The sequence below is a fragment of the Cheilinus undulatus genome, linkage group 11 (assembly GCF_018320785.1).
Source record: "Cheilinus undulatus linkage group 11, ASM1832078v1, whole genome shotgun sequence".
Taxonomy (NCBI): Eukaryota; Metazoa; Chordata; class Actinopteri; order Labriformes; family Labridae; genus Cheilinus; species Cheilinus undulatus.
In genome coordinates this window covers 23751463-23895641 of record NC_054875.1, presented here as the reverse complement: position 1 = coordinate 23895641, position 144179 = coordinate 23751463, and the positions used below count along the sequence as shown (strand labels likewise).

The 144179-nt window shown below is 39.7% G+C and overlaps 6 protein-coding genes across 8 annotated transcripts; 2 read left to right on the top strand and 4 right to left on the bottom strand.

Moving 5' to 3' along the window:
• Positions 1-28036: 28036 nt before the first annotated feature.
• LOC121517465 (probable E3 ubiquitin-protein ligase DTX3) lies at positions 28037-32038 on the bottom strand. Its single transcript, XM_041799253.1, has 3 exons — positions 31636-32038; positions 29294-29511; positions 28037-28376 (listed from the first exon to the last, which is right to left on the bottom strand). The coding sequence occupies exons 1-3, from the start codon at positions 31942-31944 to the stop codon at positions 28298-28300; spliced, it is 606 nt and encodes a 201-aa protein (XP_041655187.1). The 5' UTR covers positions 31945-32038; the 3' UTR covers positions 28037-28297.
• Positions 32039-34261: 2223 nt separating this feature from the next.
• Positions 34262-42838, bottom strand: dtx3 (deltex E3 ubiquitin ligase 3). Of its 2 annotated transcripts, none has more exons than XM_041799252.1 (5): positions 42379-42838; positions 42141-42181; positions 40820-41622; positions 36251-36468; positions 34262-36101 (listed from the first exon to the last, which is right to left on the bottom strand). In XM_041799252.1, exons 2-5 carry the CDS (start codon positions 42151-42153, stop codon positions 36026-36028), a joined length of 1110 nt encoding a protein of 369 aa, XP_041655186.1. In that variant the 5' UTR covers positions 42154-42181; positions 42379-42838; the 3' UTR covers positions 34262-36025. The 2 variants fall into 2 exon arrangements, with proteins under 2 accessions (XP_041655186.1, XP_041655184.1); XM_041799250.1 differs by having other exon boundaries at positions 42384-42838.
• A 3137-nt stretch (positions 42839-45975) lies between these two features.
• Positions 45976-54752, top strand: ptges3a (prostaglandin E synthase 3a (cytosolic)). Of its 2 annotated transcripts, XM_041800025.1 has the most exons (8): positions 45976-46109; positions 47265-47378; positions 49487-49556; positions 49642-49740; positions 49849-49938; positions 50029-50085; positions 50493-50520; positions 53795-54752. In XM_041800025.1, coding segments are annotated over exons 1-8 (480 nt in total). In that variant the 5' UTR covers positions 45976-46107; the 3' UTR covers positions 53815-54752. The 2 variants fall into 2 exon arrangements, with proteins under 2 accessions (XP_041655959.1, XP_041655958.1); XM_041800024.1 differs by having other exon boundaries at positions 49849-50085.
• Positions 54753-61459: 6707 nt separating this feature from the next.
• Positions 61460-62619, top strand: mipa (major intrinsic protein of lens fiber a). The gene is made up of 4 exons (XM_041798770.1): positions 61460-61819; positions 62003-62167; positions 62264-62344; positions 62434-62619. Exons 1-4 carry the CDS (start codon positions 61460-61462, stop codon positions 62617-62619), a joined length of 792 nt encoding a protein of 263 aa, XP_041654704.1.
• A 1481-nt stretch (positions 62620-64100) lies between these two features.
• stat6 (signal transducer and activator of transcription 6, interleukin-4 induced) lies at positions 64101-100415 on the bottom strand. The gene is made up of 20 exons (XM_041798769.1): positions 99919-100415; positions 90336-90481; positions 90051-90195; positions 89494-89574; positions 82388-82574; positions 81185-81285; positions 80713-80861; positions 77327-77443; positions 77057-77224; positions 75742-75829; positions 75528-75650; positions 75284-75376; positions 71901-72104; positions 71724-71818; positions 71187-71320; positions 70808-70957; positions 70656-70716; positions 70493-70558; positions 66430-66549; positions 64101-66348 (listed from the first exon to the last, which is right to left on the bottom strand). Exons 2-20 carry the CDS (start codon positions 90467-90469, stop codon positions 66267-66269), a joined length of 2298 nt encoding a protein of 765 aa, XP_041654703.1. The 5' UTR covers positions 90470-90481; positions 99919-100415; the 3' UTR covers positions 64101-66266.
• A 7496-nt stretch (positions 100416-107911) lies between these two features.
• fignl2 (fidgetin like 2) lies at positions 107912-122444 on the bottom strand. The gene is made up of 3 exons (XM_041800012.1): positions 122317-122444; positions 120713-120853; positions 107912-110491 (listed from the first exon to the last, which is right to left on the bottom strand). Exons 2-3 carry the CDS (start codon positions 120735-120737, stop codon positions 108471-108473), a joined length of 2046 nt encoding a protein of 681 aa, XP_041655946.1. The 5' UTR covers positions 120738-120853; positions 122317-122444; the 3' UTR covers positions 107912-108470.
• Between the last annotated feature and the right edge of the window lie 21735 nt (positions 122445-144179).

Sequence of the window (144179 nt, the reverse complement as noted above, 5' to 3'; positions counted from 1 at the left end):
AAATGTTACCTTTTTACATAACAAAAACTACAAGTCACGATATTGAAAAATCTATTTCTAGATATTTATGGCATGGAAAGAAGGCAAGAATCAAAATTAAAACAACACAACTACCCATAGACAAAGGAGGGTTAACGTTACCAAATCTTCTCTATTACAACTGGGCTTGCCATGCTCAAACAATTTACAACTGGATACATAATTTCTTGGCAGCCAAAACTACTCATATTGATGCCTGATGCTGACACCCGCATTCTTTATTAAGTTTCCTGTTGAGCAATGCCAAGCTACCATTAGAAATTAGAAATAATTTAATTGCGTTAAATATACTTAAGACTTGGTATGATATTTCTAAATCAATTGGACATAATAAATCTGCGTCTTCCCTCCAACCAGTAACTAATAACAATTTCTTTCTACCAGGGCAGGGAAAATGTGTATTTAAAAAATGGTTTGACAAAGGTATTAAAACAATAGGAGACTTGTTTGTTGCAGAGGAACTTATGTCTTTCCAGCAGCTCCAGCTCAAATTTGGATTGTCCTCCACAGATTTCTTTGCATATTTTCAGATCAGAAACTTTATATTCAATTCTTGCAGGTTTCCTGATGATAAATATACCGGGAGTCCCCTTGACAACTTTCTACTGATTCCAAATATTAAACAAAAGTTCATTTCTTTATTTTACCAGAAGCTGCAGTCCCTTGAACCACAAAGCATAAAAAAAAAAAAAAAAAAAAAAATCATCAGTACATGGGAGAAGGAGCTTGGAATTCAACCTAGTCAAGAAGAGTGGTCAAAGGTATCTTCATCATTTAATAAAATCTTTACATGTAACCAGTTTAAGAAAAGTCAGTATCGAGTACTTCACAGGATACAACGTACTCCTCAGTTCCTTGATAAATGCAGCTCCAACATATCTCCCCTATGTAAAAAATGTCCTATGATTGCACGTTTTTGGAAAAATATTAAAAAAGAGCTTAGCACAATTTTACATATAAAAATTAAAGCTGAACCGGCATTGTTCCTGCTGGGATTCCCACCACAAGGCTTTAATTTCAACCCCTCACAACACACTCTTCTCATGAAACTGTTGCTACTAGCTAGACGCTGCATTCTTTTTCAGTGGATCAAAGAGAAACCCCCAACAGTAACACAGTGGTACAGAGAGCTTTACAAAGTTATACCGATGGAAAGCCTTTCTGCTAAATTGAAGGGGAACGACACGCATTTTTTCAAAATCTGGCAACCCGTTTTAGTTCACTTACTGTTTGAAATTACAGATTTACTGAGGAGGGGTGGTGTAAGTTTTGGTTGAAATCCCAGCTCCTAAAAGTTATCATGTAACAGGGTAAGAATGGAGCAAACTGACTGAAATGACCATTTCATGCCCCTATTTTCCATTTTTAATTAATTAATTTATTTATCTTTTGCTTATTCTGTGAATCCTATAACCATTTTTTTTATTTTTTAAGAAAAAATATGAAAAAGGGGTGTATTACAATATTGCAGATTTCTTTATATTTATTTATTTATTTATTTTTAGCGGGGGTGTGTTACACTACTTCTGATAACTACACATTATGTGATGTTCCATGGCTGGGTCTTGATCTTGGTGCTGTCTTGTCATAATGTCATTGTTTAGTTTTACATTTGTTCTGTTTTGTATCTGTCATGTATTGTTTTTGTCAGGTTGTGTATTAGTCATGTTGTTTTTTATATATATATATATATATTATTCATGTTTTGTATTTGTTCTGTGTTGTTTGGTTGTCCTCTGCCAGTGTTAATGTTTCTGAAAATTAATAAAATTTACAAAAAAAAAAAAAAAAAAAACGTTAACAAGTTGCATGAAGTTAACTTGAGTTGCAGCTTATTTATTTTAGTTGGATAAAATGAATTCCTTTAAAATAATTGAAGTATTTTTTTAAGTAGGTCCTCAGTGTTGGCAATTTAAATCTGAATTTGTGTTTACAATGGGTTAAAATAGCGCATACAACTCTCCCATAAGCAAAAAGTTCCAGTGGAGAATATCTTAATCCTATTTAACACCTCTGGTTTCAGTCCTGATTACTTTTCAGAACCAATAACCTGCCAGTTTTCACATTTATCTGGGAAGCCTCCCATACAAAACGTTTAGGGGAGGGCAGGACTTTTGAAAAAAAAATCTCAGAAGGTGACTGAGTGAACATTCTGTCCATCACATGCATTACAGACCAATCAGAATGTCAAGACAAAATGAGGTAGTCAGGCATGCACAGCTCCAGCTGTAACCTGAGCTCGACAGACAGGTGCTTGGGGGTGGATACAACTCATGACAATAAAAAAATGTGGCCCAGTTTTGATAAAACTGCTGCTATAGTATTGACAGCTAATCCCTACACCGGTGACAGCCATTGCTATCCTCTCCTAATACAACTACACCCTGACCGTAGCTACAGCCATTTGATGCTGATTGGTTCGGCCTGTTTTCAGACCTGGCACAGTTGTTTCAGATTGGAACTTTGCAAGATGGATTTTCCTGATGACAGACATTGAATCTGGCCAGTCCATTTGCATTGCAATGTTACAGAACCAGTATACCATGGTAAATATCCTTTAAAAAAATAATTATTGGGGCTCAGATGGCCTCGTGGTTAAGGCTCACCCCATGAAAGTTCAAGTCTGGCCTGTGGCTCCTTTTCTACATGTCTCACCCCCACTCTCTCATCCCTGTTTCATCTCTATCGACTGTCCACCTCTCTGAATAAAGGCAAAATGCCCCCCCAAAAAGGATCTCTAAAAACCCAATCATTAATCATTATCTAAATCACTTCATGGTTTTGGAGCTGATCCAAAATTTGAGAAAAAATCGTAAATTCAGTTTCATAGCAGTTGTTATGATGAACTGATTTGGATTCATACTTTTATCAAACAGCTGATTGATCACAGAGCTTCACTGTTTTATTTTTGATACTCTTACAACGTGTTATAATGCGCATCTTTTCCTACACCACCTGTAAAGTTTCTGATCACACACATCTGAGCGTTAAAGAATAAAAGAGAGCAGGTGTCTGCAGCGGTGTCTCACTTCAATCATTGCTGCAGGAACTAAGGTGCCAATCTTTCCCACTCCATCACTGCTTTTAATTCTTTTAACAGGCTCTGTGTCACTGAATGCAAGCAGAGCATGTCTCATTAATGATCGAGCGAATTTTAATCTCCAGGGACTGAGGATTACTGTCATTTTCTATTACTTAAGCCCTGAACTGCAATCATAGCAGCCGGAGATAAGGGGGTCATTATCCAAAGAGAGATGGAGAAAGACGCTTCAGTCAGATGTGTAATTGACAAATGATTAAGAGTATTATGAGAATAAAAGGGACAGTAGACAGGGAGTTAAGATATCTTCTGCTCACAAAGTAAATTACCACATTTGCTTTATAACAGATTAAAACTAATGAGTTTGTGTTGATTATCTATGAATTACTTTGAAGGTAAAGAAAGAGGCACTTAAAGAAAATTCCACTGACAGAATCTGGCACACATTCATCTTTACAGGTTGTTGGAAGTCGGCCTAGCTCCTCTGAAGGTGCACAAGGCTACCTCTCTCATCTGTCTTCAAACACACCACATCTGGATACTAACAGCTGTTGAGGTGTGTGACTCTGGCGTGTTGCCTCAGTGTGGCAGACGTGTCATCAGGCCAACAAGACCATGTGTCTCTTGGCTTGGCTTCCTCCAGGGCTGCAGAGCTGAAGTGAGCACGCATCACACAATGCAGTGAATCAGTCATTAAATGATTATGTTGGTGCTGTTGACACGTGGACTCTATGATGGGCTTTGTGGTGGTGAAGTGCTTAGCACTGATACCTTATGATAAGAAGGTTCCTTGTTCTGTGGTCAGGCTGGGCTTTTCTGTGTGGATTTTGCTTGTTTCCTGTGTCCATGTGAGGGTTCTCTGTTGGTACTTCAGCTTCCTCCCAAAGACAAAGGCCATACTCCTTAAGTTTATAGAAGCCTCTGAATTAGCCATAGATGTGATCATGAATGTTTGTCTTTAAATATCAGCCCTGTATTGACAGCTCACCTGTCCGTAGTGTACCTAGCCTCTTTTGGGCCCCAACCCACCCGGTGAAAACCACTGCTCGAAGAAACTTTGCAGAGGGGCAAAACACTTAACCCCAATTTACTCCCAATGCCTCATTGGTGGTGTGTAAATGGGTATGGATACGTATGACTGGGATTAGCTGATACTGATGACTGATCCTCCAGCAGTGTGTGAATGTGGTGTGAATGGGTAGGTGTAAAAGCACTTTGAGTAGTCAGGTGCAGATCCTATTTTAGCCTCTTTTAGCCTATTATTGCCACTTCCAACACATTTTGGCACTATTAACCCATTATTGCCACTTATCAATCATATTTCACCCCTTATATTTAAATCCATTTATTGTCACTTGTAAACCCTGTTAACCACTTTTCCTGCCCACTTTTGCTGATTTTAGCCCATTTTTGCAAACAATTGATCTCTTTCCACCACTTGCCCTGGTTGTTTTTGCCGCACTCAACAAATTTGTACATCTCTTGCAATTTTTTGCCTCTGTTAACCCATCTTTCCACTGGTAAAACATTATTTTCACTACTGTTCCTGTCAATTTTAACCCATTTTGGCACTTCCTGCCAATTGTTTCCTCTTTCAACCATTTTTGCTTATATTGCATCCAATTTTACAACTTTTTCTGCCTATTTTCACGACTTTTAACCCATTCTGCTGCTTTAAAATATTTTGCCACTTTTAACCCTTTTTACTTTTTTTTTTTTTTTTGACAAAAAGAGTTTGGGTTTTGAAGGCTATACTATGATATAAATAAATGAATAAAGCATCTGTTAAAAATAGTTTTCACAGCTTAACTTTACAATAGACCATAATTTTTGTGACCTCCATGGGCCCCCCTCTTTCGTTAGGCTCCAGAAAGCTCTCCCATTTTTCCCTCCTTATGGGAGGCCTTGGTTAGATAACTAGAAAAGCTTGATACAAGCTCAAGTCCATCCATCTGTTTTTATTAATGGTACATTTTAATAGAGATTTAAATTATCGTGTCTGTACTGATGTTTTTTCTAATCTTTTTAAAAACTATGGAGATAGCCTAATTGCCTGCGTGTCTATCTAATGTATAAAAGCAAACCCATTGTTTTGAGTGTTTCCATCCATTAAGTTTCATCCAAATGCTCTGATCCCTGAACAAAGAGGAGACAGGATGTTTAACCTTACTTTCCCTCAAAGACAAAATCTCTTGCAGCCGTTTTAACTGGAAACCAAATTAATCATGGGATGTCAGTGGGTTGGATGTTAGAGCACCTGAGGTAGAGGCTGACATTGTGCACATGCAGCCACACACACTGGGTGTGAGCACATGTAAATGGGCCACATACGCTGCTAGTCGTAGTAAATTAGGCCAACATCTGGACTGGCACAGAGAGTTCAATTGCCCACTCAGCTGTGGCTTGTATCTCCGGGGCTCGGTCAAAGAGAAGCGGCATCGCGGCACAGTCCACTGATCTTTTAGGATCCACCCTGCCTTTTTGTTTACACTGTGCCATACACAGCCACCTTAAAAGGCTCTTTGTCTGCGTCAGAGGGTCACTTTGAGCAAGGATTAATGTTACTGTGGATAGAAGCTACAGGGAAGGAGCTTGTTTCACTCAAACAAAGCTGATTTAACAGGCAGCCAGACAATGCTGTTTGATTTTGATCCACTCAAATGATTTATTTATAACACCATCTATGAATTTATTCAGGAGTGCTTACATCATTAACTCTCCTTGGTGGCATTTAAATCAATTAAACAAAACTCTAAATTGATGATGAAAGATGCCCCAGCAGGATGTGATTTGTTCCTACTTCAGATTTATTTGTGACCCAAAAATAGAAAATAAAAATGACAGTTTAGCAGAGTGAGTCAGTACTCAGGCTGAACTGCACAGATTTAGATGCTGGTGTACAAAGGGTGATCCAAGGGGAGTTACGCAGCTCTGAGTGGACTGCCCTCAGTGCTGTTGTGTAACATTAAAATCATGTTGTGGGTCCTCAGATAACTCTGCAAGGAGTCAACAACAAGCAGCCGAAACCAGTAACAAACAACCTGTCACTTTCTCCGTCCTGCTTGTGCTGTTGTTGTGTATCAGAGCCTCATCCCAGGAGGAACAACGATGCTCATTAACAATGCATCCTAAATTACATGTATCCATGCACACACTACTCTCTGTGCAGATGTGTGCTCATCTTTGATCACTGATGAGGTGTGATGAGTCCTGCAGTGCTCCCTCTCTCTCTCTCTCTCTCTCAGACACACAGACACGAGATTCTTCTCTCTGCCGCAGTGCAGGGCAGGGCCATAACATCCAAACCCATCAATTCCCAGTTCTGCCAGTTTTACGCTCAGATAGAGGGACTATGATAGGATTTAACTGAACATGATCATAGTTTTACCTCCTGTCTTTCCAATACAGAGCTTGCCATCAAATCCAAGAATTTTGAAATGTATCCTCAGAGGAAATACTCGACTGTGGTTTCAACAGTTAGAATTCCAGATATGCATTCACTATTTCAGGGATAAGCTGCTCCTCCTCCTCTGTATGTTGACTCTCAGTTAAAGCCTCCTCTCTATACATGACTTCTGACCTCTAACTCACGCCTGTGGCTAAACTTACGGCTCCCCTGGAGCTCTCTCTTGACCTTGTGTTTCCCTGGCAGCACCACCAATAAGCTCAGTCAATTGCTTAATACTCCCTGCGGCCTCGGTGGTAAGTGGTGCCTCTGAAAGTGAATGTTGTTCTTTTAAAGGGATGTTGATGCCTGCGTTGTTTCTGGGGCAAATCCTGGATGAGTGATGCCTGTTGTAAGCTGTTTAAGTGTGGAAGCATTTCTTTTGGTATTTATTCATCATCCCCTATTTCTATTGTTCTTCTTTACACATGAAGGCCGATTTTTGTTGGAAGGAAGGAGAATGATGTTATGTTGTGTGTGACTTGGTGTAAGAGTCAGCATACAAAGAGTCAGACTATGGGTTTTCAGCACAATTAAAGGTCATGAAAATCCATCTTTTCATCTCATGGATGTGTCACAGTGAATGATAACCAAAAAAACGTCTCATGACCTCTCAAAAGAAGGTCTAACATGTTTGATTTTTGTCCTGTCCTCTGTGATTTTTTTCCTTGATATCAGTAATGCTAAACAATTAGAGCACAGTATCCTGTGCACATGCAGTTAGTCAGAAAAGTAAACAAAACAAAGGGCAGAGGGGAGAAGAGTGATGAAGTTGGTGCTGTGAGATGAAACTATGAGACAGAGGAAAAGTTTGTCCAGCTCTGATAACAACATCTCTGCCTTTATGATGTTTAGTCAAAGGCCTAGCAGAACAGATTGAAAAAGAGAGAAATGTTTAAGACAGTCTGGCTACAGACTGCAGCTATAAACGTCCCTTCCTGTAGATCATTACTGTGAGATGCTGCCTCTGTCAGAAGATAAATATGTGGTTAACTTTCAAAATTAAGATAAGATACCAAAGGTTAAACATCCAAAATCTTTCCTACAAAACCTAATTACAAAATGTGAAATAAAGCCAAGCAAACAGTCTGCTTAAGGGGAAAAAAACTTGTCCTGCATGAAAACACTCTAACGCAGCTAACATAGCTAAAGCTAACAAGCTACTTTAGCTACGTAGATAGCATTGCTTCGAAGCCGATGTGGCAAAAGCTTAAGCTGACGAAGCTGCATTAGCTACTTAAGCTTGTGCTACGTATGCTCAAGCTGCAGTACCTAAGTTACTAGAATATCTATGTGAGCTTTAGCTATGTTTGCTAAAGCCCAAGCTAACGTAGCCACAATAGCTTGCATAGTAATGTTAACTACGTAGCTAGTGTAGTTACATTAACTTTAGCCAAAGCTAACAAAGGTAATGAAGCTGAAGTGAGCCATTTTTTGCATAACCTCTTTTAAAACAGGTCTATAGATAAATGAAATTTGGCTTAGTCTGTAAGCTACATGATTGAAACTGATAAACTTTTTTATGTATAAACTTGAATTCTCTTTAATTTGATCTGGAAATAGGTGCGTCACTTCGGTTCTGACAGAGACGGCCTGTCAGTTGTGTCCTGCAAGAGGTGACATCTGCAGTCACACCCCTCTCAAAATGTCAATGAGTAATAGCAGGCGTACCTCAGACACCTTTTCAGTAGTTGCAATTAGCATTAGCATCAAGCTAGTGTGTTATTTATCATGATGTGTGGATTGATAAAGAATTACAGTGTAGTCAGTGTTCAGGTGATGTCTAGCCCAGCCCATTTTCCTTCAAATAGCACTAAATCGGTGGCGATGATTGATCTCATACCTCTGTAGTTTGTCATGTCTGTCGGTTAATTCATGACACTTAAATCACCTAATCTGAGTGTGACCAGTGTAACAAACTAAAAAAACATCCAGTCTGAAAATAAAATGAAGGCTGTTTTGGCATCATCATGTCTGCTGTGATTTCTCATGAAGGAGCGATAAGCACACAACAGGTGAATCTACATTTATCACCATCAGGACTTTATAAAGGAGGAATAGAGCCTTCTGTTTAGTTTGCTCCTCTGATGAAAAGACCTCTCTTTATCTTTGCTGTCAAGTGTGTCAAAAATGCTGAATGTAGGTTCATTTTATCATGAATGCGATTCATCATACCATATATGAGCAGGATTTGGATCCCTCTTTTTCAGGTCAACAAATACACTATATGGACCATTTGCCTCGGGAGTCATGAATTTAAGTCTTCTGCTTCATGGCTGGGTTGCTGTTGCTCCTAAACACTTCCACTTTGTAATAATATCACTCACAGTTGACTGTGGAATATCCAGCAGGGATGTACATTTAAATTTGCACATTGCATACATTTTAAACCTACTTTATGTTATGTTATTTCTTAGATAGTGTCAGGGCTCTTTAAAACCTGAGGATATTCCAGCCATGAGAGCACCAGTCCAATCCTTACATCCAAAACATAAACATGGCAGACAGACACTCAGAGAGTGCACATTTCTCTGTGCCCTTCTTTGTGATCACTGGGCAACCACACACAAAGGCTGAGGCGTGCACAATGTGACACTGTGTGAGCACGAGAGGGTGAGGAGGAGCACTGGGCTGTGCACACACACACAGTAGAACACAGAGGATTTGGCTAGGGGCCACATCCTGCATGTGTCTGCACAAGCCAAAACAACATGGAGACATCCAGCACAGCTCCCATGAGCACTGTCGTTGCACCAGTGGAGGAATGAGCGGGGATGCTTTTGTCCTTCATGACGATTAAAATGCTAGATTAGGTCAGCTGCAGCAGACTGAGAGCACAGCAGTGATAATTACTCCATAATTACACCTAAATACACATTGTGTCTCTGCTGTGTGTCACCACCAGCATTTTTTTTCTCAGTGGCCATGTGCAGAAACACAGGGACCACTCTGGCACTCAAAGGAAAATACATTAATGCTGCCATTTAAAGGACCAGTGCATTTTGCAAAAAAGAGAGCACATCCATCAGTGATCAGCGTTCATTCAGCATGCATGTATGTGCAGCCTGAAGTCCCTGCAGCTACGTGGGTAGTATGAACAGGGGAGGGGGGGCAGACAAAGGGAGGCCAAGGCCGCCACAGACAGCACTCCATGCATTTTCCTACTTGCCATTCTTCTTTAGGGAACCATGGCTACAGGCGGGAGCATGGACCTTTAGTGGCTTCAGAGAGTAAGAGGTGTGTCAGGCTTAATCCAGAACCAGAGTGCCCTCCCACTGAGCAATAACTCTTGCTGTAGGGGGGATTGGGTGTAAAGAAATAAGGAGATAAGGAGCGAGCAAAAGCTGAGGCAGGGAGTTTGTGTGCTGGAATGGGAGGACATCTCCAACAGGTTTAAGTCTTTCAGTCCAAACCTCAGATCAACATACAGAGAAAGGCTGCAACAGATCCAGACACTGGAGTGTTAAAGAAGGAGAGATGATCTAAGACAAACTCTGAGGCGAACAATGACATTGATCCTCAGTGACAAGGGAGCTGGGAGAGCACAGATAATACACGCACTAGAGGGATGTTCTTGCATGTACGTACTCAAAGGGGGAAGTCAAGCATAGAGCCAATGTAGATTACATAAGCACTGCATCGGGAGAGGTCGCATCCATGAGAAACTCAAACAAGGCGAGATGGAGGGAGGACATACACATCATCACACATGTATGAGGTCATTGATGCTGTGTTTCCATGGAGCGTTCTGGTTCAGTTTGCTGCTGCAGTACACAATTATACTTCCTCTGGCAAAAATTGGGAAAGGTATCAAAACTGCTAATGCATTTTGCCCTGTTTTTGGTACCCTTCTTTTGAGGTACCAAGCACACCCATACAACCCTAAAGGGCGGAGCTAAAGACATATCAGTCCATTGAATGTTCAGATGAATCCTCGCTTCCCGTGCAACAGTGGTAGTAATGGAGAAACACAAACGCGTTGTGTGTAATATCACCATGAATTTTGAAAGAGTAATGTCAACTGTCCCATAGACCCTCCTAGAGCCTTAGTTAAAGCTACATAATTAATTTACTGAATAAGCCAGTGTAGCCAAGTTAGCTTTAGCAATGTAAGCTTTAGTCAACTTAGCTAAAGCTAACATATCTATGTAGATAATGTAGCAATTTAGCTTATGTATCTGCTTTGTAAGCTTAGCTTTTGATAAATTGCGGTACAACTGAACTACGTCTGTAGCTACCTCTTTGTTCTCCTCAAATGACAATGATTGGTCTACTCAGTTCTAGGGCTGTGCACAAATGTTTCACATTAAAGCTTTTTAAAATAGATCAGCCTGATGACAGCCATGAAATCTGGCCAGGTTACTTTGGGGGGACAAGTAAAAAAATGTGTTGAAAATTACATGAAATGCTTTTAAAACATTTACAATTTGTTGTCAATGTCTTTGTTTTGTTGTGTGGTTTTACTTTGTGAGGTACAATCTGCACATTTTTCATTAAATAAATCTTGGTTGATTGGATGATTGGTTGGAAATTTTCAGAAATTTGGGTCCTGATTTTTCATGAAGGAGTCAGTGGTGGGTCGTCAGACTAGCACAGTTGAGAACCACTGAGTTAATCTATCTTACTGTATTGCAAGGCCTATTCGCAACATTTTAATTAGAGGGTTGGCTAAAACAGTTTTACATTTGTGATAAAAGAATGTTTCCTTTTCATTTTCATTGCCAAACAGAGGAGGCAAATGTAAAATGCATGACTTTTCAATGGGGGTTTGGCTGTGCTCTGAATTCACTTGTCTTACAGTATAAAAGAGGTGCCAGGAGCTTGTGCAGATTTACAATACCAGCCTCAATCAGCGACTATTTTTGGAAGCAAATGCAGTACTAACATTGAAGCAACTCAGTGAGACAAGTGAAGTTGATGAGCACAGTTAACAAGAGTCCTGCAGGCCAAAGTCTGGCTGGAACTGTTTTTAAATTCAGTGCCAACCTGAGCATCCATGCAGCCTCTGCCAGCTCCACTGTGCATGGACCAAAAAAATCTAGATCACATGCCAACTGTTTTGTTAGCTGTTCTATATTTATCGCTCATCACCTGTTGGCTAGTGGGCAAGTTTTAAAATGCATCATGACGTAATGTCCTATTTGGGACAAAGTGGGATTAATATTTCAACATTTTTTAACCAATAACAACATGTTACAATTCTGCAGCGTTAAAGACAATATAAGGAGCTGTATGAGGTTCATTGTTGGTATAGAAGGGGGAGTTAAGAAAAAAAGAGGAAATATTTTAGAGATTAAGGACACTGCACGTCAGTGATCCTATCTGTTTATCTGGCAGGGGATAATATTTTCTCTACCCTGCTTCACCTTTATTTTTTCTCCTTATAAGACAATAATTCAAAACCCTGATAGCAATCCAAATGAAAGCAGCTTCTGTGTTTGGGTATGTACTATCACCTTTTTATAAAAGAGTGTGAAAAGAATGTATCTGGAGATAAAAGAGAAGTTTTAATGAATGCATAGTCTAGGTGCTAGAATGCATCGTCTGTTACTATGCAACACATCAGCTTCACAGAAACACCCGTGGAGAATTTTCATCCGCCCTCTGTCTGTGCCCTCCCTCCCCAAGCTGAATCTTCTTTTTCCTCTGTTTCTACTACTCCTCTTCTTATCTACTCACATATTCCTGTTTTTTTTTTATTCACAGATGCTTGGGGCCTGCCTTTGATAAGTAAAATATGCATTTTTCCACAGTTACTCTCCTTTCTGCTTTGTTACTGACGATGGAAGACTTGGAGGCGCCTTTGTGAGAGGAATCAGTTTGCCACACTGGTAATATTTCAGTGTTGGGTCTCTCCCTCCCTCTCTAATTATTGACATGGCTTTTGATGTTCAAGGCGTTCTCCAGGGGAGACAAGATATTCATAGATTCGCCCTGTCTAAGCTAATGTGATTAATTACTCAATTTATAATCTAAATTGACTATGATCTTAAAAACAATATCATTCAAATCTGGCAAATAATACTTTAAAAGAGACTATCTGGGACTTGATTACGTTTTGACATGTACAGGATTCATAAACTAGAGGTCAAGATAAATTTCACTATGAGGACATTTAAGAGTATCATATCTTATCTAAAATAATAATGCATTGTGTGGTATTTTAGCACCAAACTGAGTCATATCTATGGTATTGAGGTTATCATACTTTGAATATGAAAATAACTTCAGCAGTTCAGAAGAAATATGACTATGAGGAGAAAAAAGTATTTATCATAATAAAATGCAATTAAGCTCGATAATTAGTGCATTATTTTTAACAGCATTAATTGCATGCTCAGCCCACTTTGATTAAGCTGCTATATCATCTCCAGCAGCCACAGTGCTTTACAAGAAGTCCATCGCGGCTCCTTAACCTCTCATGTCAGTTGAAAAACTCTCAGACAGCTCAGTGGACAAGTCAAAAGTCATCTGCACCTTGTCTTATCAAATATTTCATTTTTACCTTTCCCTTTGCAATCCCTAACAAGATCTTTTTTTCTGTGGTTAAGCTCCTGTCATAATCTTTGGTCCACGCGCAGTTCCTTATTTTCTTTCATATTAAAAGCAGGTCTGTATCTAAACCAGAGGCAAATGTAATGTGTTTTCCATGGTGTTTTGAATCAAAACAATTTCAATAAAAACAGGGTCTTATACGTAAAGATAATAGAAACAGAATCATATTCCACCAAGACAGCAATACGGTGTATCGTGTTGAATCATATCAAATGGTCTCGATATGGTATGGTATGCTATGGTGTGGTATTGTATGGTTAAGTTGGTATGGTATGATATGGTATGGCGTGTAGCATCATATTACGTAGTATGACATCATCTCTCATTTTTTTCTTATCTTATGGTATTGTCTGACAACACTTTGTAACGTATCATGTTGTTTTGCATCGAGTCATATCTTGTCATATCCTATCTTACGGTAATATATTGTATCATATCCTTTCGTATCATATGGCAACATAAGGTATGGTATCGTTTGGCATCATATTGAGTTGTGATGTAATGTGTTGTGTCCCATCCTGTCCTAATATAACATTTTGAAAGATTTAACAACTTCCTTTAAATTAGTGCAACAATAACTTTTAGTTGAAATGTACTTGTGGGGATGATAAACTGTTTAATATTGTACGTTGTTGTATAACATTGCATTATATCATTGCATTGAATCACATCGTATCATACAGTATCTTAATGTGTTGTATTACTGTTAATATTAAACTTTAAAATGTAATTATCTTACAACAAATTAGCTGAATATCATGTCTTTCAAACAAAGAGTTATAAGTAAATTTCCATACTGGGACAAAATTCTTTAGATTGTTTCATTGGTATTTAGTCAAACTGTGAACAACTGTATCACATGGTATTGTGTTATATCATTCCATTTTGTACTACAGTTATCATTTTTAAATCTGAATACAGTCTCTCCTGAGGTAGGCTCTGATATTATTTCAAGGTTTTGTTTTTCCTTTGGTTTTTAACTAGTATGCAACATTCTTTGTAAAGAGTACATCATTTTGACTGTCTGTTCTCATACTAAATTGCAATAACCAGACAAATAATGTTGTTTTTCTGAAAGCGGGACACCAGTTAGGCTAAGAATATGTAAATGTGATATGACTCACGCTGATTTACAGTATGTCACAGGAGGACATGCTGCAGCAGCATTGGTTACTCACACAACATATCCGACTCTTTCTATAATTATCTGACATGATTAAGCTCTCTGTTTACTCTTCTGATAAACTGCTGAGTTTGCTGTTTTGGCCCATAAGGTGCAGCTGTTCTGTAGGTAATTGTAAAGGCTCCTGCTAAGCCCTGTGAAAGTGTGACATTTCTGCATCACCAAACCACAGGTGAGGACAGGTGCTGGCTACACAATTAACCTTGAGACAAAAAGAAAGACTTTACTTGTTAGAGATTAAACTGCATGTCTGATTATTCTGCAGGTCTAAGGGTCTGTATGAGGTCTCTGCATGGATGCTCTATTATAAAGTATAGTTACATCACATGTGGGTGAATAACACCCTCGTACTGACCACAATATTGCAAAGACTTTCATGCTGCTGCAGAGGAAGCTTTTTCAGCATATTCCTTGGTTACCTATTGTATAATCTGCAATTGTGCAAACACAAATTTTTCATGAGCTGCTCCACATTTATATTCAATGTGAAGCCTTAAAAGCTTGTGCACAGGATAATTCCTCAGAACATTGTTGAAATAATAATGACCCTTTCTCAGCAACATTGAAACAAATGGTTAAACCTGATTACATAAGTTCTTCTTTTCTAGTACAAGTGTAAATACATGGGGATGGTAGCTGGACACAGACATGGATTGGATGTGTTTTTGACTCTTCCTTTTATACAGCAGACTTAATAAACATCCACCTAAACATGAGGTCAAACCTCAGATCTGACCTCAAATACAGTGCTGTGAAAAAGTATTTGCCCCCTCTCTGATTCCTGATGTTTTTGCACATCTGTCACACTTAAATGTTTCAGATCATCAAACCAATTTTTATATTTCACAAAGAAAACCAAAGTAAATACAAAATGCAGTGTCTGAATGGTTATTTAATTTTTAAGGGGGAAAGAAAATCCAAACCTATCTGGCCCTATGTGGAAAAGTAATTGCCCAATATGGCTGAATTAAAACAATTCTGCAAAGAAGAGTGGGCCAAAATTCTTTCTTCACTGCATTCAATTTCTTTTTCACAGCACTTTATGTCTGCTTTCATACAGTAAGGGAGGATGACATTTAACCTGTTCTACTCAAAGTGTTTTTACATCCTGCTGTATATTCAGTTGAACACATCATTGAGCCAAGACATCTAATGTTCATAAAGATCAATTTTATGGCTTTTTGGAAATAGTCACACATTCTGACGTTGAGTCGTGCAACACATTCAATAAAAGTTGAGAGAGAAGCAGGTTTACCACGGTGTTACATGACCTTTTCTTCTAACAACACTCTGTAAGCATCTGGGGGACTGAAGCCATTGTTGAAGTATTGAAAGGGGAATTCTGCCCCATTCTGGCTTGATGCACAGTACCTCTTTTTATTTATTTTTTATTTAACCTTTATTTAACCATGAGAATCCCACTGAGATTAAAAACCTCTTTTTCAAGGGAGTCCTGGCTCTTAAGTCTCTTAACAGTGCAAGTTTTCCATAATTGTATTTTGTGCTTCATAAACCACCACACATTTTCAATGACAGACGGGTCTTGACTGCATGCAGGTCAGTCTAGTACCTGCACTGTTGTACTACAAAGCCTTGCTGTTCTAACATGTGCAGAATGTGGCTTGACATCGTCTTCCTGAAAAACAGGGGCATCCCCGAAAAAGATGTAGTCTGGATGGAAGAAAATGCTCCTCTAAAGTCGTATGTATCTTTCAGTACTAATAGTGCTACAGATGTGCAAGTGACCCATGCCAAGGGCACTATTACACCCCCACCCCCACTGATGTTGAAATATTTAATTCATGCTACTTTTTAACCTGTTTACCAGTTTTAACCGATTGTTGCTGCTTTTTGCCCTTATTTTTTCCCACTTTCAGTCATTTTTGCCACTTCTTTTGTCCACTTTGAGCCACCCCCCTTTTGCCACTTTCTGCTCCTTTTTCACAATTTTTTTCCATTAAAATTGTTTTCTGTTTAAGTTTCTGGTATCCTGATGTTTTGGCACATCATGGCTAACTCTGAAGTCTGACAATATTTTCCTAGTAGAGTTTATCAGTTTGCCAATCCAAATTGTTAACATAATACAATCAAATAAAATAAATATGGTAACTCTATTTTAAAAATAGGGGTTACATTTTGAAAAAGGCTATATTTCACTATAATGACTAAGCCTTTCAGGAGTGCTTATTTCATACCCACACATGGTACTGTCACCTGTAATCACCTAACCTACCTACCTAGGGAGTGTGAGATTGACAGGCAGATTGGTGCAGCATCAGCAGTACTGCTGTGTTTTCCTCCGGAGGGTGTCTAGGTTCAGCTTTAGAGATGGGATGAGGACTTCAGAAATCTGGAGAGAGCTAGGAGTAGAGACGCTGCTCCTTCGCATTGAAAGAAGCCAGTTTAGGTGGTTCTGACCAGGATGCCTCCTGGGCATCTCCTTTTGGAAGTCTTCAAGGCACGTCCAGTTGTGAGGAGACCTAAGGAAACAAATGTGCTAAGAGGATTATATATCCTGTCTGGTCTGGAACCGCTTGGAGAGTTGGAAATTGTCATGGGGTGAAGGTGTCTGGGTTGATTTGCTTGACATGGTGCCACCAAGCGGCAACTTCCGGTCCTCAAAAATGAAGCCAATGTGGAAGTGCAAAAGTTGCAATACCGCAAGTGTCCACTTGAGGCTGGCAGCAAGAACACTGGAAGTCCCGTACACAACACGTTAAAAAGCTGTTTTACAGCCTGGTTCAAAGAAACAAACATGTCTCAGTCACTGTACGGGGGGTGAATTTTTTTGTACCACAGTTGTTTAGATTATATTGATATTCACTGCACACTAATTGGCGTGTATCATTTGATTGACAGATAGCTTGACAGGCAGAAGCTACCTTTCTGTCAACCAGAATGCTAGCTAGCCAGCTGACAGGAAGTCGAGTTAGTTGGTGAGCTGTTAGGTTGATCCAAAGTTCGGTTGAGACAGCGATTTCAATATGGAAGCCACCAGGGATTGGCTTCAAAAGCTGTTTGAGTCCACCTATTGTAAGCAGATGGTTGATGTTGCACAGGCTTTGTCCAATTCTTTTCACTGTCTATGGGTGCCACTGTGATCCAACCCCGGATAAGCGGAAGATGGATGGATGGATGGATGGATGTTGTATTTCAATAAATATAGGTTAAAAGGTGTTTTCAGACCCCTGTGTTTTGTTATATTCCCATCTTAAACAACACCCTCACCATTTTTAGACTTGGGGTTTGCAGAAGGGGAGAGACAGTGGGGTTACACACACACACACCAGATTAGAACTCAAGCCGCCCACTTAGAAGACAACAGCTTCTGTGCGAGGGGTGCATATATCCACAGGCTCCTGGCACCCTCAGAGAGTGATTTTAAGGTTAATGTGACCATGCTATTAAAGTTAAAGCACTATAATTGCAAAATAGAGTAAATAGACATTTGTCTTGTGTTCTTTTTAGATCCGACTGATTTGAATCAAAATAAAAAGGGTTTTACTGTTTTCCCAACAAATGCATCCAATTAAAAAGGGTGCCTCCAAAAAAAATCAAAATTATTTCCTCTTTTTTCCAATGATGTGCCCAGTTTATTTGCAGGGATTATTTTTTTATTTCAGCCTTTGCTAGCAGGGAAGGAATTTATGATTTTCCCTTTTAAAAAAGGTGAAAAAAAAACCCACCATGCAGCTTTTGCAGTTGTTCAGAAAAAGAGTGACCTTGGCTGAGATTCTTGCTTCTAAAATGATAGAAAGGTCGTGCTTGTTGCCATGACAGCAAAAGCTAATTGCTTGTACATGAGGTAGTGTAGAAGTGTATAGTCAAGGATGATAGTGTAGACAGGAGGAACAACAATGGAGTTTGGTTCTTCCAATGCACCTGAAATATTTCTACATTTTCAACATGGATGAGTCGAGGAATTGTTTTGACATTCTGATAAAGTTTGTAGATGATGGAGCTGCTACTCTTACATACACAAGAAGCTCAGTTATTGTAATGGACTAAATGTTTGAGCCAAGTACTGTCCATCTGTGTTGTTGTGTCCCGTCGGTGAAGTAAGTCAGTAAATCTGTCACAGAGAAAAGCAGAGGGGGTCTGCTCTGTTAAATCAGGCAGACAAAAAGCCATGCAGCCCCAGCTATGAATCAGACAACAGAATGTGAGGACCCGCCTCAGCAAACACATCCACACAAGTATTCACTAGTGTGTATCCTTGCGTACTGTAGATGCACAGATGCAGTCAAGGGGCACACAGACAAAAGCCACAGAAGCACAAGCACCCACACACCCACAGTCACTTTACCGTTCTTAAGCAAACAGCCTCAGGCACAGTGAATGAGCATGTCAGCGGTGTGGGCTGTCAGTCTGTCACACAGCCTCCTCCAGCTCATTTATCTAACACACCAACACTACTGTGTTTGGCCACTTTCATTTCATTTATAAATATTTTTTAATTCCAGCAGCATGATTATTTGTGTCAACTTTGTCTTAAAAAAGAGGGTTTTGGTTTTAAAATATAGCTTCAAAGGTATTCAGAAGTGGGCTACATCTGCTGGAGGTGATCCTCATTACAGTGAAGGGAGACAGAAAGCAGAGTGTGCCCTGCACCCAGTGAGACAGGTTTGTCTGGGATTGGGTGCCTGTAGTAGAGGATGAGGAGGCAGGCAGGCAGGCGATGTGCCAGGGCTCTCCCCACAGCCAGAGACACTCTAATTAAGGAGCACAGTGGGGAGAGAGGGTGACAACAGCAGCTCTGCATTGTCACATAATGATTTTCTCATCATCTCTAGTACAGGAAACTGAGCAGATCTCTTATCTGATGGGTTTGCATGTCTTTGTGTTTCTGGGGTAGTCACACCCAGAGAGTCGTACTATTTTCAGGTCCTTACAGGAGAGAGTCATCCTGCAACGACATAGACGAATACTGATAGAATCAACCACAGAAGCTATGGATGCATGCATTTAATCTGTACGCTGGAAGCTGATTCTCATCAATCCATTTTACAGGGGGCGCCTTGTCACAAGCTATTTACATGGATACATGTTTAATCCAACCACAGTATTGCTCCACAGATTCATTGATACATGTTTATACCTCTGAGTCCATTACTCTAATTCTCTGCTCCCATTCCCAGCTGTCCAGATGGACATAAAGCTAAAGGTCATTCAATTCTGGAATAAATTCTCAGTCAGCTGACTTTTACATCAATACCTCAAATCTAAACAAGTGTAGACGTCTGATATGGCCCTTATAAGACCTGGATTACTCATATAAAAATGATTAAAAAAAAAATTATAACCTGGCAGTCATTTGCCTCTGTAAGGTTTTCAATTGCTGGACACTGAAAGAAAGAGGAGTCTGGCAGCAGACCACTGCAGATCTGACGCCCCCTCCTGTGGACCGCTACAGTGAGACGCCACATCTTTCAGAATGGAGGGGGCCTAATTTTGATGCAATATTTTAACAATTTTATTGTTTTAAACTTTTTTGAAATTCAGCTTTATTCCTGAATAAAGCCTGACAATTAACTTCACAAAATAACCTCATTGCAGGCATTATAGAATAAACATTTCATATAAAACAGAAAAATACCAGATGTCTAATATGGAATTAAATTATGTATGGACCTGTTTTAGAAGTAATTAGGCTATGCAAACAATGACTCATTTTAGCTTGTCAGCTTTGGCTAAAGCTAACATAGCCTTACTAGCTACATAGTTAATGTAACTATGAAGGCCAAGGTAGCTAGCTATGTAGGCTTTAGCAAAAGCTTTAGTGTTGTAGCCACATTACCCATGTAGCTAACATAGCTTCATCAGCTTTAGATTAAGCTATGCAGTAACTTAACATAGGTAGTTTACAAAGACAATGCCGTTTCGTTAGCTTGGTTAGTTTTAGATTTGACCACATAGCTACATAACCTACATAGCTTATGTAGCTAACATAGCTTATGACGCTAACTGAGATTGGTAAGCTTTCGATTTAACTAAATTAGCTATGCAGCTATCTAATGTACCTTCATTAGTTTTAGCTAGGTTAGCTGCGTCATGTTTTCATGGAGAAAACCTTTTTTTCATGTGAGCAGACTGTTGACTCAGCTTTATTAAACATTTTGAAATCAGGTTTTACAGGCGACGTTTTTGACATGTTACGTTTGGTAGCCCAACCCTCACAGATCCTATGCCCCTCACAGCACTCTTATAAAAGGGCTGGATTTTTACCTTCTCCTAATTAAACCAGACGTTTAACTTGATTTTATCTGGACAGTTTTAGTGTGTATTTTCACTCTCCCCCCAGTGGTCTGCTACAGGGGGCTGATCAGAGGTGTCAAAAGTATTCACAATTATTACTCAGGTAGAAGTATAGATACTAGGGTTTAAAAAGACTTCTGTAGAAGTTGAAGTATCAACTCAAGCTTTTCACTCAAGTAAAAGTGTAAAAGTACTGGTTTCAAAACTACTTAAAGTATAAAAGTGAAAGTAATGTAAAGGGGGAAAAAAATCCATTAGCTTAGGCCATGCCACAGGGGCTAATTCCATTCTACCATTCCATTCCATTATACGTTCCATTCCATTCTACCATTCTATTCTACCATTCCATTCCATTATACATTCCATTCCATTCCATTCCATTATACGTTCCATTCCATTCTACCATTCCATTCCATTATACATTCCATTCCATTGCATTCTACCATTCCATTCCATTATACATTCCATTCCATTGCATTCTACCATTCCATTCCATTATACATTCCATTCCATTCCATTATACGATCCATTCCATTCTACCATTCTATTCTACCATTCCATTCCATTATACATTCCATTCCATTGCATTCTACCATTCCATTCCATTACACTTTCCATTCCATTCCATTCTATTATACATTCCATTATACATTCCATTCCATTCCATTATACGATCCATTCCATTGCATTCTACCATTCCATTCCATTATACATTCCATTCCATTGCATTCTACCATTCCATTCACTACACTTTCCATTCCATTCCATTCTATTATACATTCCATTATACATTCCATTCTACCATAGTGCACTACCCCACCTCCCCCCCAAAAAACATTTTTCTAAATTCCATAATGACTATAATGTTATATTAAAATGTTAATGTTGAAAAACTTGGGATGCACCTGGTTCAGCTGTATTTATGGCCATTGAAAATGAACACATTTTAGTACAATGCAAATACATTCAAGAACCATATATGTGTACTACCAACCTCCTCACTGGTGCTTGTTTGGGACATTTCACTGAAGTTCTCTTGAGTCTCTGCTGCGGACATCTTCGTATTAGGCTACATATGTCTGATATTTCCTTGTTGGAGTGTGACGTGATTTGTGTCATGTCTGAAGGTGCAATGGATTGCGTACAAAACAATAGGGTGTCAGAATGGTATTATGTTTATACTTCTCATCCAACCACAATCAAATTCACTCTATCCGGATGGCGCAATTTATCTGGATAGTTTTTTGGGTTTTTTTATTTCTGTTTTTTTTTCAACAATGACAAGCCGGAATGAAAACAAGCTGAAATGACATAGCAGTAATGAGGCTATTTTTAAAATGTAAGGAGTAGAAAGTACAGATAATTGTGTGAAAATGTAAGGAGTAGAAGGAAAAAGTCTGCTGAAAAGTAATTACTCCAGTAAAGTATAGATACCCAAAATTTGAGAGTCATAGTTCATTCATAAATTTCCTATTAGAATGGATGAAAATTAGGCCCAATGACCATGAACATGGAACAATAACTTCCAAAATCAGATCAGTTCATCTTTGAGCTACAGTGGCCATTAGTGCAATTGAAGGAAATCTGCTGTAGCGTTGTAGCAAGCAATTGATTTCTTAAGTCATAGTGGACATTTGTAACCTGACACACTGGATGGATTTGTTTTACACATGAGAAACACTGAAACGGGCAAATCCATCCGCTTTGCAGGGTTAGGACATTTGTGCAGAATTCAGAGAAAACCCCTTCAAGTGTTTTTGAGATATCATGTTCAAAAGGAAGGTAAGAAGAACATTTGGCTAAATGGCCTTTGACCACCTAAATCCGATCAGTTCATCCTTGAGTCATAGTGGAAGTTTGTGCAAAGTTTGAAGAAAATCTGAGTGATTGTTTTTGCAATTGGTGTAGTGATCCCCACAGAAGTGAGTATATTTTTAATCATGCCCCACATTTTAGCAACCCATCCAGTGAATGATAAACAGACTGTGTTATTGACTGCACTTGCGTGTACAGCTAAAATAGGCCTTTTATATTTGCACATTGATTCTAAAGTTTTCCTGCCAGGTTTCTAGTAAGGATTATTAGGGAATTATAATGAATTATGATAGATTCTGGTTCGCAGATGTTTTTTAATGATGAAGCACTTCTTGGAGGATGTCATCTCTGGAAACACTCGTCCTCTGCCTATAACTGCCTGTATTATTACACATTCAAATGTAGGTTACACTCACTGAACTGAAAGTGAATTCTGAAGTGGCAAACCTCATGTTTGTGTTTTCAGTGAGCCTCTCTGTGTTTTGAATATGTTCATAGCTCCAGATTTCTTTTTTCTGATCGGTTCTTTCTAGAAAGACCATATTTACAGTCGCTCACTATGTAAAAACCATGTGAATACATAATGAAATGTTCATGAAGCTGTACGTGCTGTCCATTTAAACTCAGCAGCAGAAAAAAAAAAATAACCAGAGGGAAAACCCATAAAACAGAAGCTGTTAATAGAAAACTGATCAAGGGCTGACAGGGGGAAGGAATGGCAATGAGAAATGCACAGACTGGGCTGATGAATTATGGGAGAAAAGGCAAGAAGGGGGAGGTTGGGAGGGTGCTACATTGACCAGATGGGTCCTGGTCTGCTTTGTGAGAGCAGCAGATGCCCAGAGATCCTATAGGCCACAGAAACAGTGCCAACAGCACCAAAGAGGCCGAGGGCAGGAACTCCATCCACTCACATGTGCACTTTTCTGATGAAATACAATAAAAAGAAGTTAGAGGTGTTTCCTCGTCCAATAACTCTGTACTGGTTTCTCTGTTGAGACGATCAGCTGGATATTATTTATATACTGTTGTAATTTGGTAAATGGATGCTGGTCAGAAGGCCAGGTATAATGCAAAAATAGAGCTTGTGTCCTGCTTTGCAGCATGAAAATAGATCTAAGGCAGTTCAGTTTTTGTTGGCTTGTCATATTTTGGGATTTATTTGTGCTGCTGTTGCTGGGACAGCCTTTTATCTTTGGACTTAAACAGCCTTTACTCTATGATGCAGGATCTGTACATGTTGAACTACTATTCAAAAGTATTTGCACTGCCATGAGAAATCTGAAGATATTCAGTTCAATGTGGTCAGACACAAGGTGATGCAGATATGAGGAGTGGAAGCTGCTAAAACTTTCCCGAGGACCATGGAAACACATGACTCATCGTCTACAGAGGATGAGCTGCTCTTCTCACAGAATTTGTGTGATGAGCTTTGGGAGGTGCTGTGGCTCTACATTTGGTTTTGTGATGATTAAACAGCTACATGCTAAGTAGACTACATCAAAGTTCTCTTTGAGGAGAGCATCGCCCTCTAGTGGAGCAGAACTGAAAAAATTGTACAAGTCAATTGATAGATACACCAGCAAAGCCTAATTTCCCTTGACTCTTATCACACACGTTTTATCACAGTATACTGAGTGCTGACATTTATCAAATTCATGGATAATAAATTCATAAATATACACTGTCCATAGAATAAAACCAGTGGTAGTCTATGCTGCACATGTACAGAGGCTGTTGTCCTCAAATCTGGTAGTCATTGGTCAAACATGAACTGGGGCTCAGTCTAGTTTCCAACTCTATCCATTGTTCTATATCTCTGGAAAAAAAGAAACCCGAATCAAATATTTTTAATATCCTTTACATTCTTAATCAAATATTACCATTTTGGGGAGTATTTTCTGGCCAGGTGTAGTGCATAATTAATATTAACAGAGAAAGTGTTTATGGAATCAATATAAACAGTGTCCATGTAATGAAGACATATGAAAGTGACAGAGGAATAAGCTACTGTACATCCAGAGGCGGACTTCACCAGAAGGCAAAGGTAGGCAATCACCAGGGGCCCATGTCAACTAGGGGCCCCGGGAAGACATAATTTAATTAACCCTTTCTTCAGCACCAGCCGGTATTCTGGCCATTTGGGTTCTAAAAGCTTAACACGTTCATTAAAAGTATGAAATATGAAGTAAATTTGGTGATGTTAAAGACTGTTAGGAAGAAGAGAATCTCGAGATTCTTACAAAGTCCAGCAGTAACGACTCACAGGTTCACAGAAGCAGGAACTAGCCCTCTAGTGTGAGGAAAACACCAGAAAAAAAACACACTCACTGTGTGTGGTGCCTGCCTTCACGCTCATATAGTAGTCCGTGTACAATCCTTGTAATCCTGGTATCCAGAGTTAGGGTCCAACAAACAAACTTGATATTGTCCCAAAGCACACTGACTTGAAACACCAATAAAAACACTACAAAAACACAACTTACCTCTAATGTGACATATTATGAGTTTATTTTTGATATTTGTCAAGTCTGCAGGAGCAATGTACTCAAGAAACAAATGCACCCACATTATCCTGTATTGGCTGAGTAATGTTGGCTGGTAAAACATGACCAAAAATACAAATACAAACCAAATTTTTCATTGAATAAACATGCACACTTAGTATTCATACAGCTCTAATGTCATTTAGTTACCAGATATCCATTTAGAGTCTCTGAAAAGACATTTTGAAATGCACCTGGATATACAAAAGCATTGCTAAACTGTATTTTTTGGTTTGTGTTAAATTTTACTCAACTCATTTATGATTGGGCACATGGCAATGGCTCTAAACTAATAAATAACTAATAGTTTAATATATCTAATGTATCACAGCCAGAACTAAATAACAATTAACAGATTTTAAAATAAAATATACAAGCATTAAAAGACTGCAAAAATAAATTGCAATATTTTGGACTTTAAAGGGGACATATTTTACCCTTTTAAGACAAGTTTACATTGGGCTCAGAGGTCCCCAAAACATGCCTGTGAAGTTTGCTGCTGAAAAAAACATTCTAGTATAGGATTTTTGCTTGTCTGAAAAGCCCTCTGTTTCAGCCCTTCTCAGAACGAGCCATGTCTGTGACTGTGGCTTTAAATGGTAATTAGCTGTCTGACTCCGTCCCTGACCACACCGTAGCACTTCTGTCCGTTCGAATAGTCCATTTTGCTTAGGAAGGTTCCTAACTGAGTGAAACGACCTGGAAGTATTTTAATGTCGGCCATGATAAAAGCAGTTCAAATTCTCAAACTGAAAATGAAAAGAGCTTCATTATTTCCTTTATTATCTCCTTTAGCCTAGGAAACACTAGACCATCCTTTACCAAAGGAGACATGAAAAGACGACCCACAATTCCTTGCGTAAACTTCATTTAAAATGACGCACCTGTTGACCGCTCATCAAAACAAGCGATCAAATTGACTTTAACTTTACTAGCCCCAATTTAAAGAGTTAAATTCATTGTCAAACTTATAATTTATATGATAAACGGAAGGCAGGGGGGATGAACAGAAGAATATTGCAGACATGAATACTATATCAGTCCACTTAGGATAACAATTTCATCTCTACTCAATTCCATTTTTATCCAAACAGTAGACTGATCAGTCAGTATTTCAAACTGCATTTGTTTTGCTATTTTGAAATATTAAAGTAAATATGATAACTGTTTTTATATCACATCCAATTTAAGCAATAAGGTTGGTGTGTTGCCATATTGTGATTATTATAGGCCTATATGTCATCATAATCACTCAAGACGCAGTTTATAAAGCTTTTCACATAACAAGCGGAAAGAAAGACGGAACCAATAAAATTAACAGAGACAAGAAAATTAAAGAAAATGGATAGTTACAGAATAAAACAAAACTAATTAATATCATTGTGGAAAAAAAGGACTTGAACATTAAAAAGGACTTGAACATTATAGTCATATTGACTTTGCAGAGCGTTGAGATTAAGAGAAGAGTTTCTGCTGTTCTAGATGTTCACAGTCACAGTTCCTCGTCCTGGAGAGACTTTAGGATATAAAAATCTTAATGTGCTCATATTTATTCCAGAGGTTTTCACATCTCATTTGCTGCACATGAAAACAAAGAGAACACACCAAGTGGTGGGTGCGAATTTTGTAGTCCATCAACGTTAAATTGTAGTTTTTACACAAAAACACGCATCATGTCCGTAACATCCATCTAGAGAAAGTTTAGGGAAAGACTCCCTAATCACTGCTGCTCTCCTTTCCTCTCCTCTTACTCCCACCTTTCCTTGACCCTGTGATGTTTTTCACTGGGGTTAAGGAAAAGTGGATAGGAAAGGACTTAGGAGGTAATTTTTTGGACTTTTCGAACAGACCCCTGATGTTACAATATTACAAACACTTTTATTCAAAGTTAAGGACCTGACTGAGATTCAAACCATCAATCTTCCAGACAAAAGTCAGCAGAGAAACCCACTAAGGTAACCAGCACCTCATCTGCCAGCTGAGAGGCTGATCAGGAGGGGAGTGTGGAACTTTCTTCCGAGCGAGGAGGGCCAACCAAATCTGGGGGCGGGTGCTTACTCCCCATGTGACATCATGAGGGTAAAATGTGAGAGTGGCTTGTTTCAGCACACATTTTCTGAAAGGTGGAGAAAGAGAGGGTGGAAGGGAATGGGTTTTTCTGGTATTTCAGGGGGTTGTGGACAGGCCAGGGGCACATATTTTTGTTAGAAAAGCCTGAAAAAGTGATTTTTGCATAATATGTCCCCTTTAAGGCACAAAAAGAAATACAGTAAATGACATTTTCATAGTTTCTATAGTTAGTGCTTTCATTTAACTGTCTGTTTTAAATAAAGTCCCAGACAGCCTTCCCCCATTGTAGTGTAAAGACTGATTAAATAAGTTACAAGTAACTCTTTCTTTGATGAACAAGAATTTAAAAAGGGGAGAACAATGGGTGAGGAGGGCCCCCGTGCCAATGTTCTCCTCTGTCCCCAAAATTGCTAGGTCTACCACTGGCCACATCTCATGTAGGCATTGGATGAATAAGCATGAGTAGTTCTTTCTTATTGGCCTTTAATAGTATTTTCTTACTTACAGAAATATTTGTTTGTCCTTTATATACAGAACATCAGACTACCTGGAAATTTATAGAAATGGTTTTATTCACATTTCCATCTCACAAATAATTAATCAACTACATTATTTTCTGTGTGGAGCTAGACAGTGTTGGAAAAAATGTATTACTAAACAATGACAGCCCATCACCTAATGTCAGCTACAGTAAAAAAAAAAAAAAAAAAAAAAAAAAAAAAGGTTACTTCTGTAACAGTCTGAGCTTGGCATTAACAACAGTATGATATTTTGGTGCACCTGTTCCAGTTAATTTAACACAGCTACATACAGTATATTGCTATATGCAAGCATTGTATCAATCAAAAGTGTTTATGCTAGCTAGGTTCGATATAAATCTATATATAACACAGCTAGCACACACACACTTGGTTGAATTTGTTGTCCCATTGTGTGTTTTTCTCTCTTTAGCCCTCAGGTTTATTCTGTCTGCTACTTTGTTTCCAGCTGTGAAGAAGATCATTTTAGATCAGATCTTTGATCCACAGATGCATTATTTATATCACTTAGTCTAACAATCAAAAGTAAAACCTCTTTGACTTATAAACTGTAGTTTGATCTTTGGTTTTTTATTACAAATGATTATGTCCATTACATTCTTTTCCAGCCAGCAGTAAAAGCTTTGGTAAAGGACATGTCCATGTCTTAATAAAATAATCCCATGTATTACATTAAAATAACTCTAAGAACTTCCAGTAATGAGCATCCATTCTAGTAAGGCAGAAAAAAGGCAGTAGTGAAATAAGACACCTATAAAAACTATTATGTATTTCAGGTATTTGAAGAAGCACTTTGATCGTCTCCAACCATCAGTCATCCTCCGTCACTCCTTTAAGACGAAGCTCCTCTTGAACCCTGGATAAATACTCTGGGTCTGGATATCCAAAACTGGAATGGTAAAAACAAATAAAGCACAATAAACGTACTTACTACATTTTCATCTTACATTAGCTAAAACAAATGAAGATTATAAAAGGCTTCACAACACCAAGATTACCCATGAGATTTCCTAATCTCATGGGTAAAAAGAACATGAGAAAAATGTACGGATACTCCACATTTGAGACTTTCTGTCAGGCTGCTTTCTTTGAGATTGTTAATAAGCAAAAAAAAATGTGTGACAATAAATAAGGCTATGTTGGTCAGTCCATCTGTTTTTCAGCTGGTCAGTCCACAGTTTTTGTCCAACCTGATAATAACCATGTTGTGGATGCCTTGAAGCTTTTCTACAGACATTTATATTCCCCAGAGGATGATGACGTTTACTACAGACTTTATGCATTTGCTGTCTGTTAAAGCACTTTGTAAACATTATTTTTTGCATACATCGTTATCATACATTGCCACGAAGTTTTTGAAATAAGAGGTTTTTACCTTGAAAGATCTCCAGAACATGTGGATCGTCTTGTAATACATTATATGTATCCAAATTCTCTTCACTCAAATTCTCTGACTTCTTACCTGTTTCCTTTTGGATCCCTCTTCTATCCTTACTGCCTTTTGTGGACCAAGTATTTGGACTGATCAAAGACCTTCCTTTTGCCTGCCTGTCTCTGAGTTTTGCCATCTATTGTACTTCACAGTGTCAAATTAAATTGCAATCAAACTAAAACTGCATGTAAACTAAAATTAACATGGATATAAATGACTGAAAACTGCACTTTGTTATGTTGCTATGCATGAGAAGTGAACTCCTTTCTTAAAATTGTCATTTGTCTTCATTTAACATGTTATAACTCCTGCATTACAGCAAAACAGGTGATGCTGGTCAATAAAATGGTTTTGAAAAACAATAATGTGCTTACCGCTGTGTACCCCCTTCCATGTTAGTCTTGTGGTGAATGTCGTTCCAGGTGATAACGTTGCTGAGACCTGTAGTAACAGACCGCCCAATGGTAAAAATGAGTCTCCTGTCGAAGGCTTTCCTCAGCAGCTTCAGGACTTTTTCACCCTCCTCATTGGCTGGCAGGAAGGCCATACGGGAGGTTCTGCTGTACCTCACCCCAGGGTTTGGATGCTCAGGCTGTATTATAGAACACAAATACCATTTGTAAAAGTTTTACCTTCAGATAAAAGATTAAAGACTGCAAAAAAACAGTTTTTGAAACCAAGAGACTGATGCATTTTTTCATAAATGATATCTCATTTATACTCATTCCCATATGTGAACTAAACAACGGTGGGTTTTTGGGTTTTCCTCCACTGTGGTACCTGATAAGAAAACCTCTGACTTTCAGTACCACAAGGAGGCAGTCCTCAGCAGTGTAACTGCCAGATGTATGGCAAATACTCCTGACGTACAGAAATCATTCCCACATAAAACCAACACAGAAGCTTTAAGACGCCTTCAATGTTACACAACATCCAAAAATATATATACTCGTGCTCCCGCTGTCCCTCTCCTACTCACACATTTCTTACTGATATCAGGACAAAAAATGTTCATATCTTGTGTCTTATTTTTGTATTCAACATCCACTTTGAAGAACAATCCTTTTTCCATCCCCTCTCCAGCAGATTCCCTAAAACAGGGGTCCTCAAACTTTTCGGGGTTAGGGACCCCTTACACGTCAGAAAATTAACCAAGGACCCCCACCTAACCCTCATGCTGATTAAACATATGTTAACTGCCATTAACTCTTCAACCTAAATTCAAGCCCTTGTCCAAATGAGTATGGCTTCGTACTTTTTGCAATCCTTTAAGCAGCCAAATAAGAAGCTCTCTGTGCTTTTCTAAGGTTGAGGTCAGGTGTTTTCAGACGGATGTATTCCTCACCCTTTTGTCAGAAAAAAACTTTTGTTTTGTCCTTAAACTCTGTATGCATTGTTACCAGAAGACGCTTTAGCTTGGCAGATTTCATGGCTTCACATGAAGACACACAACACATTTTGGTCTTCCATTGCTGTTCTCAATAAAACCACAGTCCAGATAGCTGTCATCATATTTTCTCAGTTTAGCTGGTTTGGGTCTAGCATCACTTGATCAAGTGGGTGCACGTAAATCCATTGTTGCTAGCTGGACCTGCACACCAAATGCATCCTGAGCAAAGTGACTGATGTGTGATGAGTGATAGATTTATGTGATATGTTACGGTCATATCTGAGTTTTCATTGGCCCAAAGCTGACTTATGTGGGAGTCATTGATTTAGTAAGGTTGTTTCATGGCGCTGTGGTCCCTATATGTATTTATTTCCTTTTTATTGACATGGCATTACTTTAATAATTTATTTCAAATTATTTCACAGACCCCAAAGCTGTGGCTAATGGACCCCCAGGGGTCCCCGGACCCCAGTTTGAGAACTACTGCCCTAAAATACACATCTACAGCATGATTCATGTGCTCTATTTTACTCATAACCTCATACCCACACTGATCCTGCCACTGTTATGATGTGGACCAACTTCTTGTCCATTAATAATAGGCAGTAAAAAAGGACTGAAAATTGATTTCTCTCCAAATGGATTCAGACTAGAGCTTAAAAAATCAGGTGATCACTCAGTATGACAATTGAAAAATAGCTGGTAACAATCCATGGATCAATTCTGAATTTATTTTTCATTTTTTTTGTGTGTTAGTCTGTTAAGCTTGTTTGACTTCACATTTGTCTGCTCTGTTTCACATCTTTGAAAGGGAACAGTTAAAGTTTCGGTTATCATTCATCACAATAATCAAGACATACAAAAAAAAATCATCTTTAACTGGCTACAGTAGTTGACCTTTCTCACCTTTTTAACCATTACAAACATAGAAAGCATTTAAATGAATAAAAACTGTCGGATTATATTGAATATAGTAAAGTTGCAGCCTTAGCAAAGAATTTTTAAACAATGATGAGGTTCCTTTGACTTCGATTCATTTTTAATTCTGAGATATAATTTGAATTCATTATATTTGAAATTATATTCTCAAAAGTACTTAAACTTTGTGTATGTAGTTGACTGCTGAATTTGAAGTAAGTCAGGGTATTTTTATTCTAACTTAAGCAGGTGCTCCGCTGATGCAGGGGTGTCAAGTGCTAATCCTAAACAAACAACAGCCCCCTCTGGTGGACGCTCGTGTCTCACAAGAAGCTGTCAGGAAATGAAACATAAGCAAATTCGCCAAATCACGTGGCTTTTAGTTGAAGTCTAAGGTGTCAGCCTCACCCCTTGTATTCCTGCCGGGAAGCTGTATTGTATGACAATAGTTCCACAGTGTTCAAAGCCAGGTAAACGCTGCCAGGTGCGGGACACCGTCATCGTGCCTTCCGGTTGGTTGCCTGTGTAAACTCCGTAGTAGGTGTTACATATCGGACAAGCTGGTTTTAACTTAAAAAGCGAGTCGATACAGTCCGAGCAAAAATAGTGCGAGCACTTTAAGGATTTCTTCATTCTAATTCGGTCCAAACAGATGGCGCAGTCATCCGTTAACTCTGGAAGAACAGTGGAGTAATCCCGCGGAGTGTTTTCCATCATTTTTCTGGTTAGCCTCTGTGTGACAAGCGGCTAATGCCTTTGGAAAGTACCTGCCCTGTGGGGCTCAACTAAGGAAGTGGTAAAAACTCAGACTTCCGGTTGGTTGGACTGACACTGCTGGCTAAAACCCATAGTTTAAACCAATGACAAAATATACGTAGTTGCCTCATTGATCGTGCTTGCCTTCTTGCTCCGATACGTCCGGGTGTCCGCCATATTGCCAGAGGCAAGACCAACTCATGTATGTGAGAAAATTGGTTTACTGAATAAAATAACTCGCGTTTACATAAAGTGGAGTTTGATGACTCGTTAATGTAACCAACGGTCCATATTAACGTAAGAAATAATAAAGACGTAACTGAAACAAAATCGAGGTCTGCAAAGTTAAAACATTGACACAATAGTAAGCAGTGAGTGGAATGATTTAGACAGAAAGATTTAAAAAGTTTAATTTCGTTAATACTTTAAATCCGACCATTTGTGCTTTTTATTCCCAGAACTCACATATTCCTCATCTACGTGTATAGCGGACCTAACTCTGGCAATATGGCGGCGACGTACGACCAGCCGAACAGCTCGGCTTCTACGTAAATTATGTCTATAGCTAAACGACAAAATGTGTAGGCCCATAATGACAATCCAATTTTATTTACCGAAATACAAACAGAATTGTAAAATGTAAGGAAATTTGCAATTTGATTTCTCGGCCACATACATCATCTCCATGGTTTTAATATATTATAGTTTTTTAAGCCTGAAATCACATACAAGGGGGATATTTTTCAATACTTGGCTTAAAAAAAACAGAAAACGGGAAAGAGGCAGAACCAACACCAGCCAGGCAGAGTATTAAAATGCTGATTTCATGTTTCTTACGTAGGCAGAGCGAGGGAATGGCTTACAGGGCTTTAAGCCCCAAATATTTTCTCAGAAGGCCTGAATCTTTTAGGTTGGCAAAAAAGTAGTTTTCTGCTGAGTGTTATGATGGATAAATGCAAATGAAATCAAATAATAAACAAATGAGCCTTGCTTATCACAATTCCAATACTGTAGCCTCATTACTGTACATCTTTCACTTTCAGAGTAAAGACTACTACTTAACATTTACCTACATTTAAACTTTTTCTGCATTTCTATAGATACATTTATTTGTGGAACCACACAACTTGTTTATGTTCTTTCCAAGCACTAATCTTAAACTTTTGCATTGAATTTCTCTACTTTTGTTATAGGACTCAGAAATAAACTTGTTTCTGGTCTTTTAAAGGAGGCAGAAGTGGACATTACTAATCATCGATGCATTGATTTCAGAAGGATTAGGACTCTGAGAATAATTATATATTAAAAATAAAATTTTAAAAAAATTTAAGAAATAATGTTGGCTCCTGTCATATGCACATCAGCACAAATTAATCTACTTCTTGTCTACGATAAGTTGGTTGTCAGCGGCTACAGGGGACTGGCTACCAAGTGCTGAGAATAAACGTTTTGGATTTAGTGGTACGGAGCCGCGTTTCCTAAAGAGTTACCCTGACCTCCAGAGCTACAAATAAACTACATTTAATAAACGTACCATAATCTGTAAGGGAAGACGAGGAGTTGCCTCCTAAATTAACTTTCCCTTGAAGTTACTTTAGTTCCTTCTACTTTATTCTCTGGCATCCTGACATTTGTGCACATCATACTAAGCTGAGGTCTGACATTAATTTTCAAATGGTTTAGTTCAATGTATTCATTCACACAGTTAACATTTCAAAGAAAAAAAAAGGTCATTCTGTTTTATGAGAAGGGGTTTGCTTCTTTAAAGACTATACTGTACTACAGGATAAATAGATGAATAAAAATATTTTTTTTCTTTGATTAGAGTGGTTATTATTGTGGTTAATTATAAAATATGGTTATCACAGATCAACTTTACAATGGACCATGATTTTCCTGACCTCCATGCCCCCCCTCCATTTCGCTGGGCCCAAGAAAGCTCTCCCCTTTATCCCCCCTTATGTGCAGCCTTGCCCATTACTAAGGGTACCTATCATGCAAAATGACATGAATATAGTAAACCAAGTAGGGTATTTTGAGGGTGTTTTCTCTCTGCAATCTTTATCCTTTCCACTAGATGGCATAGAGTGCTCTACTAGTTGAGCTCTGAGGATGTGCTGCATACATCAACATATTTTTGAAAAAAAGTATAAGCAATCTAAAATCTGGATTTAAGGTCAAAATCTGTACTCATTCCATATGGACACAGGCTTGATATTCAGTTGTTTATATTGCACCTGGTTTATTTAGGGCCATCATTAAATATCCAACACAAACCCAAACATAACTTTTTATTCAAGTATTAAAATGTAAAGCACATTATTCTGAATATCAACAAAGTACGAATCAACACAATTAGAAAAGCAAAACTTGAACTTTTCCTTAACAATCAGTTTTGTTATGTTTAATCTCTCGAACTATCCACTCTCCTGGCTCCTCCTCCAACATGTATGCATAGAAATGTTTGCACAGTAGCTTTAGTAAACTACAATCCTGTGTCCCAAAAAATATTTCAGTTGGTCCCTTAACTAAAATACAAAGAATATGGAAACATCATAAAAGGGTATCTGATGTATGGATCTGACTGGGTAAATAGATGACAAATTCTCCACGAGCTAAGCAGGTTACTGCACTTAGCAAAGCACCGTCACACATACAGCTTTATTATAAGACTTATTCATTCAGAGGGTGAGATAATTTATGAAGGAGAAGCTTATTTAATAGAAATGACTGTTTTTAACTCAATTAACTGTAAGTAAACTTAAAACCAGAAGTTATGGCTACAAACTTAATGTTCTTACCTATCAAATAACATTAACATAAGCCCAAACTGTTAACTAGTAACATCATGCTTGATTTTTATCAAAAATAAGAAAGGCACGACAAAATGAGATCGATTCCCCATCCTAAATCTGATCAGGTGTTCCTGTAACTTTTTCTTTTTGTATTATCGTTTTACTGTGCATTGTTGATTATCTCCTCAGACAACAAATTGACAACAGTTACCTCATTTTAAATGAGAACATTGGCAGGCAAATCTTCCAGTTTGACAGGAATAGAGGCATAGATATCCCAAGAGTGTTTGTGCCTTTGATTTGGTTTTAAGTGGTCTGTATGCCCTTTGTATTTGACATCTTCATAAATCTGGTAATTAGAAGAGCACATTACTAAGAACTGAGGTAATGGGCTCAACCCCTGGGAGACATCTTGAAATTACAGGAGTGACTCATAGCAAAAAATACAGGGCAAAGTCCTAATGCATACAATAAAAGTGCTGCAATGAGACATTGGTAAACATTCGTTCTATTTCAGTAAAAAATTGGGGGGAAATGAAAATCACACGCAAATGAAGCGCTTCAAGCAACTGACATCAACTTGTAGCCACCAAGCTTTGGCTCATGGCTGCACAAACCTGTTTGCTGCAAACACTCTTTCACAGAGGATGCAAATAATCTTACCAAAGTGCCACTGAGTGCTTTAAATTGCAGGAAATTAACTCTTTTTTGAATCTTATCTAACCCAGGTACTATGCTAACTACTGGTAATTAGTAACAATTAAATTAGAGACACAAACATTTCTGAGGAGGTAAAACCAAGAATGTGTGCTTATATGAAACAATAAAATCCCCAGAGTACAAATAAACATTAATATAACATAAACTGCATTTTTAACATTAAACTTATGTACCAAATTATAATATATAAGTACCAAGAGTTCACACAAACTGTAACGCTCTTAAGGGAGTGAATTGAATATCCGCCAACAGCAACAAGTGGAGGATTGTGCAATACAAGAATGCACTGCACTCAAAATATTTTCTTCCAAGCTGAACTCTTGAGGAAAAAATGAACAAACTGAGGGAAAAGTACTGAAGTGAGTTGGACTCTGCAGCATTGAACACCTGTCTGCTGAGGGCTTTGTTTTCAGACATCCTTTAAGGGATGGGCAGTCTCCGATTGCAACCTGGGGCCGAGTCCTGTTCACCACAAGGGCACTCGGAGAGTGTTACAAGTCTTAAAAGGATCCATCACTTTCATGCTGTCAGTCAGCCACGATGCCCTTCTCTCTGAGCTCCTCCGTCACTCTCACCAGGTAGGTAGGGTCTGGGTAGCCAAAACTGTCAGGAGAAATAAAAAGAGCCATTACTGATTTTGTATGAGCTCAGCCAGCAATAATGCTCAGCTAACCCGCCTGTTAAAGACATTTATAAAGTTATGACCAAATCACGTTATGGCCAACCATGTGTGGATTAAAGACATTCCGTACCAGCGAGGCCCACCCCATATTGAGGTCTTGTGGTGAATGTCATTCCAGGTGATGACATTTTGCATGCCCGTAGTCATGGAGGTACCGATGGTAAAGATAAGGCGCTGTTCAAAGGCCCGGCGCAGCAGGCCCAGCACACGGTTCCCCTCAGGGCTGTCAGGGAGGTAGGCCACACGGTCTGTTCCTGGGTACCGGACCCCTGGGTTGGGGTGTTCTGGCTGTTGGCAACAAAGAAGTTAAACTAGGAACAGATTAAAAAAGCATTAATTTATTTAAAGCGATGCTCCATCCATTAACTCTGCTAATATAATATTCATCTTACCATGGTCATATCTATTATCCTTGATAAACCTTACAAATGTGTTTTCATAAATTTAATGGGTGTTTTATGTACTTTGCTTTTATTCAGCCATCTTTAGTCCAGGGAGACAGTAAAACTAAGCTTGGATCGTCAACCTTGAAATAAAGCATCATTTCTGGAATCTACAGGGCATTTCCATTTGTAAGCTTTCTATTTCCTTATGAGGGGGAACTCCACTGATCGTACACAAGTTTGTTTACAGAAACTTCCAGTGGAAGTTTTACTGACCCTGTTAAAAGCAGGAAGGAAGTAATTTAATTCAGTTGCCATAATTACTGTAATTCATTAGCTTTTTTTGTGTACTTGTACTTTTTTCAGTACTTTAAAAATCTGAAACTGGTCAGTAGTCTGGCTTTGACAACACATGACAGCCAATAGCACAAATACTAAAAATGATTCCACATTTCATCCCGTAATAGCTGTTACATTTTACTTTAAAATACAGTGCTTAACAAATTTATTAGACCACCTGTCATATTTGACTCAGAGACCATCGTAAGTGCTTTAATGCAGGCTCTTTCATTTTCAGTCAGCTCTCCACGTTTTACCATTTTGAACAGGAATGAGGAATTTCAAACTGAATTCACCCAAATTTGAGCCGGCTCACTGGGCTCCTCTGAGAAGTCAGAAATGAATCAAGCATAACATTCAACTACTAAAACTCATTTTTCTGTTCGGGAATGCTAGTAAATAACTATAATTTGACATATTAACCAAGAAATAATAGTGTGCTTCACTATTTTTTCAGTTTTTTTATAAATCAGTAAATTTGAAAATTCATGGATAACAATAATAATTATATTTTAGCATTAAAAATATCATTTGGGTTAAAGAGCTTCTACATATTGGTGTATTAACCATTGCAGAAACATAAAAAATGATTTTGGTAATTACCAATGCTGTTAATTTAGGGCAGCTGCGGCATAAACCTTACTTTGGTTAGGGTTAGGGTGGTCTAATAAATTTGTTAAGCACTGTAAGTCACAACCTGGTTGAAGATTCATATTCTCTTGCTGATATTGCATATTATGAAAATATTATGTTTTACTGTACAAATGTTTTTGGGTGTCAGAAAGTATCTACTCAGTACTTTGAGTAAACTTTGAATGAGCTACTTCTTACTTTTACTTGAGTACATTTATAGACCAGTATTTTTACTTCCACTTCAGTACATTTTAACCAAAGTGACTGTACTTTTAGCTGAACATGACAGTCTTGTACTTTTTACACCTCTGATTAAAAGTGTTTAAGTTTGAGGAAAAAAAACTGCTGATGGCAACTGGGTTGGTCTTGATCTGGACTACAAATTTATAATAAAAAGCTTCCATTATAAACTGAGGACATGCGCTTTAGAGAACGCCAGCTTTGTCAGAAAAAGTGCAAACATACAATATGATGAACATTTTTTTTTTTAAAGATTTATTTTTGGCCTTTATTTGATAGGACAGTGGATAGAGTTGGAAACGGGAGACAGTGGGGAGAGACATGCAGGAGATAGTGCCACGGGCCGGATTTGAACCCAGGTCGCCTGTGTATATGGCATGCGCCTTAACCACTCGACTACCGGCGCGCCAATATGATGAACATTTTAAGCTCATTGATAGACAGACACTATAGTAGATAATAGTATGCCTATCTCCATCTAATTTTAAGACTATGCAGCGAAAGCTGTGTATTTGCGGTAGGATAGATGTGCACAACATGGATGATACATCCATCTTTCCATTTTCTACACCGCGTATCCTGTTTTAGGGTCTTGGGGGCTAGAGCTATCTTAGCTGTCATTGGGCAAGAGATGGATACACCCTGGACTGGCTGCCATCAATCACAGGGCTGACAGATGCACACATGCACATGGAGAGCATGCAAAGCATGACCAGGGTCCTGGTTCTACCAAGGTTTGAACTAGGACCCTGCTTGCTGTGAGCCAACAGTGCTAACCCCTGCACTGCCTGGATGATACAAAGTCATTCTAATCCTGCCATACTACTGCATAAACAACAGGAGGCTTTAATCCACACAACTGAAGCAGCATGCAGTGTTAATTTTGTCAACAAACTATGACTAAAAATGGTTGTTGACTACCTGTTTTCCAGGAGCAAGACTAGACTGAGGCTAGTTAAAAAAAAGATAAACCTTGATGATCAGAGAGACCAGACCCATTTATACCAGACAACCAACGAGGATTATACATGTGGTAGACTTACACTGTTTTCTCAGATAAATCTAAAATGACATTAAGATCTGAACTTTGCAGAGAGTTGCCCTTTTTATGTTATGACGAACAATGTATCATTGTTTGTTTCCATGTTTTACCTTTTTTACCCTGTGAATCACTCTGGTCAGTTGTGGTTGTTTAAATGTGCTATATAAAGAAAGCTGGTTTGACTCTTGGCTGCGTAGCACACAGCGTTTTATTGTTTGTATCAGGCTATTTTCACCTTCTGTCAATATGCTGTTTGTTGTAGGTGAGAGGCATGCATGGGAAGAGTGTGCATGAGGAGGAGCAGGACTTGTTTGTTATGGCATCTCTTTCAGATCAATATCAACACAGCATGATTTGGGCGTACAAAGGAATCAACGAATGTAAGTACGCAGGCAAGCATAACTGAGAATGGAGCATCCACACTGATTGCAATCTAGAAATCTAGAAACACACACCCTCTAGCTTAAGATGCTAGCTATGTTCACACATCATACTGACTTTGTTTATGGAGTTGTTGGTACTGTTTGTTTAATGTCCAGGTTAACTATGTGGCTAAAGGTATAAGTCAGTGGATGAATAAAAAAAACTTGGAATAAGGTACTGAACATCCCCCAGAGTTCAGTTAAATTTATCATCAAGAAATGGAAGGAATATGGAAAATGTGTAAATCTGCCTAGATCAGGCTGTCAAAACAGACTGAGTGAGCGTGCAAGAAGGAGACTAGTGAGAGAGACCTCCAAGACCCCTCTACATACAGCAACTGTTGGCCGGGTTCTTTGCCAGTCAAAGCTTTATGGAAGAGTGGCAAAGAGAAAGACACTGTTAAAGAAAACTTTGATTAAATCTAGACCAGAGTTTGCCAGAAGGCATGTGGGAGACTCCATGGTCTAGAGGAAGAAAGTGCTTAAGTCTGATGAGACCAAAGTGGTACTTTTTGACCATCTGACGAGGCACTATGTTTGGCAGACACCAAACACTGCACATCGACGCAAACACACCCACTGTGAAGCATGGTGGTGGCAGCATCATGCTGTGGGGATGCTTCTCAGCAGCTGACCCTGGAAGGCTTGTAAAGGTACAGGGTAAAATGAATGCAGCAAAATAAAGAAAATTCTGGAGGATAATTTTAGTCAATCTGCAAGACAGCTACGGCTTGGGGGAAGATTTACTAACCATTTACTAACCAAGACAATTGCCCAAAGCATAAAGCGAAAGCTACACAGAAAATTAAAAAAAAATAAGTTTTGCAAAGAAGAATGGAGTAAAATTTCAGTGTCCAGATGTGTGAGTCTGATTGAGACCTATCCGCACAGACTCAGTGCTGGGATTGCAGCCAAAGTTACATCTACTACATGCTGACTTGAAAAGGGTGAATATTTATGCAGTAACTTATTTTACCTTACATTTTTTTATTTGATTAACATTACTTAATAGAAATCTGTTTTTACTTTGACTTTGTATTTTTTGTCAAAAAGAGAAATGTTATTGATCATGTTTGATTGAAAAAAATCAATAAAAGGGTCAAACATCCATGGGGGTGATACTTTAATAGGCATATTTTCACTAAATAATTATGGAGAGATAGATATAGGCCATCTTTAGTGTTGTAGTACATAATAAAATCAGATCTAAAATCAGAATATTTGCACAAAGTCAAGATATATTTTCTTGTCGTCTCTTCATGCTAGAAAATACTTTTTGAAAATACAAAGTGATGGCTGGGTCAGGTGACTCTTGTGTTCTAAAGATTTTAGATTTTGCCATTTTAATTTAAATTCTTCTGTATGAAAGTAGTCACAAGGATACCTATATATTGACTAAAGTAGTTAAACTAAGACTCTTGTTCTTTCTAGTGTTATTTCTCTATTAAATTCTAATATTTGAAAGAGTGTAATGATCTTTATTTTTTATTCTGTATCACTGTGAGTTTTATATCCAGATAATTATCAAAATTACAAGAATTCCAGTAATCCTGAGTGTCCTATGCTGTGTGTGTACTCACTGCCTGCAGGCCAGGAGGGAAGCTGTAGATGATGCAGATACATCCAAAGCCTTCATGGCCTGGAAGCTCCAGATCAGGATCCCGTTCTACAATCATTGTACCATTAGCAGGTTGGTTCCCAATCAGCTGGCCATACACGAGCCGGCACACAGGACACGCTTTTTTCACCTTAAAAGCTTGATCCAGGCAAGAGCGACAGAATGAATGACCACACCTTTCAAGGGTGGTCTTCTCCACTATGTCCCCCATGCAGATTGAACAAGTTTTGGTGTCCTCCGCCTCACTATGGGAAGCTAGGCTGGAGTCCATGTCCTTTCTCTGTGCTGCCTCATGAAGCATGACGCAGGCCTCCTCATCGGTAGGCTTCCTGAACCTCTGCTGCTGTCTCTGGGAGCGCCGAGGCTGAGGAGGTGGCGGCTGAAGCAGGCTCCCCTCTCCATTGGGCTCCAGGACTCCCACACATGGAAGCAGTGCCCTCTTCCTCTTGGGCCCCCCCTCCAGTTTGCTCATTTCTTTGCGGGCACAGCGGCATAAGTCAATGAAGGCTTTTCGTGTCTCGCTGGAGATGGTCCCATCCATCAGCCCAGCTCCGGCGTTCCTGGAGCCTTCCACTGGCTGTAGCCTCACAGCACAGCAGCCCCCTCTTTCTCCACGCCTAACGATACCAGCGCTCATCCCCTGCTTGTGCTGGAAGTCAATGAGCCAGGGCCGCCCAGCTGCAGCCAGGTAATCCCAAACAGCCTGTGAAACCAGCACCTCATCACTGCCCTGGCCACCACGCACACTCATCTCATCAGAGGAGACTGCACAGAGGTACACAAAAGTCACGTTAGTTATCAACATCAAATACATTTGCACTTGGGTGAATGTATGCCAAGTTACAAAAGTTGATCTCTAAACTAAACACGAGTCTATAAAGCTATGTTCAAAAACACAATAAGGAGTTATGATACATTTGGCAAGACATCGACACAAAATTGTTGGCTGTGGCGGTTTTACGCAGTCTTGTAGCCAAACAGCTCAGCATCATTGCACCTATATGTGTTATGTCGTTTACCTGTGCATGCAAATCTAATGCTAGGCTACTTTATATGGTTGGAATTATCTTTGGATACACAACTAGACTGACAGCAGTTTGCAGTGGTTGCAGCACGTCAAAGACACAACAGGCAGCATCGCGGCTTAGCAGAGGAGCTCAGCTGTTCAAAGATTCAGACTGTAAACAAAGGAGACTGAACCCCGTCACACGAGGACAACACGAAACACTAATGACAACCACATGTTAGCATAAAAGTGACACTTCTTGAGGTTAAAAACTTACCTTGTGATCCCATAAATTCCTTCAATGACGATGAAAGCGTCCTGTTGAACAGAAAAAGAGAAGAAACACTAAAGGACTGGGACACACGGTATCACATCTGCTCTGTGCTGGCATTTTGACTGAGCCATTCTCCGCAGCAGCAAAGGGAAATTCTGCGATAACGCAACATTAGCTTAGCCTTTGATAGATTTGGCGTCAACATTTAGCTAAGTGGTTTTCCCCGTGATTACTTCAGTACCTCACCCTTTGCCGTAGCTCGTCGCCGCCTGTCAGGGAGTTTTCTGGTCGGATTAAAGAGCTATCAGAGGAGGCCTTTATTTCTGACGTGCTGCAGCAGTTTATCCGCAGATAATTAGTCTTTTGTAGTCAGGACATGATATTCAAACGTATTCCCAGCTCATGTCCCTTTAGGAACAGTCCTTCCCCGGCCCTGGTAAATGCCATCCAAATCCTCCACCTCGTCCCCAGCCTCGGCTGTGTTTGCCTTCTTCGTACGTCCTTGGGCTAGGCGTAACGCTGAGTAAATAGCATTTCTCTTCTTATCTGGCTCCCACCTCGCTAGCTGTGTGACACTTTTCTCCAGACAGAGGGTTTGCTCTTTCGTGTCATTTTAAGTCCGTGTTTTTTCTGTCAAGCCTCGTCCTCCCTGCTGACAGTGGAAGGAGCAAACATAAGCCATTAATAAGAGGACTGGGACCTTCGAGAAAATGTGACCAGGAAGTTCGTCACCGCGATAACATGATTGGCTAAAAACTGTGGTTTTGTGTTTTTATGTGCTGTGTGTGAATCATACTTTTGTCGTGATTAAGAGTTTGCATGATAACGTAACGCCGAAAACACGAAAAGTACACACAAGTGTCCAGCCCACGCGCCATCCAGGGAATACCCACTCATTTAGTTATAATGCAAATGAAGCTGTCTGTCAGGGTCCACGGGTTTAGTCACAACAATACTGCGATTCTTGTGCAATTGCAAGCTGTTTAATGTAAGCATATGCATAAAAAATGAATATGATTAATAATTATAATAATTATATAATAATAATAATAATAATAACAGCAACAACAGTAATAATAGTTATTATTATCATTATTATTATTACAATTTTATGTTGCTAAACTAAAGTGTTAAAAATCATTTATCACACGTGTTAGTGTAGCCCACACCAGTGGTTCTCAACTGGTGGATCAAGACCCAAAAGTGGGTCGCTGAGCTGAGCTAATACTACGTCATTGACTACCATGGGAGGACTGCTTTAAGGTCAAGAATCCTCAAAGGCCCAAGTCCTCTGAACAGCATTTTCAAGCATGCACATATATATCCTCCACTCACAGGAATTATGGGAATTATCCATAATCCAATGCACACATTTTTCTTCTCTTCAAAAACTGATAATTCACTTTTCAAGGTAATATCTGCCACCAATATCATGTCTACAATATCTGGCATCCCTGATATGACCATTTGACATATCATAGCATATTAAACACCACTGGGTAAATGATGTACAACACTGTTGTAAGTATACCATATCTGTTTTGATTTCTTCTTTTGCCAGGAATATTGGAATGGCCATTCTAATGGCGTTATCATGCACACTCACTTGCCTGCTCCAAAAAAAAAGTTGTCTGGGAGGACTCTTGACCAGCCTCCATAGGAGACCATTCACAGATACACAGATACAACTGAGTTTTGGTCACTATAGTAAGGTGACCTAAAATGTAACCTGTTTACTTACTCAACATCCAAAGAATAATGGAAAATATGGCGATTTGTTTTATATATGAAAATTTATGGTTAAACATAAGAAGAATATGTAGGATGCTAATCAACTTTATCTTGTTAATCTTGATACTTTTAATTCTGTGCTCTATTTGTCAGGCTTCAGTCAGTTGCTTTGGTTCGACTGTTTTTATCTTGTTCAAGCCATATTTAGAATTATTTAGGTTAATTTTAAATATAGCCATTGCTTTGGTTCCTTTGTGGGTATATTGGTGTAGTGATTAGCTTTTAGATGATTTTTTACTCTAAGTATTTATGAAATATTTGTATCAAACAGTTTCATTATGTTGCCATACAAAGGAAGAGGAGCTACCATCTGCCTTCTCTTGGGCTAAAAATTGAGGCTACAGTGAGGCCTATGTAGCGAGTATGGTGTCTCAGGGCACAATCAGATGGGAAGGATGATTGACACCCCAGTTATGCTCTGGATGTCCTTGCATATTGCCAGGGCCATGGGAAAATAATCATAGCGCCCTACATCCCTAAAACTTATGCACATGACCGTACATCCTGTGGGAAACACAAATATTTGTGTAAAATTGAATGGTATTCTATCTGTTGAAGTTAAAGCAATTATCACAAGCATAACAAGAAACGTGTAATCTTTTATGACTTGATTTGTTTCTCAGAGATTTTAGATGAAGACTTCAAACCTGTACATGGTAGGGTGCAGGTTGAATTACATTTTTCTTAAATGTTTCTATCAAATGGGAGTCATTATTGCTTTATTAAATTTGATGTCTGGTTACATAAATGTAACATAAAAGCTATGAATTCAGAAATGTAGGCTATAATCCAGATTAATATGAAGCTGTTGGTGTCAACATTTTTTCCTCCATTAATCACTGTATATGGAGCAGCTCTGGGATTATTGTCTGTCTGATATCAATGCACGCATGTCTCTGTGCTATTTTAAGAAAAATATGTCACTGCCAACTGTCCAGTAAAAAGATGCAGAGCCTTATGGGAATGATATGAATTCCAGTCTTTGCTCAAAACGTATACTTAAACCACAAAAACTTTTTTGTGTACTACTTTCAGAAATGGTTTCATTGTAATCAGGCCACAAGGAGAACTTTTGGCACCTGAGCCACATTAAAGATAGAAACTGGAGGTTTAAGAGCACAATGCATCAGATTAGTGTATGAGCTGCCAGTGTGACCAAGGCTCTGACCCAAAGTATTCTTTCATGGTATTATATTTTCATCCCATTTTCTCAAAAATAACAGTGAGTATCAGACATGTAGTAGCTGCCTGATTGTTATTCTATCCAAGTTACCATTGGTGTCATCTGTGGTTTAATCCTCTGAGACCATTCCCCTCTCATTTGACAGGACAGCTCGCTCTTTCCCTGCCTTGCTACTGTTGTTCCACTTGCTCTATCTGAAGCTGCCAAGCCTCAAACTGGTGATATTGCCTCTTGGGCTATCTCCTCTCTTGTCAAAGTCCAACTGCTTGAAACCTCTCCCAAAGTCTGGCAGGACTTTCCAGGTTTGCTGTCCAAGTTGTCTTTCTGTTTCTCTGTTGGCTTGACTCACTGGATCCACTAAGACAGAGGAGGAAAGCACCAGGCAGCGGGTGCATTAAGCAGTCTCTGCCTCTATGAGGACCTAAACTGTTAAACGTATTTTCACTTTGATTCTTTGGCTTTAATTATGATAATGTAGCACATGATAATAAGGAAGATGTTTGGTGGGCCCTCATCTCTTTGCTGATCTCAATGAGTAGTGGTAGTAGTACTTTTTAAAGAAAGTCACACTCTGAACTGAGTGCTCTGAAAAAAGATATATTTTTATTATTTCCACTGGCCTATTCTGAAACAGGGAAGGAGTGGCTATTTATCAGTAGTTTCGTATTTCAAGCCTTCATTTTCTTTGTAAACGTGTAATATTTATCATTTTACACCGTTAATAAAGAAGCAACTATGCTACTGGAGCTCGTGCGCTACCTACAACACAGACTACACGTTCTAGAACTCTCAGGGACTGGCAGCATGAGAGCGAACCCTTATATCGCGAGAGAACAAGGAAATCCCGCGACGTTTGGACAGACACAAGTGCATCTGTTGCTAACATTTGAGTTAACTGTTTAGGTGTCAGCATACAGATTTGCCGGGCACTACTACTAGATAACGCGTATCTATATTGGGGTCTGACGAAAGGAAATTAATCAAAATACATTCAAAATGTAAGTATTGAGTGAACTGGTCAGTCGATAACGGTAGTAGCCAACGGTCTCCAGGTCTTAGTAGTATGTTATACAGCGGATCAACCAGCTAACATTAGCTTCCTGAGTAAAGAACACGAGTTAGCCTCGGCGGTACAGTCATAACTTACTTAGCCTTCAGAGCTGTCGTCATTAAAAGGCACGACACTTTTATGAATTCACGGATGGCTTGAGTTCAGTGAGCGTAATGTTACCTGACACAACTGTGAGCATTAATGATCCAGACTTGCGGTTAGTTGTGTTTACGCGCCTAACACCAGAAAGCTAACCTTAGCTAGCAGGCTAAAGTCAAGCGACACAAGGGTAACGTTTATGTTCGCGGAGAAAAACCCTTGTGTCATGATTAGCTTGGATGATATTCGTAAGCTAACGTAATCTTGCACCACAGTACACTAACCAGGAATACACTAATCGTTCTTCCTCTAAATTAGCATTCAACTGCCGGTTAACGTCGCATTAGTCGGCTCCATATTCGTTTGGTAAACTAATAGCTGCTGATGGGTGTATCAAACATGTCGATATAAGCAGGCACTGCATTTTAATCACGAGCCTGTCTGGGGCTTTTGTATAAGAATAGTTTTTGCTTTTAGTCAACTGTAAAAATGAGTGGCAACTATGCTAATGCGAAGTGAATGAATGAATGACGCCTTTGTCAGCAGCATGGTATAAACGTGACCTCAAATGCACTGCGCGTTACACACGTGGGCCATCAAAGCAGACTAACCACAGCTGGCAGTGAAACTGATTTAAGATTAATATCAATAATCCCGGACCTCTTTAGCTACGTTCACACCGCAGGCCTCAATGCTCAATTCTGATCTTTTCGCAGGTCTGATTTCTTTGTTTGCCTGTTCACACTGCAGTCAACTTCCAAAAGATCAGATATGTATCTGATTTAGAACCACATATGAAAATGGCCTGAATCTGATCCAAAACGGTCAGATTCAATGTGACTTGCGGTGTTCACACTGTCAGAAAAAAATCAGATATGAGTCACGTGAGCAAAAAAAAAAAATCAGACTCACGTCACTTTCAACTGCAGTGTGAATATAGCCTTTGTCCCTTAACAGGTAACACACAGATTTGATAACTATCTTCTGTAATCTTCCTTTGCAGGCAGCCTGCATCAGCTAAGTGGTATGACAGAAGGGACTCTGTCTTTGTTGAGTTCTGCGTAGAAGACAGCAAAGATGTGCAAGTAAATTTTGAAAAGTCAAAATTTGGTTTCAGGTAAGTTGTAACATGGTGCATTTAGTTGCGATCCTTCAGTGATGTTCGAATGTCAGCTCACATGCACATTAGTAATCTGTTTGTGAATGAGTTGGTTCAGTGAGATCTGGTTGCATTTGAGTGCTTTTTTATATCACTGTTAATATAACTATTATTATTTTTATATATTTTGTGTATATGTTATTTGATTGATTAGCAGGTATGATTTCTTCGCACGACTCCACTACAGGCATACCAACGATTAGGGTCTCATGCATGATTGTGTAATGTTTAATGTTTTACATCAGGCGTGTCATACTGCCCAGGATGACCCTGATGAAGGCTTCGAGCTGAAATGTGCCAGTCTAATAAAATTGTTCTCTAAACTACAAGTGTTGCTGGTGATATCTGTTTCATTCAAGACTGTTTTCATTTTCCATGCACCTTGGAAGTTGGTGAGGTTGTGCCAGAATTACCTACTTCAGCTCTATAGTGTCAAACACTGATTTCATTTGACCCACAGGGTGTTTTGAGTTGATTTATTAATCACAGAAATTAAGTGGAATTGGAATAGAATACCAGCACAAATATCAACCATATGATATGACTTTGCTAAATTTGGCAGGTGAAATGAAGCCGAAGTTGTACCGAATGAGAAGATGTTTGGGAGCTGAAAGAGTTGGCTTTTCTTCAGTCACTAAAAAGAACCAGAATTCCTATCACTACTGCACAACTGAATTTTTTTTTACAACATACAACCAACGCTTACCACTGAGTACTCGCACTGTATGAGTGAAATCAGGACAGACTGTGACAAATGTTTCCTTTTAAAAAATGTTGTGCCAATCCCATTGAGTGGTTTGTATCGTTCAAATCCTTTTTCCATCTCAAATACACAGCATCCCCAGCAAACACTACAGGCAGCTACAAAACAACAAATGTTTCGTGTCAACTCTAGCGATGGGATTTGAAGCTCTTTTTGGTGATCAGGATCATTTGGCTCGCTTTACTAATGGGGTTTTTCCCACTATGACTTTTGGCTGCCCTGATCCAAACCAAGCCGTGCTGATTTACTTCCCCTTCACCATTCTGGTCATGCCAGGCTACTTGAGCCACACACACAAAATGGTCCTGTTCTGGAGTAGGGCCCAGTATGCAGGCCCACCTCCAAGTGCCTTGGTGTCGTCACTGAAGCTTGTCATCATTCAGGGACACCTAGCTGGAGTATTTTAGGAACAACTGCCGCACCAAACTTTGAAATAATGTCATCAACTCGGAACGCTGGGTCATCAGCTCTAGACATGCCCTCAAATGGGGAGCGTGGTTGTGATGGAAAAGCAAATCCCCTGCTGCACTGGGCTGCAGCATTGAGTCAAACCAAGTAGAGTGAAACCACTAAATGTAATAGAAAAGCCTCACAAGAGCCTGCTCTTGCAGCTCCCAATGGCTCTTCTAGCACCAGTTTGGTAAAAAACAAATCTGTCAAATTTAGCCAAGTTTTGACCTATGAGTGATATGTGTACATTTATTTTACTGAAAGTATTGATTAAAAATAAAGCCAACACTTTAATTCCCAGAATATAAATATTCTCTTTGATGTTGGGTACAAAACAATGTTATTCCACCAAGCAGTAGCTGTGCCGGTGGTCTAGTTGTATGGATTGGAGATTGTCTTTCAACAGGCATGCCCACTATTGTCATAGTGGTTTCAGATGCTAAGCAGCGACATGGGGAAAAAGGCCCCAGAGTTTGTCAATCTGCCCATGGCTCTGCTCTCACTGTAAGGACATCTGCAGTGGTATGACCAGGATATCAAACATGTCAGAAATTCATCCAACCTGTCAGGACTGGGCAGTGATCAGCTGTTTTTTCCCCCTATGCATGACAGTCAACACATGACCATGGTTAACTTCTAAATCAGTGTAACTACTCTAAAATCATGTCAGAATCTGATTGAAACTCACTGTGTACACCTGGCTATAAAGAAAATCTGTGTTTGAAGATGCGTCTGGATGATGGTGCCTGATCTATACAGTAAAAAAGAATGGTTGAAACACAACTTGTTGGTTTTTAGTTCTTGTTGAAGTTCTTAAGGGGATATCATAACCTTGTCTCTCTCTGTCTTACAGCTGTTTGAATGGAGCGGATAATGTCAAACTTCAGAATACAGTGGACCTTTTTGGAGAAATTGACCCAGATGTAGGTTTTTCAACCATTTACCAATTTTTATTTTTGACACTAGTTTTATTCAGAGCTTCAATCAGTTTTTCTTTATTCTGTCAAGGGTTCCAAACACAGACGCACTGACAGGTCTGTGTTGTGTTGTTTACGAAAAGCAGAGGCTGGGAAATCATGGCCACGACTTACCAAAGAGAAGACAAAGGTAACTCTTTTTCTGTAGATAATGGGATGTGGAAATTAACAGATCACATGTCAGTTTAGACAAAGATTTGTAGTATAACAGATGCTAATTTAATCTATTTCATCTAAGTGCAATTGGCTGAGCGTTGATTTCAATAACTGGAAAGACTGGGAAGATGACTCAGATGAGGACTTGTCAAGTTTTGACAAATTCTCAGAGGTAAGGATTCAAACATGTACACTGCAAAAGCATGTCAGCATGTCCAAATGTACTGTAATGTCAATAAGTTGGTTCTGTGCATTTCTGCAGATGATGAACAGCATGGGGGGAGATGATCTACCCGATTTAGATGCTGCAGAGGAAGAGGTAGGTTTCCTTTTTAGATACTTGTACTGTTTTTTATGTGAGTAGAGCTTCTGGGATGGCTTTTAGCTGGTTATGGTTGCTCTTTTTGGGGTTATGATCAGTGATCTCCAGATTTTTTAAATGTTGTCCGACACGTCTGCTGCCCTTTAGTTGTCAGTGTTCTACAGCATGCTGCAGAATCAGTCTGTTATGACATCTTTTGTGGCAAAGATTCTTGATAAGTGATGGAACGTACCACTTTGTCCACAGGGAAACCAAAATCAGTACAAAGTTAGTCTCTCGTAGGGGTTTTATAATTATGTATAAAAGAGAGCAGTTTATGTTTAAGTGAAAATTTGAGCAATGTGAAATGAATCAAACTGAAAATAATATGAAGAATTGTGATTATTGTATTTGCTTTTTTCCAGCACGACTCTGCAGACAGCGACGATGAAAGTAAGTCAGCTTGACAAGCATTGTGCTATTTTCAGTCCCTTTTTCCCTTCAGTGTTGAAGTCAGTGGAAAATTTATTTAACAAATAAAGAAATTATGAAAATTAAGATCCAAAATTATTGCTAATTTTGGGTAAAGACATCCAAGAACAGTATAGTAAATGGTTGAGAAAAAGCAAACATGTTGAAAATTTGAGCTATTAAAGTTCATTTTTTTCATTGAGTTTGATTGTATCCAAATATTTAGTGAATATAAATTCATTATTATTAGATGATCAGTCATATATATCAGCTTACCTTGTGGAATTGTTTTGAATTTACATCATATTTTTAGGTAACATTAATCATAGCTTGGCATTTTCTATTTAATCCAACACATAGATTGCTGATATTATTGAGAAATAAATTATTGGTCAAACATTTTACAGTGTTCATGTGTAACTATTTGCTTAGATTCAAATTTAGTCCAGTGTTTCCCACACATAGACCATACTTAATGGGCCATACAGTTATTTTTACAACCACCCAAGTTTTTTCTTCTTTTTTTGGAAAAAAAATGGATATATTTTTCATCATCAATGCAAGACACATCCACTAGTATGTCTAGCCAGTAGAGCCACTTTGTGAAGTCTCAATGTAGACATCAAGTTTTAAGGCCATTGTTCTAACATTTTTCTGCTGCTGCTTACTACTGATATTATCTTGTACTCCTTGGGCCCATTTCACAAAGGAGGTTCAACAAACTCAGAAACTAGCCACATGCTCTGAGTTGATCCACCCTCAGATGAGAAACACTTGAGTTTTTAGTTTCAGAACGGCAGATTTGAGTTAGGTACATCAATTCTGAGTGGATTCATTAAGAGCTCAGTGTGGGCAGCACAATCATGAAAAGCCATCATCAATGGAGCCCCGATACGATTCATGGCATAAGGTAACAACAGAAGGTCCATGTACTTCATCCTCTATGATTATTCATTTATTTTTAGGAAATGAAAAATGGTAATACCATTTACCGTTGTAAACATAACTCCACATGGAGGAATGCATCCCCTTCATCTGTGCTCTTTGACAAAAGCATGCAGTGTTCAATGAAGATGTTTCTATAAAGTCCCTGTAAAGTGAAGTCCCAAATTTGTCTTAACACACTCAATATGTAGGCGTAAGGGTGCTTTAAACATGTGAAAACACTGAGATCTATGTGTGACTGATTTTTTTATTTAGACCATTTGGTTTTTCACCTCTTTTCTGGCTTGGTTTAATTTGGGCAGGGCGAGTGAAGCACCCCGTCATGTCACTGGTTACTATGGAAAATTACCCTGCCCCCCTAACGCAAAGATATAAAATGACCAAGCAGCTCATCTTACTACAGTCTGTTAGCTGCTGTAACTGCTGTCGTTGAAAGTTAACAACCAGCTACATGCTGTGTCTTTGTTCGTTGTGAGGTAAATTTTCCAGATCTATCAGCCACAGTCTATGTAACATTAAAAACACCGTAACAGAAAGATTTGTAAGACGGTCAGAAAACAGTGAATTCAGTCCTTCTTGTCTGCTAGCCTGGCAATGCTTAAGTTTAGTAAAGTATCTGATGATAGACATGTGCCAAGGCTGTCAAAATTAACACTCAATTGCTAAACATTATTGAAATCTTTTATTTTGAAGAGCAACATCAGGAAATGGAGTGTTTTCAGCAGCAACTTAACAAAGACATTCCAAAAACAGGAGAAGGACGTGACTCAGAACATTAGATACAATGAATATATGAAGTGTTAAAATACAGGACGAGACTGTTGAGTTCTAAGCTGTCTTTGTGTCATGACATAAATGTGATTGTTTCTCTGGTGGCTTAAAAAAGAGAGTTGTAACAGATTAGTCATCCATTCAGATTGTAGCATTTTTAAAATTTGTGAGGACTTTATTTCTCATGAGTGGGTGTGGCTTCAGCTCATTTAGCCAACACCCCCACACCATCCTAGAGCATATTTTACTGCCTCAATTTTCATGATTTTGAAGCTTGATTTTATTAACTTAGAGATTTTTTCATGCATGAAACTTGGCCTGGTAGTTCATAGCACAGTTGTCTGCCATACAACAAACCTAAAATAAATGTTTTTTAATCACTTGACAGGGGCTTTAATTCAGTTCAATTCAATTTTATTTTTATAGCACATTTCATACTAATGTAAACTCAATGTGCTTCACAGAGGATAAAAACAGACGCAAAACAAACAGCAACAAAGATACACCATTGAGTCAAGAAAAACAGAAATTTCAGGCAAAATAATCATTGATCTTGGAAACACCTTGCACCAATCTGTACAAAAATTTGCATATACTAATGTTGGGATTGCCTAAAAGGGGGATATTCAAATCCATGAACAAGTTTGCACACAAAGATAACCTAAAAGCCAAAGGTTTGAGAGAAAATCAGCATTTTAAGGCCACTTTTGAAAGAACTAAGTGTTTCTGCAGCTCTCAAGTCAGCAGGCAGTTTGCTCCAGAGGACAGCACCATACTGACTAAATGCACCTTTGCCAGATTAAGTTTTAATTTTAGGTACATTGAGGAGACACATGCCTGATGATCAGAGAGGTCTGATGGGATGGTAGTGAGAAGGTCAGAAAGATATTGGGGTGCCATAGCATTCAGAGACTTAAAGACTAGAAGTAACATTTTGAAATCAATTCTGTACAGAACAGGAAGCCAGTGAAGATTTTTCAGTACAGGTGTAATATGTTGTTTTCTTTGTCCTTGTAAGCACTCTGGCAGCAGTGTTTTGGATGAGCTGGAGCCTTCCAATTTACTTTTTAGGAAGTCCAGCAAAAAGGGCATTGCTGTAATCTAACCTGCTGGATATAAATGCACGAACCAGCTTTTTGGAGTCCGAAATGTAGTCTGGTGTCTTTAGTATTCATAAAACAACATGAATTTTTTCTTCAGAATAAATGTGAATAATGCACCTGAAATGATCAAGGTTTTCACCAAACCTACTTTATGAAATAGGCCCCTGCACTCATGGATGATGGATGCAATTTGCTGCCTTTACAACAATAAGTATTCACACACAGCTCACCTGCAATATTATGGAACATCAAGTAAACATTTCTCAAGACCTGTGATGTTGAGAGTCTATATAAAGTACTGTGAAAAGGGCAGAAACCCAAAAAGGAAATCTATGAAATAAGGCCAGCCCACCACCCAAATATAGTCTCATTCTGTCAGAAACACTGGCTTTAATCGTGCTAATGCACATCATGTTTTTACTTTTGTCTCTCCCCAGAAATGCCTGACCTAGAGTAGATGAATACAGATGTCGCCTCAGAACTGAAAGCGTGTTATGTCAGTTGAAGAGAGACACAAGACATGAGTTGGCAGCCATGTTGGAGAAGAAACCTCGTCTCTCTACGCAGTTTCCAAAGTGAAACCCTTCGAGGGAGCGACAGGGAAGGACTGTTTTATACAGACATGCACAGAGAACCATAGGGACATACAGTGCTGTGCTTTGCTGTTCTGTTCTGCATGGACAATTCTGTTCAAATGAAAATGTTAATGTTCATTGACTTAAACGACTGTAATGGGATGTGCTGATGTCTTACACCTTCTCTCTCTCTCTCTGTTTCCTTTTTTCTTTCTCTTTTTTTTTTTTTTTTGCTATGTCAGGTTATGTATTGAACATTGTGATTTCTAATCCAAAAGAAAAAAAAATCAAAATGCCTATTTTCCAAAAAAAGTAGATTTTTTAAATGAAAGATTTTTCCCTTTAATGTTTGTATTGTAAAATGCACTTATTTTGTTTGTTAATTTAAAAACGAGTTATGCTAGAAATTGGGTTTTCAATGTATGCCAACATCTGCAAATATTTAACAATTTCATTTTTAAACATATTTCAGCATCTAAAATAAACAGATATGCTTGTGCAATTCCCAGCTTGTGTTGAGATCATGATATCGGAGTGTAAAAATCTGCATATAGTTGTACCTTTGCCAATGTGCACGTGTTTTTCTATGCCAGTGTTCAAGACAGTGGATGCACATTGTAGCAGGCACAACACGTGTGATATCTTCCAAGGGTGAGAGAAAAGATCCTGTTCAAGAGTTTCCCAGATAGTTAACAGGTTATAAATGTGTGTCACTTTGCTTTGGAGGCTTGTGTGTTTGATGCAACATCTGTTGAACACTTCTGTGTTTGTCTCATTCTGTTGGAGTTTGGGTATACATTTCTAATAAAGCATTCAGACCATTTAATACAAGGCTTTGGTATGGAAACATCACTTCTACAAGAAAATGTTAAAATCACAAAAGTTTGGAGAGGATACAATAATAGAAGAAATACTGCTAACCTTCAAAATTCCCCATAAAATAACTGAAAAATACAGTAACAATTTACTGTAAACATTTATTTTTTTTTGGCCAAAAATGTTGGTTATCTCAAGATCATAACTAAGGGCCAATCCCATTTCTACCCCTTAGACCTTCCTCTTCATCTACCCCTTCCCCTTGCCCCTTGAAACAGAATGGTAAGGGACGGGGTGAAAGTCTTCCCTTAAAGGGGAAATATTGTGCAAAAATCCCTTTTAGCCCCCAAGGGTTTTCTAACAAGAATGTGTGCCCCTGGCCTGTCCACAATTCCCCAAAGCACCAGAAAAATCCATTCCCTTCCACCCTCTTTCTCCACCTTTCAGAAAATGTGTGCTGAAACAAGCCGTTCTCAGATTTTACCCCCATGATCTCACATGGGGAGTAAGCATCCGCCCCAAGGTTTGGTTGGCCCTCCCTGAATGGAAGAAAGTCTCCTGATCTTCCTCTTAGCTGCCAGTTTAGATGCTGGATAGCTCAGTGGGTTACCCTGCTGACTTTGATCTGGGTGATTGATGGTTGAATCCCAGGCAGGTCCTTAACTTTGGATGAAAGTGTCTGTATAATCAGGAGTGCCACATTCATTTCCTGAGAGGGGTGTGTTCAGGAGCGGAGTCAGGCAGCTCATTAACATTTAAAGCCACAGACAGAAATGGCTCATTCTGAGCAGGGCTGAAACAGAGGGGTTTGTAGACATGTAAAAATCCTATACCGGAGTGTTTTTCAGCAACAAACTTCACACGTTTGAAGGACTTATGAGAACAATATAAACTTTTCTTAAAAGGACAAAATATGTCTCCTTTTAGAAATGAGACGCCACTTGATTGCAGTTTATCATCACACATTGCCGATAAACAGCTGCGTCATCGGAGTTGACTATAAAGCTTCGACCATTTTGTTCAAACTGTGTTGATCTTCTCCACTTATTTATACAATTAATAACCCTCGTTTACATGTGTAGATACCAAAAATACAACAAACTTCAATCCTCAGTGGCTAAAGATTGAATTTATGAGAAAATACAACTGTTGTGTTTTCTATAATAATTATGCCAAAAATATTTTTCATTTATGCGCTTCCTTCGTAGTCTGTTGTGGCATTTCGCAGTTGAATGCAGTGCATGGAGGGGAAATTCATCATACCCCTTCGTTTCAAGTGTGGTCCTGAAAAATCTTCATTTCAAGGGCCTTACCCCTTGATTCAAAAGAGAATTGGGACACCACTTAACCTGACCACCTCACCTTGGGTTGCAATTTCTAATAAGGAGGTGCTATTACATCCTGTGGTTGGACCAGTTTAGAACCACTGGTCTAAGACTGTCCTGTTATATCATTTTCAATGATCCAAAATAAATCACCACGAATAAAGCACTTAATAACATTAGGCATAATTATAGTGACAAGGAAGAATTTTAACAGGCATGAAACCTTAAGCATAACCAGACTCATGCTGAACAGTCTTCAGCTAAAGCTGTGTCTGGTTTGGAATAGAGGAAGGGGTGTGCTTTACTATAATGCAAAGTTAGGCAGCCCCTGACAGAGGCACTATATAAACTATAAACTTAATGATGAGCTTAATTGTCATTATAAAAAAAAATCAAAATATGCTAAAATGGCATCAGGGTACTTGTAATTCATTCATGAATAACTCGTGTCTCACCCTTGTAGCCTGTGAGATCCTGCTGGAAAACAAGAATTTATAACACAAGGCAGTAAGGATGGGCAATATGGAGAAAACATTGTATCATGATTTTTTTTATGGCCCGATCAAAGTCTCCATTATATCATGCTTTCTTGTCCATTCAGTTTAAAGAAGAATTTGTGAGTAATTTGCTGATACAACATATTTCGAGTTGTAGATTATTGTTTTTTTCAATTGATCTATATTCATAAACAAAGTCTAGCCGTTATATTCACCAACCACATTACAAACATTACAGACTAAGTAACATTTCATAAATAAAAAAGAGAGAAAGGTTAGGTGTCTAATCTGGCTAATTGTGCATGGACTTGTTTGAGATGTGGTTATATGAACAGTGGCTCCCTTAAGCTTCATTAGCTTTAGCTTAAGCTAACACAGCTACACAAGCTATGTAATTAATGTACCTACACAAGCCAATGTAGCTAAGTTAGCTTTAGCAACATGAGCTTTAGCAAACATAGCTAAAACTAATGCAGCTATGTAGATAACAAATCTATGTATCTTATAAAGCTGCTTTATGAGCTTGGCTTTAGCTGGGTTAGCCACATTGCTCTGTTATCTATAGCTTAGTGAGCTTTAGCAACGTGAGCTTAAGCAAATGTTGCTAAAGCTAATGTAGCTACATAGATGCATAGTTAGTTGCTGCTTTGTGATCTTAGCTTTAGCTACATTAGCTATATAGCACCGTAGCTCCTTTGTCTATGTAGCTTACGCCATTTATAAAGCTAAGCTACGTTTCCCCGATTTGGAATGCTTTCATGGAGGACAAGCTTTTTTTCCTGTTAGCAGACAGTTTATTTGGCTTTATAATACGTTTCGTAATCAGGGTTTGCAGGTCAGGCTTTTAACTTTTGGTATCCTTACCTTAACCCTTACCTTAACCTTAAAAGTTCAGTGTGTATTTTTGATCTTACACACACGATGGATCAGATGAATGGTCTGTTAGAGTTGCTGCCAGAGATGAATACTCTGCATCCAGACTACTTTGACATTTTTTGCACTGAGGCAAGAGTGAGTGTACATAAGTAGCAGAGCCAATTAAATAACAAATCAGTTTTAGCAGATCATCAATACATTCTATTTTCTTAAAAGGAACCCTGCATGATCAGACAAGTTTATCTTGTTGGATGGATGTTTGTATCTCTTGTATGTATATTGAACTAAAAAACTTGCTAGACATCTGCATTTTGAGTAAGTTTGTGCTTATAAACTCACCAGGAGGCCGCCATGTTTTGGTCCATGCTGGTAGTGTGATGTCACAGTTCTGCAGCGCTCCCTTTGAGCGCTCCTCTCCGTTCCTGTTTCAGACGGTTTTGCTGCTTGCAGCTGGTTCTGCCATAACAGCCTTCATGCCAGGCTGAGTTTGTTGCGTGTTGGTTTTGTCTCCCTGCTGTCAAAGCTCTGTCATTCCTCCTAAGTTTTACCTCAATTAAACTGCCTACAAGTGACTGGATTCAGTGTATATTGGAAGCGTGCTGGAGCCTTTCGAAATAAAAGCATAATATACATACAAAGGGAGTTTCTCCAAAGAAATGCTGAAGTGGACTTTTAATTTGAAAAGTGTAAACCGGAAGTGCTCTCGTACTGTGTTTACCTTTACCTGAACCATGTGGAAACAGAAAGCTTCATAAAGAGTAAACATTTTGGGAACAACCTCATTAAACAGACACATTTTAGCTCGTGGGCCTCATCTGGTTCATCAAGAAATGGATTTCAAACCTACTCTGCAGATGTGGAAATAAATATTTGCTACAAGAAGGTAAATATGGCTCTGTATATATCATTTACTGTCTAGATGGACAGATAACTGCTCATGGTGCAAATAAAAAATAGAAGAGACCTCAAATTTTAAAATTCTCCATGTGTGAGATGCAGCCCTGGCTGCCAGTCTGAAACAGCGGTTGTTGCATAGGAACGGTGAGGAGCGCTGTGGAACTGAAGTCACACTGCCAGCACGGACCAAAACACGGCGGTGTCCTGGTGAGTTTATAAGCTCAAATTTATTAAAAATGCAGATATCTAGAGAGTTTTTTAGTTCAATATACATACAAGAGATACAAATATCTATCCAACAAGATGAACTTGTCTGATCATGGAGAGTTCCTTTTAAAGATCTAAGATCAGACTATTGAGCACATCTATTTAACAGATAAATAGACAGAAAGGTGCATTTTTTAACAGATATTTTGTTTTTACCAACAAGATGTTATAGTAATTTCTAAGTCTTCCACTGAACAGAAAGAGTTGCTGAAAGAAGTCATGAATAGAGACAAGTAGCAGCTACAATACCAGAAATACTGCTTTACTCATATGATGATGCTGCTACAGTCAAAACCATTTACCTTTTTTCTGTACAAAACACCTGCTGCTGATCAATCATACATAAAAGTTTGGGTCAAAAAGTGTTAAAAAAAAAAAAGATACTACAAAATGTCTCCAACACTGACGGTAGAGCCCCAAAACATTATTCATAACAGACAATGAGGCTGCATGGTTTATTTTGCCATCGTCACAAGTTCAGCTTTACTGAGTGGAGAAAGACATCTAATCCAAGTTATGTCTTGGATTCAAATGAATAAATTCATTCTACATCCAGTTTTATTCTTGTACCTTTTCAGTCAACAAATAAATGTTGATTTTCACATATGTTACTGGTTCGACTGCTCTTTCTTGGCATCAAGCTCTTCACATTCAATCACAGTATCTACTTTGATAGCTCCTCCTTAATGTAGTGTAGACTGTCATAGCACGGCAAAAAAAAAAAACAAAAAAAAAAACTGAGCGGATTCACAACTTATCTGGTACCACACAGTGGAAACTCACCATTTCAGGGGATCTAAACTGAGCTAGTTTTTTAGTGTAGTTGCTCTAGATTTCACTGAGCTCCACAAAGCAACAAACAGATTACCTGCATTTAGTTGCTTTAAGTACCACTCTACTCTCACTTCTCTCTAACGTCATAGACTTTTCAAAGGAATTTCCATCCCCTCTGTACTGAGTGCAAAAAAAGGAAGTAATTGAGTCTTCATATGTGAGAACGTATCTACAGGAAAGGAAATATCTCTGAATATTCACTTTATTAGTTTAATCAGCGCCTCTGCAGCCCTGCTGTATGTTTCCTGCAGTTCCTATTTCCACCACTGTGTGGTGAGTGCAGACCAGCGCTTCTGCTCCATAGCGAGATGTTTAGGGGCTCCATGTTTTTATGTTTGTGTCAGCAGTCTGGACCCAGGGATGGAAAAATACAATGCAAGCACCTTTTCAGCCCCCCCTTCCCTGTCAAACTAAACTGAGGGCTTAAATCCACAAAAGGTGGCTTACCATTGATGGAGGGAGTCATGAGGAGGCCAAAATACTCATTACAATGGAGGTGCACCAACTGGCAAACCAATACACTCCATGAATTAGGGCAACAGGATCGGCGCTATTAAACTACATCAGAGATCATGCATTTTTCCAGTCATTTTTTGAGAAGAAAAATTGTCCCTGAAGTCTTTCTCCTGTAATAATATTTTGATATTTTGCCTAACTTGAAATCATCTCTGGATTATTTCTGAATAGTCCTCTGCTGCCATTACTACAATGAAGCCAAAGCACACAGGCAAAAACATTTATATAGCTGCCCATGGTAAAGAGGACACGCATTCAACAGTGATGGCAAGAAAAACACATCATAGAAAGCAGCAGAAACTGTTACTGCCAACGTTTCATTTCCACGCATGAAAGGAGCAAAGCAGTGAGCTCAGCATAATCCTTTCAGAGAGCCGCGGACGTCCCTCTGGCTGCCCTGGTCAGCATGATGCTCCAGTGCAGAAGCTCAATGCCAGGCCTGCTCTCCCCTCTTCCTCTCCAGCCCTGGACTTTCCACCGCTTTATCTGACCTGAGCCTGCAAACCCAGCCAGCACACACACCACCACACACAATACAAAACTGCATTTAATCATTTCTGCTGCCATAAACCCAATTTGAGAAAGTGAGAAAATGCTCGTGATACAGCTTTTGGCTGAGTGAATGTGACCTGATGATTTCACAGGAAAATAAAATATCATCTGATGCTGTAATTCCATGCTTGTAACAAATATTGAAATTATTGCAAAGCAGGCAAAACTCCCACTGCACTTCACTTCGACCAGCTCACAGGTTCAACCCACTACATGCCCACTGGTTTTCTATTTTAAGCTTTAAAGTGCTTTGCAACCCCAGCATCAAATAAATGGGATTTTCTACCACTTTGTTTCCAAATTTATATAAGTCAGACACTTGAAAACCCCCACTGGGATTAGAAAACTCCACCTTGAGTCCTACATGAAGTTGAAGAATGTCTCACTGTGCCCTTTGGCGTCTGTAGAATCTAAATTCAGAATAATTTCTGCCAACGAGCAGAGAGAGGGAGGTCACAGCATGAGAAGGGTTAAAAATGTTGTTTTGATTTGTAGTATTGTTTCCTGGCCCCTCCCTCTGGGCTCAGCGGGGCTGCTGTGGCCCTGGGGTGTTATAAAAAGGCCTCTGGGTTCCCCCTGCTCTGGTAAAGAGGCTGAATGTCTGCAGGACATGCTTAACGTTTGTCTACCCATGTTCTTCTACTAACTACCAGCGGGGTTGGCTCATCGATGCACAGTGACCGGCGTACTGCTCCACAGAGGAGCTCTCTATGACAGAAATCAGAGTTCAGAAAAAAGCAGCAGGTTGATCAGAGTTACATGTTCAGGAGGTTTTGTGTTGTTTCTTTAGCTTTAGTGTTTGAGGACAAGTAGTTTTGATTTGCTTTGTGATACTTTTGGTCTCACAAGAGCGGTCATTTTAAGGAGAAACTGCCTCTCCTTTAAAGTGAAGTAGTTTTTTGTTGACTTTCATCCCTCCACTGCTCAGAGGTTGACCTTTTGCCACCATGTGGGAGTTCAGGTCCATGTCTTTCTGGCGGGCGGTGTTCGCTGAGTTCTATGGCACCATGTTCTTTGTATTTTTTGGGCTGGGGGCCGCCCTCCGCTGGACCACGGGGCCCCATAATGTCCTCCATGTTGCCTTTTGCTTTGGGCTGGCGGCCGCCACCTTCATCCAGTCCATCGGCCACATCAGCGGAGGACACATCAACCCGGCTGTGACCTTCGCCTACCTGATTGGCTCCCAGATGTCCCTGTTCCGCGCTTTCTTCTACATCCTGGCTCAGTGTCTGGGAGCACTGGCTGGTGCCGCTGTGCTGTACGGGGTCACACCTGGCAACATGAGGGGGAACCTGGCACTCAACACAGTAAGATAAGCTGTCATTGAAATATCACATTTGGATCTGCTGCATCAGAAACATTACGTATCAAAGTGCCTTTCATGTGCATTAAGAATTGTATGTGCACTAAAAATAGTTGCCAGTTTGTCTTAAAAGTAAAAAAAAATACATGTTCTAAGCGATGCTAACTTCTCATTTCTGCTCTTTCAGTTGCAGCCTGGCATCAGTCTGGGCATGGCCACCACCATGGAGGTCTTCCTCACCCTGCAGCTTGTAGTTTGCGTTTTTGCGGTGACTGATGAGCGCCGAAATGGACGCCTGGGCTCTGCTGCCCTGGCCATTGGCTTCTCTGTGCTCATGGGGCATCTTCTTGGGGTAAGAACCAACCACAGTCTGAAACAACTGGGATCCCACAAGGCTCTAATATTGTACCCCTGAACTTTAACTTCTTTCCTCTTCTCTTTGATTTAGATGTACTACACTGGAGCAGGAATGAACCCAGCCAGGTCCTTCGCCCCTGCTGTCCTGGTCAGGAATTTTGTTAACCACTGGGTAAGCTCATTTATGTTTTCATATGACAATGTCAAACTTAAGTCACATCTATTGCTTCTTTTATATATTCTGCTCTGTTGTCCCTGCAGGTGTACTGGGTGGGACCCATGATTGGAGGTGCCATGGGTGCTCTGCTGTACGACTTCATGCTGTTCCCCCGTATGCGTGGCCTCTCCGAGAGGCTTGCCACACTGAAGGGCACCCGGCCCCCAGAGGCTGAGGGTCAGCAGGAAACCAGGGGAGAGCCCCTGGAGCTGAAGACACAGGCCCTATAAGCCTAGACAAAGAAGATTGGCTTTTTGACCCCCCTAATCCCTCACCCACCTACTCCCCTCAGTCTGCACCCTAAGTTCCTGGTCCATCCTCTGCACACATACCTCCTCCTCCCCTATCCCTGCCTCCGCACATGCTAACACAGAACCCTAAAACACCTTTGTTATCCAAACTGGACCTATTGAATTATAGAGACTATCTCACCTGATTTCACCTCTGCCCAGCCTTCCTCCTCCCCTTGGACCGCAGGACAAAAATGGAGGTTAAAAGAAGAACTGCCACTGAAGGAAGTCCCCCTGCGTCATGGGGAGTCAGTCACTCCTGGCTGACTGGGTGGCTCTAACTGCTCAGGACAGGGGTCTCTCTCTCTCTCTCTTTCCCTCCCTTCCTCTTTTCTCCCTATTTTGTAGTCTGATAGGAGTGAAGCTACAGTAGAGCAGTGGACTAATGCATGCTTTTCCATTTTTGATCAAGTGTGATCTCGCCCTTTGTTTCGTTTAATGAACTCTAGGTAAATTACATGTACGTATTGTACTTTACCAGTATTTATTTGGCTCTGTTTTATTCCAGTTGTATGTGCGTGCTTGAGCGTGAGAGAGCGAGTGTGCATGCATGTCTCTGTGCCTGTGTATGCGTCTGCTTGTTTTTATCAATCATTTTTATTTTTTCACTTTTCATTGCCACAATCCTTTGTCTGTATTATGATTTAATTTTTATTTATCATACAAGTATATTATACTTTATCATTTAAGATTCCACCTTTTTCCCCGCCCGTGCTGATTCTGCAGAAGTTCAACAAATTTAGTGATTTCCCCTTTTTATATCAGATGAAAATGAGTCTTTTAGCCAAATTCAACCAGTGTAGAGCTTTTGTGTCATCTAGTGAAGCACAAACACATTCATATTTATATTAAAATAAACACAAAACACTGAACTATTTGTGCTTTTCTGAGCTCGGTGTCAAATTTGCAAACACTTGAACCAAACAAACCTGTCACCTATTGCTGTTTGAATAGGTTTTCTGCAGGTTTGTACAACATTTAAATCATTTTTGTGCTGGGTTACATTTTAAATGACTTTCTGGCATGAGCTTTGCTTTTAGAGCAGTGCTTGTAACAGATTCCTGTACAGGTGTGTGATAACTGGTTTGCTTTTACTTTTGCTTGTCTGCCATGGAGAAAACAAAGCTGAAGAGCTCTCATGAGGAACAAAAGTGTTTTCTATTGAACTGTGCTGTTTGAAGGGTCTGTGTTACATCCACTTGGAGGTGACAAAGAGTGCATGAGGTGAGACAGCTTGTTGCTGGTGCCTTCTCTTTTCTCCCCACTTGGATGTTTGAGAAGAGGGGTCACCCTAAGGCGACTGAAATCTTTAGTGTGTTTGTACAGAGTGATAAATGTACTTTATTTTCATACAAAGCATACAAAATTTGAAGCTGAAGCTCTATATCCACAGTCCCCTTTCTCCTCCATCCCTCTTTCTCTCACCCTACCTCCTCCCTTTGTTTACATGGCAGCCGTCTTGTTCTGCTCTAATGAGGGGACATCTAAAGCTGCTGGGATGGACAGAAGGGGATGGGTCAATGAGACAATTCAGTATTTTGACAAATTTCACCGGACAATTATTGTACCAGACTTGTAAGCTGATTCTGCTTCCTTCACATAACCCTTTTTATTTTTCTCAGTGTGATTTCCCTGGTAGTGGTTGAGTAGAATTGACATTTTTAGAATTTGTGTTCAATTGAAAAGCTTTTTGATGTACAGTGTAAAGTTTTCTTTTTTTAAAAAAATCATGATAGCTGAACCTGGATGGATAAATATAATATGCTAGTTGATGCAATGTCCTCTCTTTGACTGGTGGTTTATGGAAGTGATCATCATATGTTATACACCAATATGCTTTCATACAATGGACAGCCTTTTTGGCACTCGCATACTTTCCCAATCTCAATGCCACTGATTTATTATTTTTATATGTCAAAAAAATCCAAAAATTCTCATGTTGCCAATTCTTCTTGTCTTTTTTTCTTTGAGACAAACTACAGATAAATAAAGCTCTTAAACAGAGGTTAGTCCACACATAAACAGCAGCCAATCAAAGCTATTCCTCTGAAACCACAAGGAAGTTGACCCCAACTCCTTCATGTAGAGCAATAAGCAGAAAAACAATGGTGAAATGCAATTAACAGATATAAATATCTCAGAATTACATTCCAGATATTTTGTAAAGACTGAGATTTTATTTTTAATGTTAAAGGAAAACACTGACTGTAGAAGCCTTGGAATGATCTTTCCACTATAATCCCCTAGATATTAAAGGTTATCATCCACTATATACACATGCAGCGCATCACATAAAACACACCATTATTTAATCAAGGTACAATGCTGACAGTGATGGTAGTGAAAGCTCCTCATTGAAACAAGAGTTAATCCATATTTATATACTGTCATAATAATTCAGATATATTTCCTGCATATTTCTAAAGTGTAACGCTTGATTGCCCTCATTCATTTTTTTCTATATATCCAAAAGCTTTTAAATTGTTTAACCATAAGACAGTAACCACATATCCCCCATTTCTAAGGCACATTCAATTCCAAAACATTGCTCTGTCCATTCAGTAAGACAAGAAAAATTCTGATATCTTAATAAAGACAAAAAAGCATTTAAAATAAATTTGAATTAGGCCATTTAAAAAAGGAAAAAATACATTTAATACATAATTTTAGAAAAGGCCTTAAATTACTGGCCAATATAAGTAAAAAAAAAAAAAAAAAAAAAAAAAGTTTTCATATAAAAGAAACTTTCCCTAAGTGAGTCCATTAGTAAACAAATATAATAAAAGCTTTTCCCATCAGCATCATCTCCACCACACCCCCCCCCCCGACTCTGCACCATAAGTGTTGGTCAATGCGGTGTAGTTTCACAGTCATCATCAATCCTCTAATGTTCCCAGACCTCACCACATCATCACAGAACAGACAAGGCACACAAACATTTCAGGACAGATTTACCATGCACAGTCTGTCATGTTTAACAGGTCACTATGAAGTTTAGCAAGGTTTTAACCCCTTAAAGCCTGTTGTATCATATTTAATACATACTTTTATGATACATCTATCTCATCAATAGGATCAATAAATTACTAAAAAAAATCTGAATATAATCTGATAAATGATAAAAATGCCCTCAAGTGAATTATCAGTTACCAAAATCAACTAATGTATCAAACGAGATACAAAAAAATATATATGTTAGATTTTATGGAAATTTGGATTTTTTGGATTTCAGTAGAAAGTGAAATAAACATTTCAGTTCCAAAAGATGAGAATTTTCTGGCCATAATTTGTGGTTTCAGGCTTTAATGGGTTAAAATGGCATTTGGAATATATACATTAGCACCAAGGCATGGAGCATAGCATTAAAAATAAAAAAGTTAGCATCATAAATGTATAATCAGGCAAGAGAGGGCAGACGTCAAAACAAGGATACAACAATGCGCTAACAGCAGCTCCACGGGCATTTTAGTAGAAGGAGCTGTTGATGAAAGTGGAACAAAAACATCTGCACATGCTTCTCCACATGAAGGTCTGACACATCAGTTTGGCATTGGTCGCTGTTTAACGTCTCCTCTGGACTTCCTTTTTCATTGCTCGGAGAAAAGTGAATTACTCAGAGGACTGTTAAGAATAGAGTCCAAATCTAGTTCCATGTTGTTAGATGTATCACTAGAAAAACAGAAAAACACATCTTAACACCATATTTGAGTAAATTTTTAGAACAACAAAGAGGTAAAAAGTTATACCTACATGGGATTAGAGTAGACAACAGGAGGGTTTGGGTTGAACTCCACAGCAGGAGCAGATGCAGGTTCCATTATGTCCTGACTAATGGACTCTTGTGGGCTAAACGGCTGCTGGAACTGATGCCTGAAAGTTACAGCAAGAACAGAAAGCTCAGAGGTATTCAGATGATTTTGCTCAACTGATTTTAGAAGGAAATGTGAGCCACCCTGCAATTTTGTTTATTACAAGAGTTTAATGCTTGTAAAATCTGGATTGAGTTCACAGTAAAATTCGAGACCATAGTCCAAAATATGCCTTCAGCCACAGTAGCATAACTAAAAGGACATTTAAAAAAAGAGTCTGCTCTGAAGCACTTTCCGCATCCATCATTTAGAACTGTTTCCTAATGCACACAAGAGAACTTCATTGTTTCTTCACATGCTGAAAGTAGTCTGGCAGTTTAGAGTGGAATTAACAAATGCATCCATGTCAGAGGGGGAGACAAAAAAATCCCTGCCTTGATTTGAGTATATAACTTAGCAAAAGTGTTTCAGTGAGCCCACTGATCAAACAAAGAAACATATAAACTTAATCCCAGTTCCTAGCCCTTACATGTATACAAAAGAGAAGCAATAAGAGCTAAAAGCATTAAAGTGAGGAAGGAAATAACGATTAAAAGCAGGCAAAGGGGCAAGAAAATAAAATGAGGTTAATAAGAAAATAAAGGTAGGTAAAAGATTAGGAGGAAATAAAATCAAAGAAATTAGAATGAAGTCAAAATCTATGAGAAGATGAAAACCAAGTCACCACATAAGATGAAATCACACAAATGTGTTTTAAAAAGTGATTTAAAAGAAGTCACTGATTCTGCATGCCTTTCCTCCTCGGGTTGGTTGTTCCAAAGTCGAGGGCTAATGAAGAAGGCCCAATCATCCTTAGGGTGCACTCACACTAGGCCATCTGTACCGTGCCATATTCAAACCGTGCTAAAGCCCATTTGACCCCCTCTTCTGTTCCCCCTTTGGCCCGCACTCACACTGCTCAACGCATCCAATCATCACACAAAGTGTCCACCATTGATGAATTTATATGTGTTGATGACTCAGTATACATGAGTGTTGTTTTTTGGCTGTGAAATAGCAACAAATTTATATGATATCTGATCTGACACCGGTGTTATTTTACCTGACCTGGGATCAGTATTCTACGATAACTATACAGAGCCCTGTGAGGAGAGAGAGGAAGTGGTTCATAGCGGAGAGTTATTGCTCACAGCATATAATCTGGAGCCTGATCAGAGTTCCGAGCACTTCTGCTGAATGAAACACAGACTTTGTAACTCGTACAAGCCCCTACAGTCATTCCTCTGTGTGTCCGTATACTATCTGAATCCCCCTATATCCCCCTTTACGCGCCATGAACTGTGCCATCTCTTTGCGTATATTTGGATGCCTTTCAGTACTGCACCAAACAAGCTCTCACATCACAGGACAGCCTGTGTCCAGAGCAGGATTAAATGTTCAGATAAAAGGTTTTAATACCAGGACGAGAGCAATCTTAACCATCTGACGAGAGCTGGAAGTGAATACACCACAGGGTTAAAAAAAACTATGTTCCGTTGAACGTCAGCAACCAAGACCACAATTTCACTTCTTGATAACATGAAATAGAATTAAAGGTAAATAAATTTAGTGGATGATAACATGGTATTATAATCTTATAATAAGAGAGGTTAAATCAGCTGTGTGATTAACCCCAACACACACTTGTCTGCGTATTTGGCACTCTCCTTTACACACGGAGGATGAAAGGTGTTTGTTATCCTGTGAGCTGCTGTTTTTGACTCAATCAAGGGAAGAAGCTTTATTTCACAAACCAAAAAAACCTCTCACAGTGGTTAAAGCCTGACTTTGCTAGAAACTGGTCAGAAATGTGGACTGGACTAGGATCCATTAGAACAAGGTCGTAGTGGAGCTGTGCAAAGTTAATTTCTTCAGCTCTTATAAAATCTTCGTAACTTATTAAAATACAGCAAGACAAGATATATAGTTCTTGCGATCTTTCTAGAAAAAATCCTGCTGTTTCTAGCCTGCAGTTGCTGCCTTATGTGCTCTCTGTGCTCTGAGGTGGGTCCTTTTGTTGTCACTTCACATTACATTACATTCCCGCGCTTGTACTCCTTCATTTGCATCCATGCTGTGCTTAAGCCCACCTCGTCCTTCCGTGCAAGGGCCGCAAAGTGTGATGCGCCGAAGCACAGAACGATTGCACTCACACTGGCCAAACGTACCGGAATTTAGGCTGAAATGGGCCCAGGCACGGTATGGATGGCCTAGTCTGAGTGCACCCTTAGTTTTAAGTCTCAACTTTGGAACAACTGGGAGGCCCCCTCCTGAGGATCTAAGGCTGGAGCATAAGGAGTTAAAAATTCTGTTATATAGATTGGAGCCAGACCCTTAAATGTTATGAGTAAAATCTTGAAATCAATTCTAAAACTAACAAGAAGCCAACGTAAAGATGAATGAAATTGTGATCTGTGAATGTGTCACAAGTGATTGTAGTATAAAGACACCTGTGTCTGGAAGGTCAAGTCACTGGTTAATCAGTATTCCTGGCTACCATTACACCACGAAGACAAAAGAACACTCCAAGCAACTCAGAGAAAAGTTTATTGAAAAGTCAGGGGATGGATACAAAAAAGCACTGAACATTACCTGCATCATTAAGCAACCTGCCTAGACCAGGCCATCCTCACAAACTGAGTGACCGTGCAAGACTAGTGAGAGAGGCCACCAAAACACCTAGGACTACTCTGAAGGAGATACAAGCTTCAGCAGCTGAGATGGGAGAGACACTGCATACAACAATGGTTGCCTGGGTTCTTCACCAGTCAAAGCTTTATGGGAGGACTGAGTAAGAGAGAGCCACTGTTGAAGAAATTCAAATTATATCTGGACAACAGTTTGCCAAAAGGTATATAGGAGACTCCATGGTCAAGAGGAAGAAAGTTTTTTGATCTGATGAGACCACTACGGCACTGGAGAAGATTTATTTTCCACAAGATGATGACCCAAAGCGTACAGCGAAAGCTACACTGAAATGGTTTAAAGACATCACATTAAGGCTGAGTCAAAAAGGAAACCTCAATCCAGTAGCGAATTTGAGGCTGGATTAAAAAACTTTCTGTTCATGCCTGATCCCTGTTCAACCTGAAAGAGCTTGAGCAGTTTCAAAATGGAGTAAAGTTGCAGTGTCCAGATGTAAAAGTCTGATTGAGACCTATCTACACAGACTCAGTGCTGGGATTGCAGGTGCATCTACTAAATACTGACTTGAAGGGAGTGAATATTTATGCATTCACTTATTTTACATTACATATTTGTAATTAATTGACATTACTTTGTAGAAATCTGTTTTCACTTTGACAAAGATAGTTTTTTTAGATGTTTTTTTCTTTGCAAAAAGCCAAATTATATTGACCATGAATGGTTTATAAAATCAGTCAAGGGGTAAAATATCAAATGGGTTGAATATTCTTATCAGCACTGTAAGTGTGAGTGCTTAGAGTTGATTTCTTTGTGGAAACTTGAAGTGTTTGTGTACTCTGGTGCTGGTGATGGCACACTGCACTCTTATTGTAAGTCTGTATATCTGCAGACTTGTCTTGTACCCAGAGTTCACTGTAAACTTTGTGATACCAGGGTCAAGGGACCAGCCTAACTGCTTAACTTTGGCTGAAAGAATACAGTAGTAAATCATGTTTTTCCCCCTAAAAATCATATCAAAGCATGCATGTACATGATGGGAAAACATAAAGTTGGGGTAAAGTTGTCGGTTTATTTTTTTGTGGTTATTTATAACGCATTTGAAGAGTTGTTTGTGTTTAAGTCAAATATTCACACAGTATTAATATTTATGGTGTTTTTATTCTACTTTTGAAGTGAAATAAATAACTACTGTAATATACTGTAATATCAGCACCAGCACAATATATACACACCCTTCTGTGGTTAAAAAAGTCAAAATCAAACATAAATGATGGTCATTAAGTGGAGTACTGAGTAAATGAGTGAGAAGTGATACTTACACTGAGAAGACGTTACTGTGAGGGCTTTCAGCGAGAGGTATAGGGGGCGAGGTCGATACAGCTTCCCTGCTCACACAAATTACACAATTAACATCTTCTTAGAATTACTTTATTTCATTTTTGCATCAAAAGTCATGATTTAATAACAATAGTAACTCCTTACGGGCCAACTTTGGTGTGGAGAGACACAGGAATGTAACCACTACTGGGTGATGCTTGAGGCTCTGTTTAAATGAGAGAAGAAAAACAACCTTATCTCTTAACTTACTTCAATATTTAAGTGCATAAAGGTAAGCAGTTTATAAAATTCATTACCTGAGTAGAACTTTCTGAAAACTTCATCTTTAGGATATTCAGGATAGAGGTGTGTTATGTGGCCAATATCTCGGATGCGGTCACCAAGGCTCCGGATCTCAAGATCTCTCTTGGTGAAGGGCTGGATGTTTTGGATTTTCTGTCCCCCATCTACAGTGAGAAAAAGATTTGCTAGTATATGCTTATAAGAGAAAGAGATAGATTGTAAATTCTTTTGCATTTTTCAAAAACAAACATATAATGTCTAACACTTTCTAAACTTTCAGCGTCTCTTCAGTCAAACAATTTTAGAAAAGGTTGTGTCAAAATCTGTTGCTAGGTTCTACATAAAACCAATGAAAAGGCAATCAATATCAAGTGGGTCCACAGCAGCACTCACTCTCACTCGCAGATACGTATGCGATGGTGATGCCTCCGATCTCAGAGTCACTAAAGCGAAGCAGGAACGTCCCGTTGGGCCTGTCTTGGAGAATTAGGTGTAGATGTTGCTTCCCAATGAAGCCAAATATCAGCCTATTAGAGCAAAACATGCCAATGTAAATGTGAACAGACTGCCACAAGGCTCTTTTATTTATGATTGAGACAGAAGCAGAGCCTCTTTATCCATGTTTTACTCATTCTTTTTATCCATGTTTTTATTCTCGTCATTATTCGACATATTCATTTTAACTTGTTTTTACTATTCTCACTGATTATTGCAATGAACACTGCACTTTAATTTTTTAGTGTAATTACTACTGACCATGTTTGTCACCGACCGATTGCAAATGTAACTGTTTATGTTGTCTGGTGTTTTTTTTTTATGTATATCGTACCCTTAGCCAATACCACCGCTGTCTAAGACAAATTTCCTGAATGGGACAATAAAGTTTATCTCTCTCTCTCTCTCTCTCTCTCTATCTATCTATCTCCTCACCCCTCGCTCCAGTAGGCCTTCAGGTGCTTCTTGGTCAGCTCCATAACTCCCTCAAACCATTGCCAGAAAGTGAACGGTCGCCCCGGCAGGACCTCCTGTAAGACATAGAGGCACAGTGAGATTTCACTTCTGTCGGTCTGTGTGTGTCTGTAGGAGAGGAAAAACAGCTGTGTGCACCTTATTAAACTGAGCCCAGGACACCAACAAGTTGCTGAAGTCGTCTGCAAAGTCAGGCTTGTTGAAAATCTTCTGTGCCAAGAAGAGCTGGTTGTAGTCATCTAAGTTATGCTGTGTCTGAACTTCAGAGGTGAATTTACTGTTGAGGGTGCTGCACATCATCCTCCAGGGCACCCGCTCCGGCACCACAAATGGCATCCTTTCCTGATGGCAAAGACAAGCGTACACAGATGCGTATGCGCAGTGATGTCACCAGTTTTCAAGCAAAGAGGCCTTTTAAAATCACTTTATAACTCTCAGACCACATAAGGCTACTTCCAGTCAGCATTCAGAGTCAATCTGACTCACCAGCAAAGTGAGCAACAAACAGGAAGTTTGTCCACACGTCACTCTGAGCAAGACTTTAACCTAACCTAACACTGTAAATGAAAGTTTTTAAGTTTATCAACTTTGAATCATGGGTTCAAGGTGCTAATAAGGTTTGAACCAGGAAAGTAGATAGCATTTTATCCCTATGTTAGAGCCAAAAGCATAGCTGTGATCTCTAACACAGCCTTCTGGCATACTTCCTTAGTGAACAACAGGCCCACATAGCAGGCATGTCAGACTTATCCTAGCATGAAAGGCACTAATGTAACTAACAAAACTTTAAATTAGTGCCCCCCTTTGATAACTTAATCTTCCTGAGATATATATGCTTCAGTTTGTTCATTAAAGAAGATCTAATTTTCTGCCTTTTTCCTTTATCTCACACAGCCTGTCATCCAAGATGGTCAATGAGCTTCCTGCTTTTCAATCCTTTGTTACAGTTTTCCCCAACCATTTTTCCTTGGATCCCCTCCCTACATGGACCTAAGAAAAGCGGAGCTCCCCCAGGACCCACACTCTAAACCCGAATTAGTTGACATCACTAATAAGCACAAGTAGACCGATTGCCTTATACCACTTTAGTTTTTACACAAGCTGAAACTAAAGAGGTCAAGTTATATTAACATAGAACCTTAATTTTATGCAGTAGGCATATTAAGTGTATATTAGTAGTCTTTACTAAAAATCATTAGTTTCACATAAATGAAGTCTAAGTTGTATGAAATAAATAACAATAATAATAATAACAATAATAATAAATAACAATGCTAAGTTTAACTTACATAAAAATGTATGAAACTAGAAAAGCACTCAGAGAGTCCGGACCTCCGCCATCAGCCCTATCTCCCAATAGTGAAGAATCCTTTAAAAACATTCCTGGATCCAGATGGTGATCTGAATCACTCCCAAAATCAAATCCGCTGATTACTCCCTCCCTGGTGGGGTGGAGACACGGTGAGGCAAAGCACTGGCTTTGCTACGTGTGGACTGTCATGGTGAAAGCCTTGCCTGCTGGTGCCAACAGATGCACTGACAGTCTCACCCATGGCTTTTTAAATTTTGAAATAGCCCCTCCCCCCTCTTAAAGAACTAAACATACTATCTCAGCTTAACATGATCATTGCATTGCATCTTTCAGCTGAATAATGCAGACGACTAGTTTGATTTAGTTATGTCAACGTTTTTTGACAAAACATGAAAGAATAAGTAATGATGAAGTTTAATTAGAAACAAAATCTGGGTTTACAGTGCAGAAGGGAAGAAAAAGGGACACACTTCCGCCTAAAAACCACATAGATTTTTAACTGTATTATTGCTTAAACCCAAAAACAGGCCTATGCATGCTTTTCTTGTCAAAAGACCATTGTAAAAACTACTTAACAACTGCTTCATCATGGTTTTAATCAATGTATGCAAATATATTTTTGTCAGCCTCAGAGCAGACAAAGCCTTAAGTCTGCATTCTTTTTGATGGCCAGCAGGGGGCATCTAATCTGTAAGGAATTTTAAACAAACTGACCCTGTATCTCAGATGATTGTAAATATTTTCCTAATGAGTCTATGGCAGTGATAATCAACCAGCAGCCATATCAGGCCCCCCAAGCTCCCCATCCTGCATCAGAACAAGGATTAAAATCAGGAAATGTGAAGAAAAAAGGTTTTTGTGGTTTTTAGGGTATTTTTTGGTCTTTAAGTCTTTATAGTTATCAAATCAACCCTAAAATGATCAAGACTGTAACCGTTTTATCAGTAATGACTTCATGCTTGGTGAATTTTTTCACAGAAATCCACCTGCCAGCTATTGTAGGAAATTATAATCCCTGATAAACACGTGCTTCTCAGTCCAGTCCTGATTAAAGCTGTAGTTTTCTGTGTCACCAGGCTCTTGGAAAGTGCAATTGTCCTGCCTGAGAATCAAATCAAACATCCTCTTCCCTCCATTTGTTTTTCACCAATCAGGATGGAGCATTTAAACAACAAATCTAGTGATGGTCAACATGGCAGTCTTAGAAATATCATGTGGCTGAAATATTGTGATTGCCCCTGAGAGATAAGGACTGATCTAGTTGTTAATGCTTAGAAACGACTTACATTTAGAAAGAACAAACAAATACTAGTACAGTAACATGTTATATGGACCAAAATATTTATCCTAATTCTAGTTCATTTGAAAGTTTGGCCTCAAAAGTGCCTGTCAAGACAAAATCTAGCCCTTGTACAATTGTAGTTGATGCCCCCTGGTCTACAGTCTCCATTGCTGGTTTCAGTTCTTCTTCAAAACAGAATTTAAAAAATATACAATCAGAGTTTACTTTTGGGCTCCCTGTGATTGATGACTCACCACACAGCAGCCAGAGTAGAGACAAAGCATTTCCACTTCTTAGGTTAATTATGGTCACTTCTACAGCCAAAAACCAGACTGCATGTTAGCATGCTTATCGACCATACAACTCAGTTAGAGTTTATACTAACATCATTAAGTGTCCAATCAAAGTAACATTACAACAGTTCCTGATAAGAGCTGGTGTGAGAGTGAGTGCTCTACCAGGAGAATGTGGATGTAAACTGCATCCAGCATGTGATGCCTTCATGTTAGTGCACTTCAGCCATCAGTGCTCTGCTCACTCATTTGTAGCACGTCTGCTGACACACCACTCACCACAACACAAAGTTATCGCTCACTGTCTACTGCAGCTGTTAGCATTTCACAAGCTCTATCTCCACTTCAGCATCCACATGTGGGATTCATAGCCACGTTCCCTGATGGCAGGAAGTGATTAACATCACCCACCCACTCCACTTTTTTTACGCTGAGCAGAGTGTTTCTTGTGCGGAGATAAAGCCTTGGCACAAACATTCATGCTGTACACAGAATATATTCTCATAATTTAATCCTTGTGTTTTTGAGGACAAAATGTAGTTTATGTGTTTATAGAGAGATAAACTTTAATATGTTCAAGGGCTTAAAAATGATAGAAAAATAATTATACAAACTGTAACAGTTTGGCACTTACTGATTCAGAAAAGGCGCAGTCCCATATGATGGTGGCCAGAGCGTTGTTGTCTTGACTACCGTGAACAATGACGACGACGGGTAAAGAGATCATCTATAAGTAACAACATTTTAAATATGTTGACACGTCTCTCCTCATAAAACAAAGAAATGTTCTTTACATACCGTCATAAACAACATATTTCAGGAAACGGAAGAATTTAGTCTCCAGCTCAAGATAAGGAAAACAATAGAGAGGAACAAACCTGTATCCTGTAGGGAGTGTCGCAACCGGTGATGGAGATCTCTGTGGAGAACAGGAGAGCAAACTTCTCCTCCGTCACTGATTCTGATCCTTTTCTGTCTGCTCTTTTGATCTTTTTGATGGACTGTTACACCAAAAAGAAAGTGTAAATTTGTTTCAAAAAGAAGAAACAGTTACCTAATCTAGGCTGAGAACTGCAAGCTTCTTTTGCCTACCATGTTCCTGAAGGTGGCACACGTGCTCTTGCTGGCTGTGTTGTGTTCCAGGACAGCCGAGTTGTTGATTAGTTCCCCGACATTTTCCCTGAGGAGAAAAAGAAACAATTCCATAAATAGAGTTTTTTTCATTTAGATTTAATTCATTTAACCAAAATATGTTGCAGTTTGGACCTCAGATGGAATAAAAGCAAATGGCTAAACAAGGGCAGGACAAGACAATGAACATTTTTTTAAAAAGCCCATAATTACATAAGCCCTGGAAAAACATGCATGAATGTTTTATTTTACTGTCTTGAAAGGGATATATTTTGATGTTACAGCACAGGAAAAACTCCAAGGCATGACCCCATACAAAGTAAATTCACTCAATCAGTCTGTAATCCTTTGTCTTAACAAGCCAAATCATCTGCATTCATTGTTGTTATTTTGTTGAGAGATCCAGTATGAATTCAACTTGAGCAAGCACTTGGCAAAAGCACATGACCTACCTGCCAAGTGCCTGCTCATAAAGGCCCTGAAAATGAGGTCTGACAAGTTTCTAAGCCCTCATTAGTTACCTAACCAACAGTCTACAATATTTTTTTAAATGGTGTCCACTACTTGTGGAAATTAAATCATAGCTTATGGTACTGCAGAAAGAACGATACACTATATGGACAAAAGTATTCAGTTGCCTGACCAATACACCAATAGGGACTGTAATCACACTGTGTTCAAATACACATACTTTAATATGGAGTTGACCCCTCTTTTTGCAGCTATAACAGCCTCCACTCTTCTTGGAAGTCTTTCCATTTTGGAGTGTTTCTGTAGGAGTTTGTTCCCATTCATTCTGGAGAGCATGTATGAGGTCAGGCACTGATTATGGATGAGAAGGCCTGGTTTGCAATCTCCGCTCCAGTTCATCCCAGAGGTGCTTGATGGGGTTGAGGTCAGGGCTCTGCGCGGGCCAGTCAAGTTCTTTCACATCAAAATCTTCAAACTATGTCTTTATAGTCACTGCTGTGATAACAGGTCTGATTGAAACACCTGAAGCCAACGATTAACAGGTGTGGCCAGATACTTTTGTCCATCTACTGTATATTCAGTTTTAATTCAACTGTTGGCAAAATTAATACATTTTAGTGACTACATCAAATGTTGACTTTTAAGTCGTTATGATTGTGTTGTCTAAACATTGAGAGTGGTTTTAGTTTCCCTATATGTAGCAAAAATGACTGACAGTCTCTGTAATGCGTAGAGATGTGAACCAATCTTCTCCCCCTCCCTGATAGTGTTCATACCTCTAGGTTTTCCTGTATGTATGACTCACCCGGTTATGCCACCAAGGTTCCTGGCCTGCAGCTCATTAATGATCTGTGCCTTCAGCACCACGGGCTTCCCAGGGGCAACTTTCTCCCCAAGCAAATATCGCACAGTGGTGGAGAACTTTGACTGAGTTTTAATGACCTGAGGGGGCTGTTTGTCCACCACAAGAGAGCTGAAGGGGACAGTGGTTACAAGAGAGAGGAAAAATGGGAGAAGACATGTCAATTATGCTTCTCAATTATACGTACATAAGAAAAGAATGAAATTTCACTACCTTTGAATTAGAATCTGCACAAGTTTCCCAAGTCTGTCATGGAGCTCTGGGATCGGCTCTCCTATCAGCATCAATTCCTGTCTCAGTTTCCCATTCACTCCAAGCAGCTGCTCACACCTAACAAAGATAATATATCAGCACAAAGGAGGGGAAATTGTTGAGACAAATAATCATTTCATAAGCATGTGTTGTCTAGAGAATTTGGCCTCATTAATTCAAAGGACTGCAATACAATACGAACTGCTGTCACTTTCTTGGCATTCAACCTAAAAAAGCTTAAACAGCCATAAGTAAAACATGAATTAGGTGTGGAAAATCAGTCATAGTTTAGGGTGCTGAGAGAGGTCACTTGTTGTGATGTCAAACATTCTGCCATGCAAAATTAATATTTCCTCAATTACTTTAAACTAGGGCTGTCAACCAATTACATTTTAAACTGGGATTAACCTCAAAATCCCTTTATTATAAAAAATCCAATATTTTGTATTAAAAAAATGATTTGTTTTATTTTGTATTTTTAATTTTCTTAAACTTGGATCCAGGCCTGCTTTTATTTTGAAAGAAAATAAGGAACTTTACTTAGATTGAAGATTATAATATGAACCTAACCATGGAAAATGAAATTGTTATGGATTGAAAAGGAAATAAGGAAACTTTAAAAAAGTGATATGTGTGATATGACAAAGTGAAGATGACTTTTGACTTGTCCACTATGCTGTCTATGAGTTTTTAAAACTGAAAATGGCATAAAGGATCATTTATTTTACATATCTGTGGATGTTGCAGTGACTTCACCAAAGTGTTCTGAAAGGGTCAATAGCATATGTGATTCATTTCAGTGAAAAAAGCACTAATTACAGACTTTAATCACAACCAAAATTATATACACAGCCATAGTTCAAACATAAAGGGTTATTTTTTTCACTCAGGAGTACTGGCAGCACCTCAAACTTACTGCAGAATAATAAATACTTATACGTAGAGCCGGGCGATAAGGCCTAAAATTGATATCCAGATATATTTTGCTATATCCCAATACACCATACATATCGCAATACTTTGAAATGTCCTCTAAGTGGATGTGGATCTAAGAGTCATCTTGCGGTGTATTTTAACGATTACCGCGTGAGTTGACCTCTTCCTTTTTAAAGCTGAACCCCTGGCGGATGACAGACCCAGCGCTGTTTCTCGTTGTCCGTCTCTGAACACAGATAACTAGCTGCTAACTTGCCACGCTGCTCTGTTTACCCATAGCGTTAACTACGTCCTTCTCCGCTGATACAAAAACGTGCATATGCGGAGGAGGGTTTTCTGGATGGGCAGGGGAGTGAGCTCTCTGCTGTGAGAGATGCGTTCAGGGACAATGGGAGAAGCGAGACTCCAGCGGGAAATACACTCTGATGGCTCAAAACTGCAATATAATTTATACTCAGATGTTCGCAATATAGTCATTTTATACATCATGTGTGGCAAAAGCCGCAACACATCGAGAATACTCGATATACCGCCCACCCTTACTTATATGTATGACAAACTTCAAATGTAATGTTTACAAAGAAGTGGCCCAAAACCAGTTAATAGTTTATCACAGAGCAGTAAGGATACTCACAGCCAAGGCTGCAAATAAGGGGGATAAAGGGGAGAGCTTTCTGGGGACAAACTGGGGTTCCACAGAGGTATGTCAGCAAAATCATAGTCCATTATGAAGTTTAGCTGTGATAACCATGGCCTTTATTTTTTTTACCTTAATTATAACCACTCTTATTAAAGCAACAATCGTAATTAATGCCATATAGCCTTCTTTAAATGTAAATAAATTTTCTCGTAAACAGAATTAAAATGGATTACCAGTGGCAAAATGGGCAGAAAAGGTGGTGAAATGAGATTTTAAAGTAGCAGAAATTGGTTAAATGTGTTAAACATGGAAATCGGCGAAAGGCTGCCAAAAGTGGTGAAAGAGTGGGTTAATAGTTGCAAAAAAAAAAAACAAAAAAAAAAACAAAACAGGCTGATCAGAGGCAATGATATGTAGAAATTGGCAAAAACAGGCAGACAAACCTTTGAAACACATTCAGTATGTGCAACAATGGAAAAGTCTGAATATGCATTAAGCCAATGAAACACTCTTTACTGCTTTTGTTCAACAGGTAACTCATGGATAGTTAATTCCAAGACCTCATAAACACTTATTTTTTATTTTTATTTTCTTTATTTGACAAGTTGCCGTTGTTCTACTTTAAATACCTATGAAAAAATCTGAGCTTCTGTGTTTTGTTTCCCTCTGCAGGATCTACTACAAGCATGTTACAGACTATTATAGACAGGCAACAAATGTTCTACTTTTTCATATCCTATAAAAGGGGCAAATATGATGCTATATGCTGATGGTTTTTACAGGTGCTGCAGCACCCTCAGCACCCCTATTTCCTGTGCCTCTGACATGAATTATACTTGAATACAGTATTAAGAAGAAGAAACAGTCCTTTTTCTCTGTCTGCCCACCAGATACCCTCTGACGTTTTTTACCTCACTCCCACATCTAGCCTTCTGACCCTTCAGTAACCCCTCACCCCCTCAGTCCCACTCACTGACCTCACCCACACATCCTCACCTGCTTCCCATCATGACTCCTAATCAGCCAAAAACTGCTCTGTCATCTTGTCAAAGTTGCTTTGAGGCATTGTTGTTTCACGCTTTTTTTATTTCCAGCTGCCAGTGCCTGAACACGTGTCTGCTTCTACCCATCGGTCAACATGCCAATCTTTAGCTGCTTTTGAGCTGTGACTGGTCAGGATAACTATGATCTTATATAATCCCATGGTGTATATATAACTGTGAATTAAAATCCAATTTGTCCTTGCAGTCTTGGAAATCAATTATTTTGTTATTACTATAATTTCTTTTCTTGGTTTTTTGAAACTCTGAGTACTGATCGACAGTAATGTCATTCCACAAACAGAGCTAAACACTTATTTCAGGATGCTAACGGGCTGATGCTAGCATGCAACAGAAAAGTTAATGTTCAATTAAAGCAATTACTGTTAGTTCTGAAGGGGGATTTGTATTTGGCTGATTTTATAGCAACCCCATCTGGCATCGCTGAGATATTTTATTCCACTGCACCAATTTTAACCTCATGGTGGTTTACCAAAAAGAGTCAAAGCATTACCAAAGTTCAGAGAGTTTACCCTCTGGCGACCACAACTGTGGGAGCAAACATTATGACTATGATACCTACTTAAAATGAAACTGTAAATCCAATGTTGTGTTGTAATGTACTGTAGTAATATAACAGTTTATAAGGATTGTCTTTTTGTAGTATAGGACAGCGCAATAAAGGAAGAAGTCCATACATTACATGGCCTGTGGATTGGAGTTCACCTCACCAGATCTGCAGGGGGTTCAGGTTGTCGTCAAAGGGATGTCCGATGGTGGCCTTGTGCTGCTCCCATCTCCACGACTTTAGCTTGTTGATGAGTCTGCTTTGACACTGGTCCAGACAGTCCACACACTCCTGCAGCAGCTGGAAGCGCTTCTACAACAGTCAACAACCAAACGTTATGACATAAACATCACAAAAGGCAAATGGACTGTGTAACTTATTCCTTTATTTCATCTTACTAGTCAGAGCACCAACAACTTTTCCATTTCCCTGTGTACAACAAACTTTTAATCATGATTAGAATATATCCATACAGTATTGCCTCATGAACTTCTTCTACATCAGTGATAAAAGACATAAGAAAACCAAGAAGCTTTATGGAACAGCTGATGATGTAAAACTGTAGAAATCTGAAAAGAAAATCCTCGTCTCCCTTTAAGTTACTGACAATGTAGTGATTTACAGCGTTTGCTCACCGTGGCCATAACTTTGACATTGTACTCCAGCTGCTGAATGCGGGTCTGAATTTTCTGCTTTTCTGAATTTGCAGGATCAAGTCCATTCTGTTGGATTGGCCCTGCGCAAACAGTCAACAAATATATCATTATATCATGACCCTTTTGCTGCCATAAAGGAAAATACAAAATAATCAAGGAGAACCACTAAAAATTAGATATTAATAATCAACTTCCAAAAGGCTATAGATTGTTTCAGTCACACAATGAGATTCTAAACCATTTCAATTCACTATGTACCCATTGTTGGACTTTTATTTATCAGTTTTTCCCAAATTGAGATCAATTCTAACCATGGTGTTTCTATAATGAAGATAAACGGAACAAGCACGGGAAGCTGAAGCTTTAACATAAAGCAGTTAAAAAAACTCTGAATGGCTAATTTTCTTGTTTAAATTTCAAAACTAAATCGAATTAACAAAAATGATTTGTCTTTTTGACTTTTGCTACTTATGTTGGGATCAAAGTATGGAATATGAAAAAACGTTCTTTAGCAGTCAATTTGATTTCAGTATTCATTAGTGTGGGTGTTGTGCTCAGAAAGCATCCCGAGAATCACGTGCCCATCACTGAGGAGCTCATGCTGAATGCGGGCACCAAGCTACACTGCTCCCCAGTGATGGGCACATGATTCTTGGATGCTTTTTTTTTTTTTTTTTTTTTTTTTAAAGGTTTATTTTTTGGGGCATTTTGTGCCTTCATTTGACAGAGGGGAGGATAGTGAATAGAGTCAGAAACAGGGAAGAGAACGGGGAGAGACATGCGGCAAAGGGCCCCGGGCCAGACTCGAACCCGGGCCGCCCACGCACACGGGGCGTGCGCCCCATCTATTCTGCCACCTGCGCCCCAACTTGGATGCTTTTCTGAGCACAACACCTGCATAGTTATGCAAATAAATAATGTAATCAAACTGACTGCTTGTTGCTGTTTAGTCACATTCCATTCTTTGATCCTAACCTAAATATCCAAAATCAAAGAAACAAATTCTAATTTGTTTATCTGATGATGAGATGAGCCGAAATGAGCCATTTTTTCAATATTTGTTATTCATTATCAATCAAATATTAAATGAAAAATGACACACTGATTGTGTACACTCCTGTGGTACCACTGAGGCCTGATGTCACATGCTATAACAATGTTGCTGGTGTGTGTTTGTCTCACCTTGTAAACTCTCGTAGTTCTGCCTCTCCCAGTTGAGATCCTCCTGCTGCTGGTGAATCTTCTGTCGGATGTCTTGGACCTCCAGAACCTTCATGCCCAGGTGCTCCACATCTTGCATGGGGAAAGAGGAATCTCTGTTTGGGTACTGCTGGTATTGTGGAGGGTTTGGCATGGGCATTGAGGTGGGCTACAAGACATGGGATGACATTCAGTACACAGTATTTGGGCATGATTCTAATAATAAACATTTATAATTTGGATGTTCTCCAGAAAACAATCGCCTTTCCTTGTAAGAATTTAGAGCAAACACTTAACACACCTGAATGTCTGATATATTGTAATACCACTTCTCTTTATCTCAGTTGAAGGACGTTTTTTTAAGATACATTTTTGGGCTTTTTATGTCTTTATTACATAGAGGAGGAAAGAGGATAGAGTTGGAAACGGGAGAGACATGTGGTCAAGGGCCACAGACCAGATTGGAACACAGGCTTCCTGCTCACATGGGTTGTGCCTTAGACCTCTAGGCTATCTGTGTGCCCCAGATTAATTAGTTCAGAAAAATTAGGTCCACTTTTTGTGCAGCATACAGTCAAAAATAAAATGCTCCTAAGATTTCTCAGTACACTGGACCTGGGCTGATTTCTCTGATGTACTGTACTGTGTGCCCAAATTTAATTATTTCTGGCATATTCAGTGCTGCTATTCCTTTGGTACCATGTACTGATAATTATCACATTTTAGCAGGCATGTTAGGCTGAATCCTCCAGAAGATTTTAAAAACATGTTGTTGCATGAGAACCTCTGATTGTCTCAAGATGACAATAAACACAGAGCAGGGACCTTTTCTTCTATTCTATGCACTTCCTGCACTTCCACTTCCTGTGGACAAGTACAAGAAGAAGACATGTCTTAGTCAAAGTGCCAGCTGAAAGGCCCTTCACCATTAAAAATAATACTTTCTATGGTATTGATTTCAGAGGTCCATCTTAAGATTTCTAAGGATCTGCAGGAACCCTAGCCTTGCAAAGCAGATGGATACGCCCGTTTCCTTATTCTTCACTGGCGAATCCATCTTGCAAAGCTCCCATCTGAAGCATTTGGGCCCGGTTAGAAAGTGACAGGACCAATCAGTGACGAGGGGCAGTACTTTCAGGCGCAGCAGAGTCGTGACGTAAACAAGCAGCAGCAAGAGCTGGTGCAATTATGGAAGAAGAGATAAATGTGGATGCTGCTAAAGCGCCAGTTTTATCAGAACTTGATGACTCTTCATTAAAATAAGAACAAAGAACAGCAGTGAGTTGTTCTCTCTTCAAAAACGACAAAAGTTGAGTACTTACATGTCTATAGTTGCCATGTTTCACGTTATTCCTTAGTAGCTGTGCACGCGCAGCTCGATAGCGGCTACGTCACGTGTTTTGTTGCTCTAATTGGCCCATAGAGATGTGATAGGCAGAAGATTCATCCAATCACACTCCGAGTTTTTTTCAGAGCCTCTGCCTTTTCTCAAATGTTTCCTACTGAAGCTGTCCCAGATGGATGTGTGAAACAAATCCATCTGGCGTGTCAGGTTACAGGAACCCTGGATTAATAAGACAACCTAGTGCAGTGGTGTAGTGCAGGGTATACACACAACGTTACTTTTTTTGTCTCCATAGAGTACACCCACCTCTAAATAATCAGTATATCTAATAAAGAACATATAAATTAATAGTATATCCACTTATGCGTGCTCCACCACATCATTGGCCTAGTGTCTCTATCTCTCCTTCCCTGCCTGCATTTGTGTGCCTCTTACATGGATACAAGGTCTCACACAAACATGCAGAGATGTGCTGAAGTACAACATCATCTGCTGATGTGCAGACGTCCCTGTTCAAAAGTTTGCTTCTGTGGCTACTTTAAAACCTTATAAAAAGGTCAAATGCTGCTCACAAGTACGTTCACTCATTAAGATCTTTTTTGACATTACTAGAAGAAGTGTAATAAAAAAAAAAAAAAACACAACTTTTGAAGCAAAAAAAAAAAAATAACATAGAGGCAGAAAGACAAAAAAAGGGGTGAAGCAGAGAGCCTGTGGATAGCCAGTGTGTGTTTTTTTATGTGTTGGAGAAATAAGGTGGATGTCAAGTGTCTAACAGATCAGATACAGGTAGATCGTGAAAAAAATGTGAAGGGCAGAGTAAAATAAAGAGAACAATGTATTATATAAACATATAATGCTTAACAAATTTATTATACCACCAACCAAAGTAAGGTTTATGCCACAGCTGCTCTAAATTAACAGCAATGGCATAACCAAAATCATTTTTATGTTTCTGCAATGGTTAAAACACCAATATGTAGAAGCTCTTTAACCCAAATGGTATTTTTAATGCTAAAATATAATTATTATTGTTATCTATGAATTTTCAAATTTACTGATTTACAAAAAAACTGAAAAACAGTAAAGCACATTAATATTTCTTGATTAATATGTCAAATTATAGTTTATTGACTTGCATTCCTGAACAGAAAAATTAGTTTCAGTGGTTGAATGTTAAGCTTGATTAATTTCTGACTTCTCAGAGAAGCCCAGTGAGCCAGCTCAAATTTGGGTATAAAAAGGTGAATTCAGTTTGAAATTCCTCATTCCTGTTCAAAATGGTAAAACGTGGAGAGCTCGCTAAGTGAAAGAGTCTGCATTAAAGCACTTCATGATGCTGGATGGTCTCTGAGACAAATATGACAGCTGGTCTAATAAATTTGTTAAGCACTGTACATTTTATATCCAATTAATACAAACAGGATCATACACTGTAATACAATTCTACATATATTATTAATATACTGTATCTGATTAAAAGCGATTAACAGATCATAAAGCCTGAAATTAATTGTTTTTTTATTACTTGACATCACTATTTATAACTCAGAGAATAAGGCAAGATTATTACAAATACACTAAATGCAAATTCTTGCTTCTGCACAGCTGGTACACCATGAAAAATACTCTTTAAAGTCCCTGTAAAGTGATAATAAATCTTAATTTTCTTTTTTTTTGTATGGCACGCCACTATGTTATGAAGCACTAGGCCAAACTGAAGTCATGAAAAACAGCTCTTAGTTTAAAAAATGTAGCTTCAAAATCCTGAAAAATGAGGCCATACAATCTGTCCTGGGATGGTGTGGGCAAGTGACTTACGAGAAATATGACAAATCTCTCTCTGTTGTGATACTTTTAATGACCCAAAGGCCACTGTGGCTGATAGATCTGGATAATTTACCTTAAAATAAACAAAAACAATGATTTTATATTGTTGTAGCATTGGGGTGGCGGGATAATTCCCCATCAAGACTAGTGATATCATGGGCTCAGATTTGTGCCCTGCCTTAAGTAAACCAAGCCAGGAAAGAGGTGAACAACTTTCTAAGAGTCTAAGGCTGAATCCCATTTCTCCCCTTAACCCTCAATCTTAACCCTCAGTCTCAAAACGTGCGATCCCGCGAAGTGCAAGGGCTGTCCCAATACTCCCGAGAGTTGAGCTTGAGGGGTGAGCTTGAGGGCGTTAACTCCCTCGAAGAAATCGTGCTATAAATGTAAATTTCTGTGTTAATAGAGATCTAAAAATTATGAAAACAATTCCAGTATATTAGTATATTGATATCATATGGACTATTTGCCTTTTTGTAGCGTAACATTTACTTTTATTTTTTTAATTTTTTTTTTTTAATTTTCCATTTTTGCTCCAACTCTGCACTGTAGCTTTTTGTTTTGTTTTGTTTTTGCTGTTTTAAAAAAAACTTTTATCTTTTTTGGATTATACATATAAAGTTCAGACAAATGACACTAGGGATGTGTCTATCTTGTGTGGGTCTTATTCACTGTTTTTAATTACCTTTTACATGCTTTGTTTAAAATGTTTTCATTGAGTTTCTTTTTCCCTTTGTCAATGTATTTTAATGACCTGCGTGAAGCACTTTGAATTGCCTTGTTGCTGAAATGTGCTATACAAATAAACTTGCCTTGCCTTGCCTTTATTTTTACGATTGTAAGCCGGTCACTGTGCACGGACAAGCCTACAAGGGTGTCCGGAATTTCAATGCCTTGTCCAGCGGCCAGCTCAGCCTCAAGCCGGAGGCTTATTTGTCCTGCTTTGGAGAACATAACTCAGCATATTGTCCATTGCTCTCTTTCTCTGCACAGCAGTCCAGTGTTTGTATGTTAAATATGATCCTTGTAATGTATATACAGCATTGACCAAACATAAGCTTTACCTGGCCGTCAGACATTAGTTACATATTTTTGGAAATTTGTGCCATCTGTGATCAATAAAGTGCGTGCGTCTGCTCGCTCTCCCGCTCTCTCTCTCTCTCCTTATACTTGCTGCACAGAAACTTTCGTCACGTCTGTCCTGTAAATTCACCCATTATTCTGCGACCTCTCTTGTCAAACGTCAACTTCTATCATTGTTTAGTTTGTGAATTTATGATAAAACTCTGTGAAGTTCCAGCGCTGGTTCTGATCAGGAATTAACTGATGTTGTCAAACTTCCTCGCACAGATCAGCTGTTTTAAAATCAGATCGCAGGTGAAAATAAATAAATAAAAAAATAAAGACAATGTATATTTAAAGGTGATTTAACAATAGATGATAACACTGAAGCAGAAACATAGAGAGGAAGAGAAAGAAGCAAAACAGATGATCTGCTGTGTTATTTTTTATTTTGAGGAGAAGACCCCAGTAGAGAACTAATAAAGTGGGATTAATGTTATGATGAAAATAATTAAACCACAGTGACCACTTTTTTAGCCAGATGGAAATTATAAATATACTTATTATTGCAATAAGGAATATGATCATTAAAATCAATGATCATTTATCTAACCAAGAACTGTGTCTTTTATATGCGACTAACTCGGGCTAAATTGCAAAGACTTTCTATTTCTCATTATTGTAGTAATATATTCTTTATTTATTTTAAGATACTTTTGAGTATTGTTCAGTGAGTATGTTTGGGTGATGGTGGGGGACCTCATATCAGAGTCTGCTTAGGGTCTTTGGCCAGGGTTGGTCCTGGGTCAAATTGTCCTTCAATGAGTAGATTATCTCAGAATCACTGTATCATGATACCATCAGTATCATGGACAAAATTGTATAGAAGTGGGGAATACACTAGAGTCATATTTGTTTTGATTATTCCTGCTTCACTAAGGGCTGCAAAGTGTCCTCCTTTTTGGTGCTGTGTGGAATTGGCCACCCTAGTTACAACTGGTGTTTGGTGTTAGCTAATGGCCGTGTTACACGGTTACTTTCAGCTGAACATGTCCATGGTTGTGGTGTTTATACATGTTATTTGGTTGAATACTAACATGTTCTCATTCTTCTTCTTCCTTTGAATCGACAGACTACACCGTTTTGGCACATTACTGCCCTCTACAGTCTGTAATCGTAACTGCTATTAAGGGGCGTCCCATTTCTAAGTCATGAGATGGCCCGTACACTTGGTTTTGAGGGGCGAGTTAAGACTGAGGGTTGAGCTTGAGGGTAAGATTGAGGGTTAAGGGGAGAAATGGGATTGGGCCTAAATCAAAAACTTAGTCACACATAGATCTCACTGTTTTCACGTTTACATCAACCTTATTATACTTAACATATCTAGTGTGTTACGACACAAAGTTTGAATTTTATTTTACAGGGACTTGAATTAATGGGTTTATCACTCCACTTTTCTCAAAACTGCTGTTGGGAATTAGCCATGTGGACAACAAGACCCAGGGATAGCTAGCCTGCACAGGCTTGTTTTTATAGTTCTGGAGGGAACTGCTCAAACAAAGAGTCATAAAAACGGATGGACTCCTCATGCCAGGAGCCCTTGGGGCAAGACACATCCTCCTCTCTGATAGAAAACCTGAGGAGACTCTGCAGGGGTGCACAAGTAATAAACCCAACCTCAACGGCCATTCCACCGCACAAGCAAAGAAGCTGCCCTCCACTGTTTCCAGCTTTAGTTTAAGTTTTAGCACAATATATATAATCATATATAGGAAAGATTCATTGTAAATGTTTTTGTAAATATTAAAATGTCTGTGAAGCTTCAGGTACAAAGAATAATGACATTTACATTATTGAAATGTGGTTGTAGTAGCCTAAATGTTCATGTGTAAACTCAGTTTGAAAAGAACTGGAAGGCATAGTTTTATATTCACAATTATTGAAAATGGTTAGACTTTATATCTACAAGTCTCAAATGAGGTAAGTGTTAGAATTTATACTGACATGGATCAGTTGAATGCGTGAGGCATCATTACTAAGTGTGTGGCTGCATAACTGCTTCCTCCACTCCTCCTTCCGTCTAATTTGTTTCATCTGGTGTAGAGGAGGAGATTGGAGTTATTAAGCTTCAGAAAGCGCTGCCAAACACAATTAGCCTCTCTTTCTCTTTCACACTCTCTTTTGTGTAACTTTGGTAAAGGATGATTATTCTGTATCAGTTTTGTTTCCTTTTTTCTAAAACAGTTGAACTTTTATCTAGTGGTCTTGTTGATTTTTTTGGGTAAGAAATAAGGCTAAATAATTTGGGAAAATTATCTAATTGTGATTTTTTTTTCTTCAACATTACAATTTGGATTTAATATGCAATTATTTTGTTCCTCGGCTTATGTATTTTTCATTAAACACAAGGAAAAAATAAAGCTATGTTATAACCAACACAATAGTAGAATAAACTAAGGCAGAAAAAGTTCGAAAGAATATCTAATTGTCATTATTTTGACTCATTGCAAATTCAGTATAAATTGTTGTATTGAAGGGAATGATCATTTATAAGTCATTCTCAATTTGATAAGGAAAAGCATACAAAAATGAGAAAAGCTATTCAAAAAAATAAAACAACGTGTAGAGTGTAACATCTCTTCATCATAAAAAGCTTTAAACTGTTATTTTGACACACATTTTTTGTTAAAGAAATCTTGCACTTTTTGTGATTTGAAAATTGCATCAGATATGATATAATCTACATTTCAATCAAATGCCCAGCCCTAGTAAGATGAGGCACTTGTCAGAGCTTCAAGGTTACTCAGTAGACCCTAGAGTAGTCTTATAAAAAAGGTAAAGTGTTTTTTACCGTGGCGAGTAGGATCCTCTCCTTCCTGAGGATGTCTCTGACCATCACTGCAAACTGTAAAGGCTGCTGCTGAAACATGGCCTGGAAAACGAGCGTACACATCAGAACATATTAACAACTGCCCATAACACCAATATGGAAACACTACTGTGCTATGCTTGGATCAGTCAGTTTCAAATGACTGGCATTCTGATGCCTTGTTCCATTTTTGCTGAAGCAGGTTGGCACAAACGTTTAAAAGAAGTTTATGTGGTTTCTATCTTGTGGTCTTGTGTTTCTGTGTAGAAACTTCTCAATCACTCTGAAACTCAGTACATATCTTATGTGATTTAAAAAGAATCCTTCATGAGAAATCCCTCACTGGCTGGATTTTAGTTTAAACTGTGCTCAAACCTGCTGAACCTGCAGGCATAAATCAACAGCTTAAAAACTGGATTCTCCTGCCTGCAGCCTTCACTGTAAACAACCAAAGAGTAACACCGCTTTATTGACATTGCTGATAAAGGAAACTTGATCTTATTACAGGGGCACTAGGGTTAAAAAAAACATCCTCTTACCATGTTCCTGCTGATCTGCATCAGCTTCATCCTGTACACCACATTAGCATTCTGCTGGGCGATGCTTCGCAGCAGGTTGATGCCCTGGTCCAACAGAGCCTGAGCCTGGCTCTCCTGCTCCATGTTTTCCAATGAAAATTCCTCCCTGTGATCACACATACACAAATATGCTCATGGATATACAGGGTATATGCATATAAAACAAACATATGTGCATATGGAAAACGCATGCATGCAATTTGCATTTGCAACCATGTTCATTGTGCACACTTGTTTGTGTCCTACCATCTTTGGCCTTCAATCCATTCGGCTAAAAACTGTCTGACTTCTATGGGGAAGGCAGACGGGGGATAGAGGTTGTTGATAGTGTCATCAGGTAGGCACAAGATCATCTGAGACATATGCATCCACTGAGCCATGTTGAAGCAGAACTGCAGACACAAAAAAAATTTTAACATACACTCAAACCAAAGAGAAGCTCTTTTTATCAAACATCACAAAAGTATTCAAGAACAAAGACAAGCAACAAAAAAAGGACCAAGATAAAAAATAGGTCGAGCTTATTAATATACAGTCTTTTCCAGTTTATAGCACCCTAGCTTAACATTCACAGATGTGACACTTTCAAAACTGTCTAACAGATGTATCATTGTGTTATTGGTTGAATTTAAATGTGTCAGTGAGGAAGCCTGAACCAAAGCCAAGCATTGTTCAAACCTAATAATGGCTTCTATTTGTGTGAAGCTACCAAGATTTATGGAAATAAAACAATGACTTTTGAGGAAGTTTTTTTTTTAATATCAAAAAATAACAAATCTAGTTTATCAATCAGGATTTAAATATTCTGTCATATTTCAAACTATTTTGCTTCAAGCTGGAGCAGGATTTAAAAGTACAAAATAAGCATGGCCTTATCAGATAGTGCTGAATAAAACTGTTTATTAAACCTCGGAGGTAAAATTCAAGCAATGTTCAAAAGATGCAAACTGATGCAGACTAATCTAAGGCATTGTGTATGTTTTATGTAGCAGAGAGTGTTTAAAGTCCCAGGATGCAGGATTTATGAGCCCATGTTTATTCTAATGAAGGATCATGCCAACTTCACTTTTTAAAGTCCTAAATAGAAAGCATTTTCGGCAAAAATGTACAGACTTTCAAAGGCAATGGATACACAGACAACAACAAGAGCATAAGCCCATAGATGGTTGGCTCTTTTTAGGGATTTGTTGGCAACAGGAAAACTGTCAACGGAGTAGACTGTAAAAAAAACAGCACATGTAAGTTTTACAACCCTCTGGAAAATTCCACAGCCGTGGGAAGATCTCAAATCTGTTGCTAATAACAGCAAATGTATTCATTCAGCTGTATCAGCTTTACACTGGTGTGGCAAAACACACAATTTAAAAATCCTAAAAGCCCCACCTTAAGTTTAAAGGTCATTTATCCAACTGTGGGAAATTGTCAGCTAGTTATAGTCGATTCTGATGAATATCCTTCTGACCCTCACTGTCAGTGAAGGCTTGGATCTCTCACTGATTCAGTCTGACTGCACTCTGAAAGCTGACGGTGGTTTCCTGTTTCACTTTTGATCAGAGATGGTGAACATGTGTACCTGATTACACAACATTTTAACTGTTTTTTCTACTGAAGCACAATGCTGTGAGAGTAGGAATGAAAACAGAGATCCCGATATAAAATGGAGATATCTAATGTGCAAGATCAGGCAACTTTTTATATCTGCTGTGTCACACTGTAGGAACAGCGAAATGATCAATTATTGCATGAAGTAATTCTTAACAAAGGCTTTGAAAGCAGCTGCAAACATCTCCACTCTGTTGTATTTCTGCTGTGTTAATTCATTATTTTTTATTTAAAGATACCCATATCTGACAAGAATCAAATTTTGTATATACAAGAGGCCAGGTTGTTTTCTTCAATTCATTATCAAACAGACACAATTAAATGCAAAATAAAGAGTGCTTTGGGATACAAAGAACTTTCTTTGAACAGACTGAAGCCCCATGAGAATTCAGATCCACAGCATCTGTTCATTTATCCATCGGACAAAATAAAATCTCAAGTCCGTAAAAATTGCTTGTCTTTGAAAAACTTCCTTAGTCCGAAATTAAATTTGAAAAAACTGACATAGTTTTATAATACAGATTTTACATAACTGCTTTGTGATCTTCTCCATAAATTCTGAAAAGTAATAAAGTGTTAAGATGAAATTCCCACATATCAATCATCTCACATTAACTTTACTATTCCTGATAATTTTAAGAGAAGACTGAAACCGATCCCCTGCACACATGCCATGCACGCTAAATATGTACCAAGAGGTAAACTACAACTACTTCATGAACTGCTTGTTGTGTTAGGGTGATTCATATAAATCTTAAAAGCAAGGGATAACCATGAGGCCCAGGAAGCTCAACCTTTGACCTCCAAAATCTAATAATGTCATCCTTGAGTCAGAGTGAATGTAGCGATGCAATGATTCGGCGCCGTTGTCAACAATCATCGATGATGACTTCCGTCGTCGACAAATTTTATTGTCAATGATTTGTTTGTTGCATCCGCGCACCTATTTTCATGCAGCGTGTTGCTGTTGTATTTGCAAAACGTTGTTTCCTCAAGCTGAGATGCTTGCGAGTGAGCCATCTGTCATTCATACAATCTCTGTCAAGAGTTGCGCATGTTCAACAGTGATCGATGTCAGCAATGTGTTTTACTTTCTATGCTAGCAAATGTTGGTCATCCACTGGCGATGTCGTTCTGGCTTTTAAGATTAATGTAACACTACAGTGCTGCAGACAGAACCTGACACCTTTCTCTTTTTACTTCTAACTCAACAGTATAACATTGGGGTGACTAATTGTTAAAAGCCAAGACAAAAATATTGCTTGAAATGAAAGTTTAATAGTATAAGCAATAAAGTAATAAATAATTGCTTTATTATTAGTTCATACATGCAATTTTTTGCATTTGCACATTGGCTTCATTTTTCAGGACTGGAGGTTGCTGCATGGCCAATGTGGGACGTTATTTGTTCTGTATTTTTATTACTCATGTCTTACTCTGCCACTGATTGGATAATACTTGTTGCATTTGTAAGTTGGATTGGTCAGCTAAAACATAGAGCTAATGAAAGAAAGGAGGGCCTTCTCTTCAATAAACACGTAAAGGAAGGGAGTGGTGACAGCTTCAAACACTCACGGCACAGGAGCATTTATAGATACACGGAAGTAAGCGGGAGAATTAAACACTTGGTTGGATGGCAACGGTGAAAGTGAGAGAAATTCCAAATGCTGTGTCTGCTGTCTAGTGTTTTCTGGTGATCACAGCGGCCTGACAGACGTAAAAAAAAAACATGCTTTCAGAGAAAGACACAGACACAGGACCCAAAAGAGCCAAACTGTGGTGTTGCAGTTCTTTATCAACCAAAATCTACTAAGACTGAAACAGTAGTAACCGCTTCTTAAGCCTGTTTTGATGGGAGTTCAATTCATGGGAAATCATGACTCTTAACAAACTTTATGGATAATGAGATTTTTCTGTCAGCCTGTGAGCTCCTCTCAGTTTGAGAAAAGTAACGCAGCACGAGGTGTGGCCTCAGGTGGTAGGTGTCCTCAAATGAAGAACAAAACTGTGATAACCCCGTGTGACGTCAGTTGTCTGCTTACAATAGGCGGACTCAAACGGCTCTTGAAGCCAATCCGTGGAGGCTTCCATATACCGAACTTTGGATCAACCTAACGGCCCGCCCACTATGCACGACTTCCTGTAAGCCTGCTAGCTAGCATTCCAGTTGACAGAAACGGAGCCTCTGCCTGCCGAGCTATCTGTCAATCAAATGAGACGTGCCAATCAGCTTTCATCCTAAATATAATCCAAACGATAGTGGTACAAAAAAATTCACCCCCCGTACAGTGGGAGCACAATAAGACACTAGCTAATGAGACACGTTTGGTGTTTTGAACCAGGCTGTAAACCAGTTTATTTTGTGTGTCAAAACCGGCTGTTTAACATGTGTGCAGACGAAACTTCCAGTGTTCCTGCAGCCAGCCTCAAGTGGAAACTCGTGGTATAGCAATTTTTTGCACTTCCGCATTGGCTTCATTTTGTAGGACCAAAGTTTGCCACTTGGATATGATACAAGTGTAGCCAAGCTGATTGACAGCATTTCTGATGGATCAAGTGGTCATTACAGAAAATAATTACCTAATAATTTTCACCCAGATTAAAAATGTTAGTAGTTATTTCTCTTTTTTCACAATAACTGCTTAGTATATAAAATGGACAGATGACAAATATTTTGTCTGAACTGTGCTCACACTGCTGTTTTCAGTTCTGAGTTATAGGACAGGAAAGACTGAAAGAATAATGTAATGAAGTAAAAGTGCAGTTTCTTTGAATTAAATTTACTTAAGTAAAGGTAAAATAACTGGTCTGTAAATCTACTCCAGTAAACTTAAAAATCAAATCATTTACAGCGTATTTTAATGAGTAATAAATAATTCTGTTTGACATTGGAGGGGTGGAGTTAAATGTCAAATATGAACCTTCCAAAACAAACATAGAATATGAGTCTCCAACCAGGTTGATAGCACACATTTAAATATAAACTGCAGTGTAACTGCAAAAATTTGAATGTGTTTAGAGGTCAATCTTGAGGCGCTACTGACTGTCTGATGGCAGCATAGGTGAAATAGGTGGCTACTTTCACACAAGTGACGGATAGTTTTTTTCTCATGAGAGACCAGTGGATGATTCGACTACATATACTTTTATTATTAAGCTAATGTTTGTATATGAAGATTGGTCTCCACGGTACACAAATCTCAGACTTTTTGTTCGGTCCTCCTCAGTTTGTATTCCAGCATGCCTTCATCTCCCTGGGGTACAGAGACCGGAAACAATCCCCATTGGGAATCTGCCAGACCTGACAAATGCTGGAAGTCCTGCATCTCAGCAGACTAGCGTCAACAGCTCACAAGGACCAAATAAGAAGAACTAGAAGAAGAAGAAGCAAATCCATGCTGTTGCTCTCCCTATAGATCTTGATGTTTCCACATTAAGCTTCCACTGGGGACAAAACCTTTTCAGAAGGGGAAAACCAGGACTCCTGACCCCTACAATGAAATCAAATGAGGTAGTGAAAGTTTTAGCTCTGATTTTGTTCCCTAAAAAAGAACTAAAGAATCTGAAAGTTTATTGTGTAACAAATGCAATGTACAATTTGGGTTCACATTTGTTACAAAAGTCTACAGTTAAAATGAAATCACTGGATCACTGTTTTTGTTAGGCACCCCATTGACAGACGTCAGCCTATCTGCAGATAACAAGGCATAAACAGATGTCAGTGGACAGTGTTCATCTATTGTTTTACATTTTAAAACTGCTAGCTCTGATCACTTACTACTGATTCAGAGAGGGTTTTATTTATTTGGAAGAGAGAGTTGACTGTTGGACAAACAGTAATATGTTTTCAGGACAAAAAATGAAAGAAAATGTTGCCACTGTGGGATTTTTACACCAAAAGAAACAACCAAAACTGTTACTTGAAGCACATACTTTACTTTACACATCTGTCTCAGCCTTGGTTTGCAGCATACATCTGTACTATGAAACAGAAAACTAGAAAGGGTGGTGAGTGAGATGTCAGGGAAGGGTTTAAGTATAATAACACAGGTGTACTACATGTTAGCATTATGGGATTATCCACAATAGAGAAACACTGGCTACTCATATCTGTTCATGCCACATTAATCGCTGCTGGCCGATGTCTGTCAACAGGGCCAACCCCCTCAGAAGTTAGACAGATGCAGGAGGGAGGGGTACCCCACCTGAACATAAACAGAAAGTAAGGAAATTTGTGTTTGTTCGATCATTTCTTTGTTGTTACAATGCTTCTTGACAATAAATCTTATACCACTGTAAATCCTGTTTATTTCCCTTTTAAATGGTGCCACATTTGTAAGGAACATGCATTTGTGGGATGAGCAGCAGAGCTGAGTATGTGGGTTACACCCATAAAAAGTTGGTCAAATCTTCTCTGCCAATACCAAACAGCTAATTCTACTGTGGCTATTGACCCTTGTTTTGAGCTTCTGGTACCACCAGGTGCTGACAGTCAGGTACCTGTTATGTTCAGTAATGAGTCCAGATTCTGCCTATGGCAGCTGAATCATAGGATCAGAGTTTGGAAAAGGTGCAGAGAAAACTTTGCTGATTGCCGCACCAACAGAGTAACATCTTTTGGTGGAGGCAGTGTGATGATGTGGGACGGCATCTCTCTCACTGGAAAATTGAGGTTTGTCATCACTGGAGGCAATCTCAATGCAGAGAGATATCAAGATGAGATTCTGCAACTAGGGGCAATCCCATATCTCCACAGTCTAGGACCGAACTCTATTCTCCAAGATGACTACACTCAGGTTTATCAGAGACTACCTCCAGAATTTGGGAGTAGAGAGGATGGAATGGCCTGCCAGCAGTCCTGACCTCAACCCCACCAAACATCTGTGGGATCAGCTCAGGCGTACTGTTTGTCAGCCTGAGACCTTGTCCACATGGAGATGAAATGGTAGGCATATACAGATTTGTTCACTCTGGGACCCAGTTTCAAAAATTAGCCAACACGACAAAAACCTTTCTTGCATATACTCCTGAATTCATCTCCATGTGGACAGGGCCTAACAACCACACTGGTTGACCTGTGTCATCCCACAGCAGAGTGTGACAAGACTGGTGACCACCGTGAGGAGGAGGAGGAGCCAGGCTGTTGTGGCTGTGTATGGTTCTTCCAGTCATTACTGAGGCTGCAGTCTGTTACTTGAGAAATTGTTAAATTGCCAATAAGTCTTGTTTCTTCAGACTTTAATCATCCAATCAACCAAACAAGAGTCATCTATTTGTGTGTTGTTTTAACACTGCCTTGTAGATACCTTTAGTGCTGTGAAAGTTTCCTTTAAACAAAATGTATTACTTACATGATATTGATATTGATACTGATACTGATATTGATACCAATGTATTAAACGAGATCAGACCTAAAACTTTAGTCCTGAAAACACTTTTAAGTTAAGGATGAACAAAGAAAAAAGATTTCTGTCCTTAAGACACTTAAAAATTCAAGGAATGAGGCTGAACAAAGAAAGGATTAGCTGACGTAGGTCGGTTGGTCCTGCCTTACATCCACAAACTTCTAAGTACTTCCTGCCAGTATTTACAGTCGATAAATACTGGCTGTAAATATCTGCAGAAATTTTCATAGCTGCTGATGATACTTTTTTTAGCTAATACAGTAAATTCTGAAAGTATTCATACCCTTCAATTTTTTAAATTTTTGTTATGTTGCAGTCTGATGCTACAGTCAAATAAATCATTATTATTGTCATAAATCTACACCAGAGGTGGAAAAAGTACCTCACTGTACTGAAGTAAAACAACTGTTACTCTGGTTAGAATTTGACTTAAAGTTAGAGTACTAGTCTATAAATTCGCTCAAGAAAAAGTAAAAAGTATTGAATTTAAAGTTTACCTGAGTACTGAGTACTAAATTCTACTGTAAAATGTGTTTTTTCCTTATTAGCAAGAATAACAAGAGAAAAGATCTCAAACCAGGTTTTTCAGGTAAACTCACACCCCTATAATAAAGTAAAACACAGAAAAATTGCCAGTATTAATCAAAAATCATACAGTTTACTTTGACACTTCAAGTGTCTGTAGTGGGGCACACAAAATGTAACCTACAGGTTTGAAATAAATATTTGGCAATATAACAGAGCTGAAGTAACTCTAGAAAATCTTTGGCAAGGTGGGTCTCCTCTGGATATCCAAGGCTTCTAAAGAGAGATGTGTGTCTTTCCAAAACATGTCTGATCAATTCAACCTACCACAGGTGAACTCCAATCAAACGTCTCAGCAAAGATTGGGAAAAATGAGAGGCATCTAAGCTAAATTTCAAGGGTTTTTGCAAAGTGTCTGAATTATTACATTAATGTGATATTTCCATTTCTTTATTCTTAGTTTGTAAAATAGCTAAAAATCTGTTTTCCCTTTGTTGTTATGGGCTACTGAGTGTAGATTTATACAAATGAAAATGTTTTTTTACTTTCTGAATGCACTGTACCTGCCAATGCTGATATCATGCCAGTCATATCAGGCATCCCTAGTATTATAATGATCTATTTTTGCATACAGACTTCTGTAAACCTGATTTAGAGGAATAAGGGAAAGCATGCATTGCTACTGCACTCAAAAATACCTACTGCAATGCTCACATACTAGGGGTTGACCATTTTATTGGCCTGGATGATCATTAATGCCAATATTTAGCATTTGGACAATTATGGGTATCAGCTCTTTATGTCACAAATAACTGATCGGATTAGTTTATCAAAAAGTCAAATACTTTTGTTCCACTGTAAGGTGTGTTTCCCCCTCCGGCCTAATTTTCACTCTCCAAAGTGTCACCAAATGCCCTGCACACAACACAGTCTGATTGGACAGATGCCACATAAGTACCTGCCAATCAACACATAAGTCTAGGTGGCGCTGTCACAGTGCGCATATGCCATGTTGTTCAGTGGCATTTCTCCTGCTGATAGAGGTAGGAATAAATTGTTTATTTTCCCTCATTTTTTGATCATGCAATTTTACTTTTGCCACATTAAGTACATCTTGTAAAGCACAATAAATGCATATTGGTTCCAAATATTGGTTATCGGTCTCATGAATTACCAATAATTAGTATCAGTATCAGCCATGAAATAACAGAATCTGCTGACCCCTATTACATAGAGCACCAAAGGCGCTCAATCTCTTATGAGCAATCACTTTTGTTGTCTAGAATATACCCACTTTTACATACAGAGTAAACCCAAGAAAGAGTATAGAAATTACAAATCAACCCACTTATGCACACACCACTACAACACTGCTTAAAAATATAGCCCAAAATCAAAAACATGCATCAGGATCTACAGGGAACATTCAACACATTTCATGTGTTTTGTTTAGGGTTTTGCTGGCTTGAGTAGCCTTTACACAGATGTGAGATTTTATGAAATATTTAACACTTTTGCTTTGGGAGCGGCTGATGGTTTCACTGAGGTGGACCATGATGAGTCTCCTCCTCTTGTTTGTGAAAGCTATCCATTGTCAGTACTGCCTCTTGAGGCCGGTATGAACACTGCTGAGCTGCACATGTGTAGGATGTGTCCCTGATGATGGTCTGTAAAAGTGAATGAGTATTACAACACAACTGCCACACTCTAGCCTGTATTGAAACATCACAGATCAACTATGCATGCTTGAAAGATTATACTGGCCTTGATAGAAGTCGTGCAAAGCTACCTTTAGATCTGCATGTACACATTACAAATAATTTATGATAACAAGCAGACGTGCAGCTGCTTCAGCGCTTTGCTTGAGGTGTACCACTACATGTGGTTATTATGTCACATGAACTACGCTAAAGCTCACATATCTCGAGTTAATGCTGCGTTAACACAACTTAGCCAGGCAGCATTTCCAGGAACAGTGAACAAATGTGCTTAATGGGACATAGCATAATGTGAGTAATGAAGGCTAAAATATTGCTGCACTCGGTTTCACCACAGTTTTCCTCCACTAACAGGCAGAGGTGGACTTTGTTCAGGGTACGAAATTGATTAAAATTGGACACTGTAACTTTAACAGTTGAAGAGTGGCCTTCATTTGGTGTTTTTTTTTTCGGGAACCAAACAAGCTAGACGCTGTTTATTTTCAATCCTCTCAGGGTTAAAAGGCCTCTTCAGATGCAAAACAGCGTGCTAATAGCCCCCAAAACGCTCTTTGAATACTATAAAACAATGACACGTACCTGAAGTCAAACACAGCTTTCAAAACATTGACAAATGTTGGTCCGTCGCCTCTTCCTCCTCCTTCTCTGTCTCATAAGAAGTCCAGGAGTCTGAGTATCCTACAGATAATTTCCTGCCTCCATCACTCACTTGAACTCCGGCTCTGTTGTTAAAAAAGGCGAATAATCGTCGTCGTTGAAGCCACGGGAGTATTTGACTTCTTCTCGGAGCAGTTCACACAGGACGCAGTCAGGGTAGAAAGTGGGTTACACTCACTTCCCTGTTAAGAGCACGATGTGCCACTGACAGAGGCGCGCGCTATTTCCTGCCCTCACGTTCAAGTTTACACATGACCATGGCATGTTAACTCACTGCGTCATCAAAGGTGCTGGACTATTTCATAATTAATGATGGCGGGGGCTGTAGTACGACTGATACAAATTAGTAGAGTGATCAAATTAGTTCGTCTGGCTCTGAGGTTTACACACAACTTATTCTTAGAGTAAAATAAAACTTAAAGGATTCACTTGGTGCTCTTTAGTGTCTCAGTATTCAAATATAACCCCAAACAAAACTCAAACACGACAGGTATCCATCTACCATCTTTAAAACAGAAACTAGATTCAGACGGGGCTTGGCAAACTTCCTCAGAAGAAGTCGTAGGCGGAGTAGTGTTGAGTCATTTGAGCAGATGCTGTAACTTCCAGTAAGTCTTTACTGAGACACATGATACCATATCTGCTTATGGCAGTGCCTCTAGCTCAGACATCTTCCTAACGACATCCACTGTCCGCATATCATCAGGCCTACAATGTGACCTGTCTGAAAAACGGAACGATAGTAGCCTCTGCTTTCGGGTTTTAGTTTCTACTACTTGTGATTTTTTATGGCGACTTATCACCCTAGCTGGTTAAAGTGAAAATTTAATCTCACATGCAGCACAATTTTGAGGCGCTATAAATGAATGTATTTCACTGTTATTCTTTTCCATCTACTTTTATAGTCTTATTATTGTATTTTTTAAGTTCAGTTTTGAGTCTATGATCTGGTAATGCATTAAGCATGTAATCAGGAGGAAATGACACCTTATTTTGATCAGGGCAAACAGCTGGATTGAAGCTCCTTTTAGAAATATGAGAAAGGAAAAAATATTTTCAATCATTCTGAATTCACGGTGGGAAATACTGTTTAAACTGAGACACCAAATCTCATAATTATAAAAATATCAAAATAATCAAAATTGTGAAAAACCTGACAATGATGACACCTTGCAGGTAGATGACATCATAAATTTTCTTAAAAATATTCTCCCTTATGCACAGGATCTCTGGGTTAGCTCTACTCTAACTTAAATCAAATACCAAATTTTTGTTCACATCTTTAATCACACTTTTGTCTGACTTTGTCAACTCTTTCATTTCTAGCATCAATACGCACCTTCTAAGCAGCCTATCTGAGCTTCTGACCATAATGTGGTACAAGCAAGCCAATCAGCTGCGACCTTTTTTTTACTTTAAATAAATTCAGTAACTCATGTTATCTAAAATGTCAAAAAAATACAATACATCTACAGTATATTCAGCTCATACATAAAATATCCTCACAGATTTTTCATATTCTGCATATATTAAACAGTTTGGTCCTGAGACCAGCATATATATTTAACATATATTTTATTTATAAAAAGTATGGCAATGCATTTAGAAATAAAATCATGTTTATGTAAATATTCATGCAAATTCACTTAGGTAATGATAAAAATAATGATTCACAGGCCAGTATAATATTATCCATAATTATTCAGAACACATCATGTACAAATTGATGCACAAATTTTAAATATGTCATCAGGAGCATTTTATAAATATGTAATAATAGTAATGTTGAGAAACAACATGAAATACATAAAAAAGCATGTTTAAAGTGTCACAAGTTATTTACTAGGCTACGGCCTATGTATCACTTCACCTGAATGCAGAGGTGGAAAAAATACACAGCTATTGCATTCAAATAAAAGTACAGTTACTTTGGTTACTTGATTAGAAGTTAAAGCATTGCTTTTGAAATGTACTCAAAAAAGTACAAGTAATTAGAGTAAATGTAATCAGTTTATTTTCAATCGCTTCTTACATGTCTTTCCACGCTAAATCAACAATATTACCGTTCAGTTTTTCTGTATATAGAGCCACCAGGGGTCGTTATTGTGTTTAACATGACTGCTGTCTGGTAATACTGCCTCTTGTTTCTAGGGTACACATTTCTTGGATTAGCCACAAGGGGGCAGTATAGCTCTGCATTATTCCTGCATGTAAGCCGTGAGCTGTGTAATATTAGATGCCATCATTGGGAGATTTTAGATTGTCACACGTAGGCCTTCTAATATGAATTGAATCTGAATTTGTGGAAAAAATTAACCTCTTCATTTCTTTCTATCTGTATCAGATTCTGGTGTCATTGGGTCTTTGGTTTAATTCATTCATGAAAAGCGACGCCACTTCTCATGTGGACTATTTATTTATTTAGTTATCACATTTAGGCATGTGGAAGGGGGGAGGCTGAGAAACTTTACCAGAACATTCCACCTGTCAGATTCAATTTCCTGAGAGTTTTGATGGACCTGTCCAACCCAACACAGAGACAATGCAGATTCACTTCTCAAGCACTTATAATCACTTGCATACCTCATATTGCTTCATCTGTGCTGCATATACTTTCTAATATGTGAAGTTTTCAGGCATTACGTCTTGTTTCTTTCTTAAACCTTAAAAAAATTCAGCCTCAGCCCCTGCTACCCCAGCCTCAGCCCCTGCTACAGCTATTAACTGTTTATGCCAATATTTGTGAGATAGTTACAGCATCCAGACAGGAGCTCATATGTGAAGTTGTACAACGTTGTTCTTTTTTTGTCATAACATAGCTTTTTGTCAAAGACCAGATAAGATTTGGTCAAATCTTTTAATAAAGATAAAATTTGTATAGTTTGCTTTGATGCATGTTTGAATGTTTATTCACATCTTTTTTGCTTTAGTCTGCATCAATACTTTCTTAGGAGGTACGTCATTTTTGAGGTCTTTTTAGGTAAAGGGCTCTTATTGCGGCTTTGCAACATCTGGAAACAATACAGCTGTGCTAGTTTTCTGTGGTACCATGGGGGCTCGGAGGTTGTGGGCTTGGTCATGAGGGGGGGTAGGAGGGGGGCTGAGAGGTTGGGCTAGCTGCTGCTTTGGCCCTGGGGGGCCATGTGTCCCTGACTTCAAAATAGACTTGATTGCTAACAGCTGGCAGTCCTAACTCACCCAGTGTCAGAGCTCTCCTCTGATGTCAACCTTGTCAGTATCAAGGCCCGGACAATGTGCGGCCAGAGGTAGAGGTGTGTGCATGAAATGAGATTCAGAGAATGACCTTTTCTTTTCAAAGAAGGTTGTTATGGTAAAAAACTTCAGATTTTTTGTCATATCACTCCAGAGTGCGAGATGAACGTCAAAACTGTACATTTTCAATTTTAAAAGACAAAAAGGGCTTGAATGCCTAATTGGGTTCAATGAAAAAAAACTTTGGTTTCTAGTACACTGGCACATTTAAACCATCATAACTTTAAGTGAAGACTAATTATTGAGTTGTATCTTTTATGTTCAAGGTACTTCTGGAATCACAGTTTATTAGAGGTGTTTTTCAAGAGCTGTGTCCTGCTATTCACAGCCTAACTATGAGTAAACAGGACAGCAGCTCATTAGCATCTTTTATTATCCAATTACAAACTCTGCTCGCCTAATTACCTCCAATCAGCAGTGAGAGGAAAATGATTGACTTTCTAGATAACCAGAATCAATCAGGACAAAAAGGACAAACTGGTTTCAGTCTCATTACTAGAAATTGAAAGTGAGAGACAATAAGTTAGAATGTAAAAGTATTTCACTCTTGTCATACATTTAACAATTTTATTGCAGAATGGATATCCAGTTTTACTCGGCAGAGAAGGCTATGCTCAAAAGATTCTCCCTGGGTCAGTCAACCAGCATGCTTTGACTTTTCAGGGAGCACATGGCAAGAAACCTCAATAAGGATAGACACATTTATGACAATGTGTATTGAATAAAATAAAATTAGTTTAAAAGCAATTAATACAAAGAAGCATGAATGTGAAAATGAGGGTGCAACAAGCTTTATGCTATAAAGGAGGAGGCCGGGGTGGAGGAGGTTAAGCTTTGCTTGTGTGGTTCATCAGCATCAATGCAGGCAGGGTACATCATATTTAGATACCCTGAGAGAAAGAGCTGTGATTGGCTGTGGGAGCTGGGAGGTGATAACTAGGATCAGATGGCCGTCAGCTGATCATGGCTGGGTGACAACCATGTCCTGCATGAACTGATGCTTCATTTAATAGGAGGTTGGGAGATGCCGCCTATGTGTCGTTTGAAGGGGGCTTTCAAAGTCAGTTGTAAGCAATATTTTTACACTGTTGCATGTTGAATGAGTAGTTACATTTTTGCGACTGTGACTTTTCAACCCATCATGCCTATGTGAGCATAGCATTTATATAGAAAAAAATATAACTTTTCCCCTTAAACACATTTCTACACTGCCTCTTCTTCCTCTCCAAGGTTATGTTGTTCTGTAGATTATGTTATTGAGTTTGGGACAGTAAAAGACATGGATAATTTTTACACAGCTGCAGAAACGATTATCCTTCATCAGAGGATGAAGGGCAGCCGCTGCACAAGGTTGTGTGTATAACACAGCTATGCATCATTATTAGACAATTAATTACTCTGTCATCAACACCAGCAGCAGCACTAATCTACTGGGATTCAGTCGCAGATGTTTTGTTCTCCACTTTGACAACATCCTCCATAACCGAAGAGCTGTGGGTCCTGTTTCAGGCCTCCTCTAAACTTGGACTTTTCTTCACACAGAGTTGTTCAGATTTACTTTTCTCCTCTCAGTTAGTTTTGAATCTTTGAAAGATGTCAGGAAAGGCCAGGAATAGCACAGAGTTGGCCGCTGGGACGAGCTGTTGTTTACAGACAGTGACAGGGATGAAGGACCTCTGTGCTCTGGTGCCGGGCCCCGAGCCTCAGGGGTGTGCTCGCACTGCTTCTGTTACTGTTCTGGACTGTGTAACAGAAAAACACACATGTAGGCAGGCTAACTTACGTGCACAAAGCCATGCAGAACATGAAGTTTTGTCTGTTTTTATCTTTCTCACACAAACAGCCACCCGTCACAATCATCTTTCACCCCAAACACAGACCATTTCTACTCCTTCATATCTCTCCCTTCCTCCATTCAACCTCTCTTCCCCCCCTGGTGATCAGCTGATTATGGGCATTCACTCTTTTAAGTACACTTAGCTAATCAGATTTGACCAATCATCATGGACCTGTTATATTTTAAATCTGTCATTCTCTCTTACACAGTTATTGTTGTTTCAGTGTGGACACTGCAACCCTCCTCCACCCCAGCCACCTCCATTCAGTTCATCAGAATCTAGCCCTCCTCTCATCCTGAAACCTCTGTCTTCTCCTCCATGCCACCTCATTGGATTCCTGGTCCTGCCCCCAGTGTATTGACTCTACAGTATAAGGGGATCGTATTCCTCCCGTCGGTCTCTGTACCCCTACAAGTATATGAAGTCATCATAAAAAATATGTAATTTTTTATGAATTTCTCCTGATTGAAACACACAGCTCAAACAAACTTCACATGAGCACAAGATGCACCTGTTTCTTTAATTAACCTGCTGACTGAACAGATTTCTGTGTGAGGTCAACCTAAGATGATGTCAGAACAAATCCTCATGATGTAGTCTTGTGTGTTTCTAAGTTAAACGATTTAGCAATCAGTTAAAGTACCTGTGTTGACCTTAACATTGGGGTCAAGAGGGGCAACAAATTCACAGACATACCGTCATCATGTAATTTCTGTTCTCCAGTTGACAGTCCCCACACTGCAGATGCAAAAGCAAAAACCAAAAAAAAACAATGCAATCCAGTGCAATATTGACAAATTCTGTTTAATATCATGTGATACTCTTCTCTTAAAATACAGTCTTTTCTGAGGTAGACCATTACAGTTCAAGAACATTATCATTTTTAAAACAGACATCAAAAAAGACATGAAATAAATACTTTCATGTACAATATGCCGCAAAAATGAGGTAGAAATGGTTACAGAAAATGTACAATAACCAAAAACAAAGTTACTGTGATAACAGATCAAAACATGTACAAAAAAATAAAAGCTCATTTTGTTGGACAAACTGACAGAAGTACAACAACAAATCAAAATGATGCAGCTGACTGAAACTCTAAGTCTGTGTTATCATTTTATTTTGATTCTTCCGGGAATAATCGACAGCTGTATGGAGAGCGCACAGCTTGAGGCAGGGGTTGTTCTGTAATTTATAAATGTGTTTTCAGTTTCTGCGACAGTGATCAGTATGCGAAGCGGGGGGTCACCCTGATTGATCTGGCTGTACAGCATGACTGAAGCCACCAGCTGGAGAGGGACGGCTGCACTGTGATATAAGGTTGCTGGACATCAATCAGACCACTTCCACTCCACAGAGGAATCAGTACAAGGGAAAGGGAAGGGGAAGGTGAGGGGTGGGAGGGGGGGTACAGCGCCACATGGCCACTGGGGCTTGTGGCCAGGGGGCAATCCAATCTAATGAGATTGCAGGGGGGAGAGAGAAAAAGAGAAAAATAATGATGAGAAGGGGAGGGGGAAGAGACAGAGAGAGGAGAGGAGGGAGGGTATAGGAAATATTACATCATTCTGTGTACTCCTACTCAGGACCATGGCAACAGTCACATACATACAACCAGTGTACCTGCAGTCCTATGAGCGGGTTTTTTCCAGCTTGTTAAAACAAAAATGTAGAACGGGTGAAGAGGAGAGATTTGTCTGGATTGCCTACATTTTGGATTCATCCCCAGTATGTACACAAAAAACTGAATGTTTTGACTTTGGGATCTGCTGAAAGCTACATAAAACAGCTTGTTCTTCTGACTTTTTTTGCATCTGTCCTTTTGTTTGTGGTGTTTTGGATGGTGGATTGTGCTCTAATGTCGCCATGAAGTCATTACATTCCTGGTGTTTTTAAAGACACACATATACTTAAAGATAGGTAAACAGTAAATGGCTCATCTTTGAAAGCAGTTTGTCCAACAAAAAAAGGAATATTTTCAGTTTTCTATATAGCATTTCTTGAAGACAATCATCACTCCACCATCAACTACAATGAAAATATAGGGTAAAAGAACAGAAAAAACATATTTATATATTCATATATAATAATACATGGATTTATGGCATCAAATATCCTTTGAAATACCTGAATTACATTCAATGTTACTCTTTGTAGCATATTCAAGTTTCTCTCCCGAGGTAAAAGCCCAGCTGCAGTGGGTGTTACAAGACTGTCAGATTTCTCCTCTCACCGTTCTCCTGCAACGTGCTACTCTCCACTAAGACCCTAAGATTACATACATTCTTCAATTTCATATTTCTGAGGTAAAGAAATTCTTCCTGAGCATTTCAAACAAGACTACATACTAAGAAAACAAAAGGAGTGAGTGAAGCATACACAGACGGGCTGTGGGAGAGGTTGGGGGTGCAAAAAGTTTTGTTCAGTGGATGGGAATCTCAGGAAAACTGCAAACAATTAGGAATGTGAGACGGTAAAATGCATGTCGAAGTCACAGAAAAAGCCCTAAATTGGAGTTTAGGTGTCTGTGAATTATAGATTTACTGGTGACTTAAATGAAGTTGCTAGTGAACTACTTTTACAAGCAAGGTTTACTAAAGATGGTGTTTCTCATCTGAACTGAACAGCAGCATGTTTTGATTTAATTAAAGTAATTTATTTCACTTTCTTATTTTAAGTGGAAAGACCTTTTTCTGATTTGGTAATAAGCTTTTGAAACCTTTTTTTAATGATAATTTTCTGTTTTGGGAAGTACAATGACAGCTGATTATGGTTTTGGTTTCATGGTTTTTTTGGTTACTCTAAAAACTGTGGTTCTGAAATTTTGCTGATCCCAAGCCCTTCATACTGACTCAGTGGCAATCCAATGACTAAAGAAAATCAACATTAGGAGAACATGGAAGTAGATTGGCAATAAATAGGATCCTGAGAGAAGCAGTCAAAGGGGGGGGGGATTTCCAAACCCTGATTATCCATAATCTTGGACCACGTCACCTAGCAACAAATAATTGATTTTGTCCTGGACCAAGGCTAATCAGGATCTCAGAGAGCATCCAAATAGAATCTGATTTTCCCATTGGCCATAAGAGTAATACACCACTACACTCAACAAGGCCTTTTCATCTTTTTCTTCTTTGGGAAAAACGAAATATTGCAGATATTCATAGGAAAACAAAGCCTGCACATGGCAGGCTTCTGCCAATAAAACAAATCTGTCAGTCTGTTCATATCATTTAGCTTCTCTAGCTCTTTTGGCTGCATAATCTGTAATTACAAAACAACAACAAAACAATTCCAAGGCTTGCCATGTCAAAGCAAAGACAGGGTTGTAATGCAGTCCAACGACAAGGACTGGCTACTTTCTCAGTGGTTATATATCTTGCTCCATTCTGTACAAGAGTCCAGTTCTTTTGTTGCAGTGTGTGGGCGAACCTTGCAGAAGGCATTCTCAAAGTCTGTGAAGGCGGGGGGTTTAGCGGATGTGGGGAGGCCGTGCATGGGCCCAGTGGCCGAGGAGGCTGAGGAGAGTGCCTGCTGGCTGAGCTGAAGCAGCTCCCACACTGAGAAGCCCTCTGTGCGCTGCAGCACAGCATTCAGCTCCCTCTCACTCAGGCTGAAGCTCTGCGGTGACAGTGCCTGCAGCAGCACCTGCCTGCGCATACCTAAATCTGGCAAGCCGACATGATATCGCTTGGCAAAGCTCCGATGAACAGCATCTTGCAGCAGATCAGGCCTGCCTGTGGCACAAACAAGAATCACCAGACCTGTGGTACCAACCTGGGCCTTCTCGAGGGTTGACAGCAGGGTCTGCCTCAGCCCCTCCTCTTCCAATGCCTCCACCTGGTTGAGCAGCACCACTGAGGGCTGCCGTGCCCCTGCAGCTTGCAAAAGAGAACCCAGAATGTGCTCTGCCTCCACCTTCCCTTTAGATGCCAGCATGGCTCCACTCAGTCGGTAGAATGAGGCCCCTAGCTGTGAAGCCAAAGACCGAGTCAACGTGGTCTTACCGCCTCCCCTTGGGCCAAAAAGCAGGACAGTTCTTGGTGGCCGTACCACTGGACTGGGCCTCAACACAGGCCATAGGAGGTCCTCCTCCAAGGCAGTCTTGACATGGGTGAGCCCGGCCAACTCTGTCCAGCCCAGTGCGGGGCTACAGTCCAGTAACTCCCCATTGACAAGTTCCAACAGTCGGGGGTCTGGGCTCTTCATAGACTCGACAGTCGGAGCACATAAAGGGGGACGCTTGTGTTGGATGAAGCCCTGCTCTGATACCACATTTTCCCCCGTCATTCCTGCCTGAGGGCTGTACTCCCCTGCTGTCCCATACTGAGGAGACACAAGGGGTTGGGAAGAGGGCTTACTTGGCTTGAAACTTTGAGGGTCTGTGCTACCTGAGCTACTAAAGCCATTTCCCCGGCACTCTGTTTTGTCATTGACACTGTAGGGGGAGTTTCCCTCAGCTTTCAGGGGGTCATAGCTGTACTTCCTGTAACGGGACCTATCTCCACTCTCATCCTCTTCTACACTCATCTCAAAGGCTTTTCTTTTTAATGTCCCACCTGACTCAGATGTCCCAAGGTTGGTGCTCTGGTAACTGTAGCTGCCTCCTACCGCTGTGGGTCTTGATGGGACAGGAGTAGGGGCTGCAAGACCTGAGGGCAGGTAAGTGGCAGAGGGGTGGCTGTAACTAGGGGCAAGGCTGGTCTGAGGGGGGTATGTGCTAGGGGGATAGTTATACACAGGTGTGGTCGGGCTGTAGCTAGCCACCAAAGTGGGAGTAGATTGAAGAGTATGGAGGGAGGCAGGGGGAAGTGCTGCGCTGGGTTGGGGACAGTACCCTGAGGAGAGATAGGTGCCATTGTAGTTGGAGGGGTACTCGCTGGAGCCGCTGCAGGAGCTGCTGCCACTGTAGCCTGAGTCTGAGAGGTTACTGTTCACCACTGACACACTGCTGACACCCGGAGGGCCTGCAGATGTGGCTACAGCCTTAGAGCCTGAGAGACTGTCATGTCCTCCAGGGGGCACCAGGGAATAGGAGGCATCAGTGCTGTGGGTCAGCGGCCAGGGCTCTAACTCAGTTTTTGGGCCATTGAGGCCTCCAAAGGTCCCTGGCTCTGGATAGGCACCCACAGTAGGTGGCCGGTCATAGGGTGAGTCCAGAACCCCAGAATACTTCTCAGCATAGCGCTTTAACAGGTTTGAGGCTGTCAGAGCAGAGATGTCATCATTGGCCCAAGCGTAGTTGTACGAGCCGCGGCTTCTGCCAGAGTAGAATTCCGACTTATGGGCCGGAGAGGAGGTGGTGGAGGAGACGTCCAGGTGCTGCTCAGGCCACTGGCTGAGAGGCTGGGCATGCTCTGGGTTCCAGTGCATCTTTAACAGGCCTGCAAAAAACAGACATCTGGTTAAAACTATTAATTAAGGGTGAAAGGATATTGGTAGGAAAAACATGTTTGAAAATATCTGTGAGAAACTGAACAGTGTAGCCTTGTAGGCATGATATGAATAAATTTCCATCTTATTATTCCAACCAAAAAACAGAAAATTTAATCATCTTTTTGGTTTCTTCACTGTTATGTGCAGTAAACAAAGTCTGATGCTCTGCTCTCCAAACAGTCAGTGAATTATCTCCCCTCTTTTTTAAAAAAAAGTTACCCCTACATGTTGAAGTCATGCATGCTAGTAGAAGAGGCTTAAATGTCCAAGTAAATACAGAAGAAAGTAAAGTTTAAGTGAAGGAAAAAAGAGAAATCTGCTTTAAGACAGTGGGTAAAAGTTCATCAGTAGGTTGGATGTGTTTTTTGCAGCTTGCACTCGGGTAGCGATAAGATCCCGCTACTATTCCCATACTGCTAACATCTGCAGGTCTCCCAGAGGAGCTATTGTTATCTCCCAGTGCATGTTGCTCTGAATGCTGCTCTCCCCGCCCTGCACCCCACCTACCACCCACCAATCCACCCACCCACAGTACACCAGCGCTCTAAAGGCCCAGTGGCTTGCTGGACAGGGGAAGAGAAGAAGGAAGGGAGGGAGGGAGGATTTGTGTGAGTGTTTGTGGACAGTGGTGTGGAGAGAGTGAGAAAAAAAGAAAGAAAGAGGGGGGGCTGGGTTTGGGATTGCAGCATAGTGCATAGTGTGCTATTCATCAGCACAGTCTCCCATGGAACATTGGGAAAGTGGAATGTCTTTTCCTCTGGCTGACTTCAGCACCGACTGAGCTCTGATTGATCATGGCTGCTATGCACAGAGCACAACGCCAAGCGAAGGGAAGACAGAACTAGAAAAAGGGAGATTATGTCCCATTAACTATTTCCTTTATGCTCCTTTATACAGGGACCCTGTATCTCAATGAGAGACTAAAATCACTTAAAATATAGGAAACATGCATGTTTGGGAGTCTGAGAAACCTCTTCAGGAAAATGTGCAGCACATCATGCAGCACAAAGTTTCAGTGTTTCTATTCTATTCACTCTATTTTGTCCATGACATTAGCATGTCTTTAAAATAAATTGTGAATTTAAACATCTAAGGTGTCATATCAATGGTGTTTTAACAACAAAAATTGCAATATATAATTGAGAAGAACAGAAAAGTTTATGTCATGGAGAGTAGCTTTTACTCTTGCTGAGGCATAAGCTTTGCATTCCACACATATCTTGGCATTATTGAACTGTCACAATTTACCCTGAGGTAAGGACTACTCCAGCCAGAAGCGGAGGTAAAAAGGAATATGGCAAAAGCCGTCATTACAGCTCTGTCCTCCCTCAACTGAATGCTTGATAATTCATTATTCATGGCTGTCTGTGTGTGGAGCCAGGCTTCTTATTGCCATTTAAATCAAATCTCAATATACCACAACCAGTGATGCTGCCGCCACTCTCCTTCTCTCTAGCTTGCTCCTAAACTTTGGCCTCTTTCTTTACCCGCTTTGCAAACCTCCCCATGTGTGTTTTCAGATTACGCCCGTTATTTATTCAGTCAGATGAGACCAGCAGACCAGATGGCCATTGGATTATCACGTCCTTCATATTCAAATCCACTGCCTTAAGTTCCCAATGGCCAAAACCAGTTCAAGTACTTCCCTAAGCTTCAGCCAACCCACACAGCCACACACCCACCGCAGCAAGATGTAAAGGAACGTTCTCACACTCTGTTCCCGTGTTTCTTAAAAACATGATGAAGACATCGTCCTCTCCACACCCAGATGACCACATATTTACGTGGTCTGACTCGCAGGTCTTTGTCCGGGCTGCAGAAACCGTATATGTCCTGCAGGCCCTTCCCATCTGCAGCCCGACCAGTTTGTGAGCAGCCCCAATAATGGGGCCTGTGTGTGACAGAGATGGATGAGAGCCCAGGGGAGCTCATAAAACCTGCAACGGGGAGGGAGGGATGGAAGAGGGGAGGGAGGGGAAAGAGTGGACAGCAGGCGCTTCGTCCTCTCTAAGCGGACTGGAGCGGACATTAGAGGACTCAGTGAGGCGGGCTAACTGCTGTCCACTCCATCATTAGAGTAGAACCAATGCAGGGTGGACTTCTCTCTCACCACCCCCTCGCCCAAACGTAATGACCAGCTGCCCATACCTGAAGAACCAATTCACTGTTAAATCAGAGAGTAATTACTTTCTATAAGTCCTTTAAAAAGTGTTACACTCTATAATTCCCGCTGCATGTACACAGTGAGTAAGATGAGTGATGGGCTGCCATTCACCCCTGATGAAAACAGCAGGGTGGCAGTGCAGTTTAGCCGTTTCCATGTAATTAGATCTTGCCTTATGTTGGATTGTGGTTTTTAGAGCAGCAGCTCTTCACAATAAACTGAGCAAGCTCTAATCTACACTTCTGCTTAAATCAGAGCCATCATGTAGATTAATTCACTGGAGAGGCAGTAAGAAAGCTAAGATTAGACGCAGGAAATCAGGACAATGTGGACAGTGCATTTTTTAACTTCATGTATGTGAAAGTGTGATGGTAGATTGGAATTATCCTTAAAAAAATATGGATGGGGAAAAAATAAACATAATGCTGATACAATTCTTAAATATATTATTCAGGTTGTCATTGCAATATCAAAAAAACTTAAACCTTTCTGTTATAGCCCTGTCATGTTTCTTATATTTGCAGAGGATTTAAACACACTTAATATAAATATGGAGAGGACAATAAGAGTGTTGGAAAATGAAAATTGTGCCCTCATTCAAACACTTTGGGAGCTTTGTTGCTGTCATCATTATGAGTAAATCTGCCGTTGATCCGGTTAGACAGCAGGGTCACTGTTCAATTTTATCCGACCTGTGATTATTTGTGATGTTCACGTTAAAATGTGTCGGGACTACTCTGTTGGCTTTACTTTGCTGAAAGGAGGTTCATAAGCCCCTTGTGTGTATCAACATAAAACTTTCCGATATGTATGTGTTTGTGTATGTGCACATATGCGTGTGCTCTGGCCCCAGGAGAGACAGATGTTCCTCTGCTGACCGCCTTACTGTCTGTGCAGCCATTGTGGCGGCCGTCCGTCCAGCAGACGTGCGCAGCTCGGACAATCCAGTTGGCCCTGAGACAAAGCCTGAAGGATCCTTTTGTCAGGGGCCTGTCTAATTATGGAAATCTTATTAATCTATTCAGCAGCAGTCCACTGACAGCTTTTGTGTCACCCTGGGATTTATTGAGGGACCTGTGTGAGCTGCATCCTATTGTAGGAGTGCGTGATGAAGACAGTGGCAGTGCTCCCTTCAGCAGAAACCCGCTCCACTCTGAGAAAGTCCTTAAATTGAAATTAGACCACTTACGGCCCAGGGGAAGTATGTTAAGTTCAACTATGATTTCAGCTGCACTATGCTATCTTGTATCAGTGATTCCATGTTGACTATGTGAAACCTAAGGAGCTTTTTGGCCTATAAAGGCTGCTTGTACTCTATACTGTGGTTTCCTATAAAAGAGGTATTGGTGGGTGATGTGAAACGTTATCTTGGCAGGAAGCCCGGAGGTGGAGGGCTCCAGTGCCGTTTCACAGCTCCCCTGAGGTACTGTTTTCCCTTCTCCCTTCCCGGCACTTTTGTATTCTCTGCCCTGAGGAACAAAACGGACACGGATGCAACAACCCTTCTGGGACAGCGTGCTATTAAACCCTGCCGATCGCGAAGAGGCTGCTTGTAAACAAGAGAGCAGTGGATCAATCCAATCAGGGCTCTATTCAGGGCAGAGCTCTACCCCCACCCACTGATCAGTGCAAACAACAAACACCTCCGCTCCACCGTGCACCTCATCACAGGGGCAAAAATCAGGGCAACCAATGTGCCTGAGCACAGATCTATAAATCCTATGGTCCTATATACTCACGTCCTATAAAACCAATAACAAAAGACAGTCTTCTTTGCAATCAAAACATACCAAGACAGAAAAGGTGAATTAAATTTGCCCCAGATCAGCCAAAACAACATTTTCTAACTTCATATTGTCCAGCTAAACTATGTACAAAACTTTCAGGCAGTGAAATCACCTCCAAAAGCAAAATTCTTTCAATACTTTCGACTAAAAGCAGCATTGAGGGCAGTAACAAATAGTCTGGGGAATGCTGCTCTGGCTGTTGTGGCAACCTGTCAAGGATTCAATTCAGACCATATCTTAGTGACAGCCACTTTAAAACCTTGAAATGAGTGGAGAGTTTGACAAAACTGTATTTGTACTGATAAATCACAAATGTAATGCTCTGATGATTGCATCATTGCTATGTATTCAGAAAGCACAAACTAATCAATGAGTTATTGGATGAAACTCTTGCACACTAGACGTAAAAAATGACATCTTATTCAGGAATCTTTAATCACTTCGCGCTTTTTAGAGAAAACTAACCAATAAAGTATTTTAATAATGTGAGTTTGGAGTGCAGAGGGCACACAGCTGCGCTGTTATTTATCAGTTTGTTATCTTGATTTGTTGTTCACTCTTGGAAGCCCCTTAAGTCCTCTGTTCTCAAGTTCATTGTGATTTATGACACTAATATCAAGCAGGACATTCTCGCTGGGCTGCGGCCGTCCTGGCGCTGCATACTACCTGGTCTGTCATAAAAACACCAATCTGAGAAGCCAGCTACATTTCACAGCATGGCAGGTGGAGACAGTGGAAAATTGTCTCTCTCAGTTTGGAATGAAATTCACATTTTATCACCTCATGCACAGTTTGTACCTTCATAATGAAAACTTATGATGGATTTCCACACCTCTTGTGTTGTACTATACTTGCCCTCTCAGATGCTGAAAAGGCTCTGTTATAAAGTGTGGCATTGTCAACAAACTGTTGTTAAAACTGTGAGGAAATGGTTTGAGATTGTTCCCAAACCCTCACAGAACAACAGAGAATATAATTTATCTGACATGTGTAATTGGGTAGTGCAAGGGAAAGTTATTATAAATCTATGTGTTAGTCATGGGGCTACTATCAATCAAAGGAAACACAAGCCTACACTCCCACTCTGCCTCTCACTCCCTCTGGCTCATCTGCTCCCTCTTTCACGGCCCTAAAAAGACGTAACAACAGAAGAGTGCCGGAGCCCTGCTGGGGAGTTTTCACACCTGCTGCACAGAGTGCGAGCAGACGCAGCTCCTTTCAAACACGCCTCACCAGTGCAGTCCCAGGAGGAAGGAGCCCATCTCCTGCAGTGGCATTGAGGGATGTCCTCTGTGTCTCTGTACCTCTATCTTACTGTGGTTACAGCTATCTGTAATCCAGAGAGTGAAGGTTTGTCTTATCCTATTTTTGTTTCACAGCCCTTTGGGGATGTTTCAATCCAGCTGTCAGAACAGTTTCTCCTCTGCTTGTTGAACTAATACATCGTTTTATTGAAGGGAAGGACAATGCACCATTATGGTAAGTATTTAGAGAGTAAACAGGAAAATAAAGTCAAAGCCAATATATCTGGGTGCATTGTTTGTTCAAAATCATTTGACAAACAGAAGAAAACAAGCTTATCAATGCAAAATCTTCCATTCATACACACTTAGTAAATATCCAACACCCTTTAAAAAAGTTATTTAAAAGTGAAAGGACAGGAGCAGCAGCCAAACTACTGTGCTTGATAACATTTGTCAAACACTGATTAATTGACAAACGTGTTCAGAATTGCTAATGATAGTGCAGCAAAGAAAAAATAGATCCCCATTTGAGCATGCTCATTTTACAGCCCTTTCCTCTGCACTCTCCAAAACTAGAAAGCCTCCGGAATAATTGCTGGATGCGTCACTTCATGCTTGTAATTTTAGAAACAACTCTCCCATCCCCCGTGCCAACTAACGCACGTCCACAAATGGCTAAAACCCCTCCCCTTGAAGAAAAACAGGGTCCCTATTTTCTGTGACTGCAGGCTGGCTTTAGGTCATTGTGTCCACTAATATATCAAAGAACAGCTGTCCTAAGGCTCTGTGATGACCAATCACCCCTTCCATCTGTCTCACTCGCCCAATCTCTGTTCTATCTTCCCCTCTTCAGCTCTTCAGATCTTTTCCGTGCAATCTCTTTCTTTTACCCTGTTTCTCAGCCTCCCCACCTCCCTTATTCCCCTATATTCCCAGAGAGCATGTTGCATTCTCTCCTTTCTGTCCAAATCCTCCCTCTGTGCTTGCAGCTTAAACTCAGAACATGGACAGCTCTGGAATTTGTTGCTTTCTGCTCTAACGCACACAAATCAGAGAAAGCTTGATTTACTTAACAGCCACATCTGGCTCACTGGAGGCGCAACTTCTGATCACTGCACAACAACAACTCATAGGCAGAACAATTATAGCATGTTATTTATATATAAGCATGCCTGTTCACTAATTAGCATTGCCACTGTGAAATACTCATTGTTGAGCTCAGAATTCTGCTGCCTCAGGAATCCAGTGGAGGGTTGCCATCCAAATGAGCCTCACCATCTCGCTCCTTAATTGGGCCCTTAACAGGAGCGGCGGTCTCCTTAATGAGCTGATGAACCCTCAGAGACAGTGCAGGGTGCCAGTGGACTCACAGGGCCCTGGGTCCCTCACCTTCTTTTCTTTTGGATGTAGATGCATGCAAACACAAGACACACACAACCACACACACACCCACACTGAGGGCTAATTAGAGCCTATTCACACCCTGCTCTAATGATCCCAGTTCTTATTCACACACACTTTAGCAGACTGTGTGTTTACCAAAGGGCCCCACAGGCCCCTCTACTGCACCTCTCATAGCACTCGGCCCACAATGGGGATAGATGCTGGACGGCCCTCCAACCTGCTTCTTCAGGGGCCAGGATAAGATCTACTTCTTCTTCTTTCTATACAAACTACTTCATGACTTAGCCCAGTCATTCACAAAGACACTTGCACAAAACATAAAAACAGAGACGGAGGGAGAAAGGAGAGGGAGAGGGGTCAGTCAGAGGAGAGCTGTAAAAACGGTGAGATCTGGAGTCCCGTGTGTGTATGTGTGCTTTTTTAAAAGAAAAGGTATCGCTACACCAGCGGGGGCCCCCAGCAACAAGAGTTAGGGCACTCCTGGGTTGGCGGCCTGGGACTGATTTAAGAGTGTGTTTGAAGTGCAGATTACAGATTCTTTGCACCAAATCCCTACAGGAGTATCCATGGCCCCTGGAATCTCTCTCAGGTTTCTTCTCAGGTCCAGCCATGGCTACTCGCCTCAGCTTGAGGTCCCGTGGACTGGCCAGAGACAAGGACCAAGGCCAAAGATGAATGAGAAACATATACTTTTAAATCTATCCTAGTGACAAAGACTGGAGTATAGTGTTTGGTGTCCCATACATGTGTGCATTCAGAGGTGGAAAGAGTACAGGAATATTGTACTTTAGTAAAAGTTCAATTAATTTGGGTAAAATTTACCTGAGTAGAAGTAACAGTGCTGGTCTATAAATCTAATCAAGTAAAAGAAAAAGTCATTAATTTAAAGTTTACTCAAAGTACTGAGCAGCTACTTTTGATAGCATGACCTTTACTTAATGTGCAATAACAACAAGAGAGTATAAAATCTCCAACTAGTTTGTTTAGGTCAGGGGTTCTAAAACTTTTCAGCCCGTAACCCCCAAAACAGCGGCAGAGACATATGATGTTGCACAAAGCATTATATAGAAATTTACACAGCAGGAGTTTCTGTACATCTTACTTTCTTTTAAGCATAAATCTCACTTCAAGGGATATTTCTATATTTTTGAAGCTGAGTCATATGAGTTACCTAGAAGTAGACTTGGTATTAGCCTTCAGTGATTTTAGTGAACATGGCTCCTTTAAGAAGGACTCGCTGGTTGTACCGGCCAAGAAGCTAGGCTATACAGCTTAATGGATGGGTACAGTTTCCTGTGGAACCAAAAAAATCGCTAAATTCTACGGAGAAACTGTACCCATCTGTTATGCTGTATAGCCTAGCTTACTGGCTGGTACAACCAGTGAGTCCTTCTTACAGGAGCAATGCTCACTGAATTCACTGGAGGCTAATGCCACTACTACTGCCATGCACCTCATATAGCTCAACTACAAAAAATACTGAAATATCCCTTTAATAGCTGTGGTTTCATTTTAAATTTCAGTCATTTGACGGATATTTTTGCAATGATGGCTAAAATACACTACTTAGAATTATTTTAAATTTTTCTGTTTTTGGAAAGGGATCCCACAACCCCTTCGTCAGTGTCTTATGGCCCACCTTAGGGTCCCGACCCCCACTTTTGGAACCACTGGTTTAGGTAAAGGCACATCATTATAATAAAGTGAAAGTCACAGCCAGACTACTGGCCAGGTTCATATAATTGACAGAGAGCTTAGATCTCCTTGTTTTGACTTTTAGTGGGTTTTTGTACATATATATTTTGACATAGATGCTTTTGAAAATGTAGCTAAGTACAATACTTCCCCTAAAATTCACTTCAGTAAATTCACTGATTTTGTCAAGTACACAAAAAAGCTGCCCAATCACAGTTGCATGGGTAAATGTTTTTTAACCCCTGGCATTAATGTGCTGCTACCTGTCTACAAGCAGGGACAGACATGCCTATAGCAGCAGTAAAAAGTTGCATCAGGAAGCAGAAAATATTCCACACTCCTACAAATGGGATTCCAACATGGAGGTGAGAGTCTTCGCATGTCCTGCACACATGCAACGTCCCCCCCAGAGGGATCTTTGCTCAGCAGAATCATGACTACAGTCTTTTACTAAAAGACAGTGAGCTGCAGTGTCACCAGCGTGTACAGGGGCGTGTTTGTGTCACTGGTCTGAGAATAAACAACGTGACTACCTAACACTGCTGTGTGCACTTATACGCTGCCTCTGTCTACATACAAGTACACTGGCAGGCTGTTCTAAAATGATCTTACGGCAACAGGAGCTCTCAGAACAGAGCTCTTCTGTACATTAGGAACTACTGAGCGACTGGGCAGAGCAGATGAAAACCAGTACTGTGCATCCTGATCATAAAAGCAGATCACACACAAAGGCCAGTACGTAGTTGACAAGAGGATTCCCATGAAGGAGCAGCAGTGTGCAGGCTCTGAAGGCATGCTAAGTATTCCACCAGCAGTCTGTGACATTCTTGGATGTGCTGGCCACTTCAGCGGCAGGAAGAGTATGTGAGGACTAACAGGGTGCAGGCCTTGGTGAGAAACAGCACAAGCATATATGCAAGCCGGCCTTACTTGTAAACATCTTCTCATGGGAAAGTATAATACTTTGTAATAAAGAGACACTATCGAGAGGGTATTATTAACATAACATGCTGCATAAAAGTAACCAACCGTCACATCTAGAGTTAAATATTCTCTCATGGTTCTTTGAGCAAGCTCTTTTTTCTGGTTTGAATTCTCACACCCACACACTTGTCCTACATAGCCTCCAGCAAGACATTTTTTAAAGCTGAGGAAACAAAATCAAAGTTTCTTATCATCTATTATAAAGTTATACTTTTTAAATTAACCATTCTGTTTGATTTTTCAACTTTTGTGTGTAGCTGTCATGCAGATAATGCTCCTTTGAGGTGGGTTAAAGAGCTGGGAAAATGGGGCTCTTGAGGCTGAGGCAGCCCCATGCTGGCCTGCAAACAATGCTGTTTTGAGGCGGCAGAGCACTGGACTCAAATGAAACCTGGTAGGAGGGTGTTTGGGGGGGGTCCAAAACTGGACACGTCAGTTATTAGGTCAGCATTGAAGGGAGAGTGGGGAGAGAAAAGGGGGGAGATAAGGAGGAAGCATGTGCAGCATAAAGGCCTGAGCTGTATTGGTAAAATGACACTGGTAGAGCAGAGGGGTTTCTGCTGCTAAAACCATCAGCCCAACAGACTCCTGCTGTCTCTTTTTCTACGCACAAATGTGTCTTCTGCCTGGTGATGAAACATTCAGTGCCCCTGGTTTACATTTCCACAGCGCATGTCAAGGAGAGAAGCCTATTTCTGCACTGAAGCTTGCACATTTTCAAATCTACCCATGTGTTTCCCCTGCTGTTTGCAAACTCCAGTACACAGCGTCCACTCCTGCTTATTTTTGGTGCAGAGGCTCACTAGTTAAGGCAAAGTCCAACTATGTCAACAGGGGCTGTGTAGTGTGATGTGCAGAAATGTAGAGAGGAAGAAGCTGTAGTGTACTCACTATAGGGAACAATAGGACTCAGCATTCTGTGGAGCTGGTCTCAATAAGGAGGAATGCTGTTTTGTGAGAGCCAGCTAAGGTTAGCGTCCATCCAGCCGTAGTCCATCACAAGCATGAGCTCGCACTGACAACAGAAAAGCCCTGAGAGAGGGAGAGAGAAAGAGATGTGAGGCAGTTACAGGCTGCTGCACAATGTCTGGACAAACACTCACATGTCAACCAAGCCTTTCACACAAGCTCGCACAGCAACACAGCCCTAAACACACTCACAGAAACACAAGCAGAATTCAGCCAGAGTATGATAGAATTACTGACCAACCTGAGAACCCTATCAGTGTGACAAAAACACACGCACACACAGCCTGCGAAATCGACGCACACAAGGGTATTCATTATCGGCCGGCATTAAGCTGATTGTGAGGCAGCGTTCAGCCTCTAAAGAGGGCTTTCTAAATCTGCCTCACAAAAAGACTCATGCATACCATTGCTCTGTGCACTGGGGCAATAAAGACCGCATTCTTAGGAGACCAAACTGTTTTGGAGTTGCAGAAGAAAAATGCACAGAGAAAAATGTGTGCAGGAAAGAAAATGTTTCGGACCACTTAAAATACTGCAGCTCAGAAGAAAATAAGATGATTTCAGCCTTGTCTGATCTTAAAGGTAGGGGAAAAATGAAAATGGTCTGTTTCACGTGGTTCAGGTTGAAAATGTCATAAATCATACACAGATTAAAGTTAGTTTAATCCTCCCGTTTTGATTGTTTTATTCTGATATGAGGCACCTCCCTGAGCAATACCATGGGATTAAAAAAAATCAGATTTTTCCTTTTTCATCAGCCATTTACATTTTATTCCCATTTGTGTCTACACTAAAGCGGTATTTTCTTACCTACTACAGCTAGATTGCTTAAAAAGAGAACAAATATTGTTTTAAAATTCTGCAAAAATCTCTCCGGACACATGCATATATTTTCATGTATTATACATGTATATCTATATGATGGACACTAAAGTAAAAAAAATAAATATGTAAGATGCAATTTCCAATTTAAAAGAAAGCAAAACATTCCAGTCTAAAACAAGCACAAAACTTAACATTAACTACCAAAAGCAATGACACATGACAATTACTGTTTTTGCCCATTTTTTCAAAGTCACCCCAGAAGCTCCATCTATACAACTATGTTTAAAAGTCAGAAACAAATTTACATTGACTAACACACCATTCATATGGAAGAGCAATTATGCAATGACTGCTCGGCAGAGCCTGGACACCAACAGGCTTCACCGTACAACACTGCCTCCCACTACAACCCCCTCAGCTCTGACTGACAGTCAACTTTAACATCCGGCCCAGAATAACCAACTGCACTAAAGCAGAAAACCACAGCTTCCACCTAAAACAAACACAGCAAAGTTCAGAGAGAGGCTTGGAGGTTTGCTTTGCTCACAGAAGTGTCTCATGGTCAGTGGCCAGAGAGAAAGAGCTGCTTGGCTGTGGTCTCCCCCCCTCCAACTTCAGCCTGCCAGGCGAGCTGAGCCAAACAGTGGGGAAAGCTGTGGGCTCTGACAGCAGATCAACACAGAGAAAACGGGCAGCCTTACCTATTCATGCCTGCGTGTCCTCCATCAGAGCTGAGAGCGCTACGATAATCCCTAGAGCAGACCGGACCTGGTGTGCACTGCTATGCTTTTTTTTCACATATGGGACACAACTCCACTCTCGCTCTCCCTCCCTCTCTCTCTCTCTCACTCGCTCACTGGCCAGTGACAACACAGCGAGCACTCAGCTCCCCTCCCCCATGAATCTCCCATCCCCCTCTCCCTCCCCTCCTTCTCTCTCTTTATGCTAAAAGTATTTAAGTAGGGAAAGAGAGAGAATGAGGGGAGGGCAGCATTGAGGGAGGGGGACTGACCAATCCTACACTAAAGGAGAGAGAGGGCAATCAAGCCAAAGCCTGTGCAGAGAGGACAGTGGAGAGAGAGACAGTTTGGATGGACCAAAATGACCAGTTTAAGTTCTGTTTTCTCTGCACATCAAAGCACTTTGTAAACCCATGTTTTTAAAAGTGATATACAAATAAAGTTATAATTATTATTAATAAAATAAAGTTATTATAAATTTAGTTTAACCAGAGAGACTCAAACTGTGGTGCAATCTCTTTATTCTCTTGCTGTCTAAAACCGGTACGACCAAGCTGCTTAAAATCTTAAAATCACTTGTTCAAATGTTATTCAATTTCTGAATCCATAAGTCTCCATCAGACATGCTTAATCTAATCAATTGCTTAATCTATGCTTTTAAAAAACACCTAAAAACTTGAGTCACTTTTTGGCAAATTTGGGGGAGGGGGTTGTTACAGGAGTGACCTTGGGAAATTGAACTTGCAGCCCAAGGTAGCCCCCATAGTCCTGTTAAAAAAAAAATTAAGAATTTCCTTTGTTTTTAAATATTTGAGGCAATGTAAGAATGCAACAAAATATATATATAACATAGTCGAAGTCATTTTTTAAATCATTATAAATTAAAGTGCAAAAATTCTGCATATTGTAGCTTTAAAGGCAACTTTAGAGCTACAACAAGGTGTTTTGATAGACATGTCTACTTCCTGCCATACTAGTTGGTCAATTTAACTGTAATTAATTAGTTTGACAAACATCCAATCTACTCCAGACAAAACACAAAACAACTGCAGTAGCTCTAGTCAATACAATACTTCGATTTGATGGACTTTAATCACAACATTCAGAAATGTCTCAGCGCTCCATCGATCTCATGGTCAGGTGCTGTTCCAATTTTATTTACCCGCTCTTCACCCATGGCTGTCAAGCTGTTTTTAGCGCCACACTGAGGGCCACATGGCCCAGTCATCTCCTCCTGTTACACAGAGACGCTACTCCAGCCGAACTCTTCTCTGTAGCAATGCCTCAGAGATACAGGACACCACCCACACACACATAGAGTCCTATACATGTGAGCACACAGAGTGAGTGTACTGGCTGTAAATAGAGAGAGACATTGTGATCATATGTTTGGGGTCCAAAGAATCTCATGAACTTCATCATGTGACAGTATTATTGGAAGTGTTTGCTCTCAGAGCAGCCTGGAGGTCTGCCGACATCAAATAAATCATTCTGTGATGTAGCCGTGCAACTTCATGATGTTGCGTGATGCTTCCACTTTATCATATGACCGGGTTTGTACAGTTTGTTGTTTTTTACTTTTGCTTATCACACATACTGAAAAAGTTCAAATTCAATTCAGATTGAGTAGCAGGATGATATTTTTAAAATGGAGTCAATAGAGGCAAAAGACATGAGTTATAAGTAAAACTTTGTTGGTCCATCACACACATCAGACCAAATGACTAATATTTGATTTCAACATTTGTGACTAAAGCTGTCCGTTAAAAACACCTTCAACTTTATTGTCCAACTTCCTGGTTTACTATGACCCACTTGAGCTGCTCTCTGTTCTTTCCTGACTGATCATCGGACTACTCGTGTTCCTTGTTCTGTCAATTTTTGTTTATATGCCAGAGCCCCCAGTCTTATTGATCACTGTTGTAACTAAAATGTATAAACAAATATAAGTTGAACCGTTAAATAGTTGAAATAACAAATAAAATCTCAGTTAAAATTGAGTGTATTTGCCCTTTAAACACATGGCCCTTGAAACCTGTGTTGTAAGAAGTGTGGACTGAGCTATTTTGGGAGATGCCCCAGTGGTCAGTGACATGGCTCAAATTGGAATGTAGGGCAATAAACCCATCGGAGGAAACACTGCAACTCATTAGGGTAGTTACAAAACTTAACATACCCCATGAGTCCCAGTTCAGAACCACAATTAGACTCCTTAATGTTTCCCTAATATGGGATCCTCAATAGATTTCCTAATGGTGTCTCTGCGGGGGGTTAGGTGAGGGTATGGTTGAGTAGGGATGTTGAAAGCAAACAACTCTGGCGCTCTCTCTCTATCACTCTATTGCCTTATTAGTGCTGAGGCAGCAGTGTGTGGACAGAGGCAGCCTGCTGAGCCCAGCACTACTGAAGCACAAAGACTTCAGGGCCCCAGGACAGGAGACGAGCCAAAAACTGAGAAAAATAAGACTAAGTGAAAGTTTGAATGAGTCAGATACAAAGCAGGTATGCCTGCAAAAACTAGTCATAGTGTCCCATGACTGATTTTGACAGGTGTTATAAAAGATCCCGCCCCCTCCTCCAACATGCATTAAGATATTTCCGCACACTTGTGACAGCTCTGGCTCCCCAAACTTGGAGAGGACATCCAGCCAGGTGGACGCTGGGGGAGGTGGGTTACTGTAAACGATGGGAGACTGCGTAGGTGCTGGGTGGAGGTTAATGGTAGAGTTATGAGAGGCAGACAAAAGAGCCATAGCAGGCTTAAAATGACTCCTGAATGGAGAGAGGGTGCAGGTCAAAACGCTCGTGTTTGACCTCATATGCCGGGGCCATGTCAACTCAACACCTCCGATCAGCAGGTTGTTCGCCCAAAGATGAACTGTGCTAGCAGGTCAGCTGGTTTCATCAAGCCAAACTGATGAATCAGGAATTATATTTAATTATGTTAAATGAACATCTGCATGCAACAAAGACCCTCAGAATGATTAGCCAAGCAAAATATCATAGCTGCATGGGAAACAATCTTTCTTCCTGCAATTGGTGAGGTTCTAAGCTGTATTTCTATGAGGTACAGGAAACCAGCTGCACTTCTTTACACATAACATCAGAGAGCTGGAAGCGCATCTTGTATAGATTTTCCTCATGGTAAAAACAAGTAGTTTGACCAACATGCAACTGAAATACCCTCAGTGCAAATTGTAAATACAACTATGTTGTCCTGTTCAAAATGAAAAGGTGTCATTTTATAACCAGGACCTGAAGTGTGTGAACTGCATAAAGAATATTAAATTCACGCATGTCTAGCTCTCATTATGCTGGAAAATCCAAAATAAATGTAGAAATTTACTATTTAAGTAGTGGGTTGACCGATATAGACAGCTGATATTATTTTGGATCAGTTACCGATTCAGATTATCAGTTGCTCATAAAACTGACATGCATTGACAACAAAAATGAAAATCTTTCAGTGAAAATTCTGAATTTCAATCAGAAGATAAGTACAACAGTTACCAAGGTAACTTTTGATTGCTGATGACTGCACACCTTTTACGGTTCATTTGTTATATTAAAGTATTAATGAAATATTAGTCAAGTAACTCAAATATACAAACTTTAGTATCCTAAATATTTTTAATTATTCCACCACAGCTGTGGAAAGGAAAGACTAGCTGAATGAGGTACACTGTGATTTCCTGTTTTTCTTTGTGTTCAAGTAAACAATGTGATACTGAAAAGATACTCATTAACACTTCTTGTAGTTAAATTTGCAAATATTGCCCATGTGCAGGAATATGTCAAAGGATCATTTGTGCATTTATGTAAACATGAACCATGTATGTGTCTGTGTGTGCTGGTGGTGATAATCAGTTCCAGCCACCCAAGCTTAGCCGATATCATTTCATTAGTGCAGAGGAGCAAGTGCTTGGGCTTTGGCCTAGATTAGGGCTGAGTGAGAAACTCTACACTGGCCCCAGTTGCCCTGAAGAGGGCTGGCCAAGCAGTGGAGGCAGGGACAAAATGTGTTTGTGTGTGTGTGTGTGTCAGAAAGGGACGGACAAGGGGGTTCAGCAGGATTATTTGTGGGAGGTTCAGCTGTTTATTATTCCAATTCTATCTCTAACAGCTGAAAACTGGAGAATTAGGGTGGCAGTTCTGAGCAACCTGGGGATCAATGCAGTGGGGTTAAACCCTGAGGCATGGCTCCACACACTAACGCACACTAACACACTGATGCAGCACATACACACAGTGTGGAGGTCATTCACAAAACTTAACAGACACATCAGATTTACCGCTCTGAAGTGATAAGACACTCACAGACTTCACAGGTCGATGAATAGCTTCACACTTCACATGTGACCATTTGGAAAGTGTAAGGGCTGTGCTAGCCCAATGTTAAACACCTAAAGGTACCATTTAACTTAAATAAATGTTCCCTTTTCAAGAAAAATAAACAATTTTGTAAAGTTGGGAGCCACAAAATGTCTTTGGACTCTTTCAAACAATGGCTATCCAACATCCCCTACACACAGGCTTTCTGCTGGCATGTACGGGTAGTTTCAGAAGCTTTCTTGTCACGTCCATGCATGTTGTTAATCTAGAGACAGACATGTGACACTGGAGACTGGGAAACATGAACTTTCCACACCATGCAGGCATGCAAGTCTGAGGGCATGGAAACAGGTTTTTGGATATATGGAGGTCAGGGAGTTGAATTTAGATTTAAGCGGACTTCTAGCTGTTTCAAATTACTATCTGTGTGGGCATTTTGTGTTGTTTTAGTGTCTCAGGTTTGTTTTCTGTGCTAAAGCAGCTGACAGTCTGACCGGTAGACAATCTCTCCAGATGTGGAAATCCTCACAGAAGTTCTGCAGATCCATAACATTGTCAGTCCTAGCTTCAACCTCTTCTCATTGCGTCTCATTTAAAAGCCAAAATAATGACAAACACAGTAGAAACGGGCCAGATCATATATTAGTATCAGGTCTGACATTTACGTTATTTTTATGTCAGAGATCACACATCAGGCACTGATCCACGTTACCAATCCATACGCAGACATAAGAGGCAGAAACTTTTACCCAGCTAGCGTGGAAGTGCTTTAAGGCAGACAACAACTCAGTTTGAGTCCACTCATCATCGTATTTTGTTCTAACACTAAAGATCAGTCGGATAACAACCCAAATGTCACCCGTTTGTGTCCATGTGATTTTTTTGGAAGCACAATACTGAGGTATGAGTTATGTTCTTCCCTCACTGAGGTTTAATGTCTGTGTTAACAGCAACATGAAGGCGTCTACTCTGTCATTCTGTCTGTGGCTTTAATACGAGCTGAGGCGACTCGTATAACAACAGCTTAAACAGCTTAAAGGTGTTTTAACTCATGACACTCTTTTAAGTCCATGATGATTCAAAGAAGTGGGTTGTGGAGTTTAACAAGTTCAGGGAAGCCAACATACAGAGTGACAGTGAGGCTGACTATGAAACTATCAAAACGGTGATAAAACTACACTATATTGCCAAAAGTATTCGCTCACCTGCCTTGACTCGCATATGAACTTAAGTGACATCCCATTCTTAATCCATAGGGTTTAATATGACCTAGGTCCACCCTTTGCAGCTATAACAGCTTCAACTCTTCTGGGAAGGCTTTCCACAAGGTTTAGGAGTGTGTTTATGGGAATTTTTGACCATTCTTCTAGAAGCGCATTTGTGAGATCACACACTGATGTTGGACGAGAAGGCCTGGCTCTCAGTCTCCGCTCTAGTTCATCCTAAAGGTGTCCTATCGGGTTGAGGTCAGGACTCTGTGCAGGCCAGTCAATTTCATCCACACCAAACTCTCTTATCCATGTCTTTATAGACCTTGTTTTGTGCACTGGTGCACAGTCATGTTGGAACAGGAAGTGGCCATCCCCAAACTGTTCCCACAAAGTTGGGAGCAAGGAATTGTCCAAAATCTCTTGGTATGCTGAAGCATTCAGAGTTCCTTTCACTGGAACTAAGGGGCCAAGCCCTGCTCCTGAAAAACAACCCCATACCATAATCCCCCTCCACCAAACTTTACACTTGGCACAATACAGTCAGACAAGTACCATTCTCCTGGCAACCGCCAAACCCAGACTCGTCAATCAGTTTGCCAGATGGAGAAGCACGATTCGTCACTCCAGAGAACGCATCTCCACTGCTCTAGAGTCCAGTGACGGCGTGCTTCACACCACTGCATCTGATGCTTTGCATTGCACTTGGTGATGTATGGCTTGGATGCAGCTGCTCAGCCATGGAAACCCATTCCATGAAGCTCTCTACGCACTGTTCTTGAGCTAATCTGAAGGCCACATGAAGTTTGGAGGTCTGTAGCGATTGACTCTTCAGAAAGTTGGCCACCCCTGCGTACTATGTGCCCCAGCATCCGCTGATCCCGCTCCATCATTTTACGTGGCCTACCACTTCATGGCTGAGTTGCTGTCGTTCCCAATTGCTTCCACTTTTTTATATTACCACTGATAGTTGACTGTGGAATATTTAGGAGCGAGGAAATTTCACAACTGGACTTGTTGCACAGGTGGCATCCTATCACAGTACCACGCTGGAATTCACTCAGCTCCTGAGAGCGACCCATTCTTTCACAAATGTTTGTAGAAACAGTCTGCATGCCTAGGTGCTTGATTTTATACATCTGTGGCCATGGAAGTGATTGGAACACTTGATTTTGATTATTTGGATGGGTGAGTATATACTTTTGGCAATATAGTGTAGGTTAGATCAGTGATAAATGTGGTACTTTAAACATATCTTTCAAAATAAAAGTCCACAATTCTTGTTTTCCTGGAGTGTTTTTATTGTGAACACCCACATCAGGAAATGTAATGTTCAGTAGCAGCTTGCTTTTTTGTCAGTTTTATGTTTGAATACTTCACATTTGACGCTTCCTGTTGCAACAGTCCCTAGATACATCCTGTTCAGTTTAATCATTGCTTTTTAAGAGTTTATTTTGTTTTTGTAGATATTTATCTCTACATATGTACTTTTAGTTCAGTGTTACACTTTTATTTTAAATAGTTATTTTAAACAGTTTGCTGCAGTAGCCCTGTGCTGCGGTTGGTTGTCTACACTTGTTGCTGTTGTTTTTATAGTTCACTGCAGATTTAAATATTTAATTTAAAATCATTACATTTGTTGCTGCTACCTATTTCTATGTGAAGCCAGCCCAATGCTTATCTCAAGGTTTAATCTCTGAGTAAGAAATTCAGTTTCAAGTTTCAATGACGTGTCCATTTTGGTGTCTGAAGCATATTTTTTATATTGAAATACAGACTTTTAAACTAAAAGTACTTTATATGATTTAATTCCCACCCTCTTTTGTGAATACTAGTATATATTATGAGGTATAGAAATTTGAGGGTTTATGGAGCTCAAAACTGTCAAAATGTCATTCAGGATAACTGACATTCAGGATTCATTTTTCATTATATGGAATTCTTGTAGTCATGTGACAGGAAGCTACAGCAAAAAGGAGTTTCTTAAGACCCTTATGACTGTGAAAAAAGGTCAGTAAAGCTCTCTTAAAATGTTGATAATTTGACCTTTTCGGTGACTGTACAATGTGTCACAAATTTTGTGTCATACCAGACAACACTAAAAACACAAAAATACTATTGTTTTATTTCAAATTGGCATATTTAAAGATGAAAGATGACACAAAAATGTTGAAGATCAAGGTTGTAGTTTTTTATAGGTGGCTAAGTAACTGCATGTTAATTAAGCAGAAGTTGTTTTTTTGTCATTCGGGATAACAGTTTCTTACTGTTATCCCACAATGTCATTCGTTAGCTCAAGGGACACATGCGTAATTTTATTGTTTTAATAACTTTTTTAAAGATTCTTTGCAAAAAGAATACATTGTTATTTCTTATTGATAAAACATTTAACATATGAATACAATATTAATACATATTTTTATGTTTTAAGGCATATTTTGTCTATGTATGCACCAAAGGAGGTTGTAACATCGTCAATATTATTTTCATATTCTTAGTAATTAGCAGCAGTTATAATGCTTTATCAATCTCTTAAAAGTGCAATTTTGACATTTTAAGATGGTAATATACAACAAGGAGAGAGCTGCAAGGTTTAAGGCCAACCAAGATCCATTAGTTAGGGAGGAGTTTCTAGCAAGAAAGAGGGTAAGCCATCAGAGTGATGGAGCAGTTATAGATGCAGTTAGATTTATACTGAGCTGTGGAGATATGTGGATAATGTTTAGCTAATATGTTTGTAATTAAATTAAATCAAAATGTTTTAATTTTCGGTATCTAAAAATATAATTTGACACCAATTTAAACATGATAAATTTAACTACATTTGCCATATGTTGATATATATTTTTGGCTAACCGCTGTGGTTAGCCCTACACACGGGTCTGTATGTGTCTGACTGACTGAACAACTCTTCTTTCAGAGCCGTATATCCAGTGTTGCACTATGGGTGGTGTTTAGTTGTACTCAGCTGTTTCTAATGGCTGCCTCCACTGCAGTGATTAGTTTGAATGTAGCTTTAGCATACCGTCAGTCTTACTAGAACAAGTTCCATTTCTGTATGAAATAAATAATAAAAACAACACTAAAAAATATTCATGATGTGAAAGATGTTACTGACCTGCTTCTGCATGAGTGTGTGATAGTAACAGGGAAAAGTTAGTTGTCGTGTGAATGCTTGTATACAATGGCTGCTTGTAGACTGATCAGCTATCATGAGCCATAGCGGCAGCTTTGTCCAAAGGAAACCATGTCTTTATTCAAACAAGTGCAGAGAATTTCAAGATTTTTGGAAAAGTCCTGCCCTTCCCAAATGGGAGCTTTTTCAGATGAATGGGAAATATATAGATACAATGGATAGATCAAACCATCCTGGCGTGTCAGGTTAGCTGTTTACTACCAACAGAGCTTTATGTTTTATACTTTTGGGATTCTTCAATTTTTAAAACATAAGGGACAGCACAATTAAACACTCCAAACACTAATCACTCTGCCAGAACACACAATTCAGTCAGGTATTTCAAGAGGAATCTCAGATAGTTACAGTCAGCCATATACCGTATTTTCCGGACTATAAGTCGCTCCGGAGTATAAGTCGCATCAGTCAAAAAATGTGTCATGAAGAGGAAAAAACATATATAAGTCGCACTGGACTATAAGTCGCATTGATTTAAAAATTGACACACCGTTGTCCATGCTCTGATAGAGAGGCGGTTGCGTTGCATGAAGCGGTAACAACAAGAAGGCCCGCCTGCAAAGTCATTTATATTCATCTTCTTGGCAACTACCCGGGCGTGGAGACGTAACTGCGCAGTTGACAAGCCTCTCCCGGCAGCACGTTGTTCAAGCACCCATCTGTGGACTCGTTCCTCCAGCTCTGGCCATCTTGCTTTCAGCCTGCAATTAGCTTTCTTTGTTTTCTGTATTGCAGTAAGAGATAGGCTAACCTCTGCTTTTCGCCAGTCCCTCACAAGTTTCTCATTCACTCCAAACTTTCTTTCTGCTGCTCGATTACCGTTTTTGTTAGGGCTAATGTTTTCAGTGGTACAGGAGCAGCATATAGTTGTCACAAGCCTAGAGCGCCTTCTCGCTGCTGTAGACGGTAATGTTTACTCCTTGTGCATGTCAGTCAGTATGAATGAACATTTAAAAACATGTTATATTATATATATTTTGATATATAAATTGCACCTGACTATAAGTCGCAGGACCAGCCAAACTATGAAAAAAAGTGCGACTTATAGTCCAGAAAATACAGTACTAGGTTTTGACCTAGTCTTGTTACAATGGTGGCTGTTTACTCTGTGAAATGTTAATGTTAATGTCTTCAAAATGGTCTGCTTGGTAAAAGTTTTACTAGGGCAAAAGAGAGTTAAGTGTGTAATGAATATTTGCTCACTACTGATTATTGGGGGTGACTGTGGCTCAGTAGGTAAAGATGGTTGTCTGAATCAGAACGTCGTACATTTGATCCCCAGCTCCTGCAGTAACATGTCGATGTATCCTTGACTATGACACTTAACTTCAGTTTTCTCCCACTGCTGCGTCAGTGGCCTGTAATTGAAAAGCCTTAAATTTTCATATTAATTGTGATACAATTTTGATTTCCTGGGCAGAACTTGTTTGTTGATTACAAACTACAGATATGTATGAAGTACTGTATATTTATAAAAATAAATAACCAAATTATTCAAACATCCATTAACGTTATCCCGAATGAAATTTTTTATGGGAAAAATCAAATTGTGGACAATAAAAATGCATAAATGTCATTTTAAGAGATCAAAAGTTTTTGAAATATATAAATAACATTCTAATAAAGGTAAAATGAACTTTAAGTAACATTTTCTAACTCATTTTAATTTTTCCGCTTTTTGAAACCTTATTTATCACTGACCCACAACCATATACACAATACCACCCAAAACAACAAGAATATTATTTATGATTTTGAAAAAATATGTAATTCCATAGCCAGTATTGGTATATACAGTATGTATCGGAATCGGATCAGGACAGAAAAAAGTGAATCGGCCCATCCCTAGAATAAAGTACTGAATCTTGTATGCAGCAGACTTAAAGCTGTATGAAAGCTTGGGTAATGCATGCCTCCTGTTGTCCCCTGTAAATAACATGGATATTCATCATACATTGGGGTGCACTTTTCTTCATGTCCTATAAATGAAGGCATGATTATCAAAAATGATAACTGATGCAAAACAGAGCCTTGCTTACTTAGGCAAGATGTAAGTTGATGCTACAAGTCACTGACATTAATTTGCAAAAATGCTTACTTAATGAAGATGATTTCCTTAAATAATGCCATGCATTTATTCACTGTGAATAGGTCAGCAGCAAATTGCATGAATGTATTCATTATTTCTAATATCTTCCAATGTATTCTCTTTTTTGGAGAATGGCAAGAGTAAGCTTTTTGAAGAACAACTACAGAGCACTTTGCCCTCCAGCCTACTCAGCTGCATGAAAGAAACAATTAGAATACATCCAAAGTCAAACCAGTGCTGTGAACGGCAGCAGTTTAGTGGAAAACCGTACCTGGAATTTCTCACTTTGATTTCCTGCTGTGGAACCGATATTTTTGTGAGCTTGTTTGCGGAATGATTGCATTTTCATGAAAATATGTGTCAGTTATAACAAATAAGAACAGCTCACCGTTTAGTGAGATAAATCTCTGGCTTGTTTACTATCAAATAATTCACAGAACATTGATTGTGAATGCCTCTATCTGGCCATAGCACCAGTACAGGTGTATGTGAATAAAATCTAGATTATCAACAGCCATCCTCTCAAAGAGGCAGCTATTGATAGACATGTTTGAGGCAGAAAAAAAACGTAAAAATTGATTTGCAATTGATTTAATTTTGAGAAGACAAGCCGTATATGGAGGGCAAGCATGAAGGGGATCAATGCCGGCCATCTACATGCAAAACAGATGTGTGAACATTTGCATGTAGTTACTCCATAAAAGAGCAGGAAGGAAATTTGAGTTTTACTAATAGATCAGGGAATGTGTAACCACATCAGTTCATCATTGGCTGACCAGCTAGGCTCAACACCATGAAAACAAACTACTTTCTCTTCATGTGATTGTAACACTCTCCAATAGTTCTCACTGGTCTATTAGTCCTTCTATTTTCCTTCCATCAACAGAGATGGGAAGGGAGCTAATGGCTATTCACCACTTCTTATTAAACCTTTTCTTCAGCTCTAACTTGTGCCCAGTGTTCAGCGAGTGGGGGCAACAGAGCAGGGCACATCTCACCAGGGTGTCTTTTTCTAAAATGTCCAGTCTGACGGAGAAGAACTGGACAAAGCAAGAGCCTGGTGAAAGCTGCCTGTTGTCCACCTAATCCTAGCTATGGCCTGTCTCCATTGACAACGAGAACCTGAACAATGGTCTCTTTCAAGAGGTGTTCTCATCACTGACACACTGACAGAGCGACAATAGAAGAAGACACTTAAGGAATGGAAAACCTTGTCCATGATGACATAATGTGCTTTCTTCACAAATGATACAGAAAGAAAACTAAAGCAGTAAATGACTGTCAAAATAAATAATGACTGCATTGGAGAAAGAGAAATGTAAAGCTACATGCATGTGTGCTCCTCCATATTTTCACTTATAAATGCAATCAACAGAAAGTCAGACCACAGTTGTGTCAGACCACAGGGTGAAATAGGTGTTTACCATGTCATTTGGAATAAAATGATTTCTCTTCCATGAGACCAGCTTTCCTTGCCTTGCTTTTTCCTTCCCTTTTAGCACATTTGCTGACCAACAGAAAGAGAAGATGAATGTTTCCATTTCAGATGCCGAGGCCTCCTTCTCTCATCTTCTTCGATCCAGATTTCACATTAAACTTGTAATAGCATACGACCCTGCAAGGCACAATTCTCATTCAGTTGCGGCATGTTATATGAATGAGATTTGGTGAAATGCCAATATTTATGCACATACATTCACATTCGGGGCCTTCCTCATCATTGCATCTACTTCAGTACGACAGGAAGAGCAGCTGTCATTTGATATATCAAATTATACTGCGGAATACACAAATACCACACAGATGCAAGCACATGCACAAACACTAAATCCCCCACAAACCACAGCCACGAAATTTACAACATTACACTGTCCAGCCACTGGTTAGCCTGTAACAGGCATTTTCCCTGCTTTGTGCTGAACTATACAGCCAGCTGGCTGCCCAGTTTCAGTGGCTGGGAAGGTCATCTGTCAGAGAATAAACTAGACTGTGGCCGTTTGGCATCCCCAGGAGGTCTGCAGAGAGGCAAGGCATCTCTGAAGGACACTTTCCCTCCTCTCTTGGATCCTAATTCAATCGTTCTGACAGTGTAGCTGTGTCCCAGTGTCTGCCAGCTCAGTAATCTTTGTGTAATTGAGTTCCCAATCAGCCATCCATCAATAATGCATCTGGTTCCATGAGGGAAGAGACGACCACACTACTTCGGCTCTCTGTATCGAGGAAGGAGACAGGATTCTGCACCGACTGGCCAAAGAGATCTATTACTTCCTGGAGATCACTCAGTTGACTCTCTGGCTTGTATCACTCCCAAACACACTACTTCAAAAATGGCATCATTACATTATATCAGACAGTATCGTGCAGGTGGTGGGTGGTTTTCTGAGCTGAAAACATTGTTGTGCAACACAAATAAAGATATATTCAGAAAACAGCCCACGTTTCGATGTTACAAACATCACAATGCTGTGATTCAGAGGTGTCAGCAACGTGTTGTGTGGTTAGATCACAGAAAAGATTGAAGGAAAATGTCAAGGGACATCACAGAGATAGTGGAACGCTTTATGAGGCCTCTCTTACAATGCTTTGCTTCCCTGTAACAAAGCATGTCCATAAAGACACACAAAGGTTCGAAGTCTACCCACATAATCCTTACTTTTCAATTGCCGGTACATGCCAACCCATCAATTAGTGACTAAGACCATGGTCCTCCAAGGTTAAACTGTACAGCTGTCTGAATGATTTTCAATTATACAGCCAGGAAGCCCCCGACAGCTCACTGACTCCCACCTCCCTCTCTGGTCTCACAGGGTCATTTATAATACCTAACGCCTCCCATAGATAATTGTGTATCACCACCTCCACACTGTTATCTCCATTTTCAATTTCCGATCTTGGAACACCTGCTCTCCCCTCTAAGAGCTTCAGTTTGCCTCTGCCCCTGTTCAACCAATAAACTGCTTTTTATGGGACATTTGGAGGAAATTATGTCTGTCAGGTAGTGATGCATGTGTAATTATTAATGGAGTACAAAATAAGGAAAAATCTGCGATCACCCACAGCACCTACATCTTAGTTACATGGTGCTGGGAGGATCCCCTGTTGTGCTGTCCCTTTACCCTTGGGTCTGCCAGATTAATGGCTCATTTATGTCTCCATTATATTACATTAGCCCATTCAGCTCAGGCATACTGTACACTCCCCACAAAATAAATCACATCATGAAAAAATTAATCAATCTCAATAAGTGACTGCACATAATCTGTTGGATGTTAAAGACTATGACAAAGGTTTATACTCAGAGTAGCCCATTAGTGTCATTCACAGGGATAGACTGTCTCAAACAGCTCTGGAGCTACTGAAGGCATTGGTTTATCATTGCAATGGGTCTTTGAAGCCCAGGAGGGGAAAATCATGGTGTTACTCCTGCCAGATTTCACAAAAAGAAACCCAAGTGAGTCAGTGTGAGTGATTATTACACTGGTCAATGGTCAGAACCGTTTCCAGTGGTTGGCTGGTTGGGCCAAAAGGCACAATGCCTGGCCAAGCAATTTAAAAGCACTGTTTCTGTGCCACCAAATAGTGTGACAGCATGGGTTCAAGAAAACTGGGAATTGGAGGCATGAAAAAGGCATAGGTGAGGTTCACACCACACAACAACACACACAACACTGTTTCCCGGCTGGAGGTTAATTCAATCCCAGTGCGTTCCATTCTGAGGCTGCTGTCAGGCTCAGGTCTGCAGTGTGACATTGTGAGGGAGAGGTAATTACATTTTGGTCCAGTCCGGCAACTCAGCGTCTATTCAGAATGTGCTGTCAGTGCCCTCCTCCTATAGACCCCAGCCACCAGAGAAATGCCCAGCTCTGAACTCACTGATGTGGACAAAAAGATGCACAAACTACCCCTTGCAGGCCAATCCATTTATATTCCTCAAACTTTAGAAGCTAAAATGACTGTTTTCAGAAAACTAACAGCAGGTATGCACATTATCTGCAAAATATGGGTATCATTAACCTGTCACACCAGATGGATTTGTTTCACACATCCATCTGCAAAACCTCTGACAGAGAGTGTTTGGGAAAGGGCAGAGGCTTTGAAAAAAACACTTGGAGGGTGAGTGGATGAATGTTCTGTCTGTCACATTTTTACAGGCCAATCAGAAAACAGCTTACTGCTGTTCTCTGTTCTTCTTTTAACGAAGAAATGTTGTCAAGTTCTGATAAAACTGGCGCTTTAGCAGCATCTACGCTAATCTCTTCCGCCATAACTGCACTGGCTTCTTGTTGCCGCTTGCTTACATCACGACCCCACTGCGCCAATCAGCCTAGAACTGCCAGCGCTGCCCCTAGGTGTGGTATCCATTGGCACAGTCTGACCAGTAATAGGTATACCCACCCATGAACACTAGTCTTGCTTGAGCCAGGGCACCTCCTCTCAGACAAGGTAGCAATGGCAATCTGAAACCCAGCAAATTCCTTCTACATTGCAGGTATGCAAGAGTTCTACTGAAGAGAAATCCCTTTCCAGGCACACATGGAAAGACTGTCTTAGGTTGAGCTAAAACAGTTGAGAGACATATCATATCAATGATATCAAGATGAAGCCATACATATTGCAAGACAACCATATAGGATACATCATATTATCAACAATCCCTCTAAAAGTAGAGAGAATCATTTATTTATTTATTCACTGCAATGTGGTACCAGTTTTCACCTGCCAACTTTTTCTTCTTTTATCCTGTCGTCACCTTCTTTTACGTTGAGGTATCTTCATCTGTTACCTATATTCGTGCCGTAAGTGCAAGCATGCATGTTGACATGAACTGGCAAGGTAGCTAATCTGTTAGAGCACCATTTTCAAAAGAAAAAAAGTAATGTTTGGCACCAATGTTCAATTATTGTTGTCACACCAAGCAGAATACTGGTATGTTGCTGTATTGGCATTTTTTCCCATAACTTTGTAACACGCTAATGAACAAGTAAATTACAACATATCAGACATGAATTTTGAGCTAGTTTCTTTTGCAGATTTTTTTTAAAGAAGTCTGCTATGTTAATTCAGCCCTAAATATCAGCTTTTAAATAGAAGGCTGAAACAAACATACTCCTAGCTCTGACTCCCCTGCAGTCAACAGTCGCAAGTTGTGCAACAGATCTTGTAACAGTGATATCAAGGTGCAAAAGCTGAATGTAATCAGATAGTGTCAACTACTGAGAACGAGCACTTAAGTGTGTCTAGTGATGATATACAACTCATGCAGAACCTATGTATCAGAACAAATCACAGAGCTCATACACAAAACATGTTAACTGTCTCTTTTGATCACTGCATACTCTTAGCTTACAATGAAATGTAACTGTGCTACAAGTCAAGGGCTGTGGACTTTGAAGTAGAAATGAAACACACCCAGGAGTTTTTATAGTTGCTCTGCAGTATGCATGTGCACCTGACCACTAAACTTTGTGATAGATTTACAGCTTTGCTGATGCTCTCAGTTCATGTGTGGTCATGTTGTACTTGTCCATTGTGTACTATTGATCAGGCCCTGGTGAAACTTGTGACTAAAGCTTAGTCCTATCCCAGCAGAATAAATCACAGTATTGACCCTGTGGTTATCAATAAAGGTAATGACAAACATCTGGCCCCACCTTTAATGGAATCGACAGAGTCTTTCTGGCTGCAGCCCAGCATTGGCCACACATAGATTGCCTTGATCTTTCCAGTGGGAACCCACCCTTAATATGCAAATTAGAGGGAGAAATGCAATCACCATCTAAAGCTAAGCAGAGCTCCTATTGAGTTAGGAGCTGAAAATCTCCATAAACACCAAAGAAACACCTAAAAACGTATGCTGACAATAAGCCTGTTCAGACTGACTAAGATTCGTTTTGTCAAGGAACTCTGACACAGTGTATCTATGTCAATGAAGGAATAAGTGAGGAGATCAAATCAATGGTCACTCCTCTGAGGTCCAGAGGTGCTGAGCTGGATGTTTGGAGCAGCCTGCAGAGGCAGCACTCTGTTCAATGTGTGTTTTGAGTGTGTCAGGCCCAGGTCTAGACTGGATATCTTATTATTAGGGCCAAGGGTCCTCTGTGACAGTACAGTCCCATACATGTAAATGCCTGACCCTAGTAACAGAAACTATTTCTATGGGCTCAAATAGAGAGTTGCCATAGCATTATTTGTGCAAAAGAGCCACATTATCCCTCTAACCTTGGGATCGATAAATGACTGAGAGAAGGTGACTGGAGAAAATGTCTCTGATGTTGTGTTCTCACACAAGGATTGTTGGTGCGAAGAAATTCATCATATTGAAAGGACAGCAGCATAAATGAAAACACAAAGCATGCTGAATACCCTGCAGCCCAGTTAGCGTTTTACTGCAGATGACAATCAAAAGGAACATGCTCCATGGACTAATAGTAAATGACACAAAATTGCACTCTATTGACAGTATTGAATTCCTAAAGGTACTGCAACAGCAAGCAATTACAGCTCTCTATCACATACAATTTGAAATAACATCATTTTGCCCTCATGAAAATGCTACAACTGACATTTTCCCTCAGTGAGTGCATGAAAGCATAACAATCTGCAGTGTAGTGCAAAGAGTGATGCGCCATAATGTTGAGTTTATGCAAAGGTGGAAAAACCAGAATGTAAGGCTGGTGTGAAGGGAAGAGAGAGGGGTTCTGATTTTTGGAAATAAAAAGAAAGAAGGCAATAACATCCCCTATTGTTTGATTCCTGGGAGTTATCCAATGGGACAAAAGCTAGTGAAATTTTATCAGCGCATCATAAAATTCAGTCATGTGTCTCCAGGTTTCCATCATCATTTCTTTTGGTTTTCCACTTCATTTAGTGGATGGGCTTGAGCCCATTGAGTGAGTGACTCATAAAGTAGGGATGTACACACAGCATGCAGGTGGGGGGGGGCAAACATAAAGGTTTACAAGAACAATTTAATTATGAGAGACTTTAGGGCCTGCTGTGTCTGGGATCACCTAATTCAACCCTGAGGAGTAACCATATATGAACATACTTTATGTACCCATATAAAATGCTGAAAACCCAGATATAAAAAGGGAGATAAATATTGGTAAGGCCCATTTGGTTTTGGAATTGACAACTGCATAGATTCAATGGTTTTGTAATGGTATTACCATTTTAAAAATACAGGTTTCTGATATTTTTGTAAAGACTCTGACGAACATGGAAAAGAAAAACATGTCATAATTGTCAAGTCTTGTCAAATACTCCCTCTTCTCATGCTCATTCTCATGCTCATGGATTCAGTCTGTGTTAAGCTAACTAACCTGAACTTGAGTATCCGGGTTTCCGTCAGATTTTTTGAGTATACTGGTTATTGTTTGTGCATGTATACATTTTCAGAAACCAGAATATGTTAATGTCCCAGTTTTGAGAATCCAGATTTAGCTACCTGGAGAACTCCAAAAGAAAATGGGATACCGTACCACGTGTACGACGTATCCAATTTTCTGACAGCTGCAGACGACCTGCACAGACATGGCTTTGATAAACTGTTCATTTAACTTGAGATATCTGGAGATATCTTGGATACGTGGTGGCGGGACAGCTGGTCTGCTCTGTCCAGAGAGTAAAGGTGACAGTCAGGCTGCTGTGTTTGCAGCAGATCAGTCTGTGTGAGCTGTGTTGTGTCTAAATGCACTAATATCTAACTACTACAACTGGCAGCGTGTCTGTTTGTCTGTCTTGATTTGCACGCCACCCTGTGGCTCCAATTGACCTATGGCTACGTCCCGCCCTCAAACCCGATGAGCCAATCACAGTGCGTATACCACTCCAATACACTCGGACATTGGCTGCCAGGACGTCCGTTGAAATGAATGGGAGAAAGTCCGTTTTCATCTGGTTTTATGAGGTTTTTTTGAGATTTTAAGTTTAAAAATGGTCAAACGGTGTTCATGGGGTACATGCGACTCCAACACAAGGTATCCTGAGAGGCTGGGCGATGGAGTGTATTTTTTACCCTTTCCTAAGCCACATCTAAACCGAGAAAAGTGTCTTCTTTGGATAGAAGTTTTGCGGTAGACCACAACATCAACTCAACGTGGATAAAATTAACAGCATCTGTTCTAAAGTAAGCCAACATCGTATTTGAGGCAACATATTGACACTTTGCTGAAAAGAAATATAAAGTTATCTTTAACATCTCTAACGTTAGCTAAAGTTAGCCTAAGGTTAGCTCCTAGCTGCGTTGTTCGTTGTGTCACGTTGTTTGTAGGGAGTTCATTGGCATTTTTTGTTCTAGTTTTTGTACTTTGGTGATCGTACATCATTGTTAGCTGTTGTCCAAAGGGCTCTAGTTAAACTAACATCAACTTCTGGAGCTTAGCTTTGCTAACTTATCTGTAATAGCTAAGATAACAAAGGTTGGCAAACATTATGCTGAATGAGTCAATGTAAATATACTATAGCACTAAACTAATGGATAGACACTCGTGGTAAAGTTGGTAAAAAGGCCGTTATATTTTTGTCACATTCTGAGCCAAAAACCTTAACTTCAGTGGCACGTTGATCCTCTATCTTGTGGTCTGCGATTGTGATGGCAATGAGATGCAGTTTATCATGTTTGCATTGGGACCTGTGAATTTGGGCTTGTAACTGAAGCTTTTTATCGACCTTCTCGACAATAAAATGATTAATATATCCTCAAATGACTTCTAGGTGATAAGTGATCTTTCTGTCTCCAAAAATCATCAATGGCCCCTGTGAAATGTCTCCTACTGTGACAACTGCAATAGTGCCCGTCACTAAATGTTCATTGTTTGTCCGAGTGAGTAGAGGGGGCGTGGCTTAGCCATAGGTCAATTGTCTTTGATACATCACAGAAGACTTCTCTGATGCACTGGTTTGAAACTGGTGCCATAAAAAAATCTTAATTATGTACAGATTTTCTATAAAATGCAGATGTGTTACACCTTTCGTGTCAGTCATCCATTTGTAAAGAGTTCCTAAGTGTGGGTACTGGGGACTATTGTGACGTCCCGAGTTTGAACTCTGAGTTCAAGGCACATTTTTGATGATGCATCCGACTGGCAGCTCAGAATTTCCAAGTTCCGAGATTAAATGAAATGCACCATTACTCCAACACAATGCTGAAGAGGAGAAGGCCTTTGCTCTCAAACTCTGAAACATGCCTACAAGGAAATGTATTTGAATGGGATGATACCTGCTTAATGATCCCCAATCAAAGTCAGCTCTCTTTAACGCACTTCTCCCTGCTCATATTAAACAAGATAATATAGGAGATGCAGTTTATTTACTGTAATTGTCAGTTTTAGTTGGCATTCTGCGTAAACATGTTTGAAAATGTGTCAGACTCCGTGCAGCCAGGTCTGCATAGTAGAGGAAGGAGCCTCCCAGTGAGAATAGGACTTTCTTAAATTGATCCACTCGCTCTAGCTTTTCTAGGTCTGGAACCAGTCTTGTCCCATCTTCTAGAGTCTAAAGAAACTCAACCTGGAACTCCACCATTTCTGGCAAGTTCCCAAACAGAACATCCAGCTCATCCTGAGTTAGGAAGGTTTCTTTCTGCAGAGGGGTTAAATATCTCCAATGAGGCAGTTGAGATCTTTGACATAGGTGCGTTCAGTCTCCACCAGCTCGCAAATGACTTTGCGGAGCTTGTCGGCATCCGAGAGCTGTCGTAGAGTTGCAGGCCCTGAGAGCTCACAGCACTGCAACTTAAGAAAACACATGCAAAAAGACAAAACACAAGCAAATTAAGAAAACATCTTCATCAATTTGACAACACATGCGCAGCATTTAGGAAACACGCTGCAAAGACCAACACAACACATTAGAAAAACGCGCTGCAAATAGACCACAACACATTAGAAAAACGCGCTGCAAATAGACCACAACACATTAGAAAAACGCGCTGCAAATAGACCGCAACACATTAGAAAAACGCGCTGCAAATACACCGCAACACAACGGAAGTGTTTCCAGAGGACACTTAAAAGTGATGCACACGTTCGGACACGCTTGTTGATGTTGTTGACGCGGATTTTGAGTCACAGTGGTGCTGGAAAATGAGATAAAAAGTAAGTGTTTTTGATTAATTTTAACATTGTGATCGTATGATTCAGATATTAGCCTATTGCAGTGATCTGCTGTTAAACTGTCGTTAGCCTTTTGCTTTTAATTAGCCTGCCAATTCTCATAACCTGATGAAATAATACACACGGTTAATTCACTGTGAAACCATAGACTGTATATAGTGTGAAACACGCTGTTAGCCGGCTATAGTTACTATCAGAACCCTTCTTAATAGGCGACAAGTAAGTTTTTGCTGACATGGTTTCACACTATATACAGTCTATGGTTTCACAGTGAATTAACCGTGTGTATTATTTCATCAGGTTATGAGAATTGGCAGGCTAATTAAAAGCAAAAGGCTAACGATAGTTTAACAGCAGATAACTGCAATAGGCTAATATCTGAATCATGCGACCACAATGTTAAAATTAATCAAAAACACTTTTTATCTAATTTTCCAACACCACTGTAACTCAAAATCCACATCAACAACATAGATGTCAAGATGTAGATGACGCGTTCGCTATCTGATGGTACGTCTTTGGGGCCGCCATCTTGGCAAGGGCAAAAGAGTGAGAGTGCAACAGAGTTATATGGGCAGACAGCATTGAAAAAGCCAAATTCCTGTGCTGACGCCCACAGATACGATGGGTTTCTCCCTCTGATGTTAGTGGTCTGGCTTTAAATATGTACAGGACTTCCGACCGGGTTATTTATTAAAAGTTGTTACCTTATTTAAAATACAATGCACCCGCTGTTTTGGAAGGAAATGTGGAATCTTTCACTAGGTGTAGTACTGACCGTCATCTGAATGTTAAAAGCCAGATTGGTCATTTTAATGTTGCTGGCAGAAAGCACCTCCTGGCTTTAAGTATTTATTTTTTCACTCAGTGTTATTTTAATGTCATTA

What these genes read in the sequence shown, in the direction of transcription:
- stat6 (XM_041798769.1), bottom strand. Translation starts at nt 90,469, where the DNA reads ATGGCTCAGTGGATGCATATGTCTCAGATGATCTTGTGCCTACCTGAT. An exon ending in ACTGCGCCTTTTCTGAATCA is followed by an intron (nt 72,105 to 75,283) that starts GTAAGTGCCAAA and finishes CTTTGCCATCAG; the next exon opens with GAAAGGATGCCATTTGTGGT. An exon ending in AAGGCCTACTGGAGCGAGGG is followed by an intron (nt 71,321 to 71,723) that starts GTGAGGAGATAG and finishes TTGCTCTAATAG; the next exon opens with GCTGATATTTGGCTTCATTG.
- dtx3 (XM_041799252.1), bottom strand. An exon ending in TCCCTCCTGGCCTGCAGGCA is followed by an intron (nt 36,469 to 40,819) that starts GTGAGTACACAC and finishes TGTTGCCAACAG; the next exon opens with CCAGAACACCCCAACCCAGG. An exon ending in ATATGGGGTGGGCCTCGCTG is followed by an intron (nt 36,102 to 36,250) that starts GTACGGAATGTC and finishes TTCTCCTGACAG; the next exon opens with TTTTGGCTACCCAGACCCTA.
- LOC121517465 (XM_041799253.1), bottom strand. Translation starts at nt 31,944, where the DNA reads ATGATGGAAAACACTCCGCGGGATTACTCCACTGTTCTTCCAGAGTTA. An exon ending in TCCCGGCAGGAATACAAGGG is followed by an intron (nt 29,512 to 31,635) that starts GTGAGGCTGACA and finishes TCTATAATACAG; the next exon opens with CCTGAGCATCCAAACCCTGG. An exon ending in ATGGAAGGGGGTACACAGCG is followed by an intron (nt 28,377 to 29,293) that starts GTAAGCACATTA and finishes TTACCATTCCAG; the next exon opens with TTTTGGATATCCAGACCCAG.
- mipa (XM_041798770.1), top strand. Translation starts at nt 61,460, where the DNA reads ATGTGGGAGTTCAGGTCCATGTCTTTCTGGCGGGCGGTGTTCGCTGAG. An exon ending in GGAACCTGGCACTCAACACA is followed by an intron (nt 61,820 to 62,002) that starts GTAAGATAAGCT and finishes CTGCTCTTTCAG; the next exon opens with TTGCAGCCTGGCATCAGTCT. An exon ending in GGAATTTTGTTAACCACTGG is followed by an intron (nt 62,345 to 62,433) that starts GTAAGCTCATTT and finishes TTGTCCCTGCAG; the next exon opens with GTGTACTGGGTGGGACCCAT.
- fignl2 (XM_041800012.1), bottom strand. Translation starts at nt 120,737, where the DNA reads ATGCTGAGTCCTATTGTTCCCTATA. An exon ending in GAGTCCTATTGTTCCCTATA is followed by an intron (nt 110,492 to 120,712) that starts GTGAGTACACTA and finishes TGTTTTTTGCAG; the next exon opens with GCCTGTTAAAGATGCACTGG.
- ptges3a (XM_041800024.1), top strand. An exon ending in TAGATGCTGCAGAGGAAGAG is followed by an intron (nt 50,086 to 50,492) that starts GTAGGTTTCCTT and finishes GCTTTTTTCCAG; the next exon opens with CACGACTCTGCAGACAGCGA. An exon ending in TGCAGACAGCGACGATGAAA is followed by an intron (nt 50,521 to 53,794) that starts GTAAGTCAGCTT and finishes GTCTCTCCCCAG; the next exon opens with AAATGCCTGACCTAGAGTAG.